This window comes from Manihot esculenta, chromosome 6, assembly GCF_001659605.2.
Source record: "Manihot esculenta cultivar AM560-2 chromosome 6, M.esculenta_v8, whole genome shotgun sequence".
Taxonomy (NCBI): Eukaryota; Viridiplantae; Streptophyta; class Magnoliopsida; order Malpighiales; family Euphorbiaceae; genus Manihot; species Manihot esculenta.
In genome coordinates this window covers 10,146,610-10,290,788 of record NC_035166.2, presented here as the reverse complement: position 1 = coordinate 10,290,788, position 144,179 = coordinate 10,146,610, and the positions used below count along the sequence as shown (strand labels likewise).

Below are 144,179 nucleotides of genomic sequence, written 5' to 3'. Positions count from 1 at the left end.
GCTTATTGTTTGACATGTTTGATGAGACGCCAGTGAGTTGTAAGGTGGGAAGAAAGGGTTTCAATCCCTTGACCCACAGGGATCAGTAGTCACCAGTGTAAGCCCTAAGGGCATGTTTCAGATTTGTATATCTGAATGATAGTAGTTAAGCCTGGTAGTTCTACAGGATTGTGGTTATGTCTGATCATGTATGGGATTTATTAGGTGCTCAGAGTTTAAGTTCGGCTTACTACGGGTCCCGACGGCCTTATGCCGATCTGGATGGTGGATCCAATAGGGAGTTGGTAGCCGAATGTCTAAGGGAGGTGGTGTTGCCCAAGCGAGAGAGGTGAAGGCGACGTTGCTCAAAGAAGAAGAGAAATAATAGGTGCAAGGCCGACGGACTAGCGAAGTCACCTAACCACATTGACGAAAGAAGTGCTGCTGGGGCACAAGTAGAGAACGGCCAAGGCAACAAGGAGCACGTGGGTGAACATGCATTGCATGTAGGTGGACATGCAAGTGGAATCAACATGGAGCATGTTGGTGGACATGCAAGTGGGACCGATATGGAGCATGTAGGTGGACATGCCAGTAGATCTTACTCTAGCTCGTGCGTTGGAGGACGTACGAGGAGGATGCGACGAGGCCGTTGCCAGGATGAGTAAGGGAGGATGTCACGGTCAAAGAGTGGTGAGACCAAGAGAGGTCATAGAGGCAAAATCGGCGAAGTATTGCTCGCAGTGCATGCGGCAGCCAATTGGTAGGCCAACGGCCAATTCTGCATCAGAGGCAGATTTGGTATCGCAAGCTGGCAGTAGGCTGAATGAGGTTCAGCCTGGGGCTAATGATGTGTAGTGGTTGGTCAGAATGCTAGTTGGTGATGGAGTTGCTAGGCTGCCAGAAATGAGTTGCTATGCGACTGGCAGGAAGCTGGGGCGCATGGCAGGCCAGTAGGCTAATGAGGTGCAGTGGCTGGTCAGAACGCTGGTTGGTAATGAAGCTACTAGGCTGCCAGAAATGAGTTGCGCTTGGACTGGCAGGAGGCTAGGATGCATGGCAAGCCAGTAGGCTAATAAGGTTCACTAGGGGAGTTTCCAAGGATTGGCAAGGCTGTTGGAAGTATTGTTGGGCCATTAGGACAGTGGTAGGTCGCTGGAGGCAAGGACAGGCCCAACTGGTATGTTGCAGACCGCTGGGAAGAAGCAAGCATGGGCCCAATAGTGTAGAAACAAGGTCCATGGCTACAATGCTGGTGCGGCACGAGATAGGCCTGCGGGAGTTGCAGCGCACGCGGGCCAGCGCCCAAATGAAGTTCAGAGGTGCGCATCCCAGCAGGCAGATAGGCGAGCGGCCCAACAGGCAGGTGAAGTTTGCAAATGTGCAGCCCAGAGCCTAAACGAGGTTCACAGAGGCACTGTGGCGCGCAGAAGGCGACCAACACGTGCAGCAATGGGCCCGCAGCAGTCAAGCACGCAGTAAGTGGGGCTGGCGCACCCTCAGGACTGCCAGACTTGCTAGAACTGACCAGATGAGGTTCAAAATGGGCAGAAACTGTCAGAACATCCCAAAACTGCTGGAAAACAGCCAAGGCAACAAAATAGGATAGAATGGAGATAGAAGAAGCTTCTCCAAGAAGCAGCTTGCTAGGGAAGATTGAACAGCAGCTTACTAGGGAAGATTGGACAGCAGCTTGCTGGGGAAGCTGGATAATAGCTTGCTGAGGAAGCTTCGCATCTATGCCACAAATGGGGATGTGGCAGCCCTATAAATACCACTTAAGAGGTTCATTTAGAGACATGAGAGATATGAAAACATGGAGAGATGGAGTGACATAGAGACATTCTAAACAACAAGTCAATATTCTGCTAGACATTTGTTGTAACCTCCATTGTATTTCTCCATCACTTAGTAGATTCTCTTACACCCCAAATACTCTTCCCAATCTTGCTTGTTTGTTTAGTTACTTTGCTTCCTTACTTGTGTGTGTGATTGGCTTCCACAACACCTTGAGGTCCCAATTATCCAAGGTTGTACTTATTGACCGCTGTGAGCACTTGCAATCTGTTGATTGCTGGAATCAACCCTTTTGTTTATCTTCCGCTGTGTATTGAGAGATTAAGGCTGACTCAGTTCGACAGACTGGTCTAAGTGTCGCATAGTGATAGAGCATATTTTAGTCCATATTATCATTATTTTCTTAATGTCTATTTGCATCTTTTCTGCTTAATTTTGTGATTTTAATCATGTTGTGCAGATATTAAGTGTAAAGAGACAATCTGGAGAAAATGCTTTTAAAACTGCCAAAAAGTGCCAAATATGGAAAGTTCCAAAAAAAGGAAAGTTTCAAATAAGGAAAGTTTTCAGAAAAGGAAAGTTCTCAAATAAAGAAAGTGCAAAAGCAAAAGCAGATTAGGAAAGTTCAGTCAGAAGATTATTTGAAATTTAAATCGCAGATCTTTCTTTCCTTGTTCAAAGATGTGCACACACTGCAACAGTCAAATCTTCCTATTTAGGCAGCAAGATTTCAAGGAGATACACTTGCCTCTTCTTTATTCAGCATTCAAAATTCGAACGAAGGCTCCACCTAAAAAGGAAAGACAAGACAGATTCACTTTCCCTTCTGCATTCAATGACCACGCGCGACCTGCCTTCTGCAAAGCAAGATGCGCTCCTTCCTCTTCTGAATCCTTGGTGCACGCCTCCTTCCTTCTGAAAGCCTTAGAACGTGTCTCTTTCCTTCTGAAGCTCCAGCCATGTCTCCTTCCTCTTCTGAAAGCATTAATGCACGATTATTTCCTCTTTTGAACACAAGTCGCGCGCCTCTTTCCTTCCGGATAATTTACAACGCGATTCTTTCCTTTTCAGACACAACTTGGGCAGAAAGCACCACTTGGGCAGCAACTTAGGCAGCAATGAGACCTAGGGCAATACTTTCAACTATAAAAAGACACATAAGGTGCCTCCACACAGCTTTCACAGACCACCTTGGAGACACCTACGGGATTCACATCTCTTCTTCTACCTTTCTTCTTTTCTTTTATTTTTGGTTTTGTTTCAGCCATGAGAGGCTGAAATCTTTTATTCTAGTTGAAGATTAGGTGATACTTTAGTTGTTATATGGATTGGGAGACTTGATCAAACATTGTTTAACTTTTGGTTGTTCAATATTTATGCAATTTCATGCTTGATTTCAATATTGCTTTGTTGTTTAGATCTACGTTGATTCTTGATTGCAAGGTAATAATATGTTAGTTTGGATGATTTAAGTATGTAATTGCTTGGATTATTCAAACATAAGAACACTTGGTGTAAAAACTAAGGAAATTGTATGATCTAACGACATCTCATGCGTTTGAGTAGTTAGGATTGGATCTCTCTATCTCCTTATGCAATTAACAATTGTTTTGATGCCTAAGGTCCAAGGACGTTCCTTGGCAATTTGTTAATTAGTAATTAATTAGAGGACGTTCCTTAATTGGTTTAATCATAAGGAGAGATATGGTGGTGAGAAGCGTCTTCCATCTCCATAACTAATCTATTGAATCAATCAAGAGAAACTAAGTGTCAATGATCAATCCCAACAACTGAAGTGGATCCAATTCTTCAACTAGAGCCTTTCTCATTATTGTTTACTCTTTATTTTTATTATTCGCTTTACTTTTATTGCTTTCAGTAGTTGCTTAATTAAATCAAACTCAAAACCTCCCATTTTACTTTCAGTTTATTTCTCTTTCAGTTATATTTGCTTTCAGTTTATTTCTCTTTCAGTTTATTTCTCTTTCAGTTTACTTTTATTACAGTTAATTCTCTTGGTCTTGATAAGAAAAATAGGTAAGTATTCAATTCCCTGTGGATTCGATCCTTTCACCACTATCTTTAGTTGTAAATTGTTGATAATCGAAAGGTTATTTTTGACCGGCCTCAACAACCGCGAGTCACATGGCTTGAGTGTTTTTCGGGGTTGGAATCGTTAAACACGTGACAATATATGCGATAAGTGTCAAGTAGAAGTGCAGTGATGTATGCAACTGAGGCACAGATCGATAGACTTGAACTTTGTTCCTATATGACCCGATCAATTCGATTAATTTTTCTATTTCCACATGCTCTTTTCTTCCTCCATTACTTTCTTTTTTCTTTCATTCCTTACATTATATCTTTCTCTCCTAACTATTATTTAATTCTTTTTTTTTATTTCATTTCCCAATTAAATTCATTCCCAATATTTATTTTAAGGGTTCTACTTCTTTTTTTTGATTTCCAGTCCCTATTGCTTGAAGTTCTTGAAATTTAACGTTGTACTAATTTCTCTTCTTGAATTTTTTTTTCTCAGTTTCTTTTGGAAACAAAAATAACCACATTTGGGAGCTAAAATTCTCTAGGAATGTTGATTAGTTGGGCTACCCGAAATAAGAAAGACCCTGTTGGCTAGAGCAGTTGTTAGAGTGACTTTTTCTCTAGCAAAACATCAAAGTTTGTGAAATTGTTCATCAGAGTTGGGCTACCATTATTCATTAATAGCATACTATTACCCATATTTTATTTTTGGTGGTAATAATTCTTTTAAGATTTAATAGTTCTATTTATAGTTTTATTTTCTGCTTGCAAAACATGCAGAATCTACTTGCAACACATGCAGAATCTACTTGAGTATTTAATTTAGTTTTTTCAAAGGACAGAGCTTAATTTGGTTGTTATGCTTGCGATTTTACTTTTTTCTACCTGAGTTGGGCCTCTGCAAGATTTCAATAGAATATTCTCAAAGTATTGCTTTAACAATAAGTAAACCTTAATCCAAATTAAGAGGATTTGGTATGCTTTGTTGCATAGTGATGACACTAGAGGTAGCTTACAGCTGAATTTGAAGACAAATAGAAAGATAACAACATACAAGGATGGGAGGATGTTAAAAGAAAATTGGCAAGTTCCACTTCAGCTTACTGTTATCAATTTGATTAGGGAGATTTACAATTTAGTTTCTTAGTATTGCCATTATTAACAAGTACGTCCCTGCATTTTCAGAAATCTAATAAAACGTCCTTATCTTTTTTTTCTATTAACAAAATAGTCATTCTGTCTATTTTTGCCATGAAAAATATAGCAAAAGACCAAATTACCCTCCTTCATTTCCTCCTCCTCCTTCTTCTTCTTCTTTGATTCTTCTTCGATTTTTCGTTTTATTCTTTTTTCGATTTTTCTTTTTATTCTTCTTTTTTAAGGAGGAGGAGAAGGAGGAGATTTTTCTTCTTCTTTTTCTTTCTCTTCTTCAACATCATCTTCTTCTTCTCCTTCTTCTTCTTTTTCTTCTTCTTTTTCTTCTTCTTCTTCTTCTTCTTTTTCTTCTTCTTCTTCTTTTTTTTCTTCTTTTTTAAGGAGGAGGAGGAGGAGGATGGACTATTTCGTTGACGGAAAGAAACGATAAGAACATTTTAATAGATATAAGAAAAGATAAGGACATTTTAATATATATGAAATAAAATAAAGACATTTTAATAAATTTCATAAAATTTAGGGACTGACTCGTTAATAATAGCAATATCGAAGGACTAAATAAGGGGTTTTATTTGAGGGTAAAATTGGATTTTAAAAATTTTCTCTCTCGTCCTTTATCTATTTTTAACGGAAAAGAGGACAGAAAAACTATTTCATTGACGGAAAGAAAAGATAAGAACATTTTAATAAGTTTTTAAAAATGCAGAGACTGACTTGTTAATAATGACAATATTCAATAATTAAATTACAAATCTCCCATTTGGTAAATTAATATTGAAACTCTAATCCTCCTCCTCAGGCTTGGAGCTGAAGGGGTATATAAGCATCAATCATTTGGTAAATTAATAACAGGTCTGAGCTGCATTCATTTGGCTTTATGGATCCATCTCTAGAATGCTTGAGATTGTTTGATGATTTGTGCGATTGAGATTGTTTCTAAGTTGATAAGCATAGTTTGGTGATTCATGGTATCCTTTCTTGTTGTGTGCATGATAAGCATGATTTGGAGATTGTTCTGCTGTTTTACTTGTTTGTAAGAAAATCAAAGCTGATCCATGTATAATATTTGATAAAATGTTTGAGAGAGATTGGTTATTGCATGTTTATTGTGTGTGATAGTGTTAGATTTTTTCAGTTATTTAGCAATACTATAGTTATTTTAAATTTTACGAACAACAATTTTGACAGAAATATCTTAACTTTTGATTAGTGTAAAATTTAAAGATTTAAAGTGTTTGGTTTTAAAAAAATAGAAACTAATATGTTAATTATGTTTAAATTTTGAGATTAAAGTGTAATTTATTCTATCTCTGATAATAATATGGGTAAGAATAATTTTCTATTTTTAATAACAAGGACAAGTACACCTGGTTATGATTTGATTCAAACTGTAAACCACAAAAGAAGTGGATTGATTAAGTTCAAGACTATACCTCTCAATCGGTTTCGATAAATGAATTCGACTGAAACTTTATATTAGGGTTAGTTATAGGCGCCTTCCTTTGAACAAAAATCAAAATTAGTTTGTTTGAATTGACGGTCCAATTTAATTTCATTTTAATCATCTAATAAAATTGTGGTACTTAAAATTAAAAAGTGGAAAGTTAATTATCAAAAGTTTAAATTTTTTTTTATAGATAACAAATATTATTTCCATTTAAATTTAAATATTATTTTATTTTTCATATTATGAAAATGGATACCTTTTGTACAATTTACTATTTACTCAATTATAAATTTGATAATATTTAATATCTATATTTATTTCTTTATTTTTTGTTTAATTTTATATTAAAAATTTTTTCAAATTAAAATTGCATTGACAATTCAAAATTTAGATTTAACTGGAACCAAAACTAGCATATATAAGAATTGCTAATAGCATATATAAGCAACATAAGAATTAACTAAATTAAATGACAAACTTTCAAACTAGTATATAAATTTATGAAATAATCAAGCTATGCACTTAAGCTTTTGGAAGATGTTGCGAATGATCCATCGAGCCATGAAGAAATAGGCCTTTTCAGTTGAATGTACTCCATCCCAACTGATATGTTCTTGAGGTGTAGGACAAACTGGTACGTTAGGAGCCCCACACATTCTATTAAGACTAAAATCATAATCACCTCCACTCCCACAACAAGCCTTTTGCAGTGATTTTGGATCAAACCCTGTTTCCATGAAGCAACGCAACGTTAGTTTCAGTAGTTAATATTATGTTAAACCACAATTTGCAGACTTCAAAAACTCACCAAGCAATGCAGCTTTACTCAAAATCCACTTGTAGGCATTGTAGTAATCCCCATATACTATATTCACTTTTGGATTCTCTTCTTGCAATTCTTTAATTGCTTGCTGGAGTTGCTCATTGTGATACATTGCAAAGTTATTCAGTCCTTTGAGGCAATGAAATTCATCATATTCACTAGAATCATTGGAGTGAAATCCACTAAGATATATGGGCATGCAACCGATTGGAAAATTCCCAGGAACAATAACCCGAGCAGCACCAAATCCAATAACCCTCTACAGAAAACATGTAGGAAATTTAAGGTAATGAAAAGATGAACAGAAGAAATCAATTACTCTATGTTTGAAGAAAATTAACTAACCATAACAGCTTCTTTGATAGCTTTAACAACATCAGATACCATGGACTTCAACTCATCAATACTCTTGCCTTGAAAGAAAGCATAGTTATAATCATTGCCTCCAATCTCCCCAACCATGAACAAAGATCTCTTATGTTTCTCTACACATTCTGTAAAATATAAGAAGGATAAGACAATAGTAAGCATAGTTATAAGTTCAATAAATAATTTATCTTATTATAAAGTATGATGCATCAGTAATATATAGTGACCTTTGGAACTATGGCAGGTTGTATTGAAATGGGTATGCATCCAGTTGAGTTGTTTGGTAAGAGAACTATTGGTGACAGGGGCAATCACTCCTTTTTCTGCAAGAAATTCCACAGGCAATGCAGTAGAGCCAGCAACTGCAAAATTCACGCCATGTGTCTTGCTGGAACTAGCATTCAAATATGCTTCAAGAAGTGGAATACCAGCTGATTTTGCTGTCAAAATACAAACAAGTGCAATAATTATCTTAAGCGCACACAAAAGAGCATATAAAACGTGAAATAATATAGTGGTTTCTTACCAATGAAATCAATAATGAGCAAGCCATTGGAGCATCTACCAGTTGGATTCCTGTACAGGTTTTGGCCATAGGGAAGTCTAGAAAAAACAGAAGCAGGGTCCTCTTGGATCAAATTGCCAGTGTCAGAAATTGAATCCCCAAGGTTGTATATGGCCTCAAACTCACAAGCCTTGAGAAGATGAGCATTAGATGTAGGCAGAAGAAGAAAAAGGAAAAGGGAACAGAGAAGCAAAGGGAAAAGAAGCTTGGAGGAAGCCATGGCTGTAGAGAATAAAGAGTTTCAACTATTGCTGGCTTTGGCAAACTAGAGTGAAAACAATTGCATCTATTTATGGTCATACGAAGTCCATGCAGAGTTAGAAATCAGAAGTCAAATACGACTTGGTTCTGTCCTGATCTGTGCATCCTATTTGGATATGAAATCCGAGATCAAGTTATAGTTGGACTTTCGACAGAAAAAAAAAAAGAAGTTATAGTTGGACTAGGATTCTGTGAAAAAATCCCTCATTGCTAAAATCTGATGGCCTAATACATATAGAACAGCTGTAATATAAAAAAAATTACTCATAGTCATATGTGAACGCATAATCTCCAAAATCTTAAATTATATATGTTATAACTTTTGAATCCCTCAAAAGTAACCAACAAACACTTTTTTTATTTATAATCTACTTTATAATTTTTTTATTAACTTAATTTATATTAAATATTAAAAAATATTTTAAATATTCACTTAAAAAAATATTTTGAGAAATTATTTTTAAAATAAAATAAAATGAAATTATAATTGTCAATTTATATAATAATATAATGTAAAATAAAAAGTAAACAATAATTTTAGAACGACAAAAAAAGAAAAGTGAAAAAGAGATATGAAATAGAGACGGTATTTATTTTAATTTTTCTATCCTAATAAAATTTTTATATAAAACAAGTAATTATTTTAAGTAATTATTTTTATACCTCAAGACCATTAAACCTAATTTGAAATCAGTTTATATAACATAATTTTTACTATGTGAGTTCTTCAATTTTATTTTTGGACTACAAAAATAAATAACTTTTAAAATCCAATTAAACCATAAAATGTAAAACTATGCCTAATGTAATACTTATATGTGGAGAAATAATATATATATATATGTGTGTCGATGGAAATATGAGTTGAAACTTGGTTTAAAAATAAAGTTTTGAAGTGGAAAATGAAAGTTTGAAAAGCTTAAAAATTAAAATAAAATTTTAAAATATTTTAAAGGATTAAGTGTAATTTTTTAAAGAAGGTTGTTGCTCCTCCGCCTCCTTTACTTGCTGTATGGTGCAATGCGGTCTTCACTCAATTTTTAGAAAAATAAAAATATAAAAAAAAGAGTCAAAAAGAAATAAAAAATCGGGATACAAGCGAAAGGAGAAAACTGCAAATGGTATTCTTATAATAGAGCACAGATTTAGCATATACTTCATATTTAACACTAATCTAAGTAACTTTCTATTAATTTTGTGTCTTCTGTCATGTTTTTACTTAAAAAACAAAGAATCAGTTCATTTGATAAATATCTTGAAAAAACTGCTAAACAAAGCCTTAACCAACAATTTGGATAAACCTAGTGACTATTTTTATTCGTCCACTACCAAAAATTACCTAAGGCTCTAGATAGAAATTGTCAAATTACCTAAGGCCCTAGATAGAAGCTGCCAAATGACCTAGTCAATCTTTGACCTGAGCCTTGCTCAAACTCCTAAGAAAATCTCCAGTTTGCGACAGAAAGCACACCTGACGTGAAAACAAAGAAAATAAGATTTTTCCATTAAAGATACGCGATCTCTCACGTTTCATTCCAAATTTTACGGCATTATCTAATTTAAACTCACCACGTCGTTTGGTTTGTTAGTCAGAATTGGATCTGTCTAATTCTTAAGGTGGTTGATAAATTAAATCCAATAAACGTTTTTTGGATTGCTTGTTGACTAGGGTTAAATAGCGAATATTTCCTAATTAATCTACATCTAAGGAGAGATTGGTTGTGAGGAGCGTCTCTCATAACTAGAACCAATCTACTGGAATGAATAAATATATTTTTGCTTCAATAATCAATTCTCACAACTGAAATGGATCCTATTTTTCAATAGATTTTGTTTGTATTGATTTTCTCTAAGTTAATATTTGATTTTTTTTTCTTAGTTATTGCTTCCTTTAATTGTTTTTTTTTTTTTTTACTTTAGTTTCACCCCTCATCAAAACTTCCCTTTTTATTTTTATTGTTTGTTTTCCTAGTTATTGATTGAAACTTTTTAGTATCAATTTCTTGTCTTATGGTGGACTCAAGCATTAGGGAAGTGAGTTCCCAAGAGGAGAAGGATCTAGAGGAATGTCGGGTCTAAGATGGAGTCGAATGTCCGATCCAAGGTGAAGCTGAGTTGCCGAAAGGGCTACCATCGAGAGAAATGGTGGTTTGTCCTTTGGATGGTGGATCCAACAGGGAGCTAGTAGTCGAATGTCCAAAGGAGGTGGTGTTGCCCAAGCGAGAGAGGTGAAGGCGACGTTGCTCAAAGGAGAAGAGAAATAATAGGTGATGTAGGACTATTTAGACTCCGTCAGGAGTTTCAACCAATATCATTTGGTTAAGACGAAATAAGAGAAAAGATAGGCTAAAAGACGAAAAGTCTTATTGAAATTTCTTAAAAATTGGAAAGTGGGTTCCTAATAGCCAAGGGAGGCTATTTATAATAGAAATAAAATCCTAAAATGCAAAATAATCCTAATCCTAATAGGAGTCTAAAATCCTAATAGCCAAGGGAGGCTATTTACAATAGAAATAAAATCCTGATATGCAAAAATAATCCTAATCCTAATAGGAGTCTAAAATCCTAATAGCCAAGGGAGGCTATTTACAATAGAAATAAAACCCTAATATGCAAAATTATAAAAATACCCAAAATATCCAAAAATAATAATTAAAATATAAAAGTTAGCCCTAGTCCAAGTCTGCAGTAAAATCCAAGGCTAGTTGCCCCGTGTCATTCCCTTCCACTTGTAAAGAACTCGTCCTCGAGTTGTCATCAGCAGGGTAGTACTGAAATAGATCTGCCACATTAAACGTCTTGGAAATTTTCATTTCATGTGGGAGGTCAAGAGCATAGGCATTGTCATTGATCTTCTGAATGATCCGGAATGGACCAATGTTCTTGGCGTCAAGCTTTTTTTGTCCTCTACCACGCTCCTTGCGTAAATACACCATGACTTGATCACCAACATTGAAGGACTTGAAACGCCTATGTTTATCAACTGTAACTTTATATTTGTCATTGGTTTTTGTAAAGCATTGTTGTACCTGTTTGAAAACATCCACATGCTGCTTTGCCAAGTTGCTTGCTGCAATACTGTTATGAGAACCTGTGGGACCAGGAAATGGTGACATCTTTGTGGAGCTATGGACAACACTGTTGTTAGCAAATTCCACCTGGTCTTGGAGGATTTCATTCTCCTTTAGACTCATCTTGTAATGAGGCAGATTCAGTAGTTTTGGTTCAGGAATGATATCAATCTGATATTGAATATCCTGCAGAGGTGGAAGCTTGGATGATTCCTCTACTATCTTAGGAAACTCCTTTAACAGCTCTTTGACTGGTGGTGTTAAAGATGGTGCATCCTCCATTGTACCTTTTGCTCTCACCAATAAGGCCAGTGTGCCTTCAGATTTCTCAACTGTGCCTGATAGCTTCTGCACTCCCGTAGAAACAGCAACAGTATGCTTCCCTTCTACCTTAGAATGTTTCGCAGAACCGGAAGGAAAGATAGTAATCTTCTTTTGATTCCACGTGAACATGTATGAATTCTCCTTCCCTTTATGCAAAGCATCAACGTCGAATTGCCACGGGCGACCTAGCAAAATGCCACAGCAATCCATATCCACAACATCACAATTAACAAGTTCAGTATAAGATTTACCGATCGAGATAGGCACGCTGCAGATTCTGTTGACCTCAATTGTCGGACTTTCCTTAATCCATCCGACTTTGTATGGCGAAGGATGCGGCTGTGTAGGCAACTGCAATTTCTCCACCAATTGCTTAGCTATCAGATTCTCACAACTGCAGCTATCTATAATTAGCCTGCAAATTGCCTCTCCTATTCGACACTTTGCCTGAAAAATCTTCCTCCTTTGCGTTTCATCCTCCTGTTTTGTTGAACATAAGATTTTCTTCACCACATAGGTGACTTCAGGATTGGCGGCCACAGGAATGGCGGCCACAGGAATGGCGGCCACAGGATTGGCGGCCACAGGATTGGCGGCCACATGGGGATGTGCGGCGGCGGTGGGTTAGTGGATTCCCTACTGCAGGGTCAGCTGTCCGATCATCTCCCTCAATTCTGCCAAGGATGCCTCAATCGCACCAAGTCGCGCCTCTTGGTTATCTGCCATGGTCGAACTTCGCTCTGATACCAATCTGATGTAGGACTATTTAGACTCCGTCAGGAGTTTCAGCCAATATCGTTTGGTTAAGACGAAATAAGAGAAAAGATAGGCTAAAAGACGAAAAGTCTTATTGAAATTTCTTAAAAATTAGAAAGTGGGTTCCTAATAGCCAAGGGAGGCTATTTATAATAGAAATAAAATCCTAATATGCAAAATAATCCTAATCCTAATAGGAGTCTAAAATCCTAATAGCCAAGGGAGGCTATTTACAATAGAAATAAAATCCTAATATGCAAAAATAATCCTAATCCTAATAGGAGTCTAAAATCCTAATAGCCAAGGGAGGCTATTTACAATAGAAATAAAACCCTAATATGCAAAATTATAAAAATACCCAAAATATCCAAAAATAATAATTAAAATATAAAAGTTAGCCCTGGTCCAAGTCTGCCGTAAAATCCAAGGCTAGTTGCCCCGTGTCAATAGGTGCAAGGCCGACGGACTAGCGAAGTCACCTAACCACGTGGACGAAAGAAGTGATGCTGGGGCACAAGTAGACTTGCCCTCAAGTATGTACTCGTTAATCAGAAAGGACTCACAAAAGCTACCCATAATCAATGACTCACAAAGTTAACTCAACTTATTTCAAACAACCCGCATTTCACAGCAAAATCTCATCAATGTATACAAATCATAAAAGAAATACCAACACAATCCTCAAAAGCTGAAATGTAGCAAACTCATTCTTAATATGTGATTATGCAATTAAGTTCCAGCAAATTTTTAAATTAGTGCATAAAGAAACGTATACCCAACCAACCAAGAAAGTCTTTTAAAATTATAATTGTAACGACCCGAAAATCGGACTGCTACCAGCGCTAGGATCCGAGTCGACTTAAGGCCGCCGGGACCCGTAGCAAGCCAAACATACAACCTGTAAACCTGTATAATCCCATACATGATCAACAACATACATAAAAATTAAAACTTTTCTTTCCATACTCATCAACCAAACTCAACCTGTGCATAAACATAAACATAACTTTGATCCCTCTGTGGGATCTCATCTGTACCCCCAATGGGTAACATAACATCTGTTGAGTTGGTTAACATAACCATCATAAAAATCTCTAGGATCATGTATAAAAGGGATACAACAATCTATGGTCAAGCACACACTATCATCCATAAAACTCATTACATAACTATACTGTACTTTTACATTACAATTTGATCATGTCCATTGCTAGCTATTACATAAGCATGACTTCTTTACTCTATCCGGACTCCCGCACTATACCGTACCTGCAAGCCTGGGGGTAAAGGGAGAGGGGTGAGCTAAAAGCCCAGTGAGTAGAGCTAGTAAAACACGTTAACACTATGCTCTATGAAATGCATCATAACACAAACAATTCACAAAAGGGTTGGGTGAACTCGTCACCAATTAGTCCAAGTTAACTCTGTGCCAGGCCTGTAGAATGGGGTCCTGGTCTTTCCTGTCAGAACATATATTACTTACCATTTTCCCAGGGCCTCCTCTGGGCTCCTGGTCTTCAAGTCCCATAACCGTGCTAGACCATAGGATGGAATCCTGGTCTTTCCTTACTCTGTGCCAGGCCTGTAGAATGGGGCCTGGTCTTTCTTACTCTGTGCCAGGCCTGTAGCATGGGGCCTGGTCTTCCTGTCATGGACTAACTGGGTCATCCGACATTCACCCTCAACAACAATAATTTATGCAATGCGGCATATTCGTGGAAACTAATGCAATCATCCTATTGCATAGTCATGATGCATGAAACATGATAAAGCATTTAATTTAAAAGATTAAGTTTTAGTTCCACTCACCTCTGGCTGACTCTGACAATACTGAAGCAGCTGAACTCACTGCTGGGGTCCTCGGTTCCTCGGGTCCGAACCTACACAGGTGGACTCAAATGAGGGACCAAACATACTTGAACATAACTCTAAACTACTCCCCAAAAACCCCCTAAAACGTCCTGAAAAAATCACATAGAGATATGCATGAAATGGCTGAACAGGGCACTTTCGGCGGCATCTTCGGCGGCCGAAAGTCCTGGACAGATCCGAAAGTCAGGCACTTTCGGCGGCACCTTCGGCGGCCGAAAGTTCCAGACAGAGACGAAAGTCTCTTTTCGGGGGCAACTTCGGCAGCCGAATGCTGCCTCCACAAAGGGGGTTCGGCGGCCGAAACTCCCTTCGGCGGCCGAACCTGGTTTCTGCCAGGAGAGCAGAAACTTGGTTCACACGAACCCCTTGCCTCCCAAAACCTCAAATCAAGTATATATCTCAACCAAATCATGCATACAAGTTCCTAGGGGCCTCAAAACATCAAATACCCCAACTACAACACCTCAAACATACTCAAGCAAGCCACATTGTTCAAAACATCAACATTAACCCATAACTCAACATATACCCTAACATGCATTTCTACTCATAGATCTTGCATAAAACTCATTTAAAACACATAAGGGGCTTAAGATCGGCTCTTACCTCTTGAAGATCGAGAGGGAGACGACCTAAACTTGGAGATCCACGAAAATGAGCTCCTGAGTTCCCAAAGCTCCAAAACTTGTTTCAAAAGCTTAAATCTTCAAAACCAAGTGAAAACAAGTGAAAATCTTGAAAGATTTAGAGGAAGAACGTCAAAAATGGGTGAGAGACGGCGGAGAGCTCACCTTGGCCAAAAATGGGGAAAAGCTCGCCCGTTTTCGGCTAAGGGACCCTTTTATAGTGGCTGGCCAGACCACGTTTGGGGGCCGAATGTGCCTCCGCATGCATGCCATGTTCGGCGGCCGAACATGAGGTTCGGCGGCCGAACATGAGGTTCGGCGGCCGAACCTGGACTTCCCTCACTCATGCTTTCGGGGGCCTAACGTGCCTCCAAAACGCATGTATGTTCGGCGGCCGAACTTGACTTTCGGCGGCCGAACCTGGGTTTTTCCTCCAAGGACTTTTCATGCAAAAACTCATTCAATATCATACTCAAAATCATAAAACACATTAAAACATTTTTATAAAACATGATTCTACCCTTCTAGAGGTCTCCGACATCTGAGATCCCACCGGACGGTAGGAATTCCGATACCGGAGTCTAGCCGGGTATTACATTCTTCCCCCCTTAAGAACATTCGTCCCCGAATGTTCCTCAACTAGCACATGCATAGCAAACAACACAACCTGCACATAAAACACATAGAGACTAACCTTAAAAGAGATGAGGATATTGCCGGAGCATGGACTCCCGTGTCTCCCAAGTACACTCCTCAATATTGTGGTGGTTCCAAAGGACTTTCACCATCGGGATTTCCTTGTTCCTCAGCTTCCTGATCTGGGTGTCTAAGATCCGTATTGGCTGCTCAACATAGGTGAGATCCTCTTGGATCTCCACATCAGGCTCACTAAGAACCTTGCCCGGATCTGACACGAACTTTCTTAACATAGAAACATGGAAAACCGGGTGGATTCTCGCCATAGAAGCAGGTAAGTCCAGCTTGTACGATACATTCCCAATCTTTTACAAGACTTCAAAGGGTCCGATGTACCGCGGAGCCAGCTTACCCTTCTTCCCGAACTGAACCACTCCTTTCATTGGAGACACCTTAAGCAATACCAGATCCCCCTCCTGAAACTCTACTAGTCTTCTGCGGATGTCTGCATAACTCTTCTGTCTGCTTGCAGCAGTCTTGATTCTTTCTCTGATTAAGGGTACCACCCTGCTGGTGATCTCTACTAGCTCAGGCCCTGCCAAGGCCTTTTCTCCAACTTCCTCCCAGCAAACAGGTGACCTGCACTTCCTTCCATATAAAGCTTCATATGGAGCCATCCCGATGCTAGCATGATGACTGTTATTGTAGGCAAACTCCACCAAAGGTAGATGCTGCCTCCAAGAACCGCCAAAGTCCAGCACACACATTCTTAGCATATCTTCTATGGTCTGGATGGTCCTCTCTGACTGTCCGTCTGTCTGTGGATGGAAGGCAGTACTGAAATCCAACCTAGTACCCATGGCATTCTGCAGACTCCGCCAAAACCTGGAGGTGAACTGGGGCCCTCTATCTGACACTATAGAAATAGGAACCCCATGCAGTCTGACTATCTCATCAACGTACACCTGCGCCAACTTGTCCACAGAATAGCCTCTCCTGACAGGGATGAAGTGAGCAGATTTGGTGAGTCTGTCCACAATCACCCATATGGAGTCCAATCTGTTGGACGTCGCCGGTAACCCCACTACGAAGTCCATAGCTATATTCTCCCATTTCCACTCTGGAATAGGTAGCGGGTTAAGCATTCCAGCCGGCTTCTGATGTTCCAGCTTCACCCTCTGACACACTTCGCAGGCTGACACAAACTGTGCCACTTCTTTCTTCATAGCTGGCCACCAATAAACCCTTTTCAGATCTTGATACATCTTGGTGGCTCCGGGGTGAATGCTGTATCTCGCATTATGAGCCTCTCTCATAATGTCTCCTTTTAGCCCTATGTCATCTGGTACACACAATCGACTCCCATAGCGGAGGATCCCCTTACTGTCGAATCTGAACTCACTGTCCTTGCCTGACTGAACAGTCCTGGCAATCTTCACTAACTCTGGGTCCTCATGCTGTTTCTGAGCCACCTGCTCCAGAAACACGGGTGTCACTTTCATTTGAGCGACCAAGGCACCTGTACCAGATAACTCCAACTGTAGACCTTCCTCAATGAGCTTGTAAAACTCCTTCACCACTGGTCTCCTCTCTGCCGTGATGTGGGATAGACTGCCTAGTGACTTCCGGCTTAGGGCGTCTGCCACGACATTCGCCTTACCCGAATGATACTGAATTTTGCAATCATAGTCACTCAGCAGCTCTACCCATCTCCTCTGTCTCAAATTCAAATCTCTTTGACTCAGGATGTACTGCAGGCTTTTATGATCGGTGAAGATCTCACATTTTACCCCATAGAGGTAGTGCCTCCACATCTTGAGTGCAAAGATTACTGCTGCCATCTCAAGGTCATGTGTGGGGTAATTCAACTCATGCTTCTTTAGCTGCCTAGAAGCATAAGCAATCACCCTCTCATTCTGCATAAGCACACAACCCAGTCCCACACGGGATGCATCACAAAAGACTGTAAAGTCCTCATCACTAGATGGCAGAGCTAAAACTGGTGCCGACGTCAATCTCTTCTTAAGCTCTTCAAAACTTTCCTCGCACTGGTCGGTCCACAGAAACTTCTGATTCTTCCTGGTTAGTCTGGTCAGAGGAGTTGCTATTTTCGAGAAGTCCTGAACGAACCTCCTGTAGTAACCTGCCAAACCCAAGAAACTCCTGATCTCCATCACTGAAGTGGGTCTAGGCCAGTTAGCCACAGTTTCTGTCTTCTTGGGGTCCACCTCTATCCCATTCTCTGACACTACATGCCCCAAGAACGAAATGCTCCTCAGCCAGAACTCACATTTAGAGAACTTGGCATACAAGCCATGTTCCCTCAAGGTCTGTAGAACCAACCTCAGATGATGGGCATGCTCCTCTGTATTCCTGGAATACACTAAGATGTCATCTATGAAGACAATAACAAAGTGGTCCAGGTACTGACTAAACACTCTATTCATGAGATCCATGAATGCTGCAGGGGCGTTAGTTAACCCGAACGGCATCACGAGGAACTCAAAATGCCCATATCTGGTCCTGAAAGCTGTCTTTGGTACGTCCTCTTCCCTGATCCTCAACTGATGGTACCCCGATCTCAGATCTATTTTGGAGAAACAACCCGCTCCTGCTAGCTGGTCGAATAGATCGTCGATCCTTGGCAATGGGTACTTGTTCTTGGTAGTGACTTTGTTCAACTGCCTGTAGTCGATACAAAGTCTAAGGGATCCATCCTTCTTCCTGACAAACAAGACTGGAGCACCCCAGGGTGAGGTACTCGGTCGGATGAAACCCTTGTCTACCAGCTCTTGCAACTGTTCCTTCAACTCTTTCAATTCTGCTGGCGCCATCCTGTAGGGAGGGATAGAGATCGGTCGGGTTCCAGGCATCAGTTCTATCTCGAACTCTATCTCCCTAGCAGGTGGTAAACCTGGCAGTTCGTCTGGGAACACATCTGCGAACTCTCTCACCACTAGCACGGAGGCGGGATCTCTAACCTGACTACTAAGCTCTCTCACATGAGCCAAATACCCCTGACATCCCTTCCTAAGCAACCTTCGAGCCTGAAGGGCTGAGATCATACCTCTAGGTGTACCCCTCCTGTCTCCTCTGAAGACAACCTCTGATCCATCCTGACCTCTGAACCTGACTACCTTGTCCTTGCAGTCCAAGGTAGCACCATGGGTAGATAACCAGTCCATCCCTAGAATGACGTCAAAATCTGTCAAATCTAGAACCACTAGGTCGGCGGACATGCATCTCCCCTCAACAAAAACTGGACTACACTGACAGACTGACTCTGCCACTGATGGATCACACTTGGGTCCACTGACCCAGAGAGGACACTCTAACTCAGAGATCATCAATCCCACCCTCTCTACGGCCCTCGGAGCAATAAAAGAATGAGATGCACCAGGGTCCATCAATGCATATACATCCGAACATCCAATGACGAGATTACCTGCCACCACGGTATTGGATGCGTCTGCCTCCTGCTGTGTCATTGTGAAGATCCGTGCTGGGGCTGATGGACCTTCACCTCTGAAACCCGCTGAAGAAGAGGCTGCTCCTCTCCCTCTGCCTCTGCCACTGGCCTGAGTCATGGCTGGAGCTGCTGGCTGCGCTACACTGCCTGAAGCTGTCTGCTGGGACTGAGCCATCGGGGCCGCTCTTGGACAGTCTCGAGCTATATGCCCCTCCTGACCACATCTGAAACAGGCGTTCGTCCCAAACCGACATACTCCCTTGTGTGGTCTACCACACCTTGCACAATTTGGAATATCCGCACCAGAGCTTGAGCCACTCCCAAATCCCAGACTAGACTTGACTTTATTCCAGAACTTGTTCTTTTTACCCTTGGGCTTACTCCATCTCTTACTGCCTGAAGCTGCTGCACTCAAGGTAGAGGGATCTAACCTTCCCCCACCCGGAGTTTTAGAACCAGAAGCTTGTGCCACTGTCTGCTTAACTGTCCCCTGAATGATGGCACTAGCCTCCATTCTCCTAGCCATGTCTACTATGGCATGAAAACTCTCTCTATCTGCTGACTGTATCAAGGAGGAATACCTGGAATGGAGCTTCATGATATACCTCCTCGACTTCTTCTGGTCTGTATTAAGGTCCTGCCCAGCAAATGGCAGCAACTCCATAAATCTGTCAGTATATTCGTCTACACTCATGTCATCAGTTTGCCTCAACTGTTCGAATTCTATCATCTTCAATTCCCTTGAACTATCAGGGAAAGCCCATCCTGCAAACTCGTTTGCAAACTCCTCCCATGATAGACTATCCACCCTCGATTTCACATAGCTCTTGAACCACTCACGGGCCTTCTTGCATTTTAGCGTGAACCCAGCCATCTGAATGGCTCTACTGTCATCCGCCCCTATCTCATCTGTAATTGCCTTGACCCGCTCCAAGTACACGAACGGATCATCACCGGTTTCAAACTGGGGAGCACCCAGCTTCATATAGTCTGTCATCTTGACCTTGCTCCCACTGGCTGAGCTAGATCTAGGAGGTTGAGCAACTGGGGCTGCTGGTTCTGCAGATGGTGGAGCTGGTGCAACATTTTCTGAGGTAGGGTTTTCTGGATTTGGATAGTAGGGTGGAGGTGGATACATTGGGTACTGAGAGTACGGTGGGTAGTATGGTGGGTATGGCATCTGTGTGGGATAAGGGGTGAAACTAGGGTAATCCGATGTACCTCCCATCGAATACCCGGGATGTTGTGAGAAATGTGAGTAGTGAGGTGGCTGTACAAATCCCGAGGCCTGAGTGCCTCCTTGGGACTCTCCCATTCCTTCTTCTGACATATTGACTCCCAAACTGCCATCCCTCCTCTGTTCTACGTCCATATCATCCCCCATATCCTCTGACGCTCCTCCCTGAACTGTCCCTCTGACTGATCTGCTCCTACCCAGATCCAGAGACCTTCTAGGGTCTCTTGCTACTCTGTCCCTGTAGGACCTGCTAGACATTGCCGTAGGCAATGCTGGAGGACGGGCGCTCATGCCCTCATCCTCAAGTGGTACTCCAGTCAATCTTGCTGATCGACGAGTTCCTCTCATCCTGTTTTCTGAAAAACAGTGCACAACACAAGCAACATAAGCATCATATGGTTCATGTGGGCACACATGAACCCGCATCACATACATCACATATCATAGCATATCATTAATGCACATGCTTATTATCATGGCATTTCACATCATCATGCAAGACAGGACTCCACATCCTATCCTAGTGGACATGATCTTTCCTATTGTGCTTGACCTTCTATAACATCTATGAGCCCGACACTCTAGGTCCGACCATATGAACCTAGGGCTCTGATACCATTCTGTAACGACCCGAAAATCGGACCGCTACCGGCGCTAGGATCCGAGTCGACTTAAGGCCGCCGGGACCCGTAGCAAGCCAAACATACAACCTGTAAACCTGTATAATCCCATACATGATCAACAACATACATAAAAATTAAAACTTTTCTTTCCATACTCATCAACCAAACTCAACCTGTGCATAAACATAAACATAACTTTGATCCCTCTGTGGGATCTCATCTGTACCCCCAATGGGTAACATAACATCTGTTGAGTTGGTTAACATAACCATCATAAAAATCTCTAGGATCATGTATAAAAGGGATACAACAATCTATGGTCAAGCACACACTATCATCCATAAAACTCATTACATAACTATACTGTACTTTTACATTACAATTTGATCATGTCCATTGCTAGCTATTACATAAGCATGACTTCTTTACTCTATCCGGACTCCCGCACTATACCGTACCTGCAAGCCTGGGGGTAAAGGGAGAGGGGTGAGCTAAAAGCCCAGTGAGTAGAGCTAGTAAAACACGTTAACACTATGCTCTATGAAATGCATCATAACACAAACAATTCACAAAAGGGTTGGGTGAACTCGTCACCAATTAGTCCAAGTTAACTCTGTGTCAGGCCTGTAGAATGGGGTCCTGGTCTTTCCTGTCAGAACATATATTACTTACCATTTTCCCAGGGCCTCCTCTGGGCTCCTGGTCTTCAAGTCCCATAACCGTGCTAGACCATAGGATGGGATCCTGGTCTTTCCTTACTCTGTGCCAGGCCTGTAGAATGGGGCCTGGTCTTTCTTACTATGTGCCAGGCCTGTAGCATGGGGCCTGGTCTTCCTGTCATGGACTAACTGGGTCATCCGACATTCACCCTCAACAACAATAATTTATGCAATGCGGCATATTCGTGGAAACTAATGCAATCATCCTATTGCATAGTCATGATGCATGAAACATGATAAAGCATTTAATTTAAAAGATTAAGTTTTAGTTCCACTCACCTCTGGCTGACTCTGACAATACCGAAGCAGCTGAACTCACTGCTGGGGTCCTCGGTTCCTCGGGTCCGAACCTACACAGGTGGACTCAAATGAGGGACCAAACATACTTGAACATAACTCTAAACTACTCCCCAAAAACCCCCTAAAACGTCCTGAAAAAATCACATAGAGATATGCATGAAATGGCTGAACAGGGCACTTTCGGCGGCACCTTCGGCGGCCGAAAGTTCCAGACAGAGACGAAAGTCTCTTTTCGGGGGCAACTTCGGCAGCCGAATGCTGCCTCCACAAAGGGGGTTCGGCGGCCGAAACTCCCTTCGGCGGCCGAACCTGGTTTCTGCCAGGAGGGCAGAAACTTGGTTCACACGAACCCCTTGCCTCCCAAAACCTCAAATCAAGTATATATCTCAACCAAATCATGCATACAAGTTCCTAGGGGCCTCAAAACATCAAATACCCCAACTACAACACCTCAAACATACTCAAGCAAGCCACATTGTTCAAAACATCAACATTAACCCATAACTCAACATATACCCTAACATGCATTTCTACTCATAGATCTTGCATAAAACTCATTTAAAACACATAAGGGGCTTAAGATCGGCTCTTACCTCTTGAAGATCGAGAGGGAGACGACCTAAACTTGGAGATCCACGAAAATGAGCTCCTGAGTTCCCAAAGCTCCAAAACTTGTTTCAAAAGCTTAAATCTTCAAAACCAAGTGAAAACAAGTGAAAATCTTGAAAGATTTAGAGGAAGAACGTCAAAAATGGGTGAGAGACGGCGGAGAGCTCACCTTGGCCGAAAATGGGGAAAAGCTCGCCCGTTTTCGGCTAAGGGACCCTTTTATAGTGGCTGGCCAGACCACGTTCGGGGGCCGAATGTGCCTCCGCATGCATGCCATGTTCGGCGGCCGAACATGAGGTTCGGCGGCCAAACCTGGACTTCCCTCACTCATGCTTTCGGGGGCCTAACGTGCCTCCAAAACGCATGTATGTTCGGCGGCCGAACTTGACTTTCGGCGGCCGAACCTGGGTTTTTCCTCCAAGGACTTTTCATGCAAAAACTCATTCAATATCATACTCAAAATCATAAAACACATTAAAACATTTTTATAAAACATGATTCTACCCTTCTAGAGGTCTCCGACATCTGAGATCCCACCGGACGGTAGGAATTCCGATACCGGAGTCTAGTCGGGTATTACAATAATTTTCACCAGGGAACCAGGAATCCAGTTTTTATTTATTTTATCATTTTTATTTTTTTATTTTTATTTTTATTTTTATGGTTTTGGTTCGAGATTTTTTCGGCTCCTATAAGGGTACACTCTCCCAACACTGATTTTCTCCATTCACAAGGGACATCCCTTACTTAAGGGGAATGGGTCCGAATCACCCAAACCAACCAGTGATGGTAAACCATATTATTAGTAGTATATTTCGAATTATTGACGGTGTAATACCCGGCTAGACTCCGGTATCGGAATTCCTACCGTCCGGTGGAATCTCGGATGTCGGGAGCTTCTAGTAGGGTAGAATCATGTTTTCATAAAATGTTTTTAAGGTATTTCATGGTTTTAAGTAAAATGGAAATGAGTTTTTGCATGAAAACAACCTTGAAGGAAAACTCAGGTTCGGCCGCCGAACATGCATGCCTTCGAGAGCGCCTTTAGGCCCCCGAAAGCATAAGTGAGAAAAGTCCAGGTTCGGCCGCCGAACCTCAAGTTCGGCCGCCGAACATGGCATGCATGCGGAGGCATGTTCGGCCTCCGAACGTGGCCTGGCCAGCCACTATATAAGGGTCCCTTAGCCGAAAACGGGCGAACTTTTTCCCCATTTCCGGCCAAGGTGAGTTCTCCTCCACCCCTCACCGATCTTGAGTCTTTTCCTTCAAATCTTTCAAGTTTTTCATTAGTTTTCATCTCATTTTGAAGATTTCCGAGTTTTGAACAAGTTTTGGAGCTTTGAGGTTCAAGAACCCAAAAATCTCCCACCTCCGAGTTTAGGACGTCTCTCTCTCGATCTTCAAGAGGTAAGGGCCGATCTTAAGCTCATTTAATGTTTAAAGTAAGTTTTATGCAAGATCTATGGGGTAGAATGCATGTTTAGGTCATAGTATGTTTATGGGTATTGTAATACCCGGCTTAATCAGGCATCGGAATTTCTACCGTCTGGTGGAATTCGGGGATGTCAGAGTTTTCTAGAAGGATATAGAAAGGTTTTCTAGAATGTTTTTAAGTATGTAAGTGTTGTTTTAGAAAAGAGTTAAGTTTTGAGGAGATTTGGCCAAAGGAGTTTCTGTAAAGTTCGGCCCCCGAATGGTAAGTTCGGCCGCCGAAAGTGCTCAATGTTCGGCTTCCGAAGTTTAAGTTCGGCCCCCCAAAGTTGCATGGTTTTGCATGCAGTTTCGGCAGCCGAAGCTGAGGAGGTCGGTTCGTTGTGGACACGCCTCAGTCCGTGGTTTGGCCAGGTGTTCACCTCCAGATCATGACCAGAGGGTGAGGCCACGTATCCCTTTGACTCATCTGCAAGCTTTAATCAGCTCATGCAGAGGGTTTGGTCATTTGCCAAGGTTTGAACGTTTTGGAGAAAAAAGAGAGAAAAGTGAGGTTTTGGTAATAGTTGAAGAGGAGTTGCTGAGTTGGCTGTTCCTCTTCTGTTTTCAAGAGGTAAGGGAAGTTTTAAGCTTGTTTTAATGATTTTTACCAGCTTTGAACGAGGTTAAGGGTAGAGTGGCATGTATAGGGTGTAAGTTTAGTTATTGATGAGTTATGCATGCAAGCTTGTCTATGTGTTATGTGTTGTTTTGTTGGGGTTGATAGGTAGTTTTGGACCCCTTTGTACATATACTTGAGTATATGTATGTTGAGGAGTTGTGTATGCATGATTGAGTAGAGTTGGTGCTTGGCAGGAGATGGTTGTGCACGAAGCTGAGTTCTGGATGAACTCAGGTTCGGCCGCCGAAGAGAGGTTTCGGCCGCCGAACCCCTTGTGAAGGTAGTTTCGGCTGCCTAAGGTTGCCTCCGAAAGAATGGACTTTCGGATCTGTCCTGCACGTTCGGCCGCCGAAGATGCCGCCGAAGGTGTCCTGCCTAGCTTTTCCTTGCATGTTCTAAGTGATTGTTTTATGAGCTTTTAGAGGGGTTTTGGGAAGATGTTTAAGAGTTAATAAGAGTATGTTTGACACCTCAATCGAGTCCTTTTGTGTAGGTTTGGACCCGACAGTTCAGGGAGGTTGTCAGGATTAGCAGTTTCAGAGTCAGTACAGTTTCTGCTTGAGGAGCAGAGGTGAGTAGAACTTAACTTAATCTTTTTATAAAGAAACATAATGCTTTAGCATAGTTCATGCATCATGGATGCTATGATTTATCTTAGGGTGATTGCATTAGAATCACGACGTTGTTGCATTGCATATTATTGTTGATTATGTGATCAGAGGTTAGGTGGACCCAGGCAACTCCAATAGCCTAAGCTTCGGCTCCTGTCATTGTGTCAGGTCAGTTGGGCAAGTACATGTTGGAATGCCCTGTGTAGCTCCTTTGGGGGGCCAGTATTGACAGAGGGTATTTTTGGGGTCATGTCTACCTTAGTGGAGATTGGACCAAGGCGACTTCAATAGCCCGTCGAGGGAGTTTTGGGGTCATGTCTAATCCACGATATATTGAGATGTTTGTTTTGTGATGCATTTTCATATATAGTGCGTATGAATGAACTGTTTTCAGTGTTTCTACTCACTGGGCTTTAGAAGCTCATCCCTTTCCCTTAATCCCAGTTTTACAGGTTCAGAGTAGCTGGGAAGGGTAGAAGCATCAGAGGTGCTAAAGGATTGCATGTGTAATAGTTTAGTGTGGACATGATGTAAATTAAAGAGATATATGTTACAGTTGTAAAGTGATGTAATAGATAGAATGTGCTTTTGCCTATAAGTGTATGTTACTCCCTTGAGTTTATGCATGTATCCTGTTTTATAGTTTCTTGATGAGAAATGAGTCAGACCAGGCTTAATACATGTTGTGTTTCGAAAACCCAGTGAATCATAACTGTGAGGGAAGACAGGGTTTAATTCCCTTGACTCAAGACCAGTGCAAAGGAAAGACCAGGTTTGATTCCTGTGAGCCACAGAGTAGGCCATTAGAGAAGACCAGGTTTGATTCCTGTGACTCTATGGTAGCCAAGTTAACTTATGATATGCTGACCCTTACAGAGTGGGTTCTATGCTGCAGAGCGCATAGGGCATGGAGGTTACTTGGTACAGCATCACTGGTGTATTATAGATAGCCTGAGGGCTAGCTCAGATTAGTATATCTGAGTCTTGTGGTTCATATGCATGGACCTTCAGAGAGTGTTTTAACGGTTAAGTCTGGTTGTTTTTCGTAACAGTTAATAGTCCAGTCGGATCATGTATGGGATTTTAACAGGTACACAGAGTTCATAGCAGGCTTACTACGGGTCTAGGCGGCCTTAAGTCGATCTGGATCCTAGTGCCGAGCAGTTTGGGCCGTTACAGAGAGGGTACCGGTGTCCGGGCTGTTACAGATGGTATCAGAGCATAGGGCCTCCTAAGTACGGTGTGTTGACCAATTTTGTTCAAGGATTAGATATCCCACATCGGAAAGAGGTTGGTTTAGATATTCTAATGAGGCAAAGCACAATAAGTAAAATCATGTCCACTAGGCTAAGATGTTAAGTTGTTTTGCATGCTGATGTGAAATGCCCATGAATATAAGCATGTGCATTACTGTTATGCTATGTATGCATGTATATGTTGTTAGTTCATGTGTTTTCATATGACCATGTGTGCTAATGTTTGTTTCTTGTGTTGTTCTTCAGGATAGCTAAGATGAGTGGTGTTAGTCCACAGATTGAATCAGATCCATCTGAGGGATCTTTTGCTGATAATCGAGTAGGAATAAAGCTAGAATCAGAAAACAAGAGAGAGATAGAAGTAGATGTGCAAAGAAAGGAGGTAGGTGTACAGGTACATTTGGATGAAGAGTCTTTAGAGGAGTCTCAGACCAAGGATTCTAGGATAGGAGAGAATGAACCCTCCACTTGGAGTACAGCTACCTGGAAAGGAGCAACGTGGGGGAAAGCTACAAAGAAAAAGGTTAGAGGCTTGAGACGGTCAAAGAAAACTAAGAGTCTAGGTGATGATGTTGGTCCCAGTTCTGGTATAGGCAAGCCACAATGTTTGAGGTGTGGTGGATTGCATAAGGGAATCTGTCTGGCAGGAACAATAGGATGTTATAGATGTGGTCAGAAGGGGCATGTGATTCGTGAGTGTCGTATGATGCCTTGGATGGTTCGGTCTCAGCGGTCTTGTTCAGGTAGAAAGGCTCAGCAGGGAATAGCCCCATCAGATCCAGTGGTGCCAGGTATGCTCTTTTTGAGAGTTGTGATGTCTATCTTTGTTTTTTGTGGATCCTAGTAGGATTGAAAGTAACAGAAGGTACAAGAGTTACATGTTTAGAGTAAAAGTAAAAGATAGAGAGTAAGAGAAAAGTTAATAGTTAACGGAAAGTAAATCAGAAAAGACTATGAAATGTTATGTTTCAGGTTTCTTTAATCCCAGGCATAGTGAGAATTGGTTTCTCAAGAAAGAGTAAGTAAGTAAGTTAACAGCAAAAGGAAAAGTGAATCAGATCAGAGTAAGATAAGAGTAAAGTCAAAAAGAAAGGTTAGAGTTAGTCTGGGAATGGGTGGTAGTTGAGGCAGAGAAAAAGGGTTAGCTTTTTCTGAAGGTTCCCGAGGAAGTTCCATTTGCTTTAGTTTGGATCTTCATCCTGACTCAGTAAAAGGTTGCCACATCAAACACGGTGACGTTGTAACAGCCCGGAAACCGGTACCCCTCTAGTAACGGCCCGACCTGCTCGGCGCTAGGATTCAGATCGGCTTAAGGCCGCCGGAACCCGTAGCAAGCCTGCTAGACATCCTGAACAACTGGTATAATCCCATACATGATCACACTTTACGTAAAAACTAAAACTTTTGTTTCGAAAATACATCAGCCTGAACTATGCATGGAAACATAGAACCTCATACCAGATGGGTCATCAAGCTTGCTTTAAAACATATCCGCTTTGGGTCAAGGGATTGGAACCCTTTCTTCCCTCACGGCCATCAAAACACATAACATTTAAAATCATTTCTTATCATGGAAACCTTACATACATCTTGAAAACATTTATAGTGATCACGCACAAACTAAGGGATTAACCAACTCTCTAGGCAAAGCACAATTCTATACATCACATGCTACAACACATGGCATATCTATACTTTTCTTAACCTTACTCTATCTCTTATAACATGCTCTTTCCATTCATTCATATTCATACATCATCATCATGTCCACAACTAGGCTATAAACATACAATGCATACATAACATAACATCTCTTTACATACATCAAACTTACATAACATGCTTTTTCCTTTACATAAACTAAGCTATTCTATTACATCCAGACATGGCAACCCATGCCCAAAATCTTCTCCCAAAGCTCTTTCTGACCTACTCTAGCGTACTAAACTCTGGCCCTGCAAGACTGGGGATAAGGGAAAGGGGTGAGCTACGAGAGCCCAGTGAGTAGAAACAGAGAAAAACATTTGATTTAGTTCCTCCTTTTTTTTTTTATATTATTATTCATTTTATTGTTCCACCCTTTTTAGATATTTTATGCTAAAGACATTTTATTAATCCAATATTATCATTTGCTTTAATTCCACACTTTTTAGGTATATTATTATAACTTAACTCTTCATGCTTCATGAAATGCAACACATCACAAATAAACACATCAAGGATGGAATTGTCACCTTTAGCCCTCTACAAGAAAAGAACCTCAACAATGCAACATGCTCAACAAAGCTCTGTTCCAGGGGCGATACGGCCACGCCTGGACTACATATACATACTCTGTGTCAGGGGCGATACGGCCACACCTGATCTACTCATCTCTTAATGTGCATGACATATCATAACATGTAACATTACATCACACTGAGGGCTATAGGATCATCCAGTACCATCCACATCAAATCATCGTATTATGCAATGCATCAACTTCGTGATGTCTAATGCAAACATCCTACTACATATAAACATGGTGCATGGCATGGTGAAACTAGTGCAATCATCCTATTACATATAAACATGATATACGTGATGCATGAACATGCTTTAGGCATTAATTCTTAATTAAGAGATTAAGTTAGTTCTACTCACCTGAAGCCTCTGCTCAGCTTACTCTACTGGCCAACTATCTCTGAAACTAGACACCTCGCCTCGGGTCCGATCCTACACAGATGGACTCAAATGAGGTACCAAACACACTCTAACAACTCATAAGAAACTCCCCAAAAACCCCTCTAAACATCCTCAAAACATGCATAGAACATACTCAAGAAAGGGCTGGACAGGGCACTTTCGGCGGCACTTTCGGCGGCCGAAGGTCCCTTCCAGAGACGAAAGTCAGGCAGGTTCGGCGGCACCTTCGGCGGCCGAACCTTCTCTCCAGAGACGAAAGTCAGGCACTTTCGGCGGCCGAACATTACCTTCGGCGGCCGAAAGTCTGCTTTCAAGCCAAAACCTCAACTATCGGGGGCAAGGTTAGGCGGCCAATCCCTGCATCCTCAGGCAGGTTCGGCGGCCGAAACCACCTTCGGCGGCCGAACCTGAGTTCATCCAGAACTCTGCCTTTGGGCATTTCAAGCCTCCCAAACCTTCCAAAACACCCCAAAACGAACACACAACCTCTAAAAACATGCATAACACCTTAGTCATGCAAAAAGGAGCTTAACAACTAGATTAAACTCCAAAAACAACATCAAGAGCACTCATAGATAGTTTATGACCCACAATGGCCAAAACCATCAAAACAACCCATAATCTCACTTGCTCTCTCCCAATCATGCATACACTCTCCCACAAACATAAAGGAGCATAAACTAACATATACTCCTCAACACAAACATCACTTAGCATACATTGGGCATAAAACCCTCAAAAACCTAAACATGCATATCTACCCAAACTCAACCATCAAAACATCATTAAACTTACTTAAAACTTATTTAAAACACTAGGAAAGCAAGGATCTACACTTACCTCTTGAAGATCGAGGGGTGGTGCGATCCCTAACTCGGAGGTGTGGAGGATTCAAGCTCCAAAAGCCTCCAATGCTCCCAAAACTCCTATGAAAGCTTCAAAATCTTCAAAACAAGGGTAGATCTCATGAAAAACTAAGGGATGAGTGAAGAAAACGTGAAAGCAACCCAAGGAGGACCAAGACTCACCTGAGCTCGAGAATGGGGAGGAAACTCGCCCATTTCCGATCTGGGGGCTCTTTATAGGTGGCCTGCCGAACCACCTTCGGCAGCCTAACGTGCCCCCTAAACTCATGCATGTTCGGCGGCCGAACCTCACTTTCGGCGGCCGAACTTCAGCTTGTTCCAACAAAGCTTTCGGAGGCCTAAGGCGCTCCCGAAGCCTTTCCATGTTCGGCGGCCGAACATCACTTTCGGCGGCCGAACCTGGGTTCTCCTCCTTAGTCTATTCTTTTAAAAACTTAACTTTCTTTTCATTTAAAACCATGAAATCACATGAAAACATTTAGGAAAACCTTTTGAAAACCTTTGCTATACCCCTCACAACTGATCCGACATCCGAGATTCCACCGGACGGTAGGAATTCCGATGTCCGAACGAGCGGGGTCTTACATTCTTCCCCCCTTACAGAACATTCGTCCCCGAATGTTCAACAAACAAACAAACAACAAGGGTACAAAAGAACCTATAACATACACTCTAGAAGAGACGAGGGTACTGCTGGAGTGTAGACTCCTGGGTCTCCCAGACACATTCTACCAACTAAGGGGTGGTTCCAAAAGACTCTTACCATCGGGTTCCTTGCTCCCTCGCCTTCTAACTCATGTGTCCATGATCCATACTAGCTGCTCAACATAGGTGAGGTCTCCTAGGACCTCTGCTCTCGGTTCACTCAGAACCTTACTTGGATCCGACACGCACTTCCATGATGAGGGAACATGGGAAAACGGATGGATTCTATCCATGGAAGCCGGTAAATCTAGCTTGTACGATACAGCCTTAACCTTTTTCAAGACTCCGAAGGGTCTGATGTATCGTGAAACTAGCTTACCTTTCTTCCGAACATGAACCACTTCTTTCCTGAGAAGACGCCTTAAGCAATACCATACCTCTCTCCCAGAAATCCTTTCTCTTATCATCGGCCTTCTTTCTGTTGTAAGGGAATAAACTGCTAAGGGGTTTCCGACCAAAGGCATCTGTCATAACATCTGCCTCATCCGGATGATACTGAGACTTGTAATCACAGCTGCTAAGCAGTTCAACCCACGCCTCCTGAATTGTTTAGGAGCATAAGCAATCACCCTCTCTCTCTGCATCAACACACAATCTGATCCCAAAACGGGACACATCGCAGGACACTGCGAAGCCTCCCCTACTGATGGGCAAAACTAACGCTGATGCTGACATCGACCTTCTCTTTGGCTCTTCACTGTTTCCTTTATACTATTCTGACCAAACCAACCTCTGATTCTTTTTGGTCAATTCGGTTGTAGGAGTGTACCTTTCTTGGGTTAGGACATGTCAGAAAAGAGAATTGAAGTGGACCCCAAGCAAGTAGAAGCTGTAGCTAATTGGCCCAGACCCACGGTAATAACAAAGAGTAAGAACTTGTTGGGTTCGGCAGATTACTACAGGAAGTTCAATTGGAACAAGTGGTACTCACTCTCGCCAGACTATTCCCTTAAAGTGGGAGGTCAAGGGTTCGAGCAGTGGGGGAGGCGACCTAATTTCCTAAGGGAAATTTGGGCCAAATCCACTTGGGGAAGGATGCGTTTGACGAGAACCCAAGGGGACAAATCCTGCCTGGAACCCGTGAGGGTGAAGGGATGTTAAGAGCTGCTCACAGTGGCTGGGCCCAGAGGAAGGTCACGGGCTGTGAGCGGTAACAGTGCCGTGCGAAAAGGGCCGGGCTGTTACAGACGTCAGGTACGTTCACTTGAAAGTGTTTGGATGTGTAAGTTAGTTGTTTTGAACCCCCAGCGTTTCGCTTTCCTTGTTGTTGTGAGCCGTTGATAGTTTGGGTTTGATGACTTCTGGGCTTAGAATGTTTTCCTTGGGTCAGTGGACCTGAGAGTGTGATCCATCTGATGCAAAGTAAGTCAGTTAGTTCAGTTCAGAGTTAGTGGTGAGTTGATGCGATCCAGCTGACCTTATGGTTCTAGATTTGACTGTGTGATGTCATTCTAGGGCGGATTGATGCATTACTCCTGGTACTACCTTTGTCGTCAGAGACAAGGTAGGAGAGTTTATAGTTGAAGATGGGTCAGAGTAGTCCTTTTAGGGGGACAGAGTATAGTTGCCTAGAAGTTGATGTCAGCCCTGCAGGCTCATAGTTTCTCAGGAAAGGTTATCTGAGGGTTGTTTTCGCTCGTGTGAGCAAGTTTGTCAGGACAGGGAATCAGCCTCAGTGCCTGTTCTAGTGAGTTCTAGATGTTTTCCAGGCAGGCTGTCAGGTCTACCATCTGTCAGGGAGGTAGAGTTGGGAATGAGAATGGTCTCTGGACGCAGAACCATTGTTTCCTTTCTTTCCTCTACAAAATGGCACCTGCAGAGAGAGAGCTAAGAGTTATCAGAATAGTGAAAAAGAGGCTTGGTCGTTAAAGGTTTTATCTGACTTAGTACTTCACCCTGGTTTATGCCCTGTTGGTGTGGGAAACGAAAGATGAATCCTTACGGTTTTAATCTGATAGAACAGTAAAACAGTGAATTTCAGCTGGTAAGCAAGTACCAAGTTCTCCTAGGTAGGATTGATGATCTTTTAGCTGTTCTGATAAGAGTTGATTATTGTGTTAGTGTAATCAGAGTTGTGAGTATCCCTTTTGAGAGTTAGGAAACAGATAAAGAGAAAAGAGGAATAAGGATCAGAGTAGCGCAGCGAAAGCTGTGGAGTTTAGATCTTGTTTGTTCTGGTTTGTTTTGTTTTTAACATTCGAGGACGAATGTTTTATAAGGGGGGAAGATTGTAATACCCGGCTTAATCAGGCATCGGAATTTCTACCGTCTGGTGGAATTCGGGGATGTCAGAGTTTTCTAGAAGGATATAGAAAGGTTTTCTAGAATGTTTTTAAGTATGTAAGTGTTGTTTTAGAAAAGAGTTAAGTTTTGAGGAGATTTGGCCAAAGGAGTTTCTGTAAAGTTCGGCCCCCGAATGGTAAGTTCGGCCGCCGAAAGTGCTCAATGTTCGGCTTCCGAAGTTTAAGTTCGGCCCCCCAAAGTTGCATGGTTTTGCATGCAGTTTCGGCAGCCGAAGCTGAGGAGGTCGGTTCGTTGTGGACACGCCTCAGTCCGTGGTTTGGCCAGGTGTTCACCTCCAGATCATGACCAGAGGGTGAGGCCACGTATCCCTTTGACTCATCTGCAAGCTTTAATCAGCTCATGCAGAGGGTTTGGTCATTTGCCAAGGTTTGAACGTTTTGGAGAAAAAAGAGAGAAAAGTGAGGTTTTGGTAATAGTTGAAGAGGAGTTGCTGAGTTGGCTGTTCCTCTTCTGTTTTCAAGAGGTAAGGGAAGTTTTAAGCTTGTTTTAATGATTTTTACCAGCTTTGAACGAGGTTAAGGGTAGAGTGGCATGTATAGGGTGTAAGTTTAGTTATTGATGAGTTATGCATGCAAGCTTGTCTATGTGTTATGTGTTGTTTTGTTGGGGTTGATAGGTAGTTTTGGACCCCTTTGTACATATACTTGAGTATATGTATGTTGAGGAGTTGTGTATGCATGATTGAGTAGAGTTGGTGCTTGGCAGGAGATGGTTGTGCACGAAGCTGAGTTCTGGATGAACTCAGGTTCGGCCGCCGAAGAGAGGTTTCGGCCGCCGAACCCCTTGTGAAGGTAGTTTCGGCTGCCTAAGGTTGCCTCCGAAAGAATGGACTTTCGGATCTGTCCTGCACGTTCGGCCGCCGAAGATGCCGCCGAAGGTGTCCTGCCTAGCTTTTCCTTGCATGTTCTAAGTGATTGTTTTATGAGCTTTTAGAGGGGTTTTGGGAAGATGTTTAAGAGTTAATAAGAGTATGTTTGACACCTCAATCGAGTCCTTTTGTGTAGGTTTGGACCCGACAGTTCAGGGAGGTTGTCAGGATTAGCAGTTTCAGAGTCAGTACAGTTTCTGCTTGAGGAGCAGAGGTGAGTAGAACTTAACTTAATCTTTTTATAAAGAAACATAATGCTTTAGCATAGTTCATGCATCATGGATGCTATGATTTATCTTAGGGTGATTGCATTAGAATCACGACGTTGTTGCATTGCATATTATTGTTGATTATGTGATCAGAGGTTAGGTGGACCCAGGCAACTCCAATAGCCTAAGCTTCGGCTCCTGTCATTGTGTCAGGTCAGTTGGGCAAGTACATGTTGGAATGCCCTGTGTAGCTCCTTTGGGGGGGCCAGTATTGACAGAGGGTATTTTTGGGGTCATGTCTACCTTAGTGGAGATTGGACCAAGGCGACTTCAATAGCCCGTCGAGGGAGTTTTGGGGTCATGTCTAATCCACGATATATTGAGATGTTTGTTTTGTGATGCATTTTCATATATAGTGCGTATGAATGAACTGTTTTCAGTGTTTCTACTCACTGGGCTTTAGAAGCTCATCCCTTTCCCTTAATCCCAGTTTTACAGGTTCAGAGTAGCTGGGAAGGGTAGAAGCATCAGAGGTGCTAAAGGATTGCATGTGTAATATTTTAGTGTGGACATGATGTAAATTAAAGAGATATATGTTACAGTTGTAAAGTGATGTAATAGATAGAATGTGCTTTTGCCTATAAGTGTATGTTACTCCCTTGAGTTTATGCATGTATCCTGTTTTATAGTTTCTTGATGAGAAATGAGTCAGACCAGGCTTAATACATGTTGTGTTTCGAAAACCCAGTGAATCATAACTGTGAGGGAAGACAGGGTTTAATTCCCTTGACTCAAGACCAGTGCAAAGGAAAGACCAGGTTTGATTCCTGTGAGCCACAGAGTAGGCCATTAGAGAAGACCAGGTTTGATTCCTGTGACTCTATGGTAGCCAAGTTAACTTATGATATGCTGACCCTTACAGAGTGGGTTCTATGCTGCAGAGCGCATAGGGCATGGAGGTTACTTGGTACAACATCACTGGTGTATTATAGATAGCCTGAGGGCTAGCTCAGATTAGTATATCTGAGTCTTGTGGTTCATATGCATGGACCTTCAGAGAGTGTTTTAACGGTTAAGTCTGGTTGTTTTTCGTAACAGTTAATAGTCCAGTCGGATCATGTATGGGATTTTAACAGGTACACAGAGTTCATAGCAGGCTTACTACGGGTCTAGGCGGCCTTAAGTCGATCTGGATCCTAGTGCCGAGCAGTTTGGGCCGTTACAGAGAGGGTACCGGTGTCCGGGCTGTTACAGGTATAAATGTATGTTCTTGAGCAATGGGACTTGTAATGTGTGTGTGATGTGTTGTAGTTAGGGTTTAAGGTAGTTTGAGACCCCTAGGAGCTTCAATGCATGTTTTGGTTGAGCTAAATGCATGTTGGTTGGAGTTTGGAGGCATTTGTGCATGTTTGAACCGAGTTTCTGCCCTTGGGAGAAACCAGGTTCGGCAGCCGAAGGGACTTTCGGCCGCCGAACCCTCTTGTGGAGGCAGCCTTCGGCTGCCGAAGCTTGTCCCCGAAAGGAGACTTTCGTCTCTGTCTGGGACTTTCGGCCGCCGAAAGTGCCGCTGAACATGCATGAGTTTCGCCTCTGTCTGGGAGTTTCGGCCGCCGAAGGTGCCGCCGAACCTGCCTGACTTTCGGCTCTGGAGGGACTTTCGGCCGCCGAACCTGCCGCCGAAAGTGCCCTGTTCAGCCATTTCTTGCATGTTTTTCTATGATTATTCAATGATGTTTTAGGGGGTTTTTGGGGAATAGTTTAGAGTTATGTTCACGTATGTTTGGTCCCTCATTTGAGTCCACCTGTGTAGGTTCGGACCCGAGGAACCGAGGACCCCAGCAGTGAGTCTGTTGCCCCAGTGTCTGGTCAGAGCTATCCAGAGGTGAGTGGAATAAACCTTTATATTTTTAAGCAAACTGATTGTATAGTTTGAGCACGTTCATGCATCATAAATGCCATGTGATGAATTAGGTTGCTTGCATTAGAATTCACGAATATGTTGCATTGCATATTTTAAATGTTGATGTGGATGAATGTTGGATGATCCATAGCCCTCGATCTATGATATGACGATGTGATATGTACAGTACGGAAAGTAAGACCAGTGGGACCCATTCTACGTTCGCTGGCACTATGTAAGGGAAAGACCAGGACCCATTCTACGTTCTGGCACAGTTGGACCATGTAGAGGGCTATTGGTGACAGGTTCATCCTTTATGTGATTAGCTGTGATGTGATGCATTCCATGACCCATATGATTTAAATGTTTTTATTATTCTGCTCATTGGGCTCTAGTAGCTCACCCCTCTCCCAATTTCCCCAGGATTGCAGGTACAGGGTAGACCAGGAGGTTTACAAGAGTAATGAAGTCACGTGTATGTAATAGTTAGTGTGGACATGATAGATGTATTAATGTTATGTAAAAGTACAGTTTCAGTCATGTAATGATATTGAGGATTAGATATTGTGCTTGACATTGTGTATGAGGTATCCCTTTTATTACATGATCAAAAATGTTTTATTATGTTCATTAAAGCCAACTCATCTTATGATGTATCGCCCATTGGGGCATTGATGAGATCCCACAGAGGGATCATGTTTATGATTATGACTATGCGCAGTGCATGTTCAGGTTGAGTTGGATGTATGAAAGGAAAGTTTTAAATTTTTATGTATGTTGTGATCATGTATGGGATTAAACAGGTTTTCAGGTTGCAAGTCAGGCTTGCTACGGGTCTTGGCGGCCTTAAGCCGACCCGGATCCTAGCGCCGGTAGCGGTCCGATTTTCGGGTCGTTACAGAATGGTATCAGAGCCCTAGGTTCATAGGATCGGACCTAGAGTGTCGGGCTCATAGATGTTCTAGAAGGTCAAGCACAATAGGAAGATCATGTCCACTAGGATAGGATGTGGAGTCCTGTCTTGTATGATGATGTGAAATGCCATGATTACATACATGTGCATTGATGCTATGATATGAATGATATGTTTATGTGATGAGGGTTCATGTGTGCCCACATGAACCATATGATGCTGATGTTTGTATGATGTGTACTGTTTTTCAGAAAACAGGATGAGAGGAACCCGTCGATCTGCAGGATTGACTGGAGTGCCACCTGAGGATGAGGGCACGAGCGCCCGTCCTCCTACATTGCCTAGGGCAATGTCTTGTAGAGCAAACAGAGAAAGAGTGTCAAGGGACCCTAGAAGGTCTTTTGATGCTAGCAGAAGGGGGACAGATAGAGGAGGAAGTTCTTCAGATGTGAGGGAGGTTACGGAAGAGGATCAGAGGAGGGATGGGAACCTGGATGTGAGCATGGAGGAAGAAGGGACAGGGGAGTCTCAGGGAGGCGTTCAGGCCTCGGGGTATGGTTTTCCACCCCATTATCCACCCTTTCCACAGGGTTCAGGGTATCCGATGGGAGGTACATCGGACTATTCCAGCTTTAACCCCTACCCTACCTACATGCCTTATCCACCTTTCTATCCACCTTATACACAGTACCCAGCTTATCCACCCTCACCCTTCTATCCTAACCCGGCAAACCCCACCTCGGGGAATGTTGCACCCCCACCTCCACCACCCACAGAACCAGCAGCCCCAGTTACTCAACCTCCTAGACCTAGCTCAGCCGATGGGAGCAAAGTAAAGATGACAGATTACCTTAAGTTGGATGTTCCCAAATACAAGTCAGGGGATGACCCCTTTGAGTATCTGAGAGTAGTAAAGACAATAACTGATGAGCTAGGGGCGAATGATAGCAGTGCCATTCAGATGGCAGGGTTCACTTTAAAGTGCAAGAAGGCACGGGAATGGTTCAAGTGTTATGTGGACCCGAGACTAGACGGTATGACATGGGAGGAGTTTGCGAATGAGTTCGCTAGTTGGGCTTTTCCAGACAGTTCCAGAGAACTGAAGATGATTGAGTTTGAGCAACTGAGGCAAACAGAGCACATGAGTGTGGAGGAGTTCACGGATAAATTCTTAGAGCTATTGCCTTTTTCAGGGCAAGCTCTAGATTCACTTTTTGTTTCTTTTTGCATCTTTTTGCCCCATAAACACACCAAAATTTTTTCACACATTTTTTCACTTTTTGCACACACACACACAGAATTTTGACTTAGCTTTTGCTCTACTCAGCATAGATAACAAGGTTAAAAGAACTTCCTATCTCATGACCCCAATGATTTTCCACCCCTTTAAGCCTAAATTGAATCAATTATAGTGTGCTACCTTCACTTTGGAAGTTCTTTTCTTGAATTGAATCTCTAAATTTGCATTGGTCAAGGGAAATAAAAATATAAATACATGCAAATAAAAAGTTAGTGTAACTCCCTATGAGGTGATTTGCCCAAACTGTCATGAAAAGAAAAGAAAAAGAAAAACCAGCACAAAGCACAAATCATAAAACCTGTTCCTATGGCCAAATAAGCTATGAACAGAGCTAGTAGCCACTTGAACAAGTGACTAACTGAGTAACCGGGGGTGGGTATCACCAATATGCACCTTCGCATAAAAAGGTTAGTGACTTTTTCAGGCAAGAATAAAAAAAAAGTGCTGCTGAATAAAATAAAATAAAATGCTCAAAGAAGGGCAAGTCAGTCTTAGAGGTTGCATTGAGCTTATACAAAGAGAATAAGCATGAATGAATCAAAAACCTTTCCTTTGACCATGATAGGTAAGGGGAAACAAGGAAAAGAGAAGAACAACCTTGGTGCATGTATTCTATACTGTGATACTTCAATTTAGGAGTCTAGGGGGGGCTGATTAAGTGGTACTTAGGCTCAAAGAAAAAGGAGCTTGATTGACTAAGTTATTTGTTGCTTGAGGACAAGCAAAAAGTTAGGTGTGGGGGTATTTGATCAAGCATAATTTAGCCACAATTTTATGATCTTTATTACTGTTTATTTACACATTTTTCTAGCTTAATTTGTGTTTTTGTCATGTTTTTACAGAAAAGGAAGAGATTGGAAAGTTGGAGAAAAAGTGAAGAAAAAGCTGAAAAAGTGATTGGGTAAGTGATTTGCCCAAATCACTCGAAGAAACTGGTCAAATCACTCGCAGAGACAGAGACAGAAACTGGACTAAATCCCAGAGAACGATTGGGGCAGATTGGGCAAGTGATTTGCCCAAATCACTCGCAGAAACTGCTCAAATCACCTTGACAGCAGAAATTGACAGCAGAGGCGGGAAAACAGCAGGGAACCAAAATTCGAATTTTCAGAAGTCCAAATCCAACTCAATCACTACCAACACAATTCCAAGAGCCACGAAAGAGTTTCTCACCTAAAGAATTCCAGTTGCAATTAAATTCAACATCAAAAGAGGAATCACAAGCCAAATTAAAAAGGGATTTCAAAACCCTAGAAGGATTGAATTCTTCAGCTATAAAAGGGCAACCTCCAAACCAGCAAGGGGCATCTTCTGATCAGCTACTCAACATCTTCTCCCCTCGCCAGAAACTCTGCAGCCTCTTTCCTTTTTCTTTTCTTTTCATCTTTTTGTGTATTTAGTACACCATGAGTGGCTAAATCCATTCTTTTCTAGTTGAAGTTGGTGAATTTCAGATTTTGTGATGAATTGGGTGATTTAAATCTCCATTGTTAAACTTCTATTTATTTTCAATATTTATGCAATTTGAGCTTTCCATAATTATTACTTTGCTTTTAGAATCAATAAGAGCCCATTGCTTTTAAATTGCTCAAGTAATATTGTTTGAATGATTTAGGTCTGTAATTGCTTAGGTTGTTCAAATACACATTTAATCAAATTGCATAATCTAAACTTGACCACGCAGTTGGCAAGGATAGAATTGGGTTTCTCTAAGTCTTAATGCAGTCAACAGTTGTTCGATGCTACAATGCCCCAAGGACGTTCCTTGGCAACTTGTTGATTAGTGTTTGATTAGCAAACGTTTCCTAATCAAACTAGAACTAAGGAGGAATTTGGTTGTGAGAAGCATCTTCCATAACCAAAACCAATTTATTGAAATAAAATAGGAGTCCTAAATAATCAATGATCAATTCTAAGCAATCTGAAACAAATCCATACTTCAATTAGAAGCTTTTCTCTTATTGATTTACTCATCTTTAAATTATTGCTTTCTTTTGTTATTTAGTGTTAATCCATCAACTCAAAACCCCCCTCTTTTAATTACTTGTTATTTACTTGACCTAGTCATTATTAGGAAAATCATTGGTGTTAATTCCCTGTGGTTCGACCCTATTGCCACTATCTACAAATTTATTTGTTGATTGATAATAGGTTTATTTTTGATGGCTTCGACAACCGCTTATCAATGAGTATATCAGAAGAGGGTATGGGAGAGTCATAAGGAGGCGCTCAGGCCTCGGGTTATGCTCACCCACCTCAGTACCAACCCTTTCTATAGGGCCCAGGGTATCCGATGGGGGGTACATCGGATTACTCCAGCTTTAACCCATATCCCTCCTTCATGCCTTATCCTCCCTTTACCCACCATATCCACAGTACCCCATGTATCCACCCTCACCCTTTTATCCAAATACAACAAACCCTAACCCAGGGAATGCTGCACCTCTTCCTCCACTAGCAGAACCCATAGCCCCTAATATCTAAAAACCCAAACCTAGCTCATCTGTGGGGAGCAAAGTAAAGATGACAGATTACCTGAACCTGGATTCTCCCAAGTTCAAAACAGGGGATGATCCATTTGAGCACCTCAAAACGGTGAAAATGATAACGGATGAGCTAGGAGCCAGTGATAGTAGAGCCATTCAGATGGCGGGGTTCACATTTAAATGTAAGAAAGCAAGGGAGTGGTTTAAAAACTATGTGCAGCCAAGGCTGGATAGCCTATCCTGGGAAGAGTTTGCCAATGAGTTTGCTGGATGGACTTTTCCAGACAGTTCTAGGGAGCTGAAGGTTGTTGAGTTTGAGCAGTTGAGACAGACAGAGGATATGATTGTCGATGAGTACACCGATAAGTTCTTAGACTTGCTGCAGTATGTGGGTCAGACATATGATACTGACCAAAAGAAAGCTAGGAGGTATACCATGAGGCTCCACCCTAGGTATTCCTCCCTGATCCTAGCAGCAGAAATGGAGAGCTTCCCCACCATAGTGGACACAGCACGAAAGATGGAGGCTAGTGCCATCATTCAAGGAACTGTGAAACAGCAGGTGGCACAGCCCCCGGTTTCTAAAACCCCAAGTAGAGGAAAGTTTGATCTCTCTTCTCTGAGTGCAGCAGCCTCAGGTAGCAAAAAGTGGGATAGAGGCCCCAAAAAGCCCAAGAAAAACAAGTTCTGAAACCGGTTGAAGTCTGGTATGGGTTTAGGTGGTGGCTCGAGCTCTGGTTCGGATGGCTTCGAATGCATGAGGTGCAGTAAACCGCACAAGGGAGTCTGTCGATTTGGGACAACAGTATGTTTCAGATGCGAACAGGAGGGGCACATAGCACGGGAGTGTTCTAATGCAGCCATGATGGCACCGTCCCAGCAGACAGCTTAAGGCAGTATGGCACAACCAGCGGCTCCAGCCATGACGCAGGGCAGTGGTCGAGGTGGAGGGAGAGGGACAGCCTCTTCTTCAGCAGGTTCCCGCGGTGAAGGTCCATCAGCTCCAGCTCGGATCTTCACTATGACTTAGCAGGAGGCTAACACATCAAACATCGTCGTGTCAGGTAATCTCACTATTGGTTGTTCTGATGTGTATGCTCTTATGAACCCTGGTGCTTCTCATTCTTTTGTTGCTCCGAGAGCTGTAGATAGAGTGGGCTTGATGGCTTCTGGGTTAGAGTGTCCCCTTTGGGTCAGTGGATCCAAGTGTGATCCATCCGTAGCAGAGTTAGTCTGCAGGTTCAGTCCAGTTTTTGTTGAAGGTAGTGGTGCTACCTTGGACTGCAGAGACAAGGTAGTCAGGTTCAGAGGACAGGATGGGTCAGAGTTTGTCTTCAGGGGAGACAGGAGGGGTATGCCTAGAGGTTTGATATCAGCCCTACAGGCTCGTAGGTTGCTTAGGAGGGGTTGTCAGGGGTATCTAGCTCATGTTAGAGAGCTGGACAATCAGGTTAGGGAACCAGCCTTAGTGCCCGTAGTCAGAGAGTTTCTAGATGTTTTCCCAGACGAGCTGCCAGGTTTACCACCTTCTAGGGAGATAGAGTTTGAAATTGAAGTGATGCCTAGAACCAGACCGATCTCTATTCCTCCCTACAGGATGGCACTTGCAGAGTTGAAAGAGTTAAAAGAGCAGTTGCAAGAGTTGGTAGATAAGGGTTTCATCCGACCTAGTACCTCACCTTGGGGTGCTCCGGTCCTGTTTGTGAAAAAGAAGGACGGATCCTTCAGACTTTGTATCGACTACAGACAGTTGAACAAGGTCACTACCAAGAATAGGTATTTGTTACCTAGGATTGATGATCTTTTTGACTAGCTAGCAGGAGCCGGTTGCTTTTCCAAGATAGATCTGAGATCCGGGTACTACCAGCTGAGGGTCAGAGAAGAAGATGTGTCAAAGACAGCTTTCAGGACCAGATATGGGCACTATGAGTTCCTAGTAATGCCGTTCAGGCTAACTAATGCCCCTGCAGCATTCATGGACCTCATGAACAGAGTTTTTAGCCAGCACTTGAACCACTTTGTTATCGTTTTCATTGACGATACCTTAGTGTATTCCAGAGATGCAAAGGAGCATGCCCATCATCTAAGGATTGTGTTGCAGACCCTGAGAGAACACGGCTTGTATGCCAAGTGTGAATTCTGGTTGAGGAGCATCTCATTCTTGGGGCATGTTGTGTCAGAAAAGGGAATTGAAGTGGACCCCAAGAAAGTAGAAGCTATAGCTAACTGGCCCAAACCCACTACAGTAACAGAGGTCAAAAGCTTTTTGGGTTTGGCTGGTTACTACAGGAGGTTTGTCCAGGACTTCTCCAAAATTGCCGCTCCTATGACCAGGCTGACCAAAAAGAATCAGAGGTTTATTTGGTCAAAACAGTGTGAAGAGAGTTTTGAAGAGCTGAAGAAAAGGTTAACGTCAGCACCGGTGTTAGCTCTGCCTACCAGTGATGAAGATTTCACAGTATTTTGTGATGCATCCCGTGTGGGACTAGGTTGCGTGTTGATGCAGAATGAGAGGGTAATTGCTTATGCTTCTAGGCAGCTGAAGCAGCATGAGTTAAATTATCCTACATATGACCTAGAGATGGCAGTTGTGATCTTTGCACTCAAGATGTGGAGGCATTACCTGTATGGGGTTAAATGTGAGATCTTTACCGATCATAAGAGTTTGCAGTACATCTTGAGTCAAAGAGAGTTGAGCCTAAGGCAAAGAAGATGGGTAGAACTGCTTAGTGACTATGATTGCAAGATTCAGTACCATCCGGGTAAGGCAAATATTGTGGCAGATGCTCTAAGCTGGAAATCACTTGGCAGTTTATCCCATATTACAGTAGAGAGAAGACCAGTTGTAATACCCGGCGAGATTCAGACATCGGAATTCCTACCGTCCGGTGGACTTCGAGGATGTCAGAGGTCTCTGGAAGGGTAAGAGAAAGTTTTTCTAAAATGTTTTCAAGTGTTTTCCAGGTTTAGAATGGAAAGGGATTGAGTTTTGAAGAGAAAAGGCCAAGGAGGCATTTTGCCATGTTCGGCCGCCGAAGGTAAAGTTCGGCCGCCGAAAGTGCCCAATGTTCGGCCCCCGAAGGTCAAGTTCGGCCCCCGAATGTTGCATGGTTTTGCATGCGATTCAGCAGCCGAAGTTGAGTTGGTCAGCCAGCTATTGTGCACTCCTCCGTCGGTGTAATGGCCAGGTGTTGATTTGGTAGCACAGACAGAGGATGAGGCCACGTCTCTCATGACTCATCTGCAGGGTTTATCACCCCATGCACAGGTTTGGTGTTGTTCAAGTGAGTTTGAAGGTTTTGGGTCAAAAGGAGAGGTTTGGTGGTTTGGAGTTTGGAAGAGGTGTTGGTCCATAGATCAGCTTGCAGATTGTTCCTCTTCTGGATTTAGAAGGTAAGGGAAGGTTTTGAACTTCTTTTATAATGCTTTTCAAAAGGGTAAGGGTAGAGTTGCATATAACGGGTGTAAAGCTTAGTTTTTGATGTTTTAATGGTGTAAGCATGATTATGTGTATGTTTGTTGTTTGTGTTGGGGTTGTTAGGTAGTTTTAGACCCCTTTTGAGCATATACTTATGTATATGTGAGTTGAGGGAGGAGTTATGCATGTTTTGAGAGTGAGAAGTGGATGAAGGAGAGAGGTTGCTGTCGGGGCTGAGTTCTGGATGAACTCAGGTTCGGCAGCCGAAGGAGGATTCGGCCGCCGAACATGCCAGACTTTCGTCTCTGGAGGAGACATTCGGCCGCCGAAGGTGCCCTATCCAGCCTTCCTTTGCTTGTTTTGCATGCATGTTTTGAGATGTTCTCGAGGGGTTTTGGGGAGTTGTTTTATCAGTTACATAGAGTATGTTTGGTGCCTCATTTGTGTCCTCCATTGTAGGATTGGACCCGAGGATCCGAGGTGTTTAGCAGTAGTAGCTGTGTCAGAGTTAGAGGTAGCCCAGAGTTAGCCAAGCAGAGGCTACAGGTGAGTGGAACTAAATTTAATATGTTATCTTGAGAAATGACACGATTCTAGCATGATCCATGCATCATAAACTGCCATGTTATGTATTAGGTTGTGTTGCATTAGAATTCACGAATATGCTGCATTGCATAAGATGGTGTTTCTGTGGATGAATGTTGGATGATCCTTAGCCCTTGACAGAGACCAGATACAGAGTTATGGCATGAGATAGCCATACCAGGTCGCTTCTGGTACTATGAGTGAGACAGATAGTCTGTCAGAGCAAAGTTAAGAGAAGACCAGGTGATGACATAGTCTCCTTGGCACAGTTGGTCATGTTATGATATCAGAGCAGAGATAAGAGAAGACCAGGTGATGACATAGTCTCCTTGGCACAGTTGGTCATATGATAACATGTAGTTGAGGGCTATTGGTGACAAATTCATCCTTGAGATGATATGTTTGTGATGTGATGCATTTCATGAAAACATGTAATTAATGAACTGTTTTTATTGTTCCTCCTCACTGGGCTCTAGAGCTCATCCCACTCCCTTAACCCCAGTTTTGCAGGTTCTGAGATAGCTATGGAAAGTCAAAGTCAGCAAGAGTACAGAGGACAGCTATGCATGAATGTATGGTGTAATAGCATAGTGGACATGATGTAATAACATAGTGGACATGATGTAATTAAAAGCTTAGTTGTAATTTAATGTATAGATGTGTACTGGCATATACTGGATAGACTTGTGCTTTCCCTCGTGTCATTGCTATCGTGTGATGTATGATTAATCCCTTGTACATGAATCCTGTTTTACGTTTCTTGATGAGAAATGTGTGCGTTAGGCTTAATATATGGCTTTGATGTAATACCAGTGGATTGTATTACAGATTCAAAGGGTTTCAATCCCTTGACCCACAACAAATAGTAGTCCCTGGTATAGGCCCTGAGGGCCATTTCAGATTGGCATATCTGAGTAGCAGTAGTTAAGCCTACAGAGTTTTACAGGATTGTTGAGTATTGTTTTGTGCCATGTATGGGATACACAGAGAGTATAGTTGGCTGACTATGGGTCCTGGCGGCCTTAAGCCGATCTGGATCCTAGTGCCAGTGATGGTTCGGACCGTTACTGAGGGGTACCGGTTTCCGGGTCGTTACAGATTGGTATCAGAGCATAGGGCCTCAAGAGTACGGTGTGTTGAGCATCTTTGCTCAAGGACTAGAGATATCCCACATCGGAAAGAGGTGTTGTCGTGTATAGGAAGGGAAGCATAATAGGTTAAAATCATGTCCACTAGGATAGGATGTGGAGTCCTGTATGAGCTGCATGTGCATTATTGCTATGTTTGCTATGTGCTGAGATTTCATGTGTTCTCACATGGATCATTTGATGATCTTTTTGTGTGATGTTGTGCTTTTCAGAGGCAGGATGAGAGGAACTCGTCGATCTGCTCGATTGACTGGAGCTCCGCCGGAGGATGAGGACATGGATGCTCATCTCCCCGTTCTGCAAAGGGCAACATCAGATAGTTTAAGCAGAGAAGGTACATCAAGGGACCCTAGAAGGTCTGTTGATGAGAGTAGAAGGGGAGTCGTTCAGAGTGGTATATCAGGGTTTATGCGAGAAATAAAGGAGGATGAGCAGAGTAGAGAGGGTGGCTTTGGCCGGAGCGAGTTAGGAGGAGATATGGGTGAGTCCCAAGGAGGCACTCAGGCCTCGAGGTTTGTTCCACCTCAGTATCCACCCTACCAGTGGGGGGCAGAGTACCCGGTGAGAGGTACATCAGAGTGTCCTAGATATAACCCATATCCTACCTTTATGCCCTATCCTTCCTTTTACCCGCCATATCCACAGTATCCTATGTTTCCACCCTTCTTTTGTTACCCAGGGTCAGTAAACCCTAACCCAGAGTATGTTGCATCTCCTCCACCACCAGTAGAACCAGTAGCCCCAGTTGTCGAAATACCTAAGCCTAGTTCATCTGGAGGCAATATGGTGCAGCTGACAGATTATTTGAGGTTGGATGTTTCCAACTTTGAGACAGGTGATGACCCTGTTGAGTATCTTAGAATGGTCAAGATAATAACTGATGAGTTGGGAGCCAGTGAGAGTAGAGCCATTCAGATGGCAGGGGTCACACTGAAATGTGAGAAGGCAAGGGAATGGTTCACCCAGTATATGGACCCGAGGGTAGAAAGCTTATCCTGGGAACAGTTTGTTACAGAGTTTGCAGGATGGGCTTGTTCAGAGAGCTCAAGGGAGCGTAAAGAGAGTGAATGTGAGCAGCTAGAGCAGACAGAAAACATGAGTGTAGAAACTTACCCAGAGAACAGTGATCGGTTCCCTTTGGGTGAGGCTGCTGTAAAGTATAAAAAGAAAGTGAGAGGCCTGAAAGGGTCAAAGAAAAGAGAGTTCTGGAACAGGGTAAAGTTTGGAATGGGTTTTCGCGAGGGTTCGAGTTCTGGTTGGGATAGTTCTAGATGTGCGAAGTGCGGTAGAAGGCACAAAGGAGTCTGTTGGGCTGAGACAACAGCATGTTTCAGGTGCGGACAGGAGGGGCACAGGGCACGAGAATGTCCCATTACGACCGTGTCAGCACAGTTCCCACAGACATCCTTAGATAATCTAATTCCACCAGAAGCTCCAGCCTCGGTGCAGGGCAGAGGTAGAGAAAGAGGGGTAGTCCCTTCTTCAGGAGGTTCCTTAAGTGGAAGTCTGTCAGTTCCGGCTCGGATTTTCACCCAGGTTCAGCCAGAGACAGACACACCAAACACAGTGGTGCCAGGTACGCTCACTTTGTGTTCTAATGTGTATGGTTTTCTGGACACTAGTAGAATAGTAGTTGATGTGAAAATAGTAAAGTGTAAGAGAGTTAATGGTCAGAGATACAAGTTCAGAGATGAGTGCATCGTGAAAGGTGAGGGAGCCGGAAGAGCTCAAGAGTGTTGCTATGAGAAGCTATAGCCATGGATTTGATAAATCCAGGTATAGGGAGAGTGCTCTCTCAGTGCAGCCCTCAAGTTTAAGAAATAATGCAGAGAATAATGTAAGAAAGTGAAAAGTAAGAAAAAGACTCATGTTATGTGAGTGTCCTACTGCGGCCCTGATTGGCACAGTCCCAGCAGATGACTTCTAGTAGTGTAACTCAGCCTGTAGCTCGAGCCATGTTTCAGGACAGTGGTTGATGCAGGAGGAGAGAGTTCTCCTTTTCTTTGGTCGGTTCCCGAAGGAAGATTCGTTAGCTTTAGCTTGGATCGTCATCCTGACTCAGTAGGAAACTAACACATCGAACACAGTGACGTCAGATACGTTCACTTGAGGGTGTTCAGATGTGTAGGGTTTAGTGGACCCTGATGTTTCTTTCCCTGTTCGTTTGAGAGCCGTAGATAGAGGGGGGTTTGATACTTTCTGGGTTTAGAGTGTTCTCTTTGGGTCATGGGCCCAAGAGTGATCCATCTGTGGCAGAGTCAGTCTGTCGGTTCAGGTTAGAGTTTGTTGTGAGTAGTAGATGCCTTCCAGCTGACCTTATGGTTCTAGGGGTGCCTGGTGATGTCAACTTAGGGCGGATTGGCTAGCTACTCGAGGTACTACCTATGTCTGCAAAGACAAGGTAGGAAAGTTCAGAGTTCAGAGGCTCGGATGGGTCAGAGTTAGTCCTTTGAGGGGACAGTATAGCATACCCAGGAGTTTGATAGCAGCCCTACAGGCTCGTGAACGCTTGAGGAAAGGTAGTCAGGGGTTTTCTTGCTCTTATTCGAGGGCATAAGAGCCAGGTTAGGGAACCAGCCTCAGTACCTATAATCAGACAGAGAGAAAGAGTTTTATGTGTTATCCCAGACAAGCTAGCAGGTTTACCATTGGTAAACCAATATAGAGTATGGAAGTTAAGTGAGGATGGAGACTAGACTCATCTTTACCTCTTCCTTTGAACTGGTACCTGTAGCATGTAAAAGTTGAAAAAGGTGTAAGAACTAGAAAAGCAGTTGCAGGAGTGAGAGAGCTATTAGAGCAGTTGTGACCTTGGTAGCGAAGGCTTCTATCCGACTTAGTACTACACCCTGGAGTGGTCCAGTGTCGTTGTGAGAAACGAAGGATGAAATCGTGAGATTTTGTCACAACTGTGAATAGTTGCACAAAATCACTACCAAGGACAGGTGTTCCCATGCAGAATGGATGATCTATAGGAACAGCTAGTAGAAGCTGGTTGTTTTCCGTCATAGATCTGAGAGTTGGGAACGATATGTCGACAGTTAGAGAAAAGCCAGTTTAGCAGTTGCGTAGAGATGAGATCTTTAGTATAGTGACGAGGCTAAATCAGAGGTAAGGGGTAAAACTGCTCAGCGACTCTGAGTATACAAGACAGTATTTACTGGGAAAGGCAGATAAGATGTTAGCTGCCCTCAGTCAGAAATCGCTTATCAGTTTATCCTACAGAAACAGATAGCTAGAGAACTAAAGAGCTAGAGAGCTAGAGATAGTCCAGTGTAGTTTAAAGGGAGGAAAAGAGAAGAAACCAGTATAGTAAAAAAGAAGAAAGGCGGGCAAGGATCAGAGTGCGCAGCAAAAGCATAGAGTAGTTCAGAGAAACAGAGAAGCATGCCCATTATCTACGAAGTGTTGTAGATTTTCAGAAAACATGGCATAGAGGCCAAGTTCTGTAATCTGAGTGCGATTTCAGGGCATGTCTGTTCAAATTGTGATATGTCACAGCATTGCCGTAGAGTTGTTACTCCTCTGACCGGATTGAGTAAAGAGAAGCAAAGGTTGTATACCCAGTGTATACAGAGTGTAGACACAGATTCAATAGGGAAGAGTCAGTAGAGTCAGGAAGTATAGCCAACCCGAGAGTTTTACTCCCGTAATATCTGTGTCTCTTCTCAGCGGAAAGTGTTAGGCTTTTCGAATTACTTAATGGCATATGTGTTTGTTGTGTGAACATTCGAGGACGAATGTTCTTAAAGGGGGGAAGAATGTAATACCCGGCGAGATTCAGACATCGGAATTCCTACCGTCCGGTGGACTTCGAGGATGTCAGATGTAATACCCGGCTGGAGTCCGGCATCGAAATTCTACTTTCCGGTGGAGTCCAGGATGTCGGAAGTCTCTAGACGGGTTCGCTTTATGTTTTTCTACCATGTTTTGATATGTTCAATAAGTTATACGCATAAGGAAATGAGTTTTGGAGTGAAATGAACCAAGGCAGAAAAGCCAGGTTCGGCCGCCGAAGTTGAGGTTCGGCCGCCGAAGTTGAGGTTCGGCCGCTGAACATGCATGGCTTTCGGTTTCACGTGTGGCCGCCGAAGGTGGTCTGGCCAGCCACCTATAAATGGCCCTCAGTCGGTTGAAGCGGTAAGAGCACCGTTTCTTTTATCTTCTGAGGTGAGACCCTGTCCTTTATAGAGTTTTCTTCATGTTTTCATTCAATCATGCAAAGATTTGAGTCGTTTTTATGGTATTTTGAAGGTTTTAAGCTAAAAACGCAAAGTTGTGAAGTTTGGAGAGTTTGAAGGAAAGTTGCTCCAAAACTCCACGTGAGGATCGTTCATCTTCTTGGTTTCAAGAGGTAAGTGAAGATCCTGAGCTTGTTTTTATGTTTTCTGAGGGTTTTATGGGGTTTGTAGAGAGAGTTGCATGAATAGGGTAAAAAGAGAGGTTTTGATGATTTTGTGCATAAAGCTTGTTTCTGTGTTGTTGTGTTGTGTGTTTGGGGTTTTTAGCTAGTTTTTGACCCCTTGGAGCATATACATGAGTGTATGCAAGTGGAAATATTGAGGTGTTTGCAGTGGAGTGAGTTTTGTGCAATGGGCGAGAGGCAGGGCAAGTTTCTGCCCTGCTGATGAACTCAGGTTCGGTAGCCGAAGGTACATTCGGCCGCCGAACCCCTGAGGAGAAGAGAGGAGGTGGCTTCGGCTGCCCAAGCTTGCCCCCGAGCTTTTGGACTTTCGGCTCTGGAGGGAAGTTCGGCCGCCGAAGGTTAGAGCCTTTCGTCTCTGGAGTGCCTTTCAGCCTCCGAAACTTGCCCCAAAAGGGTTCGGCAGCCGAAAGTGGAAGTTCGGCCGCCGAAGGTGCTTGAGTTTCGTCTCTGGAGAGGACTTTCGGCCGCCGAACCTGCCGCCGAAAGTGTTCTGTCCAGCTTTCTTTTGCATATTTTGCATGGATGTTAGAGTGAGTTTAAGGGGATTCTTGGGGAGTTTCATAATGTTGTGCAGAAGCTAGTTTGGTCCCTCATTTGAGTCCATCTGTATAGGTACAGACCAGAGGAACCAGAGAGAGCAGCAGTGAGTACTGCTCCAGAGTTTTCAGAGCCTGCAGAGTTAGTCAGTCCAGATAGCCAGAGGTGAGTGGAACTAACCTTTACTCTTTTCATTGCACAATGGAATGTTTTAGCATATCTCATGCATCATGATTATGCAATAGGTTGATTGCATTAGTATCCACGAATATGTTGCATTGCATAGTAACTTGTTGATGTGGGTGAATGCTGAATGATCCAATAGTCTCAGACAGGAAGTCCAGGAGCCTTTGACTACGCCCTGGCAGTTATAGTAAAGACCAGGAGCCTTTGACTACGCCCTGGCAATGGTAAGTACAGAGGTGTTATATACACATATACATATATGACAGGAAGACCAGGTGCTCGATTCTACGCCCTGGCACAGAGTTACTGGGACTATGTGGTGACAGGTTTACTCTTGATGTGGATTGACTGTGTTATGACGCATTCCATGAAATCATGTTTTACTGAGATGTTTTACTGTTCTACTGATAAGCGGTTGTCGAAGCCGTCAAAAATAACCTATTATCAATCAACAAATAAATTTGCAGATAGTGGCAATAGGGTCGAACCACAGGGAATTGACACCAAGTATCTTCTTAATAATGACTAAGGCAAGTAATAACGAATAAGTAAAAGAGGGGGGTTTGTTTTGATGAGTTAAAATCTAAAAGCAAAAGAGAACAATAATTTAATTGAAAAGGTATTTCAATGAGAAAGAGATTCTAGCTGAAGTGTGAGTCTAATTCAATTTGTTCAGAATTGATCATTGATTATTAAAGACTCCTATTTGATTTCAATAAATCAGTTTTGGTTGTGGAAGACGCTTCTCACAATCCAAATTCCTCCTTAGTTTTAGTTCTATTAGGAAACGTTCGCTAATCAAACACTGATCAACAAGTTGCCAAGGAACGTCCTTGGGGCATTTAGCATCGAACAACCGTTGATCGCATTAAGACTTAGAGAAACCCAATTCTATCCTTGCCAACCGCGTGGTCAAGGCTAGGTTATGCAACTGATTATATTTATGTTCAAACAATTTAAGCAATTACGGACCTAAATCATTCAAACAATTTATCACTTAAGTAATTTAAAAGCAATGGGCCCTTATTGATTCTAAAAGCAAAGTAATAATTATGGAAAAGATCAGATTGCATAAATATTGAAACAAGCAAGAGTTCAACAATGGAGTATTAAACCTCCCAATTCATCACAAATCTGAATATTCTCAACTTCAACTAGAAAATAATGAATTTAGCCACTCATGGTGACTAAAATACAAAAATAAAGAAGAAAAGAAAGAAGGAAAGTTTCTGCTGTGTTGCTGGAGAATTTCCGAGGATGGCAGATGCTGAAAGAGATATCCTTTGCTGGTTTGGAGGTTGCTCTTTTATAGTTGGAGAATCTCATCCATCTAGGGTTTTGAAATCCCTTCTTGACTTGGTCTTTGATTCCTCTTTGGATGTGGATTTTAATTGTAAAAGGAATTCCTTAGGTGAGAAATTGTCTCGTGGCTCCTAGAATTATGTTGGTAGTGATTGAGTTAGATTTGGACTTCTGATAATTCGAATTTCTAATTTCTGCACTTTTCCCGCTCTGCTGTCAACTTCTGCTGTCAAGGTGATTTGAGCAGTTTCTGCGAGTGATTTGGGCAAATCACTTGCCCAATCTGCCCCAATCGCTTTCTGGGATTCAGTCCAGTTTCTGTCTCTGTCTCTGCGAGTGATTTGGCCAGTTCCTGCGAGTGATTTGGCCAAATCACTCAGACCCAATCACTTTTCCAGCTTTTTCTTCACTTTTTTTTCCAACTTTTCAATTTCTTCCTTTTCTGCAAAAACATGAAAAAAACACAAATTAAGCTAGAAAAATGTGTAAATAAACAGTAATAAAATATAATAAAAATGTGGCTAAATTATGCTTGATCATCTACTCACTGGGCTATAGAGCTCATCCCACTCCCTTAACCCCAGTTTTGCAGGTTCAGTGTACAGTGTACAGGGACAGTCCAGCAAAGTACAGAAAGAGTAAAGAGATTTGTAATATCTTAGAGTGGACATGTAATATTAAAGAGATGTAATAATTGTGTATAAAGTTAGAAATGTGCTTGACTTAGTGATGTATGTTTTGTACATGATCTGGATATGTATCTATGTTTTACAGCGTATGTGAAAAAAAAAACCAGGCTTAACAGGTATGAGTTCACCCATCTAGAGCAAGCTCTAGTCAGGGGTACAGAGTACAGAGTACAGAGTACAGAGTACAGAGTACAGAGTATAGAGATAGTGCATGCACAAGTTAAGCCTTGGTGCAGAAAAGAGTTTTTATTTTTCACAGAAAATATATGATCATGTATGCGTTTTACAGGTACACAGAGAGTATAGCAGGCTTGCTACGGGTTCTGGCGGCCTTAAGCCGACCTGAATCCTAGCGCCGGTGACAGTCTATTTTGGGGTCGTTACATCAGAGGTCTCTGGAAGGGTAAGAGAAAGTTTTTCTAAAATGTTTTCAAGTGTTTTCCAGGTTTAGAATGGAAAGGGATTGAGTTTTGAAGAGAAAAGGCCAAGGAGGCATTTTGCCATGTTCGGCCGCCGAAGGTAAAGTTCGGCCGCCGAAAGTGCCCAATGTTCGGCCCCCGAAGGTCAAGTTCGGCCCCCGAATGTTGCATGGTTTTGCATGCGATTCGGCAGCCGAAGTTGAGTTGGTCAGCCAGCTATTGTGCACTCCTCCGTCGGTGCAATGGCCAGGTGTTGATTTGGCAGCACAGACAGAGGATGAGGCCACGTCTCTCATGACTCATCTGCAAGGTTTATCACCCCATGCACAGGTTTGGTGTTGTTCAAGTGAGTTTGAAGGTTTTGGGTCAAAAGGAGAGGTTTGGTGGTTTGGAGTTTGGAAGAGGTGTTGGTCCATAGATCAGCTTGCAGATTGTTCCTCTTCTGGATTTAGAAGGTAAGGGAAGGTTTTGAACTTCTTTTATAATGCTTTTCAAAAGGGTAAGGGTAGAGTTGCATATAACGGGTGTAAAGCTTAGTTTTTGATGTTTTAATGGTGTAAGCATGATTATGTGTATGTTTGTTGTTTGTGTTGGGGTTGTTAGGTAGTTTTAGACCCCTTTTGAGCATATACTTATAAATATGTGAGTTGAGGGAGGAGTTATGCATGTTTTGAGAGTGAGAAGTGGATGAAGGAGGGAGGTTGCCGTCGGGGCTAAGTTCTGGATGAACTCAGGTTCGGCAGCCGAAGGAAGATTCGGCCGCCGAACATGCCAGACTTTCGTCTCTGGAGGAGACATTCGGCCGCCGAAGGTGCTGCCGAAGGTGCCCTATCCAGCCTTCCTTTGCTTGTTTTGCATGCATGTTTTGAGATGTTCTCGAGGGGTTTTGGGGAGTTGTTTTATCAGTTACATAGAGTATGTTTGGTGCCTCATTTGTGTCCTCCATTGTAGGATTGGACCCGAGGACCCGAGGTGTTTAGCAGTAGTAGCTGTGTCAGAGTTAGAGGTAGCCCAGAGTTAGCCAAGCAGAGGCTACAGGTGAGTGGAACTAAATTTAATATGTTATCTTGAGAAATGACACGATTCTAGCATGATCCATGCATCATAAACTGCCATGTTATGTATTAGGTTGTGTTGCATTAGAATTCACGAATATGCTGCATTGCATAAGATGGTGTTTCTGTGGATGAATGTTGGATGATCCTTAGCCCTTGACAGAGACTAGATACAGAGTTATGGCATGAGATAGCCATACCAGGTCGCTCCTGGTACTATAAGTGAGACAGATAGTCTGTCAGAGCAGAGTTAAGAGAAGACCAGGTGATGACATAGTCTCCTTGGCACAGTTGGTCATGTTATGATATCAGAGCAGAGATAAGAGAAGACCAGGTGATGACATAGTCTCCTTGGCACAGTTGGTCATATGATAACATGTAGTTGAGGGCTATTGGTGACAAATTCATCCTTGAGATGATATGTTTGTGATGTGATGCATTTCATGAAAACATGTAATTAATGAACTGTTTTTATTGTTCCTCCTCACTGGGCTCTAGAGCTCATCCCACTCCCTTAACCCCAGTTTTGCAGGTTCTGAGATAGCTATGGAAAGTCAAAGTCAGCAAGAGTACAGAGGACAGCGATGCATGAATGTATGTTGTAATAGCATAGTGGACATGATGTAATTAAAAGCTTAGTTGTAATTTAATGTATAGATGTGTACTGGCATATACTGGATAGACTTGTGCTTTCCCTCGTGTCATTGCTATCGTGTGATGTATGATTAATCCCTTGTACATGAATCCTGTTTTACGTTTCTTGATGAGAAATGTGTGCGTTAGGCTTAATGTATGGCTTTGATGTGATACCAGTGGATTGTATTACAGATTCAAAGGGTTTCAATCCCTTGACCCACAGCAGATAGTAGTCCCTGGTATAGGCCCTGAGGGCCATTTCAGATTGGCATATCTGAGTAGCAGTAGTTAAGCCTACAGAGTTTTACAGGATTGTTGAGTATTGTTTTGTGCCATGTATGGGATACACAGAGAGTATAGTTGGCTGACTATGGGTCCTGGCGGCCTTAAGCCGATCTGGATCCTAGTGCCAGTGATGGTTCGGACCGTTACTGAGGGGTACCGGTTTCCGGGTCGTTACACCAGTGATGAGAGAATTCTACAAGCTCATTGATGAAGGGCTGCAGTTAGAGTTGTCTGGTACAGGTGCACTAGTGGCTCAGATGAGAGTGACGCCCGTGTTTTTGGAGCAGTGGCACAGAAACAGCATGAGGACCCAGAGTTGGTGAAGATAGCCAGAGTTGTCCAGGCATGCAAGAATGATGAGTTCAGATTTGACAGCAAAGGGATCCTCCGTTACGGGAACAGGTTATGTATACCAGATGACGTGAGTCTGAAGGGAGACATTATGAGGGAAGCTCATAATGCTAGGTACAGCATTCACCCTGGAGCCACCAAAATGTACCAGGATCTGAAAAGAGTCTATTGGTGGCCAGCTATGAAAAGAGAAGTGGCACAGTTCGTGTTCGCCTGTGAGGTATGTCAGAGGGTGAAGCTGGAACACCAGAAGCCAACTGGTATGCTCAACCCACTACCGATTCCATAATGGAAATGGGAGAATGTTGCAATGGATTTCGCGGTGGGGTTATCGGCAACGTCCAACAGACTAGATTCCGTATGGGTGATTGTGGACAGACTGATCAAATCTGCTCACTTCATCCCTATCAGGAGTGGCTATTCTGTGGACAAATTGGCACAAGTGTATGTGGAAGAGGTTGTGAGGTTGCATGGGGCTCCAGTATCAATAGTGTCCGATAGGGGACCCCATTTCACCTCCAGGTTTTGGCGGAGTCTGCAGAATGCTATGGGCACAAAGCTAGACTTTAGCACTGCTTTCTATCCTCAGACTGACGGACAGTCAGAGAGGACCATCTAGACTATGGAAGATATGCTCAGAATGTGTGTGCTAGATTTTAGCGGTTCTTGGAGGCAACATCTACGCTTGGTGGAGTTTGCCTACAATAACAGCTATCATGCTAGCATAGGGATGGCTCCTTATGAAGCTCTATATGGGAGGAAGTGCAGGTCACCGGTCTACTGGGAAGAAGTTGGAGAAAGGGCCTTGGCAGGGCCAGAGTTAGTAGAGATCACCAGCAGGGTAGTGCCCATTATCAGAGAAAGAATCAGAACTGTTGTGAGTCGGCAGAAGAGCTATGCAGATGTCCGCAGAAAGCATGTTGAGTTCCAGGAGGGAGATATGGTGTTGCTCAAGGTGTCTCCTATGAAAGGGGTGATTCGTTTTGGGAAGAAAGGTAAGCTAGCTCCACGGTACATCAGACCCTTTGAGATCCTACAAAAGGTGGGGAATGTATCGTACAAGTTGGACTTACCTGCTTCCATGGAGAGAATCCATCCGGTTTTCCATGTTTCCATGTTATGAAAATTCGTGTCAGATCCGGGCAAGGTTCTTAATGAGCCTAATGTGGAGATCCTAGGAGATCTCACTTATGCTGAGCAGCCAGTGCGGATCATAGACACGCAGGTCAGAAAGCTGAGGAACAAGGAAATCCCGATGGTGAAGGTCCTTTGGAATCACCACAACATGGAAGAGTGCACCTGAGAGACACGGGAGTCCATGCTCCAGCAATACCCTTATCTCTTCTAAGGTTAGTGTTTTATGTTTTTATGTGTGCTTCCTTGCTGCTTTTGTTTGTTTGTTGAACATTCGGGGACGAATGTTCTTAAGGGGGGAAGAATGTAATACCCGGCTAAGCTCCGACATCGGAATTCCAACCTTCCGGCGGAATCTCCGTTGGAATCCAGAATCCCGAGGTCGGAATCCTTTAGAAGGGTGAAAATAAAGGTTTTCACAAAATGTTTTCATAGGTTTTATGGTTTTAATGAAGAAAGAAAATCAAGTTTTGAAAGAAAATGCCATGGAGAAAAAGCTCAGGTTCGGCCGCCGAACCTCATGTTTAGCCGTCGAACATGGTGCTACTGCGGAAGCACCTTTGGCCCCCGAAGGTGGTCTGGCCAGCCACCTATAAAAGGCCCCATGTCCGAAAATAGGCAAGTTTTCTCTCTCCACCTTCGGGCATAGGTGAGGTTCTGCCCTTCCATGGTCGATTTTATGTTTTTCCTTCAAATCCTTCAAGTTTTGATAATTTTTTCCTGGTTTTGAAGATTTTAAGCTAAGATCAAAGTTTCGAAGCTTGGAGACCTCCGGAGCTCGTTTTCTCCTCATCTCCAAGTTTGGGTCACATCTACCTTCGATCTTCGAGAGGTAAGTGTAGATCCATACCTTTTTGTATGTTTTAAGTAAGTCTTAAGAGGTTTTAAGGGTATTTAATGCATGTTTAGAGTAGATCTAAATGTTAGGGATTATGTTAGCTTTATGCTTAATGTGATGTTTATGTGTTTTTTGTTGAGGTTTAGGCTAGTTTTATACCCCTTATGCATGAATGAATGTGTATGCATGTTTTAGAATAGTTGGATAGGTGTTTTGGAGAGTTTTGGTGGCTGGATGGGCGAGGCAGAATCAAATTCTGTCACCCAGGAAGATCCAGGTTCGGCCACCGAAGAAAGGTTCGGCCGCCGAACCTGCTAGGGGAGGCAGTTTTGGCCGCCTAAACTCGCCCCGAAAGTATGGACTTTCGGCTCTGGAGGGGAGTTTCAGCCGCTGAACCTGCCCCCGAAGGTCAGTGACTTTCGGGTTTGTGAAGGCTTTCGGCCGCCGAACCTTGCCCCCTAAGTGCCTGACTTTCGGATCTGTAGGGACCTTCGGCCGCCGAACCTACCGCCGAAAGTCCCCTGCCCAGCCTTCCTTTGCTCGTTTTCTATGCATGTTTTGTGATGTTTTATGGGATTTTTGGGGAGTTGTTTAGAGTCTTGATAGAGTATGTTTGGTCCCTCATTTGAGTCGACTTGTGTAGGATCGGACCTAAGGAATCGAGGAGACCAGCAGTGAGATAGTTGCTTCAGAGTCAGTTGAGTACCAGCCAGAGGTGAGTAGGACATAACTCTTTCATTTTTTAAAGCAATCAAACTTTTAAGCATGTTCATGCATCATGGATACCATGTTATGTATTAGGTTGTTGCATTAGAATTCACGAATATGATGCATTGCATAATTTGCTGTTGATGTGGATGGATATTGGATGACCCACTAGCCCTCGATATGCTATGTTATGATATGATATGGAAGTCCAGGTGTAGCCTGCACTACGCTCTGGCAATATGTAAGAGAAAGACCAGGTGTGGCCTGCACTACGCCCCTAGTACAGTTGGATATGTTATGTTATGTTAAGCGAAAGTCCTGATGAGCTCCCGTCGTGGACCGGGCACATTGGATTATGTAGAGGGTTACTGGTGACAAGTCCATCTTAAAGTGATTTATTTGTGTTGTGATGCATTCCATGAAAGCATATGTTTATTAACTGTTTTTACTGTTATACTCACTGGACTTTAGTAGCTCACCCCTTTCCCTTAACCCTCAGGTTTGCAGGATTACAGGTAGCTATGGCAGAGTCAGCAAGGTTTTGGTTCAAGCTTAATGTAATAGATTAGTAGTGGACATGTAATGTATTGTTGTAACGACCCCAAAATGGACCGTCACCGGCGCTAGGATTCAGGTCGGCTTAAGGCCGCCAAAACCCGTAGCAAGCCTGCTATACTCTCTGTGTACCTGTAAAACTCATACATGATCATATATTTTCTGTGAAAATAAAAACTCTTTGCTCTGAACCAAGGCTTAACCTGTGCATGCACTATCTCTGTACTCTGTACTCTGTACTCTGTACCCCTGACTAGAGCTTGCTCTAGCGGGTAACTCATACCTGTTAAGCCTGGTTTTTCACATACAGTAAAACAGATATACATATATCATATATAGATCATGTTATGAACAATATCACTAAGTCAAGCACATCTCTACCTGTATACACAACTATTACATCTTTTTCATATTACATGTCCACTTTAAGCTATTACAAGTCTCTTTACTCTTTACTCTTTTGGCATTCTGCTGCTCTCCTTTCTATACTGTACACTGAACCTGCAAAACAGCTCAGTGAGTAGAACAGGAAAACATCTCATTAAAATATGATCTCATGGAATGCGTCATAACACAGACAAATCACATCAAGAGTAAACCTGTCACCACATAGTCCCAGTAACTCTGTGCCAGGGCGTAGAATCGAGCACCTGGTCTTCCTGTCATATATGTATATGTGTATATAACACCTATGTACTTACCATTGCCAGGGCGTAGTCAAAGGCTCCTGGTCTTTACTATAACTGCCAGAGCGTAGTCAAAGGCTCCTGGTCTTTACTATACCTGCCAGGGTGTAGTCAAAGGCTCCTGGACTTCCTGTCTGAGACTATTGGATCATTCAGCATTCACTCACATCATCAAATAACTATGCAATGCAACATATTCGTGTACGCTAATGCAAACAACCTGCTGTATACTCATGATGCATGAACTATGCTGAAAGCAGTTTATATCTCAATTAAAAGTATTCAGTTTAGTTCCACTCACCTCTGGCTATCTGGACTGACTGACTCTGCAGGCTCTGAACACTCTGGAGCAGTACTCACTGCTGCTCTCTCTGGTTCCTCTGGTCTATACCTATACAGATGGACGCAAATGAGGGACCAAACTAGCTTATGAACAACTCTATGAAACTCCCCAAGAATCCCCTTAAACTCACGCTAACATCCATGCAAAGCATGCAAAGGAAAGCTGGACAGGACACTTTCGGCGGCAGGTTCGGCGGCCGAAAGGCCTCTCTAGAGACGAAACTCAAGCACCTTCGGCTGCCGAACCCTTTCGGGGGCAAGTTTCAGAGGCTGAAAGGCACTCCAGAGATGAAAGTCTCTAACCTTCGGCGGCACCTTCGGCGGCTGAACTTCCCTCCAAAGCCGAAAGTCCAAAAGCTCGGGGGCAAGTTTGGGCAGCCGAAGCCACCTCCTCTCACTACCTCAGAGGTTCGGCGGCCGAATGTTCTTTCGGCTGCCGAACCTGATTTCATCAGCAGGGCAGAAACTTGCCCTGCCTCTTGCCAAATGCCCAAAACTCATCTCACACACAACCACCTCTATCCTCGACTTGCATACACTCATGTATATGCTCAAAGGGGTCAAAAACTAGCTAAAAATCCCAAACACACAACACAAACAACACAGAAACAAGCTTTATACACAAAAGCATCAAAACTTCTCTTTTTACCCTATTCATGCAACTCTCTCCACAAACCCCATAAACCTTCAGAAAACATAAAAACAAGTTCAGGATCTTCACTTACCTCTTGAAACCAAGAAGATGAACAATCCTCACGTGGAGTTTTGGAGCAACTCTCCTTCAAACTCTCCAAACTTCACAACTTTGAGTTTTTAGCTTAAAACCTTCAAAATACCATCAAAACTAATCAAATCTTTGCAAGATTGAATGAAAACATGAAAGAACACTCACAAAGGACAGGGTCTCACCTCATAAGACAAAAGAAACGGTGCTCTTACTGCTTCAACCGACTGAGGGCCATTTATAGGTGGCTGGCCAGACCACCTTCGGCGGCCACACGTGAAACCGAAAGCCATGTATAATACCCGGCTAGACTCCGGTATCGGAATTCCTACCGTCCGGTGGAATCTCGGGTGTCGGAAACCTCTAGAAGGGTAAAACCATGTTTTCATGAAATGTTTTGATGTTTTTGATGATTTTAAGTAAAGAGGAAATGAGTTTTTAGAATAAAAACACCCTTGGAGGAAACTCAGGTTCGGCCGCCGAAACTCAAAGTTCGGCCGCCGAAACTCAAAGTTCGGCCGCCGAAACTCAAAGTTCGGCCGCCGAAACTCAAAGTTCGGCCGCCGAAACTCAAAGTTCGGCCGCCGAAACTCAAAGTTCGGCCGCCGAACATGCATGCTTTTCGGGTGAGCCTTAGGCCCCCGAAGGCATAAGTGAGGGAAGCCCAGGTTCGGCCGCCGAACCTCAAGTTCGGCCGCCGAACATGGCATGCATGCGGGGGCACGTTCGGCTCCCGAATGTGGCCTGGCCAGCCACTATAAAAGAGCCCCTTAGCTGAAATGGGCGAGCTTTCTCCCCATTTTCGGCCAAGGTGAGCCCTTCCGCCATTCCTCACCATTCTTGAGTTCTTTCCTTCAAATCTTTCAAGATTCTCACAAGTTTTTACGTTGTTTTGAAGATTTTCGAGTTTAAAGCAAATTTTGGAGCTTTGAGGTTCAAGAACTCAAAATCTCCCACTTCCGAGTTTAGGACGTCTCTCCCTCGATCTTCAAGAGGTAAGAGCCGATCTTAAGCCCATTTCATGTTTAAAGTAAGTTTTATGCAAGATCTATGGGGTAGAATGCATGTTTAGCTCATAGTTAGGTTTTTGAGTTAATGTTATGTTTTGAACAATGTATGTTGGATTTGTGTTGTTGTTGTGTGTTGTAGTTGGGGTTTAAGTTACTTTGAAGCCCCTAGGAGCCAATGTATGTATATTTGCATGTTTTGGTTGAGTTAAATGCATGATTGGAGGTTTTGGAGGCAAATGTGCTTGAAGGAGCCAAGTTTCTGCCCTTTGGCAGAAACCAGGTTCAGCAGCCGAAGGAACTTTCGGCCGCCGAACATGGCTGGGGAGGCAGGCCTTTCGGCTGCTGAAGTTGCCCCCGAAAAGAGACTTTCGTCTCTGTCTGGGACTTTCGGCCGCCGAAGGTGCCGCCGAACCTGCTTGGGTTTCGGCTCTGGAGGGACTTTCGGCCACCGAAGGTGCCGCCGAACCTGCCCTGTTCTGCCTTCCTTTGCATGTTTTTACATGATTGTTTTGAGGTGTTTTAGGGGGTTTTTGGGGGATGTTTTTAGAGTTATGTTCTAGTTGTTTGGTCCCTTATTTGAGTCCACCTGTGTAGGTTCGGACCCGAGGAACCGAGGACCCCAGCAGTGAGTCAGCTGCTTCAGTCAGTGTCAGAGCTAGCCAGAGGTGAGTGGAATGACTCTTATGCTTTTAAATAAATAAATAAATCAGTTTTGAGCATGTTCATGCATCACGGATGCCATGTGATATTCTAGGATGCTTGCATTAGAAATCACGAATATGTTGCATTGGATAATATGTTGTTGATGTGGATGAATGTTGAATGATCCATTAGCCCTCATATGTTATGACATGACGATATGATATGGAAGTCCAGGTGTGGCCTGCACTACGCCCCTGGCACTATGTAAGAGAAAGACCGGATGTGGCCTGCACTACGCCCCCGACATCATGGATTATGTATGTTATGTTATGTTATGTATAAGAGAAAGACCAGATGTGGCCTGCACTACGCCCCTGGCGTGATTGGATTATGTAGAGGGCTAAATGGTGACAAGTTCATCCTTGATATGATTAGTTGTGATGTGATGCATTTCATGTTATCATATGTTTTAAATGTTTTACTATTCTGCTCACTGGGCTCTAGTAGCTCACCCCTCTCCCAAATTCCCCAGGTTTGTAGGTACCGGTTAGACAGAGAAGTCAAGAAGAGTAATGAAGTCTTATGTATGTAATAGTTAGAAAGTGGACATGACAGATTGTATAATGATGTATAGATATGTAATGTAATGATATTGAGGTTAGAAGAGTGCTTGACCATAGTTTAATGTAATCCCTTTTGAAACATGATCTTAATGTTATTGATGTCCATGTTTAGCCAACTCAACTCTTGTTATGCCACCCATTGAGGGCTTTGATGAGATCCCACAGAGGGGTCAAGTTTATGATTATGTATATGTTCAGTGCATGCACAGGTTGAGTTTGGTGGATGATAGAATGTATGAAAGAAAAGTTTTAAATTTTTATGTATAATTGTTGATCATGTATGGGATTAAACAGGTTTACAGGTTGCATGTCAGGCTTGCTACGGGTCCCGGCGGCCTTAAGCCGATCTGGATCCTAGCGCCGGTAGCGGTCCGATTTTCGGATCGTTACACCATGCATGTTCGGCGGCCGAACCTCAACTTCGGCGGCCGAACCTGGCTTTTCTGCCTTGGTTCATTTCATTCACAAAACTCATTTCCTTATGCATTAACACTATAAAACATACCAAAACATATTAGAAAAACCATCCCTCTCACCCTTCTAGAGCCTTCCGACATCCGAAACTCCATCGGAAAGTAGAATGCCGATGCCGGACTCTAGCCGGGTATTACATTCTCCCCCCCTTAAGAACATTCGTCCTCGAATGGTTCTAAAACAAACAATGAACACATAAAAAGGAGGAAACTAACCTCAAAACAAATATAGATACTGCTGGAGCATAGACTCCCGCGTCTCCCAGGTGCACTCTTCTAGATTATGGTGGTTCCACAGAACTTTCACCATTGGGATTTCTTTGTTCCTTAGCTGTCTGACCTGTGTGTCCAGAATCCGCACTGGCTGCTCTATATAGGTGAGATCTGTAAGAATCTTCACCTCAGGCTCACTCAGAACCTGATTCGGATCTGACACAAACTGCCGTAGCATAGAAACATGAAATACCGGGTGAATTCTCTCCATAGAAGCAGGTAAGTCCAGCTTATACGACACATTTCTGATCCTCTGCAATACCTCAAAGGGTCCAATGTACCGTGGAGCTAATTTACCCTTCTTCCCAAAACGAACCACTCCTTTCATTGGAGACACTTTAAGCAAGACCCAATTACCCTCTTGGAACTCTAATTGCTTTCTGCGAACGTCTGCATAACTTTTCTGTCTACTATGCGCTATTCTAATTCTCTCTCTGATCATGGGCACCACTCTACTGGTAATCTCTACTAATTCTGGCCCTGCAAGAGCCTTCTCTCCTATCTCTTCCCAGCAAACAGGGGATCTGCACTTCCTCCCATACAAAGCTTCATAAGGAGCCATCCCTATGCTAGCATGATGGCTGTTATTGTAGGCAAACTCCACCAAAGGTAGATCACTACAAAAAAACTGTGAAATTGCAACCAAAATTAGCGACCAAATTTTTTGGTCGCTATATAGCTACCAATCAGCGACCATTCTGCGACTAAATGAATGAAATAATATTTTTATTTAACAAAAAGCTTAACGACCAATTTTTGGTCGTTAATTGGTCGCTATTTAGCGACCAAATATGAAATGGTCGCTAAATTTAGCGGGAATTAATGGCGCGAGTTTCTGCGACCATATTTGCGACGAAATTGCGACAACTTTTTGGGCGGGGATATTTAGCGACCATATTTAGCGACTAAAATAATTAGTCGCTAAATAGCGACCAATCAGCGACCATTTTATTTTTAAAATTTTAATTTAATTTTTAATTAAATTTTATTTTATTTAAAATTTTAAATTAAGTAATTTCAATTCGGTATATAAAACGACGTCGTTTTAATAATTTAAGAGATGCTCTGACCTAGGGATGGAAACGGGTAGGGTACCCGTAAAAATTAAACTACCCGAACCCGAACCCGTTTAATCTTATATATTTTAATTAATAATTTATATAAAAAATATTTTTCATTATTAATTTTCATTTAAAAAATATAATATTTCTAAAGAATATTTAAATTTAAATTTTTAAATAAAAATATATAAAAAAAATTTATAAATATTATTATAAAATATATTTTTTTATATTAGATTAATTATTTATATAAACGGATTCGGGTAGTGGGTACCCTGTACATAAAATCCGAATCCGATCCGAACCCGCAACGGGTATTATTTTTAAAACCCGAACCCGTCCCAAACCCGATTATAACTACCCAAATCCGTTCTATTAGGGTTCGATCGGATCGGATACCTGAAAATACCCGATCCGTTTACATCCCTACTCTAACCTAAGGATGTAAACGGGTAGGGTACCAGTGAAAATTAAACTACCCGAACCCGAACCCGATTTATATTAGTAATATCCGAACCCGTTCCGAACCCGATTAAAAATTAATTTAAACTATCCGAATCTGTTCCAAACCCGATTATTATTATCCGAATAAAACTCGAACCCGTTTAATCTTATATATTTTAATTAATAATTTATATAAAAAATATTTTTCATTAATAATTTTCATTTAAAAAATATAATATTTCTAAAAAATATTTAAATTTAAATTTTTAAATAAAAATATATAAAAAAATTTATAAATATTATTATAAAATATATTTTTTTATATATTATATTTTTTAATCTCTAATCCCTAATTCCTAATCTTTTAATCTCTAAAATATATTATATTTTATATTTTATATAAAATATATTTTTTTATATATTATATTTTTTTATATATTATAAAATTTATAAAAAAAATTTTTAATCTCTAATCCCTAACCCTAATCCCTAATTTTAATCTCTAATCCCTAATTTCTAATCTTTAATCCCTAATTCCTAACAAAACTAACCCTAATCCCTAATTCTTAATCCCTAATCCCTAATTAGCTATACTAACAAAACTAACCCTAATCCCCTCATTTATTTTTCCACTTTGCTAGAGTCACACTTCCCTCTCTCCGTCGGCACCTCTCTCCCCCGATTCCCTTCCCATAATTCCCAGTCAACGCCTCTCTCCCCCCACTTCACTGGAGACAACCCTTGCCTCTCCCCAATCGGCGTCGGCGACATTTCCTTTGACTGGAACTCTCTTCAGGTTTGCTCAGTTTTTGTCTCTGTCTTCGCTTTGTTCAGTTTCTCCTCTATTATCTGTTTATGGCTTCTCCTCAGTTTCTCCTCTTTTATTCTTTTCGTTTATTTGTTTTTTTCAGGCTTTTCTTTTCCTTCACTTCAACTACTGTTGTCGACATCTTTTGTTTTTCCACGATTTTGAGTGCCCATTTCTTGAAAAGATCCTACTCGACCTTTTGCTACTCTTTCTCTGGTATGTCTTACTTACCCAGATTTTCTTTTCTTCTTCTTTCGTTTTCTTTTTTGGTCCCCTTGATATAATTGAGTGGATTTCTAAATTTTACGTGTTCTTCACTTCATTGTTGGACTCAGTAGTCTGATTTTAGTAAGAGATATTGGGAAGATCTGGGTGCTGTAATGATTAGTGAAGTAGTTTCAATCTATCTGATTGGTCTGCAATATAAGGAATTTAGTATTGAAATACAGTTTCTTGTTTGATATGCAAAATTTTTCTTCTGGGTATTGCAGTTCAATTACTTTTGATGTGTTCTATATTTCATTATTTGATAGAGCGAATTTCTTCTGGAGTACCCTTTTGTTTTGTTTTATTTTTTTTTTTTTTTGAGAGAGAGAATTTCTCTTTTGTTGTTTGAGGGAAAAAGGTAGAATTGGGATTGGTGTAAGAGAATGGAATGGTCAAAGATGGCTGTATTTCACAAATCTGTGTGCTTATACATGGTTGGGGCTGATAACTTTTTTTTTTCCCTCTATTTATTTGTGTGCTTATGCAGGCCCGTTGACTTAATTTACTGTTCCAACTATGGTTGAATCTATGTCAATTTTGGGAAATTCTGCACCAATTGAAAATGGTGTTAATCATGTTAAATTGCTTCCTGCATCTAATGATGATCATGAGGGTGTAATAGTTGACATGAAGGAGCCTATGGAACCTGACGTATTTCTCACCTTGCTCAGAGCTTCATTATCACTGTGGAGGCAACAGGTATTTGTTACTCTAGTACAATTTTATCTAAGCATGCCTATGAGTTAATATGTTTACTGGTAAATCAGTTATGTGATTAATCAGGTATTTACTAGTTTACTCGCTAGTTTGAGTTAGTAGCTGTAACACCCGGCTCGAGTCCGGCACCGGAAGTCCTATTGTCTGATGGAATCCAGGGTGCTGGGAGTCGAGAAAAAGGGTAGGAGTTTTGTTTGCTACGTGTTATGATGTGTTTTAAGGTTAAGGGAAGTGAGTTTTGAGGTGAAATGACCTAATGCAGTTGAGCCAAGTTCGGCCGCCGAAAGTAAGTTCGGCCGCCGAAAGTGTTTGGCTTCCGAAGGGAAGTTCGGCCTCCGAATGTTGCATGGTCTTGCCTGTGATTGGACAGCCGACGATGAGTTGGCTAGTGAGCTGAGTCATGGCTTTTGACAGATGTTGGCTTCAGATTCTTGCCATGAATGAGCCACGTCTTCTATGACTCATCTGCACGTGTTTTGAGCAGCTCATGCAGGAGTTTGCTCATTTACCAAGTTGTGAAGGTTTGAAGCAAAAAGTGAGCTTTGGAGAGTTAGTGAGGGTGAAGAGAGTTGATCCGTTTTCCTTTGTTGAGATCACTCACCAGGAGGTAAGTGATGTGTTGACTATGGTTTTATATGTTTTCTGAAGGTTTTATGGGAGTTGTGAAGAGAGAGATGCATGTTTAGGTTGTCAATGGAAGGTTTACGGATATATGCATGACTATATGATTATGTGTTATGTTTGTTTTGTTGTTTGGGGTTATTAGCTAGTTTTGGACCCCTGTGATCATATACATGAGTATATGTATGTTGAGTAGCTGAGATATGCATGTTTTGAGAGCTTGAGGGGAAGGAGAAGATGGTTTGCCGTTGAAGCTGAGTTCTGGATGAACTCAGGTTCGGCAGCCGAAGGTTCATTCGGCCGCCGAACCTCCTGCATGGTGACTTGGTTGCCACAGCTTGCCCCCGAGTGTTTTTGCATGTTCGGCTCTGTTTGGGGACTTCGGCCGCCGAAGGTGCCGCCGAAGGTAGAGACTTTCGTCTCTGGAGTATGTTTTGGCCCCCGAAACTTGCCCCCGAAAGGGTTCGGCCGCCGAAGCTTGAGATTCGGCCGCCGAAGGTGCTTGAGTTTCGTCTCTGGAGAGGACATTCGGCTGCCGAACCTGCCGCCGAAAGTGTTCTGTCCAGCTTTTCTTTTGCATGTTTTGCATGGCTAGTTAAGTGAGTTTCAGGGGATTCTTGGGGAATGTAATAGAGGTATTGATAAGTTAGTCTGGTCCCTCATTTGAATCTTTATGTATTACAGACCAGAGGAACCAGAGAGAGCAGCAGTGAGTACTGCTCCAGAGGTAAACCTGCAGAGTCAGTCAGTCCAGATAGCCAGAGGTGAGTGGAACTAAACTTATGACTTTTAATTGAACTACAAACTGCTTTTAGCATATCTCATGCATCATGTTTATGCCATAGGTTGATTGCATTAGTGTTCACGACTATGTTGCATTGCATTGTTATTTGGTGATGTGAGTGAATGCTGAATGATCCAATAGTCTCAGACAGGAAGTCCAGGAGCCTTTGACTACGCCCTGGCACGTATAGCAAAGACCAGGAGCCTTTGACTACGCCCTGGCAGGGATATAGCAAAGTCCAGGAGCCTTTGACTACGCCCTGGCAATGGTAAGTTCACAGGTGTTATATACACATATACATATATGACAGGAAGACCAGGTGCTCGATTCTACGCCCTGGCACAGAGTTACTGGGACTATGTGGTGACAGGTTTACTCTTGATGTGACTTGTCTGTGTTATGGCGCATTCCATGAGATCATATTTGACTGAGATGTTTTACTGTTCTACTCACTGGGCTATAGAGCTCATCCCACTCCCTTAACCCCAGTTTTGCAGGTTCAGTGTACAGTGGACAGGGACAGTCCAGCAGAGTACAAGAAAAGGAAAGAGATCTGTAATAGCTTAGAGTGGACATGTAATAGTAAAAAGATGTAATAGTTGTTGCTTGCCCTAGACCTAGTGATGTATGTTTTGTACATGATCTGTATATGTCTATATGTTTTCCTGTATGTGAAAACCAGGCTTAACAGGTATGAATTAACCCATCTAGAGCAAGCTCTAGTCAGGGATACAGAGTACAGAGTACATGAGTACAGAGTACAGAGATAGTGCATGCACAGGTTAAGCCTTGGTTCAGTAAAGAGTTTTATTTTCACTGAAAATGTATGATCATGTATGAGGTTTACAGGTACACAGAGAGTATAGCAGGCTTGCTACGGGTTCTGGCGGCCTTAAGCCGACCTGAATCCTAGCGCCGGTGACGGTCCTTTTTGGGGTCGTTACAGATTGGTATCAGAGCCCTAGGTTCACATGATCGGACCTATAGAGACAGTGTTGGGCTCAGACAGGTTAGCAGTGGTCAAGCACAATAGGAAATCATGTCCACTAGAATAGGGTGTTGCGTCCTATCTGTGATATGCCATGAGTTATGCATGTGCCTTCTTGTTATGTGTTATTTATGTGCTAAAGTGTTATGTTATCTGTTGTGTTTCCAGAGAGTAAAGATGAGAGGAACTCGTCGATCAGCTCGATTGACTGGAGTCCCACCAGAGAATGAGAGACCAGCTGCTCGTCCTCCTGCATTGCCACGGGCAAGGTCTCAGAGATCTAGCAGGGAAGGTACGTCAATAGACCCTAGAAGGTCTGTCGACGAGAGCAGAAGAGGAACAGTGAGGGGAGAAAGATCAGAGGAAAGGAGGGAAGCTATGGAGATTGTCAGTCTGGAGATGACAGCATGGGTATAGTATCCATCTTCCCCTACCCATCCAAGTGCAGCACACCTAGAACCAAATGAACCAGTACTACCACCAGAACCAGTAGCCCCTGTTGTTGACAGACATGAACCTAGCTCATCTGGAGGTAAAGTCCAAATGACGGAGTACTTGAAATTGGATGCTCCGAAATACAACACGGGAGATGATCCATTTGATTACCTCAGAGCAGTTAGGATGATTACCAGCGAATTGGGAGCAGATGATAGGAGAGCCATTGAGATGGCAGGTTTCACATTAAAATGCAGGAAAGCCAGAGAATGGTTTAAGAATTATGTGGAACCTAGAATGGACAGCATGTCATGGGGAGAGTTCGCCAATGAGTTTGCAGGGTGGGCTTTTCCTGACAGTTCCCGAGAGATGAAGATAATTGAGTTTGAACAGCTGAGACAAACAGATGAGATGACTGTTGATGAGTTCACAGATAAGTTCTTAGATCTGCTTCAGTACGTGGGTCAGGCCTATGATACTGATCAGAAGAAAGCAAGGAGATATACCATGAGACTTCATCCCAGGTATTCTTCTTTGATCCTTCCAGCAGAAAAGGAGAGTTTTCACTCTATTATAGATGCAGCTAGGAAGATGGAAGCTAGTGCTAAGAGTCAGAAACAGTCAAAGGCACAGGCTTCGGGTTCTAAGGCCCCCAGTTCAGGTTCGACAGGCAGTAAGAGATGGGATAGAGCGAGAGGAACAAGGAAAGGGTTCTGGAGTAAAGTCAAGTCAGGTCTGGGAATAGGTAGTGGCTCAAGCTCTGGCACAGCTCCAGTCTGCAGACGATGCGGAAAACCACATGGAGGAGTTTGTCGGTTGGGATCTTCAGCTTGTTTTCGCTGTGGACAGGAAGGGCATATTGCTCGGGATTGTCCGCAGATGACTTTTGCACCATCCCAGCAGATGAGTTCTGGCAGTGTGGTACAACCAGTTGTACGGCCAGCAGCTCCAGTCATGCCTCAGACGAGTGGCAGAGGTAGAGGGAGAGGGGTAGCCTCTACTTCAGCAGCAGGTTCCCGAGGTGGAAATCCGATAGCCCCAGCACGGATTTTCACAGTGACACAGGAGGAGGCTAACACGTCGAACACAGTGGTGTCAGGTAATCTCATCATTGGGTGTTCAGATGTGTATGCTTTGATGGACCCCGGTGCTTCTCATTCCTTTATTGCTTCGAGAGCCATAGAGCGCTTGGGTTTGATCAGTTCTGAGTTAGAGTATCCTCTCTGGGTCAGTGGACCCAAGTGTGACCCGTCAGTGACAGCGTCAGTCTGTCGTTTCAGTCCAGTATTCATAGAGGGTAGATGCCTTCCAGCTGACCTTGTGGTTCTAGACTTGACAGATTTTGATGTCATTCTAGGGATGGATTGGCTATCTGCATATAGTGCTACATTGGACTGTCGAGAGAAGTTAGTGAGTCTCAGAGACCAGGATGGGTCAGAGTGTGTCTTCAGAGGAGACAGGAGAGGTACACCCAGAGGTATGATTTCAGCCCTTCAGGCTCGTCGTTTGCTTAGGAGGGGTTGTCAGGGGTTTCTAGCTCATGTGAGAGAGCTAGACAGTCAGGTGAGGAAACCAGCCACGGTACCAGTAGTTCGAGAGTTTCTCGATGTGTTCCCAGACGATTTGCCAGGACTACCACCTGATAGGGAGATAGGGTTTGAAATTGAATTACTGCCAGGTACCAGACCTATCTCTATTCCTCCCTACAGGATGGCGCCAGCTGAGTTATCAGAGTTGAAAGAACAGTTGCAGGACTTGGTAGATAAGGGTTTCATCCGCCCTAGTACCTCACCTTGGGGTGCTCCAGTGCTTTTTGTCAGAAAGAAGGATGGATCCCTTAGACTTTGTATCGACTACAGACAGTTGAACAAGGTCACTATCAAGAATAGGTATCCCTTACCTAGGATTGATGATCTATTTGACCAGCTAGCTGGAGCAGGTTGTTTCTCGAAAATAGATCTGAGATCTGGGTATCATCAGTTGAGAGTCAGCGAGGCAGATGTGCCTAAGACAGCTTTTCGGACCAGATATGGGCATTATGAGTTCTTAGTGATGCCGTTCGGGTTGACTAACGCCCCTGCAGCATTTATGGATCTCATGAACAGGGTATTCAGTGAGTTTCTGGATCACTTTGTCATTGTGTTTATCGATGATATCTTAGTGTATTCCAGAGATGCAGAGGAGCATGCCCAGCATCTGAGGATCGTGTTGCAGACACTGAGAGAGCATGGTTTATATGCCAAGTTCTCAAAGTGTGAGTTTTGGTTACGGAGCATTGCCTTCTTGGGACATGTGGTATCAGCAGAGGGTATTGAGGTAGACCCCAAGAAGATAGAGGCTGTAGCTAACTGGCCCAGACCCACGACAGTGACTGAGATTAAAAGCTTTCTGGGACTGGCAGGTTACTACAGGAGGTTCGTTCAGAACTTCTCAAAGATAGCAGCTCCTATGACCAAATTGACTCAGAAGAACCAGAAGTTTATCTGGTCAGATCAGTGTGAAGAGAGCTTTGAAGAGCTCAAGAAGAGATTGACAACAGCACCAGTGTTAGCTCTGCCTGTCAGTAATGAAGAGTTCACAGTGTTCTGTGATGCATCTCGAGTGGGATTGGGTTGTGTATTGATGCAGAGGGATAGAGTAATCGCTTATGCTTCGAGACAGTTGAAGAAGCACGAGTTGAATTACCCTACCCATGACCTCGAGATGGCAGCAGTTATCTTTGCACTTAAGATGTGGCGGCATTACCTCTACGGGGTTAAATGCGAGATCTTCACTGATCACAAGAGTTTACAGTACATCTTAAGTCAGAGAGAGCTGAATTTGCGGCAAAGAAGATGGGTCGAATTGCTCAGTGATTATGATTGTAAGATTCAGTATCATCCGGGTAAGGCGAATGTTGTCGCAGACGCCCTAAGCCGGAAGTCACTAGGCAGTTTGTCCCATATAGCAGCGGAGCGGAGACCAGTTGTGATGGAGCTTTATAAGCTCTTTGACGAGGGATTACAGCTAGAATTGTCTGGTACAGGTGCGTTGATAGCACAGATAAGGGTGACACCTGTGTTTCTGGAGCAGATAACTCAGAGACAGCATGAGGACCCTGAGTTGATGAAAATTGCCAGGACTGTTCAGTCAGGCAATAGTGTAGAGTTCAGATTTGACAGCAAAGGGATCCTTCGCTATGGAAGTCGACTTTGTGTACCAGATAGGGACAGTGTGAAGGAAGACATTATGAGGGAAGCTCATAATGCAAAGTATAGTGTTCACCCAGGAGCTACCAAGATGTATCAGGACCTGAAAAGGGTTTATTGGTGGCCAGCCATGAAGAAGGAAGTGGCGCAGTTCGTGACAGCCTGTGAGGTTTGTCAGAGGGTGAAATTAGAGCATCAGAAACCAGCCGGAATGCTTAACCCATTACCGATTCCAGAATGGAAATGGGAGAACATAGCCATGGATTTTGTAGTGGGTTTACCAGTAGCGTCCAACAGGATAGACTCGATATGGGTGATTGTGGACAGACTCACGAAATCTGCTCATTTTCTTCCAGTACGGAGTAACTATTCTGTGGATAAGTTAGCACAGGTCTATCTGGATGAGATAGTGAGATTACATGGAGTTCCAGTATCGATAGTTTCAGACAGAGGACCTCAGTTTACCTCCCGCTTTTGGCGGAGTCTGCAAAGTGCAATGGGCACGAGATTGGATTTTAGTACTGCTTTCCACCCACAGACTGATGGACAGTCAGAAAGGACCATCCAGACCATAGAGGATATGCTTCGCCTTTGTGTGTTAGACTTTGGCGGTTCTTGGAGGCAGCATCTACCTTTGGTGGAATTTGCCTACAATAACAGTCATCATGCTAGTATTGGGATGGCTCCTTATGAAGCATTATATGGGAGGAAGTGCAGATCCCCTGTTTGCTGGGAAGAGGTAGGGGAGAAGGCTCTTGCAGGGCCAGAGTTAGTAGACATTACCAGTCGAATGGTGCCCATAATCAGAGAGAGAATCAGAACAGCTCAGAGTAGACAGAAAAGTTATGCAGACGTTCGCAGAAAGCAGTTAGAGTTTCAAGAGGGTAATTGGGTATTGCTGAAAGTGTCTCCAATGAAAAGAGTGGTTCGTTTTGGGAAGAAAGGTAAATTAGCTCCACGGTACATTGGACCCTTTGAAGTGTTACAGAGGATCGGAAATGTGTCGTATAAGCTGGATTTACCTGCTTCTATGGAGAGGATTCACCCGGTATTTCATGTTTCTATGCTACGACAGTTTGTGTCAGATCCGAATCAGGTTCTGAGTGAGCCTGAGGTGGAGATTCATACAGATCTCACCTATATAGAGCAGCCAGTGCGGGTTCTGGGCACGCAGATCAGACAGCTAAGGAACAAGGAGATTCCGATGGTGAAAGTTTTATGGAACCACCATAATCTAGAAGAGTGCACATGGGAGACGCGGGAGTCTATGCTCCAGCAGTATCCATATTTGTTTTGAGGTTTGTTTCCTCCTTTTGTTGTGATTGTTGTTTGTTTTAGGAACATTCGAGGACGAATGTTCTTAAGGAGGGGAGAATGTAACACCCGGCTCGAGTCCGGCACCGGAAGTCCTATTGTCTGATGGAATCCAGGGTGCTGGGAGTCGAGAAAAAGGGTAGGAGTTTTGTTTGCTACGTGTTATGATGTGTTTTAAGGTTAAGGGAAGTGAGTTTTGAGGTGAAATGACCTAATGCAGTTGAGCCAAGTTCGGCCGCCGAAAGTAAGTTCGGCCGCCGAAAGTGTTTGGCTTCCGAAGGAAAGTTCGGCCTCCGAATGTTGCATGGTCTTGCCTGTGATTGGACAGCCGACGATGAGTTGGCTAGTGAGCTGAGTCATGGCTTTTGACAGATGTTGGCTTCAGATTCTTGCCATGAATGAGCCACGTCTTCTATGACTCATCTGCACGTGTTTTGAGCAGCTCATGCAGGAGTTTGCTCATTTACCAAGTTGTGAAGGTTTGAAGCAAAAAGTGAGCTTTGGAGAGTTAGTGAGGGTGAAGAGAGTTGATCCGTTTTCCTTTGTTGAGATCACTCACCAGGAGGTAAGTGATGTGTTGACTATGGTTTTATATGTTTTCTGAAGATTTTATGGGAGTTGTGAAGAGAGAGATGCATGTTTAGGTTGTCAATGGAAGGTTTACGGATATATGCATGACTATATGATTATGTGTTATGTTTGTTTTGTTGTTTGGGGTTATTAGCTAGTTTTGGACCCCTGTGATCATATACATGAGTATATGTATGTTGAGTAGCTGAGATATGCATGTTTTGAGAGCTTGAGGGGAAGGAGAAGATGGTTTGCCGTTGAAGCTGAGTTCTGGATGAACTCAGGTTCGGCAGCCGAAGGTTCATTCGGCCGCCGAACCTCCTGCATGGTGACTTGGTTGCCACAGCTTGCCCCCGAGTGTTTTTGCATGTTCGGCTCTGTTTGGGGACTTCGGCCGCCGAAGGTGCCGCCGAAGGTAGAGACTTTCGTCTCTGGAGTATGTTTTGGCCCCCGAAACTTGCCCCCGAAAGGGTTCGGCCGCCGAAGCTTGAGATTCGGCCGCCGAAGGTGCTTGAGTTTCGTCTCTGGAGAGGACATTCGGCTGCCGAACCTGCCGCCGAAAGTGTTCTGTCCAGCTTTTCTTTTGCATGTTTTGCATGGCTAGTTAAGTGAGTTTCAGGGGATTCTTGGGGAATGTAATAGAGGTATTGATAAGTTAGTCTGGTCCCTCATTTGAATCTTTATGTATTACAGACCAGAGGAACCAGAGAGAGCAGCAGTGAGTACTGCTCCAGAGGTAAACCTGCAGAGTCAGTCAGTCCAGATAGCCAGAGGTGAGTGGAACTAAACTTATGACTTTTAATTGAACTACAAACTGCTTTTAGCATATCTCATGCATCATGTTTATGCCATAGGTTGATTGCATTAGTGTTCACGACTATGTTGCATTGCATTGTTATTTGGTGATGTGAGTGAATGCTGAATGATCCAATAGTCTCAGACAGGAAGTCCAGGAGCCTTTGACTACGCCCTGGCACGTATAGCAAAGACCAGGAGCCTTTGACTACGCCCTGGCAGGGATATAGCAAAGTCCAGGAGCCTTTGACTACGCCCTGGCAATGGTAAGTTCACAGGTGTTATATACACATATACATATATGACAGGAAGACCAGGTGCTCGATTCTACGCCCTGGCACAGAGTTACTGGGACTATGTGGTGACAGGTTTACTCTTGATGTGACTTGTCTGTGTTATGGCGCATTCCATGAGATCATATTTGACTGAGATGTTTTACTGTTCTACTCACTGGGCTATAGAGCTCATCCCACTCCCTTAACCCCAGTTTTGCAGGTTCAGTGTACAGTGGACAGGGACAGTCCAGCAGAGTACAAGAAAAGGAAAGAGATCTGTAATAGCTTAGAGTGGACATGTAATAGTAAAAAGATGTAATAGTTGTTGCTTGCCCTAGACCTAGTGATGTATGTTTTGTACATGATCTGTATATGTCTATATGTTTTCCTGTATGTGAAAACCAGGCTTAACAGGTATGAATTAACCCATCTAGAGCAAGCTCTAGTCAGGGATACAGAGTACAGAGTACATGAGTACAGAGTACAGAGATAGTGCATGCACAGGTTAAGCCTTGGTTCAGTAAAGAGTTTTATTTTCACTGAAAATGTATGATCATGTATGAGGTTTACAGGTACACAGAGAGTATAGCAGGCTTGCTACGGGTTCTGGCGGCCTTAAGCCGACCTGAATCCTAGCGCCGGTGACGGTCCTTTTTGGGGTCGTTACAGTAGCAATTGTGATAGTACTGAAATGCCTTTTAGCTTATCTTTTATGCAGGCGAAGAGGGGAGTTTGGATTAAGTTACCCATTGAACTTGTAAATCTTGTAGAAACTGCAGTTAAGGTAATCATTTTATGCTTCTGTAAAATGAAGTGGCCACAGTATGTAAGGGTTGATGCCCATATAATTATCCAATTACTCTCTAATTATGATCTCTTAAGATAAATCAATTATGTGCATTTTAGATGGAGTAAACAGTCAGTTGTACACCCAACAATTTTATCCTGTGAAATATCGTAAGGAGCCCATCTTGTTGCATTATTTTCCAAAAGCAACTGTGGTAGGATTGGATATATTCATTCTTGAATCAAAATGATAATTTTGGTGGTCGCCTGTGTGAAATTTTATATGGATGATTCCCCTTTTGGTGAGACATGAAGTTCAGGACAAACATAAAATATTTTTACAGGAAGGATTTTGGTACCACCGTGCTGAGCCAAGTTACCTTATGCTTGTTTACTGGATTCCTGAAACTGCAAGTACAATCCCTGCTAATGCTTCACATAGAGTAGGTATTGGTGCTATTGTCATTAATGACAAAAGAGAGGTATTTTCTGCAACCTCTTTTGCAGTTTCCGCTTGCTCTTATTCTGCTTTGCTTTTATTTTATGTCACTTATCCTTATTCTCTTTAAAACAAATATGTTAATGTTCTTTACTTTCATCATTCCTCTAATCCAAAAGCTGAGTTTTCTATTGATATAAACATAGGTCTCAGTTTAGTTCATCCCTTTCCCCATGTGTTTGCTGTCTAACTCTCACATGTATATTGTTGATCTGAAAATGGGAATCCTCTTGGCTGTTAACTTCTTGTTTTAGACTCACATGCATATATTGCTGGTCTTGAACGAGAATCTTCTTGGTTGTTAGGTGCTTGTTGTCCAGGAGAAGAGTGGCAGATTTCGAGGAACAGGGGTGTGAAAAATTCCCACTAGAGTTGTTGATGAGGTACATGCCTATTGCCTACAATGAGGAGTTATTCAATGTTTGACTAATCATTTCACTTCATGTTTATTTATTTATTTAACCGTTATGTCTTTTGTTTTTTTTTTTTTTTGATATTTGATTTTCTTTGTCTTGGTGGGGTTCGTGAAGTAATCCTGTAAATTTTCTTTGTTTGTTTGAGAAGAAAAAGGAGCCTCTATTTTGGAATTGCATGTTAATATATATTTCTCTTGGTATTCAAATTCTTTTGTCTTCTGGTTACAACCGATAAATGATTAGAATACAATAATGATTATAATCGCAAGTGTCATACAAATTTCATATAAATTTGTGTTGTTATTCACAAGTGTTACAATAATGATTAATTTTTATCATAATTAATAATCACGAGTATACTATTGTAATATAAACAAATTCTCGTTTAAGGTGCAATAGAACATGGTGGAATCTGATTTCTTTCTTTTGAAATTAAAAAATATATACCAATTTAATATTAATTAAATTCTCTTTCACGTAGAATAAAGGAAGATCATTTTTAAATATTTTTATAATTAATTTAATATACCTCTTAAAATTGCATTCACTTAATTTGATAATAAATGCGATTTTATTCCGATTTTCAATCTCAATTTCTTGGGTGGACTTGGCTCATTCACAGATAATTTCATGGGAGAAACTGCCCATGGAAAGTAAATGAACTGTGAACTTGGCTCATTCACTGATCAATGATCAATAGCTTTCTTATTTATTTTTTACAGTACTTGAGTGGACTTATAGCATAAACTGTTCATTTGTCTTCAGGATATGGGGCATCTTCTGGCAAGGTAAATATATTCTATGAGATCAATTATCTGTATTTTTTAAATTAAAATCTTGAATAGCTACCTTTTTTCTCCAAAAAAAAAAAAAAACTATTTGTCTCAATAATTTATGCCTACATGTTCATTTGTCTTCACCTACAATGCTAATTTTACATGCCTGATCAGTTGTTATTTGTGGAATTTTAATAGCCCTCTGAGTTAAACACATACTCTGACATAGAGGCCGTGTACAATTGTTTGATGAATGAATATGAAGTTAAGGAAGAGGATTTGATCTTGTATGGCCAATCTGTTGGAAGTGGACCTACCTTGCATTTAGCTTCTCGTTTAGAGAAGTTGAGGGGAGTTGTTCTTCACAGCGCAATCCTTTCAGGCATACGCGTCTTGTGTCCTATCAAGATGACATTTTGGTTTGACATTTACAAGGTGAGTTTAGTGCCAGTTTCCTTGATATTCTATTCCTTTTTGTAATAGTAAATTACATTTCTTATTAACTTTTAATTGGAGAACTTGTCTATTACTTGCAGAATATTGACAAAATACGGCAAGTCAATTGCCCAGTTCTTGTTATACATGTAAGTTCTTGTCATTGTTATTCTTCGTAATATTGCATTACCAGATAACTTCAGTTATGAAAACTTAAGAGTGTAGAATAGTTTCACATTGATTGAATGGAAGAAGGAAATTGAAGCAAAGTTTGAAGAGAAGTATAATAGTTTGCAGAAACTTGTAGAAGACCAAAATCAGATGATAGCTCAAATGCGTGATGAACTACAGACAGCGAAGATGGGACAGCAGTCTTCCTCATTGATGCCATCATCATCTGATAATCCTCCAGCTCATAGATCTCTTGGTGATTCACATATGGATTAGCATGATGTCATTACTCACTGACTTAAATAATATATTTTATGATATGAACTTGATACTAGTTGGATCCATTATGTATTTTGAGATATTTTAAGTTTCTTAGTGTTGAACTATAGTAATGTTTTGGACTTTTAGATTGCAGAATTATGAAATGAAGTTGATGTGTATATATTGTTTTTGATGTTTTATGTATTGGAATGTGTGTACATATTGATATTATAGCAGGTTTATGAATTTATTGAAAAAATGATATGAATAAGATTTAAATGTATTTATTAGTGACTAATCAGCCACAAAAATAAATTAAATAATAAATATTTTTTTAATTTTACTATTAATTTGCGACGAAATATTGAAATAGCGACTAATTGCTCTTCTCTGATGCGACTAAATATTGACCAAATTAGCGACAAAAACAGCGACCATTTAGCGACCAAAATTTAACGACCAATTTACTTCCACATAGCGACCAAATGCTCTTCTCTGAGGCGATCAAATAACAACAAAATAGCGACCAAATTAGCGACCAAAACAGCGACCATTTTAGCGACCAAAATTTAGCGACCATTTAGCGACCAAACAGCAACTAATATTTCTAATACCTAATTTGCCATGACACCAAATTAGCGACCAAAAAATGGTCGCTGATTGGTCGCTATTTTAGCGATCAATTTCCAGATTGTCGCAAAAAATTTAGCGACTGGCCAAACACCGACCATTTCATTTTGGTCGCTAAATGGTCGCTATTTCATAATAGCGACCAAATTCTGCCGTTTTAGCGACCAAAATTTTGGTCGCTAATTCACTGTTTTTTTGTAGTGGATGCTGCCAACAAGAACCGCCAAAGTCTAACACACACAGTCGAAGCATATCCTCTATGGTTTGGATGGTCCTTTCTGACTGTCCATCAGTCTGTGGGTGGAAAGCAGTGCTAAAATCCAATCTCGTGCCCATCGCACTCTGCAGACTTCGCCAAAATCTGGAGGTGAACTGAGGTCCTCTGTCTGACACTATAGACACTGGCACTCCATGTAATCTCACTATCTCATCCAGATAGACCTGTGCCAACTTATCCACAGAATAGGTACTCCGAACTGGAAGAAAATGAGCAGATTTCGTGAGTTTGTCCACAATCACCCATATAGAGTCTATCCTGTTGGACGTTGCTGGTAAACCCACTACAAAATCCATAGCTATGTTCTCCCATTTCCATTCTGGAATCGGCAATGGGTTAAGCATTCCGGCTGGTTTCTGATGCTCTAGTTTCACCCTTTGGCAAACCTCACAGGCTGTCACAAACTGCGCCACTTCTTTCTTCATGGCTTGCCACCAATAGACTCTTTTCAGATCCTGGTACATCTTGGTGGCTCCTGGGTGAACACTATACCGCGCATTATGAGCTTCCTTCATAATGTCTTCCTTCACACTGCTCCTATCTGGTACACAAAGTCGACTCCCATAACGGAGGATTCCTTTGCTGTCAAATCTGAACTCTGCATTGTTGCCTGACTGAACAGTCCTGGCAATTTTTATCAACTCTGTGTCCTCGTGCTGTCTCTGAGCTATCTGCTCCAGAAACACAGGTGTCACTCTCATCTGTACGATCAATGCACCTATACCAAACAACTCTAGCTGTAACCCTTCTGCTAAGAGCTTATAAAGCTCCATCACTACTGGTCTCCGCTCTGCTGCTATATGGGATAAACTGCCTAGTGACTTCCGGCTTAGGGCGTCTGCCACAACATTCGCCTTACCCGGATGATACTGGATCTTACAATCATAATCACTGAGCAATTCTACCCATCTTCTCTGCCTCAAATTCAGCTCTCTCTGACTCAAGATGTACTGTAAACTCTTATGATCGGTGAAGATCTCGCATTTAACCCCGTAGAGGTAATGCCTCCACATCTTGAGTGCAAAAATAACTGCTGCCATCTCTAGGTCATGGGTCGGGTAATTCAACTCGTGCTTCTTCAACTGTCTAGAAGCATAAGCTATCACCCTATCACTCTGCATCAAAACACAGCCCAATCCCACTCGAGATGCATCACAGAACACTGTGAAATCCTCATTACTGACAGGCAGAGCTAACACTGGTGCTGTGGTCAATCTCCTCTTGAGCTCCTCAAAGCTCTCTTCGCACTGGTCTGACCAGACAAACTTCTGGTTCTTCTGAGTCAGTTTGGTTATAGGAGCTGCTATCTTTGAGAAGTTCTGAACGAACCTCCTGTAGTAACCTGCCAGTCCCAGAAAGCTTTTAATCTCAGTCACTGTAGTGGGTCTGGGCCAGTTAGCTACAGCCTCTATCTTCTTGGGATCTACCTCAATACCCTCTGCTGATACCACATGTCCCAAGAAGGAAATGCTCCTCAACCAAAACTCACACTTCGAGAACTTGACATATAAACCATGCTCTCTCAGTGTCTGCAGAACTATCCTCAGATGCTGGGCATGCTCCTCTGCATCTCTGGAATACACTAAAATATCATCGATGAAAACAATGACAAAGTGATCCAGAAACTCACTGAAAACTCTGTTCATGAGATCCATGAATGCTGCAGGGGCGTTAGTCAACCCGAACGGCATCACTAAGAACTCATAATGCCCATATCTGGTCCTGAAAGCTGTCTTTGGCACATCTGCCTCTCTGACTCTCAACTGATGATATCCGGATCTCAGATCTATTTTCGAGAAACAACCTGCTCCAGCTAGCTGGTCAAATAGATCATCAATCCTAGGTAGAGGATACCTATTCTTGGTAGTGACCTTGTTCAACTGTCTGTAGTCGATACAAAGTCTGAGTGATCCATCCTTCTTTCTGACAAAGAGCACTGGAGCACCCCAAGGCGAGGTACTAGGGCGGATGAAACCCTTATCTACCAAATCCTGCAATTGCTCTTTTAACTCTTTTAACTCTGCTGGCGCCATCCTGTAGGGAGGAATAGAGATAGGTCTGGTATCAGGCAACAATTCTATTTCAAACTCTATCTCCCTACCAGGTGGTAGTTCTGGAAGTTCGTCTGGGAACACATCGAGAAACTCTCGGACTACTGGTACTGTGGCTGGTTCCCTAACCTGACTGTCTAGCTCTCTCATATGAGCTAGAAACCCCTGACAACCCCTCCTAAGCAAACGACGAGCCTGAAGGGCTGAAATCATACCTCTGGGTGTACCTCTCCTGTCTCCTCTGAAGACACACTCTGACCCATCCTGGTCTCTGAGACTAACTATCTTCTCTCTACAGTCCAAAGTAGCACTATATGCAGATAGCCAATCCATCCCTAGAATGACATCAAAATCTGTCAAGTCTAGAACCACAAGATCAGTTGGAAGGCATCTACCCTCTATAAACACTGGACTGAAATGACAGACTGACACTGCTACTGATGGGTCATATTTAGGTCCACTGATCAAACCTAATCTCTCTATGGCTCTCGACGCAATAAAGGAATGAGAAGCACCGGGGTCCATCAAAGCATACACATCTGAACACCCAATGATGAGATTACCTGACACCACTGTGTTCGACGTGTTAGCCTCCTCCTGTGTCACAGTGAAAATCCGTGCTGGGGCTACCGGATTTCCACCTCGGGAACCTGCTGCTGAAGTAGAGGCTGCCCCTCTCCCTCTACCTCTGCCACTACTCTGAGGCATGACTGGAGCTGCTGGCTGCACCACACTGCCTGAACTCATCTGCTGGGATGGTGCAAAGGTCACCTGAGGACAATCCCGAGCAATATGCCCTTCCTGTCCACATCTAAAACAAGCTGTAGATCCCAACCGACAAACTCCTCCATGTGGTTTTCCGCATCTTCTACATACTGGAGCTGTGCCAGAGCTTGAGCCACTACATATTCCCAGACCTGACTTGACTTTATTCCAGAACTTACTCTTTGTTCCTTTTGCTCTATCCCATCTCTTGCTACCTGCAGTTGTTGAACTGGGGGCCTTAGAACCCGAAGCCTGTGCCTTTGACTGTTTCTGAATATTGGCACTAGCTTCTATTTTCCTGGCGGCGTCCACTATCGTGTGGAAACTCTCCTTTTCTGCTGGAAGAATCAAAGAAGAATACCTGGGATGCAGTCTCATAGTATATCTCCTTGCCTTCTTCTGATCAATATCATAGGCTTGACCCACATACTGAAGCAAATCCAGGAACTTATCTGTGAATTCATCAACACTCATCTCATCTGTTTGTCGCAACTGTTCGAACTCTATGACTTTCATCTCCCTAGAACTGTCAGGAAAAGCCCACCCTGCAAACTCATTGGCGAACTCTCCCCAAGACATACTGTTCATCCTGGGTTCCACATAATTCTTGAACCATTCTCTGGCCTTCTTGCATTTAAGTGTAAACCCTGCCATCTCAATGGCTCTACTATCATCAGCTCCCAATTCACTAGTTATCATCCTAACTGATCTGAGGTAGTCAAAAGGATCATCTCCCGTGTTGTATTTAGGAGCATCCAATTTCAAGTACTCCGTCATTTGCACTTTACCTCCAGATGAGCTAGGTTGATGTCTGTCAACAACAGGGGCTACTGGTTCTGGTGGTGGTGGTACTGGGTCATTTGGCTCTGGGTGGGCTGCACTTGGATGAGTAGGGGAAGGGGGATACATAGGATATGGTGGATAGTAAGGAGGATACGGCATATATGGCATGTAAGGAGGATATGGGACAAAACTAGAGTACTCCGACATACCTCCCATTGGATACTCTGGGTCCTGCGGAAAGGCTGGATAGCCAAAACCTGAGGCCTGAACGCCTCCCTGCGACTCTCCCATACCTTCCTCAAATCTGCCTATACCCATACTATCATCTCTAGACTGGTCAATCTCCATTGCCTCCCTCCTTTCCTCTGATCTTTCTCCTCTCGCTGTTCCCCTTCTGCTCTCGTCTACAGACCTTCTAGGGTCTATTGACGTACCTTCCCTGCTAGATCTCTGAGACCTTGCCCTTGGCAATGCAGGAGGACGAGCAGTTGGTCTCTCACTATCTGGTGGGACTCCAGTCAATCGAGCTGATCGACGAGTTCCTCTCATCGTTACTCACTGAAAAACAACACATAACATAACACTTTAGCACATAAACATCAATAAAGCACATGCATAACTCATGGCAGTAAACAGATAGGACTCAATACCCTATCCTAGTGGACATAATTCCTATTGTGCTTGACCACTTCTAACCTCTATGAGCCCAACACTGTCTCTATAGGTCCGACCATGTGAACCTAGGGCTCTGATACCAATCTGTAACGACCCCAAAATGGACCGTCACCGGCGCTAGGATTCAGGTCGGCTTAAGGCCGCCAAAACCCGTAGCAAGCCTGCTATACTCTCTGTGTACCTGTAAAACTCATACATGATCATATATTTTCTGTGAAAATAAAAACTCTTTGCTCTGAACCAAGGCTTAACCTGTGCATGCACTATCTCTGTACTCTGTACTCTGTACTCTGTACCCCTGACTAAAGCTTGCTCTAGCGGGTAACTCATACCTGTTAAGCCTGGTTTTTCACATACAGTAAAACAGATATACATATATCATATATAGATCATGTTATGAACAATATCACTAAGTCAAGCACATCTCTACCTGTATACACAACTATTACATCTTTTTCATATTACATGTCCACTTTAAGCTATTACAAGTCTCTTTACTCTTTACTCTTTTGGTATTCTGCTGCTCTCCTTTCTATACTGTACACTGAACCTGCAAAACTGGGGTTAAGGGAGTGGGATGAGCTCTATGGCCCAGTGAGTAGAACAGGAAAACATCTCATTAAAATATGATCTCATGGAATGCGTCATAACACAGACAAATCACATCAAGAGTAAACCTGTCACCACATAGTCCCAGTAACTCTGTGCCAGGGCGTAGAATCGAGCACCTGGTCTTCCTGTCATATATGTATATGTGTATATAACACCTCTGTACTTACCATTGCCAGGGCGTAGTCAAAGGCTCCTGGTCTTTACTATAACTGCCAGGGCGTAGTCAAAGGCTCCTGGTCTTTACTATACCTGCCAGGGCGTAGTCAAAGGCTCCTGGACTTCCTGTATGAGACTATTGGATCATTCAGCATTCACTCACATCATCAAATAACTATGCAATGCAACATATTCGTGTACGCTAATGCAAACAACCTGCTGTATACTCATGATGCATGAACTATGCTGAAAGCAGTTTATATCTCAATTAAAAGTATTCAATTTAGTTCCACTCACCTCTGGCTATCTGGACTGACTGACTCTGCAGGCTCTGAACACTCTGGAGCAGTACTCACTGCTGCTCTCTCTGGTTCCTCTGGTCTGTACCTATACAGATGGACGCAAATGAGGGACCAAACTAGCTTATGAACAACTCTATGAAACTCCCTAAGAATCCCCTTAAACTCACGCTAACATCCATGCAAAGCATGCAAAGGAAAGCTGGACAGGACACTTTCGGCGGCAGGTTCGGCGGCCGAAAGGCCTCTCCAGAGACGAAACTCAAGCACCTTCGGCGGCCGAACTTCCACTTTCGGCTGCCGAACCCTTTCGGGGGCAAGTTTCGGAGGCTGAAAGGCACTCCAGAGACGAAAGTCTCTAACCTTCGGCGGCCGAACTTCCCTCCAGAGCCGAAAGTCCAAAAGCTCGGGGGCAAGTTTGGACAGCCGAAGCCACCTCCTCTCACTACCTCAGAGGTTCGGCGGCCGAATGTTCTTTCGGCTGCCGAACCTGAGTTCATCAGCAGGGCAGAAACTTGCCCTGCCTCTCGCCAAATGCCCAAAACTCATCTCACACACAACCACCTCTATCCTCGACTTGCATACACTCATGTATATGCTCAAAGGGGTCAAAAACTAGCTAAAAACCCCAAACACACAACACAAACAACACAGAAACAAGCTTTATACACAAAAGCATCAAAACCTCTCTTTTTACCCTATTCATGCAACTCTCTCCACAAACCCCATAAACCTTCAGAAAACATAAAAACAAGCTCAGGATCTTCACTTACCTCTTGAAACCAAGAAGATGAACGATCCTCACGTGGAGTTTTGGAGCAAATCTCCTTCAAACTCTCCAAACTTCACAACTTTGAGTTTTTAGCTTAAAACCTTCAAAATACCATCAAAACTAATCAAATCTTTGCAAGATTGAATGAAAACATGAAAGAACACTCACAAAGGACAGGGTCTCACCTCAGAAGACAAAAGAAACGGTGCTCTTACCGCTTCAACCGACTGAGGGCCATTTATAGGTGGCTGGCCAGACCACCTTCGGCGGCCACACGTGAAACCGAAAGCCATGCATGTTCGGCGGCCGAACCTTAACTTCGGCGGTCGAACCTGGCTTTTCTGCCTTGGTTCATTTCATTCACAAAACTCATTTCCTTATGCATTAACACTATAAAACATACCAAAACATATTAGAAAAACCATCCCTCTCACCCTTCTAGAGCCTTCCGACATCCGAAACTCCATCGGAAAGTAGAATTCCGATGCCGGACTCTAGCCGGGTATTACAATTGTGGATAGTATTATGCTTGGCCCATTGATAGTTGTAATCCCTTTTGTACATGATCTTTATGTAAATGTTTTAATGATGAGATATGTTGAACCAAACTTGATGTATGAGACGCTGACCTTGCTAGAGCATTTGATGAGGGCTCTAGTATGGGGTTTTATGTATACAGTTATGATGCATGCACAGATCAAGCTTGGTAGGTGAAAAGTCAAAAGATTTATGTAAATGTATGATTATGTATGTGATTTTATCAGGTACACAGGATGCATAGTAGGCTTGCTACGGGTTCCGGCGACCTTCAGTCGATATAAATCCTAGCGCCGGTAGCGGTCCGGGTTCCAGGTCGTTACATCCAATCTACAACAGATAATGCATGATCAAGTTTTGCCTGAGCCTCAGTAGCAAGACTCTGCAGAAGGTTAATTATCACCAACTTTATATTCCGCACTGCCAAATTTAACCATCTCATCTCCAGGTTGTAAATCATCAACTATCTCATTAATACCTGCTTCAAGCTCTATTCAATAACTCTCTCAATATATCTCATTCAAATTTCAGTATCTGCTATAATCTTCATGGAATAATGGCCTTAAAGCAAGCCTAGCTGAATACAGAACTAGTATATTTTCAGATATTTTCTCTGTCATGCTATCAGACTAGAACTTTAATAGCATTGCTGTTAAATTCCAGATGAGACTCATAAATAAAAATATGAAATTTACTACTACAACTGCTATCACAGAGGATTTCTCTTTTCACCCCATAGTACAAAAGAAATTTACAAATACTAAATAAATTCATGCATGGATATCCTCTCATTACTTCATAAGGTTGCTACTAGCAGATATTCAATGAATTCAATAAATACATAAGAACTAATATTCGTAGATAGAACATCTGAAAAATTTTTAACTAACTCAATCTCATTCCATTAAAATTGAAAGCCACAAAAACTTAATTAAATGACAAACTTTCTACTACTCAATAATCTAACTAGTATATAAATTTATCTAATAATCAAGCTATGCACTGAAGCTTTTCGAAGATGTCACGAATGATCCATCGTGCCATGAAGAAATAGGCCTTTTCAGTTGAATGCACTCCATCCCAACTTATACGTTCTTGAGGTTTATCACAAACTGCTATATTAAGAGCTCCACACATTCTATTTAGACTAAATTCATAATCACCTCCACTCCCACAACAAGCTTTTTGCAGTGATTTTGGATCAAAACCTTTTCCATGAAACAAGTAACCTAGTGTTAGTTTCAGTAATGCAAATATGTTGAACCCACAATTTACTAATTTTAAAGACTTACCAAGCAATGCAGCTTTCCTCAAAATCCACATGTAGGCACTGTAGTAATCCCCATATACCACATTCACTTTTGGATTCTCTTCTTGCAATTCTTTAATTGCTTGTTGGAGTTGCTCATTGTGATACATTGCAAAGTTATTCAGTCCTTTGAGGGAAATTCATCGTATTCACTAGAATCATTCGAGTGAAATCCACTAAGATATATGGGCATGCAACCGATTGGAAAATTCCTAGGAATAATAACTCGAATAGCACCAAATCGAATAACCCTCTACAGAAAACATGTAGGAAAGTTATAGTTGGACTAGGATTCTGTAAAGAAATCCCTCCATGCTAAAATCTGATGGCCTAACACATATAGAACACCTGTAATATAAAACAAATTACTCATAGTCATATTATCAAACACCTCACCTCAATGGCATAATCTCAAAAATCTTAAGTTATATATGTAATAACTTTCGAATCCCTCAAAATAAACTAACAAACACTTTTTAGATTTATAATTTACTTTATAATTTTTTATTAACTTAATTTTTATTAAATATTAAAAAATATTTTAAATATTCACTTAGAAAAATATTATGAGAAATTATTTTAGAAATAAAATAAAATAAAATATGATTATAATAGTCAGTTTATATAATAATATAATATAAAACATAAAGCAAATAATAATTTTAGAACGAGAAAAAAAAAGTAAAAAAGAGGTAAGGAATAAAGACCGTATTTATTTTAACAAAATTTTTGTCATCATTTTTCAACATCTGAAATATTATTTTATATAATATAATTCCAATTGATTTCGTTTTTGAAAGCATTTTTAAAATTTTTTAGTATTTTTTTACTTTGTATTTAAGATATTTAAAAAATTTATCGGTGAAAATTATTTTATATATTTTGATAACCTTATTATGTTTCTAGATGTTTATCTTATTAAATGGAGCTTGATATTAACAAAAAAAAAAAAAAACTTTACTTTTCAACTTTGTATAAATATAGATTTTTTTATTTTAGTTTAAGTAATTATTTTTATAGCTCAAAATCATTAAACTTAATTTGAAATCAGTTTATGCAACATAATTTTTACCATCTAAGTTCTTCGATTTTATTTTATTATTAGAAATATATATATGTAGATGGAAATATGAGTTGAAACTTGGCTTAAAAATAAAGTTTTGAAGTGGAAAATGAAAGTTTGAAAAGCTTAAAAGTTAAAATGAAAATTTTAAAATTATTTAAAAGGTTTCAAGTGTAATTTTTTTAAGAAGTTTGTTGCTCCTCTGCCTCCTTTACTTGTTGTATGGCGCAAAACCGCCTTTATCCAACTTTTAGAAAAATAAAATATAAAAAAAAGAGTGAAAAAAATAAAGAATCAGAATATAAGCCTAAGGAGGAAACTATTAATGGTATTCTTGTGATAGAATATAAATTTAGCGTATATTACGCTTCATATTTAATACTAATCTAAGTAATTTTCTATTAATTTTGTGTCTTTTATCATATTTTTACAGAAAAACAAAAAATCAGTTAATTTGATAAATATCTTGAGAAAATGGCTGAACAAAGCCTTAACTAGCGTTTTGGGTAAACCTACTGACTATTTTTGTTCGCCCACTACCAAAAATTACCTAAGGCTCTAGATAGAAAGTGTTAAATGACCTAGTCAATCTTTGACCTACGCCTTGCCCAAACCCCTAGGTAAATCTACAGTCTGCGACAAAAAGCACACTTGATGTGAAAATAAAGAAAATAAGATCTTCCCATTAAAGATACGCGATCTCACACGATTCATTCCAAATTTCACGGCATGATCTAGTTTAAACTTACCACGTAGTTTGGTTTCTTATTGGATCTCTCTAATTCTTAAACCGGTTGATAAATTAAATTCAATAGACGTTTTTTAGATTGTTTGTTGACTAAAGTTAATTAGCGAACATTTTCTAATTAATTTACATCTAAGAAGAGATTGGTTGTGAGGAGCGTCTCCCATAACTAGAACCAATCTATTGGAATAAATAAATATATTTTTGCTTCAATAATCAATTCTCACAACTGAAATGGATCATATTTTTCAATAGAATTTGTTTATATTGATTTTCTCTAAGTTAATATTTGATTTTTTTTCTTAGTTATTACTTTCTTTAATTGTTTTATCTTTTTTTTTTTCCTTTAGTTTCACCCTTCATCAAAACTTTCCTTTTTATTTTTATTGTTTGTTTTCCTAGTTATTGATTGGAACTTTTTAGTATCAATTTCTTATCCTATGGTAAACTCAAGCATTGGGGAAATGAGTTCCCAAGAGGAGAAGGATCTAGAGGAATGTCGGGTCCAAGATGGAGTCGAATGTCCGATCCAAGGTGAAGCCGAGTTGCCGAAAGGGCTACCATCGAGAGAAATGGTGGTTTGTGCTTTGGATGGTGGATCCAACAGGGAGTTGGTAGCCGAATATCCAAGGGAGGTGGTGTTGCCCAAGCGAGAGAGGTAAAGGCAACGTTGCTCAAAGGAGAAGAGAAATAATAGGTGCAAGGCCGACGGACTAGCGAAGTCACCTAACCACGTGGACAAAAGAAGTGCTACTGGGGCATAAGTAGAGAATGGCCAAGGCAACAAGGAGCACGTGGGTGAACATGCATTGCATGTAGGTGCACATGCAAGTGGAATCAACATGGAGCATGTAGGTGGACATACAAGTGGGATCGATATGGAGCATGTAGGTGGACATGCCGGTAGATCTGACTCTAGCTCGTGCGTTAGAGGACGTACGAGGAGGATGCGATGAAGTTGTCGCCAGGATGAGTGAGGGAGGATGTCACGGTCTAAGAGTGGTGAGACTAAGAAACCCCACAATTCAAGGAAAAATGAGTCGAGGAGGTCATAGAGGCAAAATCGGCGAAGTATTGCTAGCGGTGCATGCGGCAGCCAATTGGTAGGCCAATGGGCTAATTCTGCATCAAGGGCAGATTTGGTGTCGCAAGCTGGCAGTAGGCTGAATGAGGTTCAGCCTGGGGCTAATGATGTGTAGTGGCTGGTCAGAACGTTGGTTGGTGATGGAGTTGCTAGGTTGCCAGAAATGAGTTGCTATACGACTGGCAGGAAGTTGGGGCACATGGCAGGCCAGCAGGCTAATGAGGTGCAGCGGCTGGTCAGAACGCTGGTTGGTAATGGAGCTACTAGGCTGCCAGAAATGAGTTGCGCTTGGACTGGCAGGAGGCTGGGGTGCATGGCAAGCCAATAGGCTAATAAGGTTCACTAGGGGAGTTTCCAAGGATTGGCAAGGCTGCTGAAAGTATTGTTGGGCCATTGGGACAGTGGTAGGTCGCTGGAGGCAAGGACAAGCCCAACTCAGATGTTGCAGACTGCTGGGAAGAAGCAAGCATGGGCCCAACACTGTAGAAACAAGGTTCATGGCTACAGTGCTGGTTCGGCACGAGATAGGCCTGCGGGAGTTGCAGCACACACGAGCTAGCGCCCAAATGAGGTTCAAAGGTGCGCATTCCAGCAGGCAGATAGGCGAGCGACCCAACAGGCAGGTGAAGTTTGCAAATGTGCAGCCTAGAGCCTAAACGAGGTTCATAGAGGCACTGTAGCGAGCAGAAGGTGACCAACACGTGCAGCAACGGGCCCGCAGCAGGCAGGCATGCAGCAAGTGGGGCTAGCGTGCCCTCAGGATTGCCAGACTTGCTAGAAATGACCAGATGAGGTTCAAAATGGGCAGAAACTGTCAGAACATCCCAAAACTGCTGGGAAACAGCCAAGGCAGCAGAATAGGACAGAATGGAGACAGAAGAAGCTTCTCCAAGAAGCAGCTTGCTTGGGAAGATTGGACAGCAGCTTGCTGGGGAAGCTCGACAATAGCTTGCTGAGGAAGCTTCGCATCTCAGCCACAAATGGGGATGTGGCAGCCCTATAAATACCACTTAAGAGGTTCATTTAGAAACATGAGAGATATGGAAACATGGAGAGATGGAGTGACATAGAGACATTCTAGACAGCAAGTCAATATTCTGCTAGACATTTGTTGTAACCTCCATTATATTTCTCCATCACTTAGTATATTCTCTAACACCCCAAATACTCTTCCCAATCTTTTGTGTGTGTGATTGGCTTCTACAACACCTTGAGGTCTCAATTACCCAAGGTTGTGCTTATTGACCGCTGTGAGCACTTGTAATCTGTTGATTGCTGGAATCAACCCTTTTATTCATCTTCCGCTGTGTATTGAGAGATTAGGGCTAATTTAGTTCGACAGACTGAGTTAAGTGTCGCACGGCTTGAGTGTTTTTCGGGGTTGGAATCGCTAAGCACGTGACAATATATGCGATAAGTGTCAAGTAGAAGTGTAGTGATGTATGCAACTGAGACACAGATCGATAGACTTGAACTTTGTTCCTACATGACCCGATCAATTTGATTAATTTTTCTCTTTCCACATGCTCTTTTCTTCCTCCATTACTTTCTTTTTTCTTTCATTCCTTACATTATATCTTTCTCTCCTAACTATTATTTAATTCTTTTTTTTTATTTCATTTCCCAATTAAATTCATTCTCAATATTTATTTTAAGGGTTCTATTTCTTTGTTTTGATTTCAAGTCCCTATTGCTTGAAGTTCTTGAAATTTAACATTGTACTAATTTCTCTTCTTAAATTTTTTTTTTCTCAATTTCTTTTGGAAACAAATATAACCACATTTGGGAGCTAAAATTCTCTAGGAATGTTGATTAGTTAGGGCTACTCGAAATAAGAAAGACCCTGTTGGCTAGAGCAATTGTTAGAGTGACTTTTTCTAATGGCTGAAAATCCATTAGTAATTTTAACGGATTTATTAACGGATTTTCAAATCCGTTGGTAAATCTTAATGTAAAAAAATTTATGTAAAAATTTACCAACGGATTTCAAATCCGTTGGTAATCTGTTAGTATTATTAACGGATTTCAAAATATGTTGGTAACTTATAAATATATAAAATAATTAGTATTGAAAATTACTAACGGACTTAAAATCCATTAGTAAATCCGTTTGTAATTCACTAACAGATGTCATCCGTTAATAAATTCGTTGGTAAATTTAAAATGAAATCTTGGGTAAAATTTTCGCATTTTTTTTAAAACCCATATTTTTTTGTTACCAATGGATTTACTAACGGATTTCAAATCCGTTAGTAATTTTTGGAGGGAAAAAACCCATTTTTTTTTAAAATTTACTAATGAATTTGAATCTGTTAGTAAATCCGATAATAATTTGCTTTTATAAATATAACACCACCCTTTTTTCTTTTATCGTTCATTCATTTTATCATTTTTATTTCTTCCATTTTCTTTCCCTTTCTCTCATTTTCTTTCTTTTTCTATTATTTTCTTTCATTTCACTTTCTTATCTAATTTTTATCTTCTCATTTTTTTTCTATTATTTTCCTTTCATCTCTTATCCTTTTTTATCTCATTCTCTTCTCTCTTCTATTATTTTCTTTATTTTCCTCCATAATTTTCCTTTCACTTTCTCCATTTTCTTTCCATTATTTTCTTCCATTTCTTCTCTTATTCTTAATTTTCTCTATAATTATCATTCATATTATTTCCTCTCATATCATTTTCTTTCTATCTATACTTTTTCTATTATTTTCTCTTCATTTATTTTATTCTCTAATAATTTCCTCTTTTTTTCTCATTTTTCTAATAATCTTTTTACTCTACTCTCATTCTTCCTTCTTTCTAATAATTTTTATTTTTCTATCATTTTTTTCTTTTTCTCTTCTTTCTTTCTTTTTTTTTTTTTTTATCATTTTCTCTACTCTACTTTTCTCTTATTTCTACTTTCTATATATTTCTAATAAATATTGGACATAAATTACAAACTTAGTAACCATAATAATATAATTTTATTATCTAATCGAAATAATAATTATTTTAAAAGTATTTAAATTTCCAATAAATTTACTAACGGATTTCAATCCGTTGGTAATTTACTAACAGATTTACCAACGGATTTAAAATCTGTTAGTAAATTATTTTTCTCTCAATTTACTGACGGATTTAAAATCCGTTAGTAAATCCGTTAGTATTACTAACAAAAATTCCATTAGTAAATCCTTTAGTATTATTAACGGATCTGAAAGCCGTTGGTAAAAATTTATCAATGAGCTTTTTAACAACGGATCGTAATCCGTTAGTAATCCGTTGGTAAATCGTTTACCAACGGATTTTTACAAAATTACCAACGGAAAAATCCGTTGGTAATCCAGAAATTTTTTGTAGTGTTAATAAGTTTTTAAAAATATAGGGACTAACTTATTAATAATGACAATATTCAAGAACTAAATTATAAATCTCACATTTAATTATTACAACTTGGTTTAAAGAGTGGAGTAAAATGCTCTCTTTCATATTCCATCGAAGGAGAAATCCAGTCCTAATAATTCCTATTGAAACTCTAATCCTTCTCCTCTGGCATGGAGCTGAAGGGGTATATAAGCATCAATCATTTGGTAAATTAATAACAGGTCTGAGCTGCATCAAAGCTGATCCATGTATAATATTAGGGGTATATAAGCATCAATCATTTGGTAAATTAATAACAGGTCTGAGCTGCATCAAAGCTGATCCATGTATAATATTTGATAAAATGTTTGAGAGAGATTGATTATTGCATGTTTATTGTGTGTGATGGTGTTAGATTTTTTCAGTTATTTAGCAATACTATAGTTATTTTAAATTTTACAAACAACAATTTTGACGGAAATATCTTAAATTTTGATTAGTGTAAAATTTAAAGATTTAAAGTATTTGGTTTTAAAAAAATAGAAACTAATATGTTAATTATGTTTAAATTTTGAGATTAAAGTGTAATTTATTCTATCTCTAATAATAATATGGGTAAGAATAATTTTCTATTTTTAATAACAAGGACAAGTACACCTGTTTATGATTTGATTCAAACTGTGAATCAGAATAGAAGTGAATTCGACTAGATCTTTATATTAGGGTTAGTTATAGGCGCCTTCCTTTGAACAAAAATCAAAATTAGCTTGTTTGAATTGACGGTCCAATTTAGTTTCAGTTTAATCATCTAATAAAATTGTGGCACTTAAAATTGATAAGTGAAAAGTTAATTATCAAAAGTTTAAATTTTTTTTTATAGGTAACAAATATTATTTCCATTTAAATTTAAATATTACTTTATTTTTCATATTATGAAAATGGATACCTTATGTACAATTTACTATTTACTCAATTATTAATTTGATAATATTTAATATCTATATTTATTTCTTTATTTTTTATTTATTTTTATATTAAAAATTTTTTCGAATTAAAATTGCATTGACGATTCAAAATTTAGATTTAATTGGAACCAAAACTAGCATATATAAGAATTGCTAATAGCATATATAAGCAACATAAGAATTAATATTGATAGATATAACATCTAAAAAATGTTAACCAACTGAATTTCTTTCCATTAAAATTAAAAGCCACAAACTAAATTAAATGACAAACTTTCAAACTAGTATATAAATTTATGAAATAATCAAGCTATGCACTTAAGCTTTTGGAAGATGTTGCGAATGATCCATCGAGCCATGAAGAAATAGGCCTTTTCAGTTGAATGTACTCCATCCCAACTGATATGTTCTTGAGGTGTATGACAAACTGGTACGTTAGGAGCCCCACACATTCTATTAAGACTAAAATCATAATCACCTCCACTCCCACAACAAGCCTTTTGCAGTGATTTTGGATCAAACCCTGTTTCCATGAAGCAACGCAACGTTAGTTTCAGTAGTTAATGTTATGTTAAACCACAATTTGCAGACTTCAAAAACTCACCAAGCAATGCAGCTTTACTCAAAATCCACTTGTAGGCATTGTAGTAATCCCCATATACTATATTCACTTTTGGATTCTCTTCTTGCAATTCTTTAATTGCTTGCTGGAGTTGCTCATTGTGATACATTGCAAAGTTATTCAGTCCTTTGAGGCAATGAAATTCATCATATTCACTAGAATCATTGGAGTGAAATCCACTAAGATATATGGGCATGCAACCGATTGGAAAATTCCCAGGAACAATAACCCGAGCAGCACCAAATCCAATAACCCTCTACAGAAAACATGTAGGAAATTTAAGGTAATGAAAAGATGAACAGAAGAAATCAATTACTCTATGTTTGAAGAAAATTAACTAACCATAACAGCTTCTTTGATAGCTTTAACAACATCAGATACCATGGACTTCAACTCATCAATACTCTTGCCTTGAAAGAAAGCATAGTTATAATCATTGCCTCCAATCTCCCCAACCATGAACAAAGATCTCTTATGTTTCTCTACACATTCTGTAAAATATAAGAAGGATAAGACAATAGTAAGCATAGTTATAAGTTCAATAAATAATTTATCTTATTATAAAGTATGATGCATCAGTAATATATAGTGACCTTTGGAACTATGGCAGGTTGTATTGAAATGGGTATGCATCCAGTTGAGTTGTTTGGTAAGAGAACTATTGGTGACAGGGGCAATCACTCCTTTTTCTGCAAGAAATTCCACAGGCAATGCAGTAGAGCCAGCAACTGCAAAATTCACGCCATGTGTCTTGCTGGAACTAGCATTCAAATATGCTTCAAGAAGTGGAATACCAGCTGATTTTGCTGTCAAAATACAAACAAGTGCAATAATTATCTTAAGCGCACACAAAAGAGCATATAAAACGTGAAATAATATAGTGGTTTCTTACCAATGAAATCAATAATGAGCAAGCCATTGGAGCATCTACCAGTTGGATTCGTGTACAGGTTTTGGCCATAGGGAAGTCTAGAAAAAACAGAAGCAGGGTCCTCTTGGATCAAATTGCCAGTGTCAGAAATTGAATCCCCAAGGTTGTATATGGCCTCAAACTCACAAGCCTTGAGAAGATGAGCATTAGATGTAGGCAGAAGAAGAAAAAGGAAAAGGGAACAGAGAAGCAAAGGGAAAAGAAGCTTGGAGGAAGCCATGGCTGTAGAGAATAAAGAGTTTCAACTATTGCTGGCTTTGGCAAACTAGAGTGAAAACAATTGCATCTATTTATGGTCATACGAAGTCCATGCAGAGTTAGAAATCAGAAGTCAAATACGACTTGGTTCTGTCCTGATCTTTGCATCCTATTTGGATATGAAATCCGAGATTAAGTTATAGTTGGACTTTCGACAGAAAAAAAAAAAAAAAAGAAGTTATAGTTGGACTAGGATTCTGTGAAGAAATCACTCAATGCTAAAATCTGATGGCCTAATACATATAAAACACCTGTAATATAAAATAAATTATTCATAGTCATATTATGAAACAACTCATTGCAATGTCAACGCATAATCTTGAAAATATTAGATTATATATCTTATAACTTTCGAATCCCTCAAAACAAACAAACAAACACTTTTTAGATTTATAATTTATTTCATAATTTTTTATTAACTTAACTTTTATTAAATATCAAAAATATTCACTTAAAAAAATAATTTGAGAAGTTATTTTTAAAATAAAATAAAATGAAATTATAATAGTCAATTTATATAAAATATAATGTAAAATAAAAAGTAAATAATAATTTTAGAACGACAAAAAAAGAAAAGTGATAAAGAGATATGAAATACAAACGGTATTTATTTTATTTTTTCTATCCTAATAAAATTTTTATATAAAACAAGTAATTATTTTAAGTAATTATTTTTATACCTCAAGATCATTAAACCTAATTTGAAATCAGTTTATATAACATAATTTTTACTATCTATATATATGTGTGTGGATGGAAATATGAGTTGAAACTTGGTTTAAAAATAATGTTTTGAAGTGGGAAATGAAAGTTTGAAAAGCTTAAAAATTAAAATGAAATTTTAAAATATTTAAAAGGATTAAGTGTAATTTTTTTAAGAAGGTTGTTGCTCCTCCGCCTCCTTTACTTGCTGTATGGTGCAATGCCGCTTTCACCCAACTTTTAAAAATATAAAAATTTAAAAAAAAGAGTCGAAAAGAAATAAAAAATCAGGATACAAATGGTATTCTTATAATAGAGCACACATTTAGCATATACTTCATATCTAACACTAATGTAAGTAACTTTCTATTAATTTTGTGTCTTTTGTCATGTTTTTACTGTAAAATAAAGAATCAGTTAATTTGACAAATATCTTGAAAAAACTGCTAAACAAAGCCTTAACCAACGATTTGGATAAACCTATTGACTATTTTTATTCGTTCAGTACCAAAAATTACCTAAGGCTCTAGATAGAAACTGTCAAATTACCTAAGGCCCTAGATAGAAACTGCCAAATGACCCAGTCAATCTTTGACCTGAGCCTTGCTCAAACTCCTAAGAAAATCTACAGTCTGTGAAAACAAAGAAAATAAGATTTTCCCATTAAAGATACGCGATCTCACACGTTTCATTCCAAATTTTACGGCATTATCTAATTTAAATTCATCACGTCGTTTGGTTTGTTAGTCAGAATTGGATCTCTCTAATTCTTAAGGTGGTTGATAAATTAAATCTAATAGACGTTTTTTAGATTGCTTGTTGACTAGGGTTAAATAGCGAATATTTCCTAATTAATTTACATCTAAGGAGAGATTGGTTATTAGGAGCGTCTCCCATAACTATAACCAATCTATTGGAATGAATAAATATGTTTTTGCTTCAATAATCAATTCTCACAACTGAAATGGATCCTATTTTTCAATAGAATTTGTTTGTATTGATTTTCTCTAAGTTAATATTTGATTTTTTTTCTTAGTTATTGCTTCCATTAATTGTTTTATTTTTATTTTTTTACTTTAGTTTCACCCTTCATCAAAACTTCCCTTTTTATTTTTATTGTTTGTTTTCCTAGTTATTGATTGAAACTTTTTAGTATCAATTTCTTGTCCTATGGTCGACTCAAGCATTGGGGAAGTGAGTTCCCAAGAGGAGAAGGATCTAGAGGAATGTCGGGTCCAAGATGGAGTCGAATGTCTGATCCAAGGTGAAGCTGAGTTGCCGAAAGGGCTACCATCGAGAGAAATGGTGGTTTATGCTTTGGATGGTGGATCCAATAGGGAGTTGGTAGCCGAATGTCTAAGGGAGGTGGTGTTGCCCAATCGAGAGAGGTGAAGGCGACGTTGCTGAAAGAAGAAGAGAAATAATAGGTGCAAGGCCGACGGACTATCGAAGTCACCTAACCACATGGACGAAAGAAGTGCTGCTAGGGCACAAGTAGAGAACGGCCAAGGTGATAGGCGGTTGTCGAAGCCGTAAAAAATAAACCTATTAAACAATCAACAATAAACTTGTAGATAGTGGCAATAGGGTCGAACCACAGGGAATTGACACTAAAGATCTTCCTAATAATAACCAAGATGAGTAAATAACAAATAATTAAAATAGGGGGGTTTGAGTTGATGAACTAAATAGCAAAAGAAAGCAATAATTTAAAGATGAGTTAATCAATAAGAGAAAAGCTTCTAGTTGAAGTATGGATCTTATTTCAGATTGTTTAGAATTGATCATTGATTCTTTAACACTCCTATTTATTCCAATAAATTAGTTTTGGATGTGGAAGACGCTTCTCACAATCCAAATTCCTCCTTAGTTCTAGTTTGATTAGGAAACGTTCGCTAATCAAACACTAGTTAACAAGTTGCCAAGGAACGTCCTTGGGGCATTATAGCATCGAACAACTGTTAACTGCATTAAGACTTAGAGAAACCTAATTCTAACCTTGCCAACCGCGTGGTCAAGTTTAGATCATGCAACTTGATTAAATGTGAGTTTAAACAATTCAAGCAATTACAGACCTAAATCATTCAAACAATTTATCACTTTAGCAATTTAAAAGCAATGGGCCCTTATTGATTCTAAAAGCAAAGTAATAATTATGGAAAAGATCAGATTGCATAAATATTGAAATAAACAAGAGTTCAACAATGGAGTATTAAGTCTCCCAATTCATCACAAAATCTGAAATTCACCAACTTCAACTAGAAAAGAAAAGAGTTTAGCCACTCATGGTGGACTAAATACACAAAAAGATGAAAGGAAAAGAAAAAGGAAGATGCTGGAGAGTTTCTGGCGAGTTCAATTCCTCAGCAGAAGATGCCCTGCTGGTTTTGGAGGTTCTCCTTTTATAGCTTGAAGAATTTTCTCCATCTAGGGTTTTGGAATCCCTCTTTGATTTGGTGTTTGACTCCTCTATTGATGTAGATTTTGATTGCAATTGGATTTCCTTGGATGAGAGACTCTTTCGTGGCTCTTGGTTTTGTGTTGGAGGTGATTGGATTGGATTTGGACTTCTAAAAATTCAGATTTCTGTTTTCTGTCCATTTTCCCGCTCTGTTGTAAGTTTCTGCTGTCAAAGTGATTTGCCTGGTGATTTGAGCGAGCAGTGGGCAAATCACTGGGCAAATCACTGCCACTGTGAGTCAGTCCTTTATGTCTCTGCGAGTGATTTGGCCAGTGATCTTCGAGTGTCTGGGGCAAATCACTTGGCAAATCACTGCTGCCTGTTGCCTCCGGGTTTCTGCTTTAGCTTGATCTGGGCAGTGATTGGAGCAGATATCTGGTGATCTTGGGCAAATCACTGGGCAAATCATCCTTTTTTGAATTTTCTGCACTTTTTCTTCCATTTTTCAATTTCTTCTTTTTCTGAAAAAACAAGATAAAAACTATAAATTAAACTGAAAAATGTGTAAATAAGCAATAATAATTATGATAAAAATGTGGCTAAATTATGCTTGATCAAATACCCCCACACCTAGCTTTTTGCTTGTCCTCAAGCAACAAATAACTTAGCCAATCAAGCCCCCTTTTTCCTTAGAGCCTAAGTACCACTTAATCAGCCCCCCCTAGACTCCTAATCTGAATTATCACAGTATAGAGTACATGCACTAAGGTCATCCTCTCCTTTCCTTGTTTCCTTTCACCTACCATGGTCAAGAGAAAGGTTTTTGAAACAATCATGCTTATTACTTTATGTTAGTTTTAATGCAACCCCTAGGAGTGACTTGCCCCTTTTCTTCTCTATTTCTTTTTATTTTTGTTTTTATTTTCAGCAGCACTTATTCTTATCCTTGCCTGAAAAAGTCACTAACCTTTTTACGCGATTGTGTACATGGGTGATACACCCCCGGTTACTCAGTTAGTCACTTGTTCAAATGGCTACTAGCTCTGTTCATAGTCTAGACCATCGAAACTTATTTGCTTGAAAAAGTTTACTGACCTTTTTACGCGATTGTGTACATGGGTAATACACCCCCGGTTACTCAGTCAGTCACTTCTCCAAGTGGCTTTTAGGCACAGTTCATAGTTTTAGACCATTGGAACAGGTTTATGATTTGTGCTTTGTGCTGGTTTTTCCTGATTATTTGGGCAAATCAGCTCATAGGGAGTTACACTAGCTTTGTGTTTGCATGTATTTGTATTTTTATTTTCCTTGACCTTAGCACATTTAAGGATTCAATTCAAGAGAAAAAACTCCCTAAGTGAAGGTAACATACTGTGAATGATTCAATTTAGGCTTAAAGGGGTGGCAAATCAATGGGGTCATGAGATAAGGGTACTCTTTCAACCTTGTTATCTATGTTGAGTAAAGCAATTAGCTACAAAATTCTGTGTGTGTGTGCTAGGAGTGTGAAAATATTCTGGTGTGTGCAAAAAGGGGTAAAAAAATAATGCAAAAAGAAACAAAAAGAAACAAAAGAAATCAAAAAGATGGTGTGATCAGTGAATAAATACTCTCCAGTACCCCCACACCTATCCCACATATTGTCCTCAATGTGTGAATAAACATATAGAAAAATGAAGGAGAAAAGGGAAAGGTACTCCCTGGCCAGTGAGTGATTTGACTAGTGACTTGAGCAAGTACTGGGCAAATCACTGGGCAAATTGCTATCTGTCACGGTGCTGGGGTAGAAAATGGTCCACCAGCAGGTCCAACAAGTTCTCCATCCTTTGCATTCGATCTTCAATCCTTCTGAGACGAGCCTCTACTGTCTGGTTGGGGGCTTCGTCTTCTGGTGGCTGAGGAGCATCCTGCTGGGGTCTGCTGGAAGTGTATTTGCTGGTTCTTGCCCTGTTTCCTGTGTTGTCCCATCTGCAGGGGCTGCTGTGGAGGGGTGTCCCGCACTTCGTCATCACTGTCGGAGGGGATGGGTCTCGGCAGCCCTAGTTTCTTCCACATGAACGGTCCGCCGGTGGCCTTCATCTTAATTCTTACCATTGTGGTCTTGAGTTTGCCGGTGGGTGAGTGGTGGGTCGGAGAGGAGAAATCTTGAAGAAGAAGAGATAAAAACAGTAGATAGCGTAAAAAGTAAAAGAGTAAAAGAAAAGAACTACTTAAAGTGATTTGGGTATGTGAACTGCCCTGATCATTTAATGCTGGCCCTCTGGATTCTTGACAGGGTGATTTGACCAGTGATTTGGATAAGCAGTGGGCAAATCACTTGGCCAGACCGCTTCTTCTTTGCAGTTGCTGGGCTGGTACTGTTCACGCCCTTTTCTGATGATGTGCTTGATTTTGCGATTGGACCGGTGATCTTGGTCAAATTATTTGGGCAATTGGGCAAATCACTGCCCCGATCACTTGTGACTATGGTATATTCAGTCGATTTGCCCGGCGATTTGGGCAAGCAGTGGGCAAATCACTGGGCAAATCACTACATCTGGGCTGCCTCCCAGTAGCGCCCTGTTTTCTGTCTTGGGCTGGACTTCAGTGTCTTGCTCAGCAGTCTTGGGAAGGGGGATCCAAGGGAACCTCCTCCACAACATGGACAATAAAACCTTCATAGAATCTCTTCAAACGATGCCCATTAACCTTGAAAACCTTGCTTGTTTGTGGACTCCGTATGTCAATAGCTTCATGTGCTGTATCCTGTCTCTGATTCTGGTGAGATGAGCCTCCACCGAATGGTCTTGAGGTGCCTTTTATGTCCTCCAAGGTCCACCGAATTGCTTTTTTGTGCTTCTTTAACACATCAAGGAGCTTTTCCTCTTCTTCTTGGCTGAGCTGGTTAGAAATAATGACTGGAAGTGAATTTCCAGCTCCCAAGTAGGCATATTTGAGGTGGCTTGGCAATGGTTTCAGTTCTAGTGCTGATTTCTGCTGTTTGCTGTCTGATTTGGGCTGTGATTTGGGCAGATTATCTGGTGGTCTGGGCAAATCACTTTCTGTCAAGTCTGTCTGCTCCAGTGATTTGGTCTGTGATTTGAGCAGATTATCTGGTGGTCTGGGCAAATCACTGGGCAAATCACCCACATCCAGCAAGTTACAGCAGTCTGCTGTTTTTTCTGCTTCAGTGATGTTGCTGTCCACTTCTCCTTTCCTGCAAAGACCTTCATAAAGTAAGTTTTCTTGATCAAAATCAAAAATTTCTTGACTTAAATCATCAATAACATCAAGGCCATAAACAGGAGAAACATCATTGGGGAATTTCATGGCATCATAAACATTAAATTTGATAACTTCCCCTTCAAACTCCATAGTCAATGTGCCATCATGCACATCAATTTTTGTTCTTGCTGTGCTCAAGAATGGTCTCCCAAGTAAGATGTCAGAGGTGATTTTGCCTTTATCCTCCTCCATGTCAATCACATAAAAATCTGCTGGGAAGACTAGTTGGTCAACTTGTACCAACACATCTTCTAGCACTCCCTTGGGATGGACGACGGATTGGTCAGCCAATTGGATCACAATACTGGTGCCCTTGAGTGTACCTGCATTCAACAAGTTAAAAATGGAAAGTGGCATGACATTTATTGAAGCTCCAAGGTCACACATGGCCTTCTTTATTCCCACATTGCCTATCTTGCATGAAACCGCGAACATCCCTCTATCCTTGCATTTGGTTGGAAGTTTCCTTTGGATTACAGCTGAAACACACTCCCCCACACTTACCTTTTCACGTTCAGCAAGTTTCCTTCGGTTGGTGCATAGCTCTTTGAGAAACTTGGCATACCTTGGAATTTGCTTTACAGCATCAAGTAGGGGAATGTTGATTTCCACCTTGCGGAGTGTCTCCAATATCTCTTTTTCCTCTTTCTCCTTTTGGGATCTTGCAAATCTCTTTGGGAAGGGAGGAGGTACCTTGAATTTCTCCATAAGTTGCTGTTTCTGCCTTTGACTGGATTCTGCCTGGTCTGTTGATTTGGGCAGATCACTCTCTGCCTTCTCTGGTGATTTGGGCAAATCACTGCTGGACAGCTCAGTTTGCCCAGCGATCGGGTCAGTTTCTACTAGTGAATTGGGCAAATCACTGCCCTGATCACTTTCTGGCAGAATTTCTTCCATGGCCTGTTTTTGCAATTTTTCAGCCCTATTGTCTTGTAATTCCTTTCCACTCCTCAATGTGATGGCACTAGCATTTTGCCTTGGATTTATCTCAGTTTGGGAGGGCAAACAACAACTTACCTGTGCTAGCAATCTGGTTGTGCTGGATTGTCCAGGGGGCTGGTTTGTTTCAGAAATTTCAGCAGATTTTGGTTCAGTTGGGGCACTTCCAGCAGTTGCTGGTTTATGGACAGCAGCAGGGGATGTAATAGTGGCTGATTCAGTGGTGTATGTTGCTGGTTCAGTAAGTGCAACATCTTCTGGTTCAGTTAGGGCACTTTCTGAGGTTGCTGATTTTTGGACAGCAGGTGCTGTTTCTGCAGCAGGGGCTGTTTCTGTAGCAGGAGCTTCGGTTGGTGCTGATTTTTGGACAGCAACAGGTTCTGTAATTTTTGGTGTAATTTTGGCAGTTTCAGCAGGTGGACAGCAGTTGTTGTCTCTATCTTCAGCGGCTTGGTCAGCAGCAAAGTTTGTAGGTGCAGAAAAATCTGCCGGTGCAGAAAAATTTGTAGCAGGGGCTTCGGCATGTTCGACAGCTGCTTCAACAAGCGTTGTTTGGGCAGTAGCTGGTTCAGCTTCAAGTGTAGTAGTGATTTGTGCAGCAGACTCAACTACTCGGTCTGTTTCTTAGGAACCTTCGTCATCGTCCCATAGATCTTGAAGCTCTTCCTCTTTTCTTAATATGTGTGTGTTCCAATGGTCAACCGCTTGATCCACTTGCTGTTGGAGAATTTTCCCAACAATTCCCAATTTCCTTACCTTCTCTTCAAGTTCCATAAGGGAGTTCTGAGGTGTTGCTTGGGCTTGATAGTTTTGGTAGTAGTCAGCCCTTGCATAGCCATAATTCGGATTGTCCCCCCAACATGGATTGTATTGCAGATCTCTTTGGTAGTCATGGTAGTGGTCTGTCCTAGCATAGCCATAGCTCAGATTGTCTCCCCAACCTGTATTGTATGTGTCAAGGTAGGGATTATGTCTTGGCTGTCCATAGAATCCTTTAAATGCATGTGCTTGTTGAAGTTGTTGAACTTGTCGAGCTTGACCATAATTTCTCACAATAGAGGTTAGTTCAGAAATTTGAGAAGAGAGAAAAGACATACTTACCGTAGCCATGCTTGTAAATCAGCCCTGGTCATAAAAGGAAAATACGTTAGTTTAAATCAATTCCCCGGCAACGGCGCCAATTTTTGATAGGCGGTTGTCGAAGCCGTCAAAAATAAACCTATTAAACAATCAACAATAAACTTGTAGATAGTGGCAATAGGGTCGAACCACAGGGAATTGACACTAAAGATCTTCCTAATAATAACCAAGATGAGTAAATAACAAATAATTAAAATAGGGGGGTTTGAGTTGATGAACTAAATAGCAAAAGAAAGCAATAATTTAAAGATGAGTTAATCAATAAGAGAAAAGCTTCTAGTTGAAGTATGGATCTTATTTCAGATTTTTTAGAATTGATCATTGATTCTTTAACACTCCTATTTATTCCAATAAATTAGTTTTGGATGTGGAAGACGCTTCTCACAATCCAAATTCCTCCTTAGTTCTAGTTTGATTAGGAAACGTTCGCTAATCAAACACTAGTTAACAAGTTGCCAAGGAACGTCCTTGGGGCATTATAGCATCGAACAACTGTTAACTGCATTAAGACTTAGAGAAACCTAATTCTAACCTTGCCAACCGCGTGGTCAAGTTTAGATCATGCAACTTGATTAAATGTGAGTTTAAACAATTTGTAATACCCGGCTAGACTCCGGTATCGGAATTCCTACCGTCCGGTGGAATCTCGGATGTCGGAAACCTCTAGAAGGGTAAAACCATGTTTTATGAAATGTTTTTAATGTATTTTATGTTTTAAACAAAAAGGAAATTGAGTTTTTGAATGAAAAAGACCAAAGGAGGCTTTGCCAGGTTCGGCCGCCGAAAGTGAGGTTCGGCCGCCGAACATGGTGGGGTTTTGGGAGCGCTTTAGGCCTCCGAAAGCCTTGTTTGAAAGACTCAAGGTTCGGCCGCCGAACCTCATGTTCGGCCGCCGAACATGCATGAGATGTGGGGGCACGTTAGGCCGCCTAAAGGTGACAGAACCTGCCCTATAAGAGACCCCGTGACCGAAACAGGCGAGGTTTTCTCTCCCATTTCGGCCGACGGTAAGCTTTAGCCCTCCTATGATCATTTTAAGTGTTTTCCCTCAAATCCTTTAGATCTTAACAAGTTACATCTTGTTTTTGAAGAGTTTTAAAGTTTAAGCAAGTTTTGGAGCTTTGAGGTTCAAGAACTCGAATCTCCCCATCTTCGAGCTAGGATCGTTTCTCTCTCGATCTTCAAGAGGTAAGAGCCGATCTCTAGTTCTATATGTGTTTTAAGTAAGTTTTATGCAAGTTTTTGGGGTAGAAATGCATGAGTAGGCTTGATGAGTTTTTATGAAAAATCCATGGTTTAATGTGTGTTTATGTGCAATGTGGCTTGCTTGTGTGTTGTAGTTGGGGTTTAAGCTTGTTGGAGGCCCCTAGGAGTTTGTATGCTTGAGTATGATTGTTGTAGAATAGGTTTATGCATGATTGGTTGTGTAGGGGGTTGTTTTGGGCAAGAGGAACCAAGTTTCTGCCCTTTGGCAGAAACCAGGTTCGGCAGCCGAAGGTACTTTCGGCCGCCGAACCAGCGTGGGAGGCAGCTTTAGGCTGCCGAAGCCTGCCCCCGAAAGTTTGAGTTTCGGCTCTGTCCGAGACTTTCGGCCGCCGAAGGTGCCGCCGAACATGCATGAGTTTCGTCTCTGTCTGGGAGTTTCGGCCGCCGAAGGTGCCGCCGAACCTGCCTGACTTTCGGCTCTGGAGGGACTTCCGGCCGCCGAAGGTGCCGCCGAAAGTGCCCTTCCCAGCCTTTTCTTGCATGTTTTCTAGGGATGTTTTGAGGTGTTTTTAGGAAGTTTTTGGGGGTATGTTTAGAGTTATGTTCTTGTTGTTTGGTGCCTCATTTGAGTCCACCTGTGTAGGTTCGGACCCGAGGACCCGAGACCCCCGGTTGTGAGATAGTCTTTCAGAGTCCGTCGTTAAAGCTTCGGTCACCAGGTGAGTGGGATTATTCCCTAAGTTTTTAAGTAATGAATGAATGAACAAATGAATGAATCTGATAGCATACTCATGCATCATTAATGCCATGTGATGTTCAGGATGTTTGCATTAGAAATTCACGAATATGTTGCATTGCATAATTTGATGTTGATGTGGATGGTTATTGGGTGATCCATAGTCCTCTAATGTTATGTTATGATGATATGTTATGGAAGACCAGTGAGGCCCATTCTACGCCCCTGGCACTATGTAAGAGAAAGACCAGCGAGGCCCATTCTACGCCCCTGGCACTTTGGAATGTTATGATATGTATGTTATGTAAGAGAAAGACCAGCGAGGCCCATTCTACGCCCCTGGCACTTGGAGATGTGAGGACTAATGGTGACAATACCATCCTTTATGTGATTAAATGTGATGTGTTGCATTTCATGAAAGCATGTGAAGTAAAAGTTAAGTTATTCAATGTTAATAATAAAATGAATAATAATATACCTAAAAAGTGTGGAACTAAATCAAATGATAATAATAATAAAATTAAGAATAAAATACCTAAAAAGGGAGGAATTAATATCATGTTTTTACTTTTTACTCACTGGGCTTTTTAGCTCACCCCTCTCCCCTAACCCCAGTCTTGCAGGTACTGTGTAGATAGAGAAGTCAGCAAGAGTAAGAGAAGTCTCTGTAATAGCATAGAAGTGGACATGGTTTATTCATAATGTAAAAGTATGTTATGTAATGTAATGTAAGTTATATAGTGTGCTTGACTAGAGTCTGTTGTAATCCCTTGAATACATGAGATAAATGTTTTATGATGTTTATGTAACCCAAGCCTGATATATGTTATGTACCCCATTGGAGTATTTGTTGAGAACTCCAATGAGGGGTTTATGTTATGGTTAAGCTTGCACAGGCTAGGCTGGGTAAAGAAATGTTTAAATGAAAGAAAAGTTTTAATTTTTATGTATGTTTTGGTTCATGTATGGGATTGAACAGGTTCACAGGATGTATGTTTGGCTTGCTACGGGTTCCGGCGGCCTTAAGCCGACCTGAATCCTAGCGCCGGTAGCGGTCCGGTTTCCGGGTCGTTACAAAATGGTATCAGAGCCCTAGGTTCATATGGTCGGACCTAGAGTGTCGGGCTCATAGATGTTATAGAAAGGTCAAGCACAATAGGAAATCATGTCCACTAGGATAGGATGTAGAGTCCTGTCTAGAATGCAAGTATGTATGCCATGAGATATGCTATGATTATGATGTGTATATGATGTGGGTTCATGTGTTTCCACATGAACCATCTGATGCTAATGTTTTGTTATCTGTGCTGTTTTTCAGTAAACAGAATGCGAGGAACTCGTCGATCAGCTAGATTGACTAGAGTACCACCGGAGGATGAGGGCACGAGCGCCCGTCCTCCAGCATTGCCAAGGGCAATGTCAAGCAGGTCCAACAGAGACAGAACAGTGAGGGACCCTAGAAGGTCCTTGGATCTGGGTAGAAGCAGATCAGTAAGGGGTACAGTTCAGGAAAGAATGTCAGTTGATGGAGAAGAAGAGATGGATGTGGAGCAGAGGAGGGACGGTAACCTTGGTGTAAACATGCCAGAAGAGGGCATGGGTGAGTCTCAGGGAGGCACTCAGGCCTCGGGGTTTGTTCTACCACCCCAGTACCCACCTTTTTCACCATACCCCGGGTATTCGATGGGAAGTACATCGGATTACCCCAGTTTTAATCATTACCCTTCTCACATGCCATACCCACCTTTCTACCCACAGTATCCACAGTACCCTATGTACCCACCTCCATCCTTCCATCCAGGCACGGCAAACCCTATCCCAGGGGATGTCGCACCACCACCACCAGCAGAACCCACAGTTCCAGAAACCCAAAGACCTCAACCTACCTCATCTAGAGGGAGCAAGGCCAAGATGACCGACTACATGAAGTTGGGTGCTCCCCAGTTTGATACAGGTGATGATCCGTTTGTGTACCTGGAGAAGGTCAAAACAATTACAGATGAGATAGGTGCTGATGACAGCAGAGCCATTCAGATGGCTGGTTTCACCCTGAAATGCAAAAAGGCCCGTGAATGGTTCAAGGGCTATGTGAAACCGAGGGTGGACAATCTTTCATGGGAGGAGTTCGCGACTGAGTTCGCAGGTTGGGCTTTCCCTGACAGTTCAAGGGAGTTGAAGATGATTGAGTTTGAACAGCTGAAACAGACAGATGAGATGGGTGTCGATGAGTACACCGATAGATTCTTAGAGTTGTTGCCGTTTGCTGGGCAACATCTGGACACAGATTCGAAGAAGTCGAGGAGGTATACCATGAGGCTCAATTCCAGGTATTCCTCTTTGATTCAGTCAGCCGATAGAGAAAGTTTCCATGCCATTATAGACATGGCCAGGAGAATGGAGGCTAGTGCCGTAATAGAGGGAAAAGTTAAACAGTCAGTGGCACAACCTTCTGGTTCTAAGACCCCAGGTGGGGGAAGGATAGATCCTTCATCCTTGAGTTCAGCTAGTAAGAAGTGGAGCAGTACCACTAAGAAACCAAAGAAGAATAAGTTCTGGAGCAAGATCAAATCAGGTCTGGGACTAGGAAGTGGCTCAAGCTCTGGTGCTGATAATGCAGTGTGTGCACGGTGTGGTAAGCTACACAGAGGGGTATGCCGTTTTGGGACAACAGCCTGCTACAGGTGTGGGCAGGAGGGACACATGTCCATGGAGTGTCCTAGAGCAGTTCCTATGGCACGGCCCCAGCAGACTACTTCGGGTAGTGTGGCACAGCCAGCAGCTTCAGCCGCGACACAGGCCAGTGGCAGAGGCCGAGGGAGAGGGTCAGCCTCTTCTTCATCAGCTTACAGAGGGGAAGGTCCGTCAGCTCCAGCACGGATCTTCACTATGACACAGCAGGAGGCAAACGCATCCAACACCGTGGTGTCAGGTAATATCATCATTGGTTGTTCAGATGCTTATGCCTTAATGGACCCGGGTGCATCCCATTCTTTTGTTTCTCCGAGAGCGGTCGAGAGGATTGGGTTTGATGGTCTCTGGGTTAGAGTGTCCCCTATGGGTTAGTGGACCCAAGTGTGACCCGTCAGTGGCGGAGTCAGTCTGCCAGTACAGTCCAGTTTTCATAGAGGGAAGATGCCTATCCGCCGACCTTGTGGTTCTAGACTTGACAGATTTTGACGTCATTCTAGGGATGGATTGGCTATCTACCCATGGTGCTACCTTGGACTGCAGAGACAAGGTAGTTAAGTTCAGATGTCAGGATGGGTCAGAGGTTGTCTTTAGAGGAGACAGGGGGAGTACACCTAGAGGTTTGATATCAGCCCTACAGGCTCGTAGGCTGCTCAGGAGGGGTTGTCAGGGTTATCTAGCTCATGTGAGAGAGCTAGACAGAGATGTCAGAGAGCCCGCCTCAGTGCCTGTGGTTAGAGAGTTCTTAGATGTCTTCCCAGACGAACTGCCAGGTTTACCGCCTCCTAGGGAGATAGAGTTCGAGATAGAATTGATGCCAGGAACCAGACCGATCTCTATCCCTCCCTACAGGATGGCGCCAGCAGAGCTGAAAGAGCTTAAAGAACAGTTGCAGGAGCTGGTAGATAAGGGTTTCATCCGACCGAGTACCTCACCCTGGGGTGCTCCAGTGTTGTTCGTGAAAAAGAAGGATGGATCCCTTAGACTTTGTATCGACTACAGACAGTTGAACAAGGTCACTACCAAGAACAAGTACCCGTTGCCTAGGATCGATGATCTATTCGACCAGCTAGCAGGAGCAGGTTGTTTCTCCAAAATAGATCTGAGATCTGGGTATCATCAGCTGAGGATCAGAGATGAGGACGTGCCGAAGACAGCTTTCAGAACCAGATATGGGCACTATGAGTTCCTAGTGATGCCGTTCGGGTTAACAAACGCCCCTGCAGCATTCATGGATCTCATGAACAGAGTATTTAGCCAATACCTGGATCACTTCGTTATTGTCTTCATAGATGATATCTTAGTGTATTCCAGGAATGCAGAAGAGCATGCCCATCATCTGCGGTTGGTCTTGCAGACTTTGAGGGAACATGGCTTGTATGCCAAGTTCTCTAAATGTGAATTCTGGCTGAGGAGCATTTCGTTCTTGGGGCATGTAGTGTCAGAGAATGGTATTGAGGTGGACCCCAAGAAGACAGAAACTGTGGCTAACTGGCCTAGACCCACTTCAGTGACAGAGATTAGAAGTTTCTTGGGTTTGGCTGGTTACTACAGGAGGTTCGTTCAGGACTTCTCAAAGATAGCAGCTCCTCTGACCAGGTTAACCAGGAAGAATCAGAAATTTCTGTGGACCGACCAGTGCGAAGAGAGTTTTGAAGAACTTAAGAAGAGGTTGACTTCAGCACCAGTTTTAGCTCTGCCATCTGGTGATGAGGACTTTACAGTCTTTTGTGATGCGTCCCGTGTGGGACTGGGTTGTGTACTGATGCAGAATGAGAGGGTGATTGCTTATGCTTCTAGGCAGCTGAAGAAGCATGAGTTGAATTACCCCACACATGACCTTGAGATGGCAGCAGTAATCTTTGCACTCAAGATGTGGAGGCACTACCTCTATGGGGTAAAATGTGAGATCTTTACAGATCATAAGAGCCTGCAGCACATCCTGAGTCAAAGAGATTTGAATTTGAGACAGAGAAGATGGGTAGAACTGCTCAGTGACTACGATTGCAAAATCCAGTATCATCCGGGTAAGGCTAATGTAGTAGCTGATGCCTTAAGCCGGAAATCACTCGGCAGTCTATCCCACATCACGGCAGAACGAAGACCAGTAGTAAAGGAGTTCTACAAGCTCATCGAAGAAGGGCTACAGTTAGAGTTGTCGGGTACAGGTGCCTTGTTGGCTCAGATGAAAGTGACACCCGTGTTCCTTGAGCAAGTTGCTCAGAAACAGCATGAGGACCCCGAGTTAGTGAAGATTGCCAGGACTGTTCAGTCAGGCAATGATAGTGAGTTCAGATTCGACAGTAAAGGGATCCTCCGCTATGGGAGTCGATTATGTGTACCAGACGACATAGGGCTAAAAGGAGACATTATGAGAGAAGCTCATAATGCAAGATACAGCATTCACCCCGGAGCCACCAAGATGTATCAAGATTTGAAAAAGGTTTATTGGTGGCCAGCAATGAAGAAAGAAGTGGCACAGTTCGTGTCAGCCTGCGAAGTGTGTCAGAGGGTGAAGCTGGAACATCAGAAGCCAGCTGGAATGCTTAACCCGCTACCTATTCCAGAATGGAAATGGGAAAATATAGCTATGGACTTCGTAGTAGGGTTACCAGCGGCGTCCAACAGAGTGGACTCCATATGGGTGATTGTGGACAGACTCACCAAATCTGCTCACTTCATTCCTGTCAGGAGTGGCTATTCTGTGGACAAGTTGGCGCAGGTGTATGTGGACGAGATCGTCAGGCTGCATGGGGTTCCCGTTTCGATAGTGTCAGATAGAGGGCCCCAGTTCACCTCCAGGTTTTGGCGGAGTCTGCAGAATGCCATGGGTACTAGGTTGGATTTCAGTACTGCCTTCCACCCCCAGACTGATGGACAGTCAGAAAGGACCATCCAGACTATCGAGGATATGCTCAGAATGTGTGTGCTGGACTTTGGCGGTTCTTGGAGGCAGCATCTACCTTTGGTGGAGTTTGCCTACAATAACAGCCATCATGCTAGCATCGGGATGGCTCCATATGAAGCTTTGTACGGAAGGAAGTGCAGATCACCTGTTTGCTGGGAGGAAGTTGGAGAGAAGGCCTTGGCAGGGCCTGAGCTAGTAGAGATTACCAGCAGGGTGGTACCCATAATCAGAGAAAGAATCAAGACTGCTGCAAGCAGGCAGAAGAGTTATACAGACTACCGCAGAAGGCAGTTAGAGTTTCAGGAGGGGGATCTGGTATTGCTCAAGGTGTCTCCAATGAAGGGAGTGGTTCGCTTCGGGAAGAAAGGTAAACTAGCCCCACGATACATCGGACCCTTTGAAATCTTGCAAAAGATTGGGAATGTGTCGTACAAGCTAGATTTACCTGCTTCAATGGCAAGAATCTATCCGGTCTTCCATGTTTCGATGTTGAGGAAGTTTGTGTCAGATCCGAGCAAGGTTCTTAGTGAGCCTGATGTGGAGGTCCAAGAGGATCTCACCTATGTTGAACAGCCAGTACGGATCATAGACACGCAGATCAGAAAGTTAAGAAACAAGGAAATCCCGATGGTGAAAGTCCTGTGGAACCACCACAACTTGGAAGAGTGCACTTGGGAGACACGGGAGTCTATGCTCCAGCAGTACCCTCAGCTCTTTTAAGGTTAGATCCCTATGTGTTGATGTGCTTAGTATGTATGTTATATGTTTGCCATGTTATGTGTTGTTTGGTGAACATTCGGGGACGAATGTTCTTAAGGGGGGAAGAATGTAATACCCGGCTAGACTCCGGTATCGGAATTCCTACCGTCCGGTGGAATCTCGGATGTCGGAAACCTCTAGAAGGGTAAAACCATGTTTTATGAAATGTTTTTAATGTATTTTATGTTTTAAACAAAAAGGAAATTGAGTTTTTGAATGAAAAAGACCAAAGGAGGCTTTGCCAGGTTCGGCCGCCGAAAGTGAGGTTCGGCCGCCGAACATGGTGGGGTTTTGGGAGCGCTTTAGGCCTCCGAAAGCCTTGTTTGAAAGACTCAAGGTTCGGCCGCCGAACCTCATGTTCGGCCGCCGAACATGCATGAGATGTGGGGGCACGTTAGGCCGCCTAAAGGTGACAGAACCTGCCCTATAAGAGACCCCGTGACCGAAACAGGCGAGGTTTTCTCTCCCATTTCGGCCGACGGTAAGCTTTAGCCCTCCTATGATCATTTTAAGTGTTTTCCCTCAAATCCTTTAGATCTTAACAAGTTACATCTTGTTTTTGAAGAGTTTTAAAGTTTAAGCAAGTTTTGGAGCTTTGAGGTTCAAGAACTCGAATCTCCCCATCTTCGAGCTAGGATCGTTTCTCTCTCGATCTTCAAGAGGTAAGAGCCGATCTCTAGTTCTATATGTGTTTTAAGTAAGTTTTATGCAAGTTTTTGGGGTAGAAATGCATGAGTAGGCTTGATGAGTTTTTATGAAAAATCCATGGTTTAATGTGTGTTTATGTGCAATGTGGCTTGCTTGTGTGTTGTAGTTGGGGTTTAAGCTTGTTGGAGGCCCCTAGGAGTTTGTATGCTTGAGTATGATTGTTGTAGAATAGGTTTATGCATGATTGGTTGTGTAGGGGGTTGTTTTGGGCAAGAGGAACCAAGTTTCTGCCCTTTGGCAGAAACCAGGTTCGGCAGCCGAAGGTACTTTCGGCCGCCGAACCAGCGTGGGAGGCAGCTTTAGGCTGCCGAAGCCTGCCCCCGAAAGTTTGAGTTTCGGCTCTGTCCGAGACTTTCGGCCGCCGAAGGTGCCGCCGAACATGCATGAGTTTCGTCTCTGTCTGGGAGTTTCGGCCGCCGAAGGTGCCGCCGAACCTGCCTGACTTTCGGCTCTGGAGGGACTTCCGGCCGCCGAAGGTGCCGCCGAAAGTGCCCTTCCCAGCCTTTTCTTGCATGTTTTCTAGGGATGTTTTGAGGTGTTTTTAGGAAGTTTTTGGGGGTATGTTTAGAGTTATGTTCTTGTTGTTTGGTGCCTCATTTGAGTCCACCTGTGTAGGTTCGGACCCGAGGACCCGAGACCCCCGGTTGTGAGATAGTCTTTCAGAGTCCGTCGTTAAAGCTTCGGTCACCAGGTGAGTGGGATTATTCCCTAAGTTTTTAAGTAATGAATGAATGAACAAATGAATGAATCTGATAGCATACTCATGCATCATTAATGCCATGTGATGTTCAGGATGTTTGCATTAGAAATTCACGAATATGTTGCATTGCATAATTTGATGTTGATGTGGATGGTTATTGGGTGATCCATAGTCCTCTAATGTTATGTTATGATGATATGTTATGGAAGACCAGTGAGGCCCATTCTACGCCCCTGGCACTATGTAAGAGAAAGACCAGCGAGGCCCATTCTACGCCCCTGGCACTTTGGAATGTTATGATATGTATGTTATGTAAGAGAAAGACCAGCGAGGCCCATTCTACGCCCCTGGCACTTGGAGATGTGAGGACTAATGGTGACAATACCATCCTTTATGTGATTAAATGTGATGTGTTGCATTTCATGAAAGCATGTGAAGTAAAAGTTAAGTTATTCAATGTTAATAATAAAATGAATAATAATATACCTAAAAAGTGTGGAACTAAATCAAATGATAATAATAATAAAATTAAGAATAAAATACCTAAAAAGGGAGGAATTAATATCATGTTTTTACTTTTTACTCACTGGGCTTTTTAGCTCACCCCTCTCCCCTAACCCCAGTCTTGCAGGTACTGTGTAGATAGAGAAGTCAGCAAGAGTAAGAGAAGTCTCTGTAATAGCATAGAAGTGGACATGGTTTATTCATAATGTAAAAGTATGTTATGTAATGTAATGTAAGTTATATAGTGTGCTTGACTAGAGTCTGTTGTAATCCCTTGAATACATGAGATAAATGTTTTATGATGTTTATGTAACCCAAGCCTGATATATGTTATGTACCCCATTGGAGTATTTGTTGAGAACTCCAATGAGGGGTTTATGTTATGGTTAAGCTTGCACAGGCTAGGCTGGGTAAAGAAATGTTTAAATGAAAGAAAAGTTTTAATTTTTATGTATGTTTTGGTTCATGTATGGGATTGAACAGGTTCACAGGATGTATGTTTGGCTTGCTACGGGTTCCGGCGGCCTTAAGCCGACCTGAATCCTAGCGCCGGTAGCGGTCCGGTTTCCGGGTCGTTACACAATTCAAGCAATTACAGACCTAAATCATTCAAACAATTTATCACTTTAGCAATTTAAAAGCAATGGGCCCTTATTGATTCTAAAAGCAAAGTAATAATTATGGAAAAGATCAGATTGCATAAATATTGAAATAAACAAGAGTTCAACAATGGAGTATTAAGTCTCCCAATTCATCACAAAATCTGAAATTCACCAACTTCAACTAGAAAAGAAAAGAGTTTAGCCACTCATGGTGGACTAAATACACAAAAAGATGAAAGGAAAAGAAAAAGGAAGATGCTGGAGAGTTTCTGGCGAGTTCAATTCCTCAGTAGAAGATGCCCTGCTGGTTTTGGAGGTTCTCCTTTTATAGCTTGAAGAATTCTCTCCATCTAGGGTTTTGGAATCCCTCTTTGATTTGGTGTTTGACTCCTCTATTGATGTAGATTTTGATTGCAATTGGATTTCCTTGGATGAGAGACTCTTTCGTGGCTCTTGGTTTTGTGTTGGAGGTGATTGGATTGGATTTGGACTTCTAAAAATTTGAATTTCTGTTTTCTGTCCATTTTCCCGCTCTGCTGTAAGTTTCTGCTGTCAAAGTGATTTGCCCGGTGATTTGAGCGAGCAGTGGGCAAATCACTGGGCAAATCACTGCCTCTGTGAGTCAGTCCTCTATGTCTCTACGAGTGATTTGGCCAGTGATCTTCGAGTGTCTGGGGCAAATCACTTGGCAAATCACTGCTGCCTGTTGCCTCCGGGTTTCTGCTTTAGCTTGATCTGGGCAGTGATTGGAGCAGATATCTGGTGATCTTGGGCAAATCACTGGGCAAATCATCCTTTTGTGAATTTTCTGCACTTTTTCTTCCATTTTTCAATTTCTTCTTTTTTTGAAAAAACAAGATAAAAACTATAAATTAAACTGAAAAATGTGTAAATAAACAATAATAATTATGATAAAAATGTGGCTAAATTATGCTTGATCAAATACCCCCACACCTAGCTTTTTGCTTGTCCTCAAGCAACAAATAACTTAGCCAATCAAGCCCCCTTTTTCCTTAGAGCCTAAGTACCACTTAATCAGCCCCCCCTAGACTCCTAATCTGAATTATCACAGTATAGAGTACATGCACTAAGGTCATCCTCTCCTTTCCTTGTTTCCTTTCACCTACCATGGTCAAGAGAAAGGTTTTTGAAACAATCATGCTTATTACTTTATGTTAGTTTTAATGCAACCCCTAGGAGTGACTTGCCCCTTTTCTTCTCTATTTCTTTTTATTTTTGTTTTTATTTTCAGTAGCACTTATTCTTATCCTTGCCTGAAAAAGTCACTAACCTTTTTACGCGATTGTGTACATGGGTGATACACCCCCGGTTACTCAGTTAGTCACTTGTTCAAGTGGCTACTAGCTCTGTTCATAGTCTAGACCATCGAAACTTATTTGCTTGAAAAAGTTTACTGACCTTTTTACGCGATTGTGTACATGGGTAATACACCCCCGGTTACTCAGTCAGTCACTTCTCCAAGTGGCTTTTAGGCACAGTTCATAGTTTTAGACCATTGGAACAGGTTTATGATTTGTGCTTTGTGCTGGTTTTTCCTGATTATTTGGGCAAATCAGCTCATATGGAGTTACACTAGCTTTGTGTTTGCATGTATTTGTATTTTTATTTTCCTTGACCTTAGCACATTTAAGGATTCAATTCAAGAGAAAAAACTCCCTAAGTGAAGGTAACATACTGTGAATGATTCAATTTAGGCTTAAAGGGGTGGCAAATCAATGGGGTCATGAGATAAGGGTACTCTTTCAACCTTGTTATCTATGTTGAGTAATGCAATTAGCTACAAAATTCTGTGTGTGTGTGCTAGGAGTGTGAAAATATTCTGGTGTGTGCAAAAAGGGGTAAAAAAATAATGCAAAAAGAAACAAAAAGAAACAAAAGAAATCAAAAAGATGGTGTGATCAGTGAATAAATACTCTCCAGTACCCCCACACCTATCCCACATATTGTCCTCAATGTGTGAATAAACATATAGAAAAATGAAGGAGAAAAGGGAAAGGTACTCCCTGGCCAGTGAGTGATTTGACCAGTGACTTGAGCAAGTACTGGGTAAATCACTGGGCAAATTGCTATCTGTCACGATGCTGGGGTAGAAAATGGTCCACCAGCAGGTCCAACAAGTGCTCCATCCTTTGCATTCGATCTTCAATCCTTCTGAGACGAGCCTCTATTGTCTGGTTGGAGGCTTCGTCTTCTGGTGGCTGAGGAGCATCCTGCTGGGGTCTGCTGGAAGTGTATTTGTTGGTTCTTGCCCTGTTTCCTGTGTTGTCCCATCTGCAGGGGCTGCTGTGGAGGGGTGTCCCGCACTTCGTCATCACTGTCAGAGGGGATGGGTCTCGGCAGCCCTAGTTTCTTCCACATGAACGGTCCGCCGGTGGCCTTCATCTTAATTCTTACCATTGTGGTCTTGAGTTTGCCGGTGGGTGAGTGGTGGGTCGGAGAGGAGAAATCTTGAAGAAGAAGAGATAAAAACAGTAGATAGCGTAAAAAGTAAAAGAGTAAAAGAAAAGAACTACTTAAAGTGATTTGGGTATGTGAACTGCCCTGATCATTTAATGCTGGCCCTCTGGATTCTTGACAGGGTGATTTGACCAGTGATTTGGATAAGCAGTGGGCAAATCACTTGGCCAGACCGCTTCTTCTTTGCAGTTGCTGGGCTGGTACTGTTCACGCCCTTTTCTGATGATGTGCTTGATTTTGCGATTGGACCGGTGATCTTGGTCAAATTATCTGGGCAATTGGGCAAATCACTGCCCCGATCACTTGTGACTATGGTATATTCAGTCGATTTGCCCGGCGATTTGGGCAAGCAGTGGGCAAATCACTGGGCAAATCACTACATCTGGGCTGCCTCCCAGTAGCGCCCTGTTTTCTGTCTTGGGCTGGACTTCAGTGTCTTGCTCAGCAGTCTTGGGAAGGGGGATCCAAGGGAACCTCCTCCACAACATGGACAATAAAACCTTCATAGAATCTCTTCAAACGATGCCCATTAACCTTGAAAACCTTGCTTGTTTGTGGACTCCGTATGTCAATAGCTTCATGTGCTGTATCCTGTCTTTGATTCTGGTGAGATGAGCCTCCACCGAATGGTCTTGAGGTGCCTTTTATGTCCTCCAAGGTCCACCCAATTGCTTTTTTGTGCTTCTTTAACACATCAAGGAGCTTTTCCTCTTCTTCTTGGCTGAGCTGGTTAGAAATAATGACTGGAAGTGAATTTCCAGCTCCCAAGTAGGCATATTTGAGGTGGCTTGGCAATGGTTTCAGTTCTAGTGCTGATTTCTACTGTTTGCTGTCTGATTTGGGCTGTGATTTGGGCAGATTATCTGGTGGTCTGGGCAAATCACTTTCTGTCAAGTCTGTCTGCTCCAGTGATTTGGTCTGTGATTTGAGCAGATTATCTGGTGGTCTGGGCAAATCACTGGGCAAATCACCCACATCCAGCAAGTTACAGCAGTCTGCTGTTTTTTCTGCTTCAGTGATGTTGCTGTCCACTTCTCCTTTCCTGCAAAGACCTTCATAAAGTAAGTTTTCTTGATCAAAATCAAAAATTTCTTGACTTAAATCATCAATAACATCAAGGCCATAAACAGGAGAAACATCATTGGGGAATTTCATGGCATCATAAACATTAAATTTGATAACTTCCCCTTCAAACTCCATAGTCAATGTGCCATTATGCACATCAATTTTTGTTCTTGCTGTGCTCAAGAATGGTCTCCCAAGTAAGATGTCAGAGGTGATTTTGCCTTTATCCTCCTCCATGTCAATCACATAAAAATCTGCTGGGAAGACTAGTTGGTCAACTTGTACCAACACATCTTCTAGCACTCCCTTGGGATGGACGACGGATTGGTCAGCCAATTGGATCACAATACTGGTGCCCTTGAGTGTACCTGCATTCAACAAGTTAAAAATGGAAAGTGGCATGACATTTATTGAAGCTCCAAGGTCACACATGGCCTTCTTTATTCCCACATTGCCTATCTTGCATGAAACCGCGAACATCCCTCTATCCTTGCATTTGGTTGGAAGTTTCCTTTGGATTACAGCTGAAACACACTCCCCCACACTTACCTTTTCACGTTCAGCAAGTTTCCTTCGGTTGGTGCATAGCTCTTTGAGAAACTTGGCATACCTTGGAATTTGCTTTACAGCATCAAGTAGGGGAATGTTGATTTCCACCTTGCGGAGTGTCTCCAATATCTCTTTTTCCTCTTTCTCCTTTTGGGATCTTGCAAATCTCTTTGGGAAGGGAGGAGGTACCTTGAATTTCTCCATAAGTTGCTGTTTCTGCCTTTGACTGGATTCTGCCTGGTCTGTTGATTTGGGCAGATCACTCTCTGCCTTCTCTGGTGATTTGGGCAAATCACTGCTGGACAGCTCAGTTTGCCCAGCGATCGGGTCAGTTTCTACTAGTGAATTGGGCAAATCACTGCCCTGATCACTTTCTGGCAGAATTTCTTTCATGGCCTGTTTTTGCAATTTTTCAGCCCTATTGTCTTGTAATTCCTTTCCACTCCTCAATGTGATGGCACTAGCATTTTGCCTTGGATTTATCTCAGTTTGGGAGGGCAAACAACAACTTACCTGTGCTAGCAATCTGGTTGTGCTGGATTGTCCAGGGGGCTGGTTTGTTTCAGAAATTTCAGCAGATTTTGGTTCAGTTGGGGCACTTCCAGCAGTTGCTGGTTTATGGACAGCAGCAGGGGATGTAATAGTGGCTGATTCAGTGGTGTATGTTGCTGGTTCAGTAAGTGCAACATCTTCTGGTTCAGTTAGGGCACTTTCTGAGGTTGCTGATTTTTGGACAGCAGGTGCTGTTTCTGCAGCAGGGGCTGTTTCTATAGCAGGAGCTTCGGTTGGTGCTGATTTTTGGACAGCTACAGGTTCTATAATTTTTGGTGTAATTTTGGCAGTTTCAGCAGGTGGACAGCAGTTGTTGTTTCTATCTTCAGCGGCTTGGTCAGCAGCAAAGTTTGTAGGTGCAGAAAAATCTGCCGGTGCAGAAAAATTTGCAGCAGGGGCTTCGGCATGTTCGACAGCAGCTTCAACAAGCGTTGTTTGGGCAGTAGCTAGTTCAGCTTCAAGTGTAGTAGTGATTTGTGCAGCAGACTCAACTATTCGGTCTGTTTCTTGGGAACCTTCGTCATCGTCCCATAGATCTTGAAGCTCTTCCTCTTTTCTTAATATGTGTGTGTTCCAATGGTCAACCGCTTGATCCACATGCTGTTGGAGAATTTTCCCAAAAATTCCCAATTTCCTTACCTTCTCTTCAAGTTCCATAAGGGAGTTCTGAGGTGTTGCTTGGGCTTGATAGTTTTGGTAGTAGTCAGCCCTTGCATAGCCATAATTCGGACATGGATTGTATTGCAGATCTCTTTGGTAGTCATGGTAGTGGTCTGTCCTAGCATAGCCATAGCTCAGATTGTCTCCCCAACCTATATTGTATGTGTCAAGGTAGGGATTATGTCTTGGCTGTCCATAGAATGCTTCAAATGCATGTGCTTGTTGAAGTTGTTGAACTTGTCGAGCTTGACCATAATTTCTCACAATAGAGGTTAGTTCAGAAATTTGAGAAGAGAGAAAAGACATACTTACCGTAGCCATGCTTGTAAATCAGCCCTGGTCATAAAAGGAAAATACGTTAGTTTAAATCAATTCCCCGGCAACGGCGCCAATTTTTGATAGGCGGTTGTCGAAGCCGTCAAAAATAAACCTATTAAACAATCAACAATAAACTTGTAGATAGTGGCAATAGGGTCGAACCACAGGGAATTGACACTAAAGATCTTCCTAATAATAACCAAGATGAGTAAATAACAAATAATTAAAATAGGGGGGTTTGAGTTGATGAACTAAATAGCAAAAGAAAGCAATAATTTAAAGATGAGTTAATCAATAAGAGAAAAGCTTCTAGTTGAAGTATGGATCTTATTTCAGATTTTTTAGAATTGATCATTGATTCTTTAACACTCCTATTTATTCCAATAAATTAGTTTTGGATGTGGAAGACGCTTCTCACAATCCAAATTCCTCCTTAGTTCTAGTTTGATTAGGAAACTGTAATACCCAGCTAGACTCCGGTATCGGAATTCCTACCGTCCGGTGGAATCTCGGATGTCGGAAGCCTCTAGTAGGGTAGAAACATGTTTTCATAAAATGTTTTAAGGTATTTCATGGTTTTAAGTATGAAAATTAAATGAGTTTTTGCATGAAAAGTCTTTGGAGGAAAACCCAGGTTCGGCCGCCGAAAGTCAAGTTCGGCCGCCGAATATGCATGCGTTTTGGAGGCACGTTAGACCCCCGAAAGCATGAGCGAGGGAAGTCCAGGTTCGGCCGCCGAACCTCATGTTCGGCCGCCGAACATGGCATGCATGCGGAGGCACTTTCGGCCCCCGAACGTGGTCTGGCCAGCCACTATAAAAGGGTCACTTAGCCGAAATGGGCGAGCTTTCTCCCATTTTCGGCCACAGCTAGCTTCCGACCGCCCTCTTCCAAATCTAGTGTTCTTCCTTCAAATCCCCACCATTTTTCTTGAGTTTTAAGCTTGCATTGAAGGTTTTGAACTTTTGAAACAAGTTTTGGAGCTTTGGGAACTCAGGAGCTCATTTTCGTGGATCTCCAAGTTTAGGTCGTCTCCCTCTCGATCTTCAAGAGGTAAGAGCCGATCTTAAGCTCCTCATATGTTTTAAGTAAGTTTTAAGTTGTTTTATGGGGTGGAAATGCATGTTAGGCTTTAAGTTGAGTTTATGGGTTTTGATGATGATTTGAACAATGTATGTTGTTTGTGTGTGTTTGAAGTGTTGTAGTTGGGGTATTTGATAGTTTGAGACCCCTAGGTGTGATATATGGTGTTTATGCATGTTTTAGAACAAGTTTATGCATATTGGAAGAGTTTGGAGGCAAATGTGCACAAAGGAGCCAAGTTTCTGCCCTTTGGCAGAAACCAGGTTCGGCAGCCGAAGGAGCCTTCGGCCGCCGAACATGGCTGGGGAGGCAGGCCTTTCGGCTGCCGAAGTTGCCCCCGAAAAGAGACTTTCGTCTCTGTCTGGGACTTTCGGCCGCCGAAGGTGCCGCCGAACATGCATGAGTTTCGCCTCTGTCTGGGAGTTTCGGCCGCCGAACCTGCCTGACTTTCGGCTCTGAAGGGACTTTCGGCCGCCGAACCTGCCGCCGAAAGTGCCCTGTCCAGCCATTTCTTGCATGTTGTTCCATGATTGGTTCATGATGTTTTGAGGGGTTTTTGGGGAGTATATTAGAGTTATGTTTATGTATGTTTGGTCCCTCATTGGAGTCCACCTGTGTAGGTTCGGACCCGAGGAACCGAGGACCCCAGCTGTGAGCCAGCTGCTACAGAGTTTATCAGAGCTAGCCAGAGGTGAGTGGAATAAACCTTAAGTTTTAAAAATAAATGAAATATCAATTTTGAGCATGATCCATGCATCATGAATGCCATGAAATATAGTAGGTTGTTTGCATTAGTATTCACGAATATGTTGCATTGCATTTATGATGTTGACGTGGATTGGTTATTGGATGATCCTTTAGTCCTCATATGATATGATGATGTTATGGCATGATATGGTATGGAAGTCCAGGTTGTACCCATTCTACGTCCCTGGCACGATGTAAGAGGAAGTCCAGGTTGTACCCATTCTACGTCCCTGGCACAGTTGGACTGTATGATATGTTATGTTAAGAGAAAGACCGGTTGTACCCATTCTACGTCCCGGCACAGTTGGACTATGTAGAGGACTATTGGTGACAATACCATCCGAGATGTGATTAGTTGTGATGTGTTGCATTACATAATGGCATGAAATTTTAATATATGTTTTCACTATTCTGCTCACTGGGCTTTGTAGCTCACCCCTCTCCCCAAACCCCAGATGTGCAGGTACAGGGTAGACCAGGAGGTTAGCCAGAGTTTTGAAGTATGTGTATGTAATAGTTAGATTGTGGACATGACAATTGTACTATGATGTAATGTAAGAGATTACAGTATGTTATGTAATGAGGTATTTTGAGGTTATAGATGTGCTTGACCCTATGAGTATTGTAATCCCTTTTGATGCATGATCTTAGTTATTTGATGATACAGATGTAAGCCAACTCATCTCATGATGTATTTGCCCTTTGGGGCATTGATGAGATCCCACAGAGGGATCATAATGATGATTATGACTATGTACAGTATATGTTCAGGTTGAGTTGGATGTTCGAAAGAAAAGTTTAAATTTTTTGTGTATGTTGTTGATCATGTATGGGATTATACAGGTTTCCAGGATGTATGTTTGGCTTGCTACGGGTCCCGGCGGCCTTAAGTCGACCCGGATCCTAGCGCCGGTAGCGGTCCGATTTTCGGATCGTTACAGAATGGTATCAGAGCCCTAGGTTCATAGGATCGGACCTAGAGTGTCGGGCTCATAGATGTTCTAGAAGGTCAAGCACAATAGGAAGGTCATGTCCACTAGGATAGGATGTGGAGTCCTGTCTTGCCATGATGATATGCTATGCTATGTGATGTATGTGATGAGGGTTCATGTGTGCCCACATGAACCATATGATGCTAATGCTTGCTTGATGTGTACTGTTTTTCAGAAAACAGGATGAGGGGAACTCGTCGATCGGCAAGATTGACTGGAGTGCCACCTGAGGATGAGGGCACGAGCGCCCGTCCTCCCACATTGCCTAGGGCAATGTCTTGTAGAGCCAACAGAGAGAGAGTGTCAAGGGACCCTAAAAGGTCTTTTGATGCTAGCAGAAGGGGGACTGATAGAGGAGGAAGTTCTTCAGATGTGAGGGAGGTTATGGAAGAGGATCAGAGGAGGGATGGGAACCTAGATGTGAGCATGGAGGGAGAAGGGACAGGGGAGTCTCAGGGAGGCGTTCAGGCCTCGGGGTATGGTTTTCCACCCCATTATCCACCCTTCCCACAGGGTTCAGGGTATCCGATGGGAGGTACATCGGATTACTCCAGCTTTAACCCCTACCTTACCTACATGCCTTATCCACCTTTCTATCCACCTTATACACAGTACCCAGCTTATCCACCCTCACCCTTCTATCCAAACCCGGCAAACCCCACCTCGGGGAATGCTGCACCTCCACCACCTACAGAACCAGCAGCCCCAGTTACTCAACCTCCTAGACCTAGCTCAGCTGATGGGAGCAAGGTAAAGATGACAGATTACCTCAAGCTAGATGCTCCCAAATACAAGTCAGGGGATGACCCCTTTGAGTATCTGAGAGTGGTGAAGACAATAACTGATGAGCTAGGGGCAAGTGACAGCAGGGCCATTCAGATGGCAGGGTTCACTTTAAAGTGCAAGAAGGCACGGGAATGGTTCAAGTGTTATGTGGACCCGAGACTAGACGGTATGACATGGGAAGATTTTGCGAATGAGTTCGCTGGATGGGCTTTTCCAGACAGTTCCAGAGAACTGAAGATGATTGAGTTTGAGCAACTGAGGCAGTCAGAGCACATGGGTGTAGAGGAGTTCACGGATAAATTCTTGGAGCTATTGCCTTTTTCAGGGCAAGCTCTAGATACAGATACGAAGAAAGCCAAGAAATATGTTATGAAGCTGCATTCCAGGTACTCCTCGTTGGTTCAGTCAGCTGAGAGAGAAAGTTTCCACACTGTGGTGGATATGGCTCGAAGAATGGAAGCGAGTGCTATAGTTGAGGGGTCAGTGAGGCAGTCAGTGACCCAGCCTTCAGGGGTTAAGACCCCAGGCAGAGGAGGACCAGGGTTCTCTTCTCAGAGCTCAGGTAAGAAGAGGTGGGATAACACCACCAGGAAGCCGAAGAAGAATAAGTTTTGGAGCAAGTTGAAATCCGGTCTGGGATTTGGCGGTGGCTCAAGCTCAGGATCAAATGGTACAGAATGCCAGAGATGTGGAAGACCGCACAGGGGAGTGTGTCGAGCTGGGACTAATACATGTTTCAGATGTGGACAGGAGGGACACATAGCTCGGGAGTGTCCTAGAGCGCCTTTTATGGGCCAGCCCCAGCAGACAGCTTCTGGTAGTGTGGCACAGCCAGCAGTTCCAGCCGCAACTCAGGGCAGTGGCAGAGGTAGAGGGAGAGGAGCAGCCTCTTCTTCTGGTTCCCGAGGTGAAGGTCCATCAGCTCCAGCCAGGATCTTCACCATGACTCAGCAGGAGGCTAACACATCCAACACCGTGGTGTCAGGTAATCTCGTCATTGGGTGTTCTGATGTGTATGCATTAATGGACCCGGGTGCATCTCATTCTTTTATTGCTCCGAGAGCCGTTGAGAGGTTGGGTCTGATAGTCTCTGGGTTAGAGTGTCCCCTATGGGTCAGTGGACCTAAGTGTGACCCGTCAGTGGCAGTGTCAGTCTGCCAGTTCAGTCCAGTTTTTGTTGAGGGAAGATGCCTCTCCGCCGACCTTGTGGTTCTAGATTTGACAGACTTTGACGTCATTCTAGGGATGGATTGGCTATCTACCCATGGTGCTACCTTGGACTGCAGGGACAAGGTAGTCAGGTTCAGAGATCAGAACGGGTCAGAGGTCGTCTTCAGAGGAGACAAGAGGGGCACACCTAGAGGTCTGATATCAGCCCTTCAGGCTCGTAGGTTGCTTAGGAAGGGATGTCAGGGGTACTTAGCTCATGTGAGGGAGCTAGACAGTCAGGTCAGGGAACCGGCCTCGGTGCCAGTTGTCAGAGAGTTTCAGGATGTTTTTCCGGATGAGCTTCCAGGTTTACCACCTGCTAGGGAGATAGAGTTCGAGATAGAGTTGGTGCCTGGAACTAGACCGATCTCTATCGCTCCCTACAGGATGGCTCCAGCCGAGTTAAAGGAGTTGAAAGAGCAATTGCAAGAGCTGGTAGAAAAGGGTTTCATCCGACAGAGTACCTCGCCTTGGGGTGCTCCAGTCTTGTTTGTGAGAAAGAAGGATGGATCCCTTAGACTTTGTATCGACTACAGGCAGTTGAACAAAGTCACTACCAAGAATAGGTACCCTTTGCCAAGGATCGATGATCTATTTGACCAGTTAGCAGGAGCAGGTTGTTTCTCCAAAATAGATCTGAGATCGGGGTACCATCAGCTGAGGATAAGAGATGAAGATGTGTCGAAGACAGCTTTCAGGACCAGATATGGGCATTTTGAGTTCCTTGTGATGCCGTTCGGGTTAACCAACGCCCCTGCAGCATTCATGGATCTCATGAACAGAGTGTTTAGCCAATACCTGGATCACTTTGTTATTGTCTTCATAGATGATATCTTGGTGTATTCCAGGAATGCAGAGGAGCATGCCCATCATCTGCGGTTGGTCTTGCAGACTTTGAGGGAACACGGCTTGTATGCCAAGTTCTCTAAATGTGAATTCTGGCTGAGGAGCATATCGTTCTTGGGGCATGTAGTGTCAGAGAATGGGATAGAGGTAGACCCCAAGAAGACAGAAACTGTGGCTAACTGGCCTAGACCCACTTCAGTAGCGGAGATCAGGATTTTCTTGGGTTTGGCAGGTTACTACAGGAGGTTCGTTCAGGATTTCTCAAAAATAGCAACTCCTCTGACCAGACTAACCAGGAAGAATCAGAAGTTTCTGTGGACCGACCAGTGCGAAGATAGTTTTGAAGAGCTTAAGAAGAGGTTGACTTCAGCACCAGTTTTAGCTCTGCCATCTGGTGATGAAGACTTTACAGTCTTTTGTGATGCGTCCCGTGTGGGACTGGGTTGTGTACTGATGCAGAATGAGAGGGTGATTGCTTATGCTTCTAGGCAGCTGAAGAAGCATGAGTTGAATTACCCCACACATGACCTTGAGATGGCAGCAGTAATCTTTGCACTCAAGATGTGGAGGCACTACCTCTATGGGGTAAAATGTGAGATCTTTACAGATCATAAGAGCCTGCAGTACATCCTGAGTCAAAGAGATTTGAATTTGAGACAGAGGAGATGGGTAGAGCTGCTGAGTGACTATGATTGCAAGATTCAGTATCATCCGGGTAAGGCGAATGTCATGGCAGACGCCCTAAGCCGGAAGTCACTAGGCAGTCTATCCCACATATCGGCAGAGAGGAGGCCAGTGGTGAAGGAGTTCTACAAGCTTATTGAGGAAGGTCTACAGATGGAGTTGTCTGGTACAGGTGCCTTGGTGGCCCAGATGAGAGTGGCACCTGTGTTTCTGGAGCAGGTGGCTCAGAAACAGCATGAGGACCCAGAGTTAGTAAACACTGCCAGGACTGTTCAGTCAGGCAATGATAGTGGGTTCAGATTCGACAGCAAGGGGATCCTCCGCTATGGGAGTAGACTATGTGTACCAGATGACATCGGGCTAAAAGGAGACATTATGAGAGAGGCTCATAATGCAAGATACAGCATTCACCCCGGAGCCACCAAGATGTATCAAGATCTAAAGAAAGTTTATTGGTGGCCAGCGATGAAGAAAGAAGTGGCACAGTTCGTGTCAGCCTGCGAAGTGTGTCAGAGGGTGAAGCTGGAACATCAGAAGCCAGCTGGAATGCTTAACCCGCTACCTATTCCAGAGTGGAAATGGGAGAATATAGGTATGGACTTCGTAGTGGGGTTACCAGCAGCATCCAACAGAGTGGACTCCATATGGGTGATCGTGGACAGACTCACCAAATCTGCTCACTTCATCCCTGTCAGGAGTGGCTACTCTGTGGACAAGTTGGCGCAGGTGTATGTGGATGAGATCGTCAGGCTGCATGGGGTTCCTGTTTCGATAGTGTCAGATAGAGGGCCCCAGTTCACCTCCAGGTTTTGGCGGAGTCTGCAGAATGCCATGGGTACCAGGTTGGATTTCAGTACTGCCTTCCACCCCCAGACGGACGGACAGTCCGAAAGGACCATCCAGACTATAGAGGATATGCTCAGGATGTGTGTGCTGGACTTTGGCGGTTCTTGGAGGCAGCATCTACCTTTGGTGGAGTTTGCCTACAACAACAGCCATCATGCTAGCATCGGGATGGCTCCATATGAAGCTTTGTACGGAAGGAAGTGCAGGTCACCTGTTTGCTGGGAGGAAGTTGGAGAAAAGGCCTTAGCAGGGCCTGAGCTAGTAGAGATCACCAGCAGGGTGGTACCCATAATCAGAGAGAGAATCAAGACTGCTGCCAGCAGACAGAAGAGCTATGCAGACGTCCGCAGGAGACAGTTAGAGTTTCAGGAGGGGGATCTGGTATTGCTCAAGGTGTCTCCAATGAAGGGAGTGGTTCGCTTCGGGAAGAAAGGTAAACTAGCCCCACGATACATCGGACCCTTTGAAATCTTGCAAAAGATTGGGAATGTGTCGTACAAGCTGGATTTACCTGCTTCAATGGAAAGAATCCATCCGGTTTTCCATGTTTCAATGTTGAGGAAATTTGTGTCAGATCCGGGCAAGGTTCTTAGTGAGCCTGATGTGGAGATCCAAGAGGATCTCACCTATGTTGAGCAGCCAGTGCGGATCATAGACACCCAGATCAGAAAGCTAAGAAATAAGGAAATCCCTATGGTGAAAGTCCTATGGAACCACCACAATATGGAAGAGTGCACCTGGGAGACACGGGAGTCCATGCTCCAGCAATACCCTTATCTTTTCTAAGGTTAGTTCTTTGTGAGTTCTATGTGTTTTGTGTGTATGTTATGTTGTATGCCATGCTATGTGTTAGTTGAGGTACATTCGGGGACGAATGTTCTTAAGGGGGGGAGAATGTAATACCCAGCTAGACTCCGGTATCGGAATTCCTACCGTCCGGTGGAATCTCGGATGTCGGAAGCCTCTAGTAGGGTAGAAACATGTTTTCATAAAATGTTTTAAGGTATTTCATGGTTTTAAGTATGAAAATTAAATGAGTTTTTGCATGAAAAGTCTTTGGAGGAAAACCCAGGTTCGGCCGCCGAAAGTCAAGTTCGGCCGCCGAATATGCATGCGTTTTGGAGGCACGTTAGGCCCCCGAAAGCATGAGCGAGGGAAGTCCAGGTTCGGCCGCCGAACCTCATGTTCGGCCGCCGAACATGGCATGCATGCGGAGGCACTTTCGGCCCCCGAACGTGGTCTGGCCAGCCACTATAAAAGGGTCACTTAGCCGAAATGGGCGAGCTTTCTCCCATTTTCGGCCACAGCTAGCTTCCGACCGCCCTCTTCCAAATCTAGTGTTCTTCCTTCAAATCCCCACCATTTTTCTTGAGTTTTAAGCTTGCATTGAAGGTTTTGAACTTTTGAAACAAGTTTTGGAGCTTTGGGAACTCAGGAGCTCATTTTCGTGGATCTCCAAGTTTAGGTCGTCTCCCTCTCGATCTTCAAGAGGTAAGAGCCGATCTTAAGCTCCTCATATTTTTTAAGTAAGTTTTAAGTTGTTTTATGGGGTGGAAATGCATGTTAGGCTTTAAGTTGAGTTTATGGGTTTTGATGATGATTTGAACAATGTATGTTGTTTGTGTGTGTTTGAAGTGTTGTAGTTGGGGTATTTGATAGTTTGAGACCCCTAGGTGTGATATATGGTGTTTATGCATGTTTTAGAATAAGTTTATGCATATTGGAAGAGTTTGGAGGCAAATGTGCACAAAGGAGCCAAGTTTCTGCCCTTTGGCAGAAACCAGGTTCGGCAGCCGAAGGAGCTTTCGGCCGCCGAATATGGCTGGGGAGGCAGGCCTTTCGGCTGCCGAAGTTGCCCCCGAAAAGAGACTTTCGTCTCTGTCTGGGACTTTCGGCCGCCGAAGGTGCCGCCGAACATGCATGAGTTTCGCCTCTGTCTGGGAGTTTCGGCCGCCGAAGGTGCCGCTGAACCTGCCTGACTTTCGGCTCTGAAGGGACTTTCGGCCGCCGAACCTGCCGCCGAAAGTGCCCTGTCCAGCCATTTCTTGCATGTTGTTCCATGATTGGTTCATGATGTTTTGAGGGGTTTTTGGGGAGTATATTAGAGTTATGTTTATGTATGTTTGGTCCCTCATTGGAGTCCACCTGTGTAGGTTCGGACCCGAGAAACCGAGGACCCCAGCTGTGAGCCAGCTGCTACAGAGTTTATCAGAGCTAGCCAGAGGTGAGTGGAATAAACCTTAAGTTTTAAAAATAAATGAAATATCAATTTTGAGCATGATCTATGCATCATGAATGCCATGAAATATAGTAGGTTGTTTGCATTAGTATTCACAAATATGTTGCATTGCATTTATGATGTTGATGTGGATTGGTTATTGGATGATCCTTTAGTCCTCATATGATATGATGATGTTATGGCATGATATGGTATGGAAGTCCAGGTTGTACCCATTCTACGTCCCTGGCACGATGTAAGAGGAAGTCCAGGTTGTACCCATTCTACGTCCCTGGCACAGTTGGACTGTATGATATGTTATGTTAAGAGAAAGACCGGTTGTACCCATTCTACGTCCCGGCACAGTTGGACTATGTAGAGGACTATTGGTGACAATACCATCCGAGATGTGATTAGTTGTGATGTGTTGCATTACATAATGGCATGAAATTTTAATATATGTTTTCACTATTCTGCTCACTGGGCTTTGTAGCTCACCCCTCTCCCCTAACCCCAGATATGCAGGTACAGGGTAGACCAGGAGGTTAGCCAGAGTTTTGAAGTATGTGTATGTAATAGTTAGATTGTGGACATGACAATTGTACTATGATGTAATGTAAGAGATTACAGTATGTTATGTAATGAGGTATTTTGAGGTTATAGATGTGCTTGACCCTATGAGTATTGTAATCCCTTTTGATGCATGATCTTAGTTATTTGATGATACAGATGTAAGCCAACTCATCTCATGATGTATTTGCCCTTTGGGGCATTGATGAGATCCCACAGAGGGATCATAATGATGATTATGACTATGTACAGTATATGTTCAGGTTGAGTTGGATGTTCGAAAGAAAAGTTTAAATTTTTTGTGTATGTTGTTGATCATGTATGGGATTATACAGGTTTCCAGGATGTATGTTTGGCTTGCTACGGGTCCCGGCGGCCTTAAGTCGACCCGGATCCTAGCGCCGGTAGCGGTCCGATTTTCGGGTCGTTACAGAAACGTTCGCTAATCAAACACTAGTTAACAAGTTGCCAAGGAACGTCCTTGGGGCATTATAGCATCGAACAACTGTTAACTGCATTAAGACTTAGAGAAACCTAATTCTAACCTTGTCAACCGCGTGGTCAAGTTTAGATCATGCAACTTGATTAAATGTGAGTTTAAACAATTCAAGCAATTACGGACCTAAATCATTCAAACAATTTATCACTTTAGCAATTTAAAAGCAATGGGGCCTTATTGATTCTAAAAGCAAAGTAATAATTATGGAAAAGATCAGATTGCATAAATATTGAAATAAACAAGAGTTCAACAATGGAGTATTAAGTCTCCCAATTCATCACAAAATCTGAAATTCACCAACTTCAACTAGAAAAGAAAAGAGTTTAGCCACTCATGGTGGACTAAATACACAAAAAGATGAAAGGAAAAGAAAAAGGAAGATGCTGGAGAGTTTCTGGCGAGTTCAATTCCTCAGCAGAAGATGCCCTGCTGGTTTTGGAGGTTCTCCTTTTATAGCTTGAAGAATTCTCTCCATCTAGGGTTTTGGAATCCCTCTTTGATTTGGTGTTTGACTCCTCTATTGATGTAGATTTTGATTGCAATTGGATTTCCTTGGATGAGAGACACTTTCGTGGCTCTTGGTTTTGTGTTGGAGGTGATTGGATTGGATTTGGACTTCTAAAAATTCGGATTTCTGTTTTCTGTCCATTTTCCCGCTCTGCTGTAAGTTTCTGCTGTCAAAGTGATTTGCCCGGTGATTTGAGCGAGCAGTGGGCAAATCACTGGGCAAATCACTGCCTCTGTGAGTCAGTCCTCTATGTCTCTGCGAGTGATTTGGCCAGTGATCTTCGAGTGTCTGGGGCAAATCACTTGGCAAATCACTGCTGCCTGTTGCCTCCGGGTTTCTGCTTTAGCTTGATCTGGGCAGTGATTGGAGCAGATATCTGGTGATCTTGGGCAAATCACTGGGCAAATCATCCTTTTGTGAATTTTCTGCACTTTTTCTTCCATTTTTCAATTTCTTCTTTTTCTGAAAAAACAAGATAAAAACTATAAATTAAACTGAAAAATGTGTAAATAAGCAATAATAATTATGATAAAAATGTGGCTAAATTATGCTTGATCACAAGGCAACAAGGAGCACGTGGGTGAACATGCATTGCATGTAGGTGGACATGCAAGTGGAATCAACATGGAGCATGTAGGTGGACATGCAAGTGGGACCGATATGGAGCATGTAGGTGGACATGCCAGTAGATCTTACTCTAACTCGTGCGTTGGAGGACGTACGAGGAGGACGCGACGAGGCCGTTGCCAGGATGAGTGAGGGAGGATGTCACGGTCAAAGAGTGGTGAGACCAAGAGAGGTCATAGAGGCAAAATCGGCGAAGTATTGCTCGCGGTGCATGCGGCAGCCAATTGGAAGGCCAACGGGTCAATTCTGCATCAGGGGCAGATTTGGTATCGCAAGCTGGCAGTAGGCTGAATGAGATTCAGCCTGGGGGTAATGATGTGTAGTGGTTGGTCAGAACGCTGGTTGGTGATGGAGTTGCTAGGCTGCCAGAAATGAGTTGCTATGCGACTGGCAGGAAGCTGGGGCGCATGGTAGGCCAGTAGGCTAATGAGGTGCAGTGGCTGGTCAGAACGCTGGTTGGTAATGGAGCTACTAGGCTGCCAGAAATGAGTTGCGCTTGGACTAGCAGGAGGCTAGGATGCATTGCAAGCCAGTAGGCTAATAAGGTTCACTAGGGGAGTTTCCAAGGATTGGCAAGGCTGTTGGAAGTATTGTTGGGCCATTAGGACAGTGGTAGGTCGCTGGAGGCAAGGACAGGCCCAACTGGGATGTTGCAGACCGCTGGGAAGAAGCAAGCATGGGCCCAACACTGTAGAAACAAGGTCCAAGGCTACAATGCTGGTGCGGCACGAGATAGGCCTGCGGGAGTTGCAGCGCACGCGAGCCAGCGCCCAAATGAAGTTCAGAGGTGCGCATCCCAGCAGGCAGATAGGCGAGCGGCCCAACAGGCAGGTGAAGTTTGCAAATGTGCAGCCCAGAGCCTAAACGAGGTTCACAGAGGCACTGTGGCGCGCAGAAGGCGACCAACACGTGCAGCAATGGGCCCGCAGCAGGCAAGCACGCAGCAAGTGGGGCTGGCGCGCCCTCAGGACTGCCAGACTTGCTAGAACTGACCAGATGAGGTTCAAAATGGGCAGAAACTGTCAGAACATCCCAAAACTGCTGGAAAACAGCCAAGGCAGCAAAATAGGATAGAATGGAGATAGAAGAAGCTTCTCCAAGAAGCAGCTTGCTAGGGAAGATTGAACAGCAGCTTACTAGGGAAGATTGGACAGCAGCTTGCTGGGGAAGCTGGATAATAGCTTGCAGAGGAAGCTTCGCATCTCAGCCACAAATGGGGATGTGGCAGCCCTATAAATACCACTTAAGAGGTTCATTTAGAGACATGAGAGATATGAAAACATGGAGAGATGGAGTGACATAGAGACATTCTAAACAACAAGTCAATATTCTGCTAGACATTTGTTGTAACCTCCATTGTATTTCTCCATCACTTAGTAGATTCTCTTACACCCCAAATACTCTTCCCAATCTTGCTTGTTTTTTTAGTTACTTTGCTTCCTTACTTGTGTGTGTGATTGGCTTCCACAACACCTTGAGGTCCCAATTACCCAAGGTTGTGCTTATTGACCGCTGTGAGCACTTGCAATCTGTTGATTGCTGGAATCAACCCTTTTGTTTATCTTCCGCTGTGTATTGAGAGATTAAGGCTGACTCAGTTCAACAGACTGAGCTAAGTGTCGCATAATGATAGAGCATATTTTAGTCCATATTATCATTATGTTCTTAATGTCTATTTGCATCTTTTCTGCTTAATTTTGTGATTTTAATCATGTTTTGCAGATATTAGGTGTAAAGAGACAATCTGGAGAAAATGCTTTTAAAACTGCCAAAAAGTGCCAAATATAGAAAGTGCCAAAAAAGAAAAGTTTCAAATAAGGAAAGTTTTCAGAAAAGAAAAGTTTTCAAATAAAGAAAGTGCAGAAGCAAAAGCAAATAAGGAAAGCTCAGTCAGAAGATTATTTAAAATTTAAATCGCGGATCTTTCTTTCCTTGTTCAAAGATGTGCACACACTGCAACAGTCAAATCTTCCTATTTAGGCAGCAAGATTTCAAGGAGATACACTTGCCTCTTCTTTATTCAGCATTCAAAATTCAAACGAAGGCTCCACCTAAAAAGGAAAGACAAGACAGATTCACTTTCCCTTCTGCATTCAATGACCACGCGCGACCTGCCTTCTGCAAAGCAAGATGCGCGCCTTCCTCTTCTGAATCCTTGGTGCACGCCTCCTTCCTTCTGAAAGCCTTAGAACGTGTCTCTTTCCTTCTGAAGCTCCAGCCATGTCTCCTTCCTCTTCTGAAAGCATTAATGCACGATTATTTCCTCTTTTGAACACAAGCCGCGCGCCTCTTTCCTTCCGGATAATTTACAACGCGATTCTTTCCTTTTCAGACACAACTTGGGCAGCAAGCACCACTTGGGCAGCAACATAGGCAGCAATGAGACCTAGGGCAACACTTTCAACTATAAAAAAACACATAAGGAGCCTCCACACAGCTTTTACAGACCACCTTGGAGACACCTACGGGATTCACATCTCTTCTTCTACCTTTCTTCTTTTCTTTTATTTTTGGTTTTGTTTCAGCCATGAGAGGCTGAAATCTTTTATTCTAGTTGAAGATTAGGTGATACTTTAGTTGTTATATGGATTGGGAGACTTGATCAAACATTGTTTAACTTTTGGTTGTTCAATATTTATGCAATTTCATGCTTGATTTCAATATTGCTTTGTTGTTTAGATCTACGTTGATTCTTGATTGCAAGGTAAGAATATGTTAGTTTGGATAATTTAAGTCCGTAATCGCTTGGATTATTCAAACATAAGAACACTTGGTGTAAAAACTAAAGAAATTGTATGATCTAACGACATCTCATGCGTTTGAGTAATTAGGATTGGATCTCTCTATCTCCTCATGCAATTAACAATTGTTTTGATGCCTAAGGTCCAAGGACGTTCCTTGGCAATTTGTTAATTAGTAATTAATTAGAGGACGTGCCCTAATTGGTTTAATCATAAGGAGAGATATGGTGGTGAGAAGCGTCTTCCATCTCCATAACTAATCTATTGAATCAATCAAGAGAAACTAAGTGTCAATGATCAATCCCAACAACTGAAGTGGATCCAATTCTTCAACTAGAGCCTTTCTCATTATTGTTTACTCTTTATTTTTATTATTCGCTTTACTTTTATTGCTTTCAGTAGTTGCTTAATTAAATCAAACTCAAAACCCCCCATTTTACTTTCAGTTTATTTCTCTTTCAGTTATATTTGCTTTTAGTTTATTTCTCTTTCAGTTTACTTTTGTTTCAGTTAATTCTCTTGGTCTTGATAAGAAAAATAGGTAAGTATTCAATTTCCTGTGGATTCGATCCTTTCACCACTATCTGTAGTTGTAAATTGTTGATAACCGAAAGGTTATTTTTGACCGGTCTCGACAACCGCGAGTCACATGGCTTGAGTGTTTTTCGGGGTTGGAATCGCTAAACACGTGACAATATATGCGATAAGTGTCAAGTAGAAGTGCAGTGATGTATGCAACTGAGGCACAAATCGATAGACTTAAACTTTGTTCCTACATGACTCGATCAATTCGATTAATTTTTCTATTTCCACATGCTCTTTTCTTCCTCCATTACTTTCTTTTTTCTTTCATTCCTTACATTATATCTTTCTCTCCTAACTATTATTTAATTCTTTTTTTTTATTTCATTTCCCAATTAAATTCATTCTCAATATTTATTTTAAGGGTTCTATTTCTTTGTTTTGATTTCAAGTCCCTATTGCTTGAAGTTCTTGAAATTTAACATTGTACTAATTTCTCTTCTTGAATTTTTTTTTTCTCATTTTCTTTTGGAAAAAAATATAACCACATTTGGGAGCTAAAATTCTCTAGGAATGTTGATTAGTTGGGCTACCCGAAATAAGAAAGACCCTGTTGGCTAGAGCAGTTATTAGAGTGACTTTTTCTCTAGCAAAACATTGAAGTTTGTGAAATTGTTCATCAGAGTTGGGCTACCATTATTCATTAATAGCATACTATTACCCATATTTTATTTTTGGTGGTAATAATTCTTTTAAGATTTGATAGTTCTATTTATAATTTTATTTTCTGCATGCAACACATGCATAATCTACAGGAGTATTTAATTTAGTTTTTTCAAAGGACAGAGCTTAATTTGGTTGTTATGCTTGCGATTTTACTTTTTTCTACCTGAGTTGGGCCTCTGCAAGATTTCGATAGAATATTCTCAAAGTATTGCTTTAACAATAAGTAAACCTTAATCCAAATTAAGAGGATTTGGTATGCTTTGTTGCATAGTGATGACACTAGAGGTAGCTTACAGCTGAATTTGAAGACTAATAGAAAGATAACAACATACAAGGATGGGAGGATGTTAAAAGAAAATTGGCATGTTCCACTTCAGATTACTGTTATCAATTTGATTAGGGAGATTTACAATTTAGTTCCTTAGTATTGCCATTATTAACAAGTACGTCCCTGCATTTTCAGAAATCTATTAAAACGTCCTTATCTTTTTTTTCTATTAATAAAATAATCATTCCGTCTATTTTTGCCGTTAAAAATATAACAAAAGACCAAATTACCCTCCTTCTTTTCCTCCTCCTTCTTCTTTGATTCTTCTTCGATTTTTCCTTTTATTCTTTTTTCGATTTTTCTTTTTATTCTTCTTTTTTAAGGAGGAGGAGAAGGAGGAGATTTTTCTTCTTCTTTTTCTTTCTCTCCTTCATCATCGTCTTCTTCTTCTTTTTCTTCTTCTTCTTCTTCTTCTTCTTTTTCTTCTTCTTCTTCATCATTATCTTCTTCTTCTTTTTTTTTCTTCTTTTTTAAGGAGGAGGAGGAGGAGGGGCTATTTCGTTGACGGAAAGAAACGATAAGAACATTTTAATAGATATAAGAAAAGATAAGGACATTTTAATATATATGAAAAAAGATAAAGACATTTTAATAAATTTTATAAAATATAGGGACTGACTCGTTAATAATAGCAATATCGAAGGACTAAATAAAGGGTTTTATTTGAGGGTAAAATTGGATTTTAAAAATTTTCTCTCTCGTCCTTTATCTATTTTTAAAGGAAAAGATGACAGAAAAATTATTTCATTGACGGAAAAAAAAGATAAGAACATTTTAATAAGTTTTTAAAAATGCAGAGACTGACTTGTTAATAATGACAATATTCAATAATTAAATTACAAATCTCCCATTTGGTAAATTAATATTGAAACTCTATTCCTCCTCCTCAGGCTTGGAGCTGAAGGGGTATATAAGCATCAATCATTTGGTAAATTAATAACAGGTTTGAGCTGCATTCATTTGGCTTTATGGATCCATCTCTAGAATGCTTGAGATTGTTTGATGATTTGTGTGATTGAGATTGTTTCAAAGTTGATAAGCATAGTTTGGTGATTCATGGTATCCTTTCTTGTTGTGTGCATGATAAGCATGATTTGGAGATTGTTCTACTGTTTTACTTGTTTGTAAGAAAATCAAAGCTGATCCATGTATAATATTTGATAAAATATTTGAGAGAGATTGGTTATTGCATGTTTATTGTGTGTGATAGTGTTAGATTTTTTCAGTTATTTAGCAATAATATAGTTATTTTAAATTTTACGAACAACAATTTTGACAGAAATATCTTAAATTTTGATTAGTGTAAAATTTAAAGATTTAAACTGTTTGGTTTTAAAAAAATAGAAACTAATCTGTTAATTATGTTTAAATTTTGAGATTAAAGTGTAATTTATTCTATCTCTAATAATAATATGGGTAAGAATAATTTTCTATTTTTAATAACAAGGACAAGTACACCTGGTTATGATTTGATTCAAACTGTGAACCAGAATAGAAGTGAATTCGACTAGATCTTTATATTAGGGTTAGTTATAGGCGCCTTCCTTTGAACAAAAATCAAAATTAGCTTGTTTGAATTGACGGTCCAATTTAGTTTCAGTTTAATCATCTAATAAAATTGTGGCACTTAAAATTGATAAGTGAAAAGTTAATTATCAAAAGTTTAAATTTTTTTTTTACAGGTAACAAATATTATTTCCATTTAAATTTAAATATTACTTTATTTTTCATATTATGAAAATGGATACCTTATGTACAATTTACTATTTACTCAATTATTAATTTGATAATATTTAATATCTATATTTATTTCTTTATTTTTTATTTATTTTTATATTAAAAATTTTTTCGAATTAAAATTGCATTGACGATTCAAAATTTAGATTTAATTGGAACCAAAACTAGCATATATAAGAATTGCTAATAGCATATATAAGCAACATAAGAATTAATATTGATAGATAGAACATCTAAAAAATGTTAACCAACTGAATTTCTTTCCATTAAAATTAAAAGCCACAAACTAAATTAAATGACAAACTTTCAAACTAGTATATAAATTTATGAAATAATCAAGCTATGCACTTAAGCTTTTGGAAGATGTTGCGAATGATCCATCGAGCCATGAAGAAATAGGCCTTTTCAGTTGAATGTACTCCATCCCAACTGATATGTTCTTGAGGTGTAGGACAAACTGGTACGTTAGGAGCCCCACACATTCTATTAAGACTAAAATCATAATCACCTCCACTCCCACAACAAGCCTTTTGCAGTGATTTTGGATCAAACCCTGTTTCCATGAAGCAACGCAACGTTAGTTTCAGTAGTTAATGTTATGTTAAACCACAATTTGCAGACTTCAAAAACTCACCAAGCAATGCAGCTTTACTCAAAATCCACTTGTAGGCATTGTAGTAATCCCCATATACTATATTCACTTTTGGATTCTCTTCTTGCAATTCTTTAATTGCTTGCTGGAGTTGCTCATTGTGATACATTGCAAAGTTATTCAGTCCTTTGAGGCAATGAAATTCATCATATTCACTAGAATCATTGGAGTGAAATCCACTAAGATATATGGGCATGCAACCGATTGGAAAATTCCCAGGAACAATAACCCGAGCAGCACCAAATCCAATAACCCTCTACAGAAAACATGTAGGAAATTTAAGGTAATGAAAAGATGAACAGAAGAAATCAATTACTCTATGTTTGAAGAAAATTAACTAACCATAACAGCTTTTTTGATAGCTTTAACAACATCAGATACCATGGACTTCAACTCATCAATACTCTTGCCTTGAAAGAAAGCATAGTTATAATCATTGCCTCCAATCTCCCCAACCATGAACAAAGATCTCTTATGTTTCTCTACACATTCTGTAAAATATAAGAAGGATAAGACAATAGTAAGCATAGTAATAAGTTCAATAAATAATTTATCTTATTATAAAGTATGATGCATCAGTAATATATAGTGACCTTTGGAACTATGGCAGGTTGTATTGAAATGGGTATGCATCCAGTTGAGTTGTTTGGTAAGAGAACTATTGGTGACAGGGGCAATCACTCCTTTTTCTGCAAGAAATTCCACAGGCAATGCAGTAGAGCCAGCAACTGCAAAATTTACGCCATGTGTCTTGCTGGAACTAGCATTCAAATATGCTTCAAGAAGTGGAATACCAGCTGATTTTGCTGTCAAAATACAAACAAGTGCAATAATTATCTTAAGCGCACACAAAAGAGCATATAAAACGTGAAATAATATAGTGGTTTCTTACCAATGAAATCAATAATGAGCAAGCCATTGGAGCATCTACCAGTTGGATTCCTGTACAGGTTTTGGCCATAGGGAAGTCTAGAAAAAACAGAAGCAGGGTCCTCTTGGATCAAATTGCCAGTGTCAGAAATTGAATCCCCAAGGTTGTATATGGCCTCAAACTCACAAGCCTTGAGAAGATGAGCATTAGATATAGGCAGAAGAAGAAAAAGGAAAACGGAACAGAGAAGCAAAGGGAAAAGAAGCTTGGAGGAAGCCATGGCTGTAGAGAATAAAGAGTTTCAACTATTGCTGGCTTTGGCAAACTAGAGTGAAAACAATTGCATCTATTTATGGTCATACGAAGTCCATGCAGAGATAGAAATCAGAAGTCAAATACGACTTGGTTCTGTCCTGATCTTTGCATCCTATTTGGATATGAAATCCGAGATTAAGTTATAGTTGGACTTTCGACAGAAAAAAAAAAAAAAGAAGTTATAGTTGGACTAGGATTCTGTGAAGAAATCACTCCATGCTAAAATCTGATGGCCTAATACATATAAAACACCTGTAATATAAAATAAATTATTCAGTCATATTATGAAACAACTCATTGCAATGTCAACGCATAATCTTGAAAATATTAGATTATATATCTTATAACTTTCGAATCCCTCAAAACAAACAAACAAACACTTTTTAGATTTATAATTTATTTCATAATTTTTTATTAACTTAACTTTTATTAAATATCAAAAAATATTTTAAATATTCACTTAAAAAAATAATTTGAGAAGTTATTTTTAAAATAAAATAAAATAAAATTATAATAGTCAATTTATATAAAAATATAATATAAAATAAAAAATAAACAATCATTTTAGAACGACAAAAAAAGAAAAGTGAAAAAGAGATATGAAATACAGACGGTATTTATTTTATTTTTTCTATCCTAATAAAATTTTTATATAAAACAAGTAATTATTTTAAGTAATTATTTTTATACCTCAAGATCATTAAACCTAATTTTAAATCAGTTTATATAACATAATTTTTACTATCTATATATATGTGTGTGGATGGAAATATGAGTTGAAACTTGGTTTAAAAATAATGTTTTGAAGTGGGAAATGAAAGTTTGAAAAGCTTAAAAATTAAAATGAAATTTTAAAATATTTAAAAGAATTAAGTGTAATTTTTTTAAGAAGGTTGTTGCTCCTCCGCCTCCTTTACTTACTGTATGGTGCAATGCCGCCTTCACCCAACTTTTAAAAAAATAAAAATTAAAAAAAAGAGTCGAAAAGAAATAAAAAAATCAGGATACAAAAGACATTCTTATAATAGAGCACACATTTAGCATATACTTCATATCTAACACTAATGTAAGTAACTTTCTATTAATTTTGTGTCTTTTGTCATGTTTTTACTGTAAAATAAAGAATCAGTTAATTTGGCAAATATCTTGAAAAAACTGCTAAACAAAGCCTTAACCAACGATTTGGATAAACCTACTGACTATTTTTATTCGTTCAGTACCAAAAATTACCCAAGGCTCTAGATAGAAATTGTCAAATTACCTAAGGCCCTAGATAGAAACTGCCAAATGACCCAGTCAATCTTTGACCTGAGCCTTGCTCAAACTCCTAAGAAAATCTACAGTCTGTGAAAACAAAGAAAATAAGATTTTCCCATTAAAGATACGCGATCTCGCACGTTTCATTCCAAATTTTACGGCATTATCTAATTTAAATTCACCACGTCGTTTGGTTTGTTAGTCAGAATTGGATCTCTCTAATTCTTAAGGTGGTTGATAAATTAAATCTAATAGACGTTTTTTAGATTACTTGTTGACTAGGGTTAAATAGCGAATATTTCCTAATTAATTTACATCTAAGGAGAGATTAGTTATTAGGAGCGTCTCCCATAACTAGAACCAATCTATTGGAATGAATAAATATGTTTTTGCTTCAATAATCAACTCTCACAACTGAAATGGATCCTATTTTTCAATAGAATTTGTTTGTATTGATTTTCTCTAAGTTAATATTTGATTTTTTTTTCTTAGTTATTGCTTCCTTTAATTGTTTTATTTTTATTTTTTTACTTTAGTTTCACCCTTCATCAAAACTTCCCTTTTTATTTTTTTTGTTTGTTTTCCTAGTTATTGATTGAAACTTTTTAGTATCAATTTCTTGTCCTATGGTCGACTCAAGCATTAGGGAAGTGAGTTCCCAAGAGGAGAAGGATCTAGAGGAATGTCGGGTCCAAGATGGAGTCGAATGTCCGATCCAAGGTGAAGCTGAGTTGCCGAAAGGGCTACCATCGAGAGAAATGGTGGTTTATGCTTTGGATGGTGGATCCAATAGGGAGTTGGTAGCCGAATGTCCAAGGGAGGTGGTGTTGCCCAAGCGAGAGAGGTGAAGGCGACGTTGCTGAAAGAAGAAGAGAAATAATAGGTGCAAGGCCGACGGACTAGCGAAGTCACCTAACCACATGGACGAAAGAAGTGCTGCTGGGGCACAAGTAGAGAACGGCCAAGGCAACAAGGAGCACGTGGGTGAACATGCATTGCATGTAGGTGGACATGCAAGTGGAATCAACATGGAGCATGTAGGTGGACATGCAAGTGGGACCGATATGGAGCATGTAGGTGGACATGCCAGTAGATCTTACTCTAGCTCATGCGTTGGAGGAC

General features: G+C 41.8%; 4 protein-coding genes across 30 annotated transcripts; 1 reads left to right on the top strand and 3 right to left on the bottom strand.

Moving 5' to 3' along the window:
- Positions 1–6,930: 6,930 nt before the first annotated feature.
- Positions 6,931–8,418, bottom strand: LOC122723849 (GDSL esterase/lipase At5g03980-like). The gene is made up of 5 exons (XM_043957744.1): positions 8,140–8,418; positions 7,841–8,053; positions 7,590–7,729; positions 7,230–7,503; positions 6,931–7,148 (listed from the first exon to the last, which is right to left on the bottom strand). The coding sequence occupies exons 1-5, from the start codon at positions 8,396–8,398 to the stop codon at positions 6,931–6,933; spliced, it is 1,104 nt and encodes a 367-aa protein (XP_043813679.1). The 5' UTR covers positions 8,399–8,418.
- Positions 8,419–65,974: 57,556 nt separating this feature from the next.
- Positions 65,975–79,725, top strand: LOC110602520 (alpha/beta hydrolase domain-containing protein 17C-like). 27 transcript variants are annotated; one of them, XM_043957954.1, is made up of 10 exons: positions 65,986–66,222; positions 66,338–66,450; positions 66,989–67,284; positions 76,891–76,972; positions 77,319–77,456; positions 77,779–77,856; positions 78,655–78,677; positions 78,931–79,100; positions 79,202–79,249; positions 79,356–79,725. In XM_043957954.1, the coding sequence occupies exons 5-10, from the start codon at positions 77,443–77,445 to the stop codon at positions 79,545–79,547; spliced, it is 525 nt and encodes a 174-aa protein (XP_043813889.1). In that variant the 5' UTR covers positions 65,986–66,222; positions 66,338–66,450; positions 66,989–67,284; positions 76,891–76,972; positions 77,319–77,442; the 3' UTR covers positions 79,548–79,725. The 27 variants fall into 27 exon arrangements, 18 of the variants coding, with proteins under 18 accessions (XP_043813892.1, XP_043813896.1, XP_043813897.1 ...); XM_043957955.1 differs by having other exon boundaries at positions 65,987–66,222; positions 66,989–67,259; XM_043957953.1 differs by having other exon boundaries at positions 65,987–66,222; positions 76,907–76,972.
- An 8,354-nt stretch (positions 79,726–88,079) lies between these two features.
- On the bottom strand, positions 88,080–97,492 carry LOC110617834 (GDSL esterase/lipase At5g03980-like). The gene is made up of 5 exons (XM_043957743.1): positions 97,118–97,492; positions 96,819–97,031; positions 96,568–96,707; positions 96,208–96,481; positions 88,080–88,297 (listed from the first exon to the last, which is right to left on the bottom strand). Exons 1-5 carry the CDS (start codon positions 97,374–97,376, stop codon positions 88,080–88,082), a joined length of 1,104 nt encoding a protein of 367 aa, XP_043813678.1. The 5' UTR covers positions 97,377–97,492.
- A 42,805-nt stretch (positions 97,493–140,297) lies between these two features.
- On the bottom strand, positions 140,298–141,911 carry LOC122723848 (GDSL esterase/lipase At5g03980-like). The gene is made up of 5 exons (XM_043957742.1): positions 141,507–141,911; positions 141,208–141,420; positions 140,957–141,096; positions 140,597–140,870; positions 140,298–140,515 (listed from the first exon to the last, which is right to left on the bottom strand). Exons 1-5 carry the CDS (start codon positions 141,763–141,765, stop codon positions 140,298–140,300), a joined length of 1,104 nt encoding a protein of 367 aa, XP_043813677.1. The 5' UTR covers positions 141,766–141,911.
- Positions 141,912–144,179: the final 2,268 nt, after the last annotated feature.

Coding starts and splice junctions, on each gene's coding strand:
- LOC122723849 (XM_043957744.1), bottom strand. CDS start 8,398: ATGGCTTCCTCCAAGCTTCTTTTCCCTTTGCTTCTCTGTTCCCTTTTC. Junction 7,730..7,840: donor AACCTGCCATAGTTCCAAAG/GTCACTATATAT, acceptor CAGAATGTGTAG/AGAAACATAAGAGATCTTTG. Junction 7,149..7,229: donor GAGTAAAGCTGCATTGCTTG/GTGAGTTTTTGA, acceptor TCATGGAAACAG/GGTTTGATCCAAAATCACTG.
- LOC110602520 (XM_043957957.1), top strand. Junction 77,857..78,654: donor CCACTAGAGTTGTTGATGAG/GTACATGCCTAT, acceptor ATTTGTCTTCAG/GATATGGGGCATCTTCTGGC. Junction 78,678..78,930: donor ATGGGGCATCTTCTGGCAAG/GTAAATATATTC, acceptor ATGAATATGAAG/TTAAGGAAGAGGATTTGATC.
- LOC110617834 (XM_043957743.1), bottom strand. CDS start 97,376: ATGGCTTCCTCCAAGCTTCTTTTCCCTTTGCTTCTCTGTTCCCTTTTC. Junction 96,708..96,818: donor AACCTGCCATAGTTCCAAAG/GTCACTATATAT, acceptor CAGAATGTGTAG/AGAAACATAAGAGATCTTTG. Junction 96,482..96,567: donor CTATCAAAGAAGCTGTTATG/GTTAGTTAATTT, acceptor TGTTTTCTGTAG/AGGGTTATTGGATTTGGTGC.
- LOC122723848 (XM_043957742.1), bottom strand. CDS start 141,765: ATGGCTTCCTCCAAGCTTCTTTTCCCTTTGCTTCTCTGTTCCGTTTTC. Junction 141,421..141,506: donor GCTCATTATTGATTTCATTG/GTAAGAAACCAC, acceptor GTATTTTGACAG/CAAAATCAGCTGGTATTCCA. Junction 140,516..140,596: donor GAGTAAAGCTGCATTGCTTG/GTGAGTTTTTGA, acceptor TCATGGAAACAG/GGTTTGATCCAAAATCACTG.